Here is a 104,995-nt window from a genome sequence, read left to right on the forward strand (position 1 = left end):
GTTCCTTAATGGGAGATATTTCAGACAAGCTCCTGGAAGTCATTTTGATCAAAAACGTGGATCTCGCATGTGGAAAGGGTACAATTTTGCAACACCTACATCCATGGGAAAGCCAGTTACAGTAGGCAATGGTGTTTCACACACAAATTTTATCTTCAGATATGGATTAATTTAGCACTGTAACTAGTTGACAAAATAAGACCGATTTAATAACACACCTTCAGGCTTGTTGGCTGCTGGATATGAGAAAATTTTATTTCTTAAGCAGGAAAGCTTTCATACAAATTGATGCAAACGTGCAAATCGATAAACAGAAGGCCACACACATTGAACTGGCAAGTCTGAAAGCACCACACCCTTTTATTATTAAAAACAACCACAGATTGTCTGTTGATCAGCAGATTTGCAAAGGCTCTCCAAGTTATCAGCAAATACAGAAAATATTCAGGCTTTTACCATTCATGTGACAATAGCATAATAGGTGTTTACCAACTCAAAAACCGAACTGCCCTTATACCTCGTCATAGCTTTTACTTGTTACAACTCTTAAAAGACATGTCAAGTTCATTTTAAGTAGGAAATATGACTAATGAATGCTCCTTTAGGTTGACTTCAGAAGCTGGGAGGTCTCAATCTGCCAGTTTTAGGAATTATGTTATAATTATGAATTATTATTATGACAAAGACATATTTAATATTCTGAAGCTGGGGCACTTTCATAAGTGGTATGAAATTAAAGGAGGCCTGATAAAAAGGTAAAAGATGATTACTGCTCAGCCAACAAACTTAGTGCAGCTAGAAAGCAGTGAAAAGAGGCTGCCAAACAGAAGAAACGCAGACCGTTAAAATATCTGTATTTCTAAAACATCATTTGTCAAATTCAAATTATGTTGTACAGTATATGAAACATTTTAAAGTTTTTTTCAACAGCAAGGGAGAAATGTCTGCTTGAAAGTCACAATTTCCTGTTGAGTATGAAGAAGGCACCATGGCATGGGGACTGAGAGACATCTGTAATTTGACAACTACTTATGCTGAATAAACATCACTGGTTTCTTCAGAGCACAATTCACAGATTCTAAAACCAAAATCACCCAAATTAAACCCAAGAAGGCATGTGGCAAGAATTAAATGCAAAGTTTAAAGCACACAAACTAGGAATGACCAAAGATAAATTGACTACAGGAACAAAACTAATTACATTGTCGACTCGGCAAAAATTGTGACTGAGCACAGAAGAGGCTTTAGTGGAGTCGTGCTTTCCTTAAATATCAAATGCAACACACAAATGATTGCCAAGTCAACAATCTAAAGTAATGCACTGGTAGTTCCATTTCCAATACTGTCCTATTAATCTTTTCATACACGCAACAATTTTGGAGTCACTATGTACCAAATGATATAGACTTAACTGTTAAATAGGGCATAATGTTTTCACTCCCATACAGAGATGACAACAATAAGAAGTGGTCAAGAATACACATGAATTGGAAGACCATTAGAGGGTCAAGCTATAAACCGTAATATTTGACTGCACAGAGCCAGTGTGCCTTCCCTGCTGCAAACAACTGCAGTAAAGAAGGAAGTCTTGCATTTTGATCTGGCCAAAAAAAAAACACAAAATGAAGGGTAGGAACCTGTCAGTTCGGTATTTGTTTGGCAGAGCATGTCTATGTATGTACGCATTCCTTTTTTTATGCTAATCACTTCTTTTAATCCTGAACATCGAAGTAGTCAATCACGGGCTTCTCCTGCATGGGCTTGTGCCAACTGCTGCCGTTGCCAGTCCTGAAAAAAAATCAGAGAACATACCTCATTAAACTAGAAATGTTTCTTTTCCCAATAAAAGGAATTTAAAAAATCAAAAGCCATAATGTGCAAAGAACATTATGGAAAAAAAGAACATAGCTACTGTACAGTGGTACGAAAAAGTAAATACACCCCATGAAAAGGTTTGTCTTTTTTTACAGTTTGGGACAAAAGGATATTTGATCATCACTTCAACAATATTGATACAGTAGATAAAGGTTATTTTTTTTAAATTAGGTCACATTGAAAAATCACTCATTTGTACTATTTAAATCAACAGAAATGCAATTTCCTTGTGCGGAAAAAGTTAGTACACCCCTACCTTTATCATTGCATCAAATGTCTAAAATTAGAATCAGGTGCACCAAAACAGTTGCAAATGATTAGAACATTGTTAGAGAGTATCTTGGAGGGCGCTGTCTTAAATAAACATCAGAAATCTGTGGTCTGGTTTGGTCTTAGCATTTGAGGTGTGTGGCTACATCTTGCCAAGATCAAAAGAGCTCTCTGTGGCCCTCAGAGGAAAGATTGTTGATGCCTATGAGTCTGGGAAGTCATTTCCAAGCAATTTTTAGTCAATCCCTCCACTGTCCGAAAGATCAACTACAAATGGAGAAAATCTATCCAGGCCAGGTTGTCTTGCCAAATTCAGCCCAAGAGCTGACCAAAAGATGCTGCAGGAAGTCTAACCCTAGAATAACCCCTTTCCAAGACAGGCTCCAGCTCCCCTCGACCCTGAATTCGATGAGGCGGTTAGAAAGTGGATAAATTGATGGTAAATATTCTATATTCAGCTTAAGGTCTACATATAATAAAATAGACCAGGATTGTATTTCCAGACAATATCTTTAGCCTATGGTAGAGCACACCTTTCTTTGGCATTTAAACATTTTATTGACATGCCCCCAAAATGCAAGATTTCTCTTTAAATGTCAAATTTGATCGATTTGATGAAAAACTGGAGTTTTCAGTTCTGTCACGCTCTATACAGGCGTCCCCCAGCTTTATGCGGCTTCAGTCTATGCGAATTTCGCTTTTATGTGATTGAACCCTTTCTTCCAAGTATCCTCTTTGTGTGAAAAAAATCGTTTTTATGCGATCTGTGGCGGTAGAGCGAATTCCAGCGAAACACCCAGAAGCCCGCTAAAACGCACCGCACAAACTATATATAATAGATGCAGACCCCAGTAACGAGAGAAGCCAGTATTTTAAACGTGGTCTTGATAACATCCTGACGCCTTAAAAGGAACTGTGTGCAAAGAAACAGAGACTGGCTCGGCAGGCTAGTATTATGCAGTTCCTCAGGCCACGGACTTCATCTCCTGCTCCAGGAACTTCCTCTACTACGTAATCTTCAACCATCAGCACCCCCATCTCGTTCCCTTGAGCCTTACTGTCTGCCCATTTTGATGAGTGTTGATTTATTTTTGTTAAAATAATGTCCCAAATAATATGTCAAGTTTAGTTTTAGTTCTTAATGTATGTTAGCATGAATTTACGGGATTAGAAATGCAATTGGAACACCGTTCCACGCAACCCCTTTTTCCCGCAGGTTTAAGGGACCGCTTTAAGCGATTTCCCTTTTTGCAAGGTTTTTGCAGAACATAACCCTCGCATAAAACGAGGGATGCCTGATCTGGGATTTTGATCATGCAAAATAATCCATTCACTCATCTTCTAACCGCTTCTTCCAATTCAGGGTGGTGGGGGAGCTGGAGTCTATCCTGGCAAGCAATGGGTGCAAGGAAGAGTACTTCCTGGATGGGACGCCAGTCCATTGCAAATGCAAAATGTTAATTCTCAAAATTCACAGCAACTGCTTGCTCTTAAAAAGACACCTTTAGCCTTAAAGATGTTCCTTATCAGATTAACAGAGAGATCAAATGAGTCTTTCAGAACATATTTTACACACTTTGCTTGAAGATCAAAGGTACAGCATACTGGAATTTCAAAAAAAGACCAAAGGTGCCTGAAGACAAACTGACAGTCATAAGGATGTCTGTGCTCATGAGATTTAATGAGCTGATATCAAGGTTTATGTGCCCAAAGGGTTAACAGATCACAGCTAAATGGAAATTAAATGTTTCAGTCAAACCTCTTAGGTAGCAGACCTGAATATTACATTTAAAGGCCAAAAAGCTGTATAAAGACTAAAGGCCAACAGAGAAAAGATCAATAAAATGAAGTAGGCCAGAGTGCATTGTATATTCGTTTTCTTTTATCTTTCTATATATTTAAGAGCTGTAGGTTACCAAATGGTGTAGATAACCTTCAGAGACAAATGTTACAATTCCATGAGGAGGATTAACTCTGAAGAACTAAAAACATTACGATCTGTTAAGATGTACACTATCATTGTACATCACTATCAGAAGACATGACCAGATTATCCAAAACACTTTGTTTTAATATGATCCTATTTAAGCTTTTCCAGTATTACTAGTGATGAACAAAATAATGAAAATTGCTGTGTCTTGCAAAGGGATATAGACCCTTATACAGTTTTTACATTTTGCCTAAAAACTTGTCATGACATTTTGATGGATCACATTGGCATTTACAGATATTATTTCTACCTCAAAGAAAAATGGAAAAGTCACCGAATAGGTGCACAGAATTACCTTAACAAGCCACAGAATTATCTGAGTGTCTGTGTGCATTATTTCAGAATAACACCTATCTCGGTCAGGTTCCTTGGTCAGGTAGAGCATGTCAAGCCACAGATTCAACCATGAAGACAAAAAGGAGCTTTCAAAGCAAGTTTGGGATAATAAAGTCATTGAAAAGCAAAGATCAAGAGAAGGAAACAAAAATATCATCAGTCTCTGAGTATACCCATGAGCACAGTCTACTCAATCTTTAATAGACTGGAAAGTTTGTTAGGACTGAAGGAAAAACTGGTGAAGCAAAGTCCAGGCAAACACTCAGGGAAAAACAGTTTCAGTCTGCTACAGTTAAAAATGGAATGAAAATTCACCATTCAGCAAGACAACAACCCAAAGCACAAGGCCAAATCTAAATGAGACTTATAATAGAAAATAACAGTAATTGTCCTTGAATGGCCCAGTCAATATCTTGATTTGAATATTTCTGAGAATCTGCAGAGACTTGAAAACTTTATACTAATACAATAGACATATTTCAGTTTTAGTCTTTATAGACATTTAGTAACTGATCCTTCCCATAAAAATCCACAGCTTGAACATTCAGGTTTTTAGTAAAATATTATGTTTAAAACAATTTGAATGGACTATTTTGTAATTTCACAAAATAAAGGGATTCACAGGTATGGTCTGAAAAGCACTGCACACTTAGTGAGCACTACTCAACACAGCACTTGCCAAACTCATTTACGTCTCCAATATCAATAGTCACTATAAATTAGAACGTTAGCCATATAACTTTTGGGTGCAAATATGTTTACATTGCACGACTAAAATGAAAATGTATTTCTTCTACCAAAGATTTTGTAAAAAACAAAACCAAAATAGCAATAACTGGCCATTTTCTGTTATTTTAGATACAGACAAATACAATGACTTACTTATTACTCTGCTGTTTAATGTGAGGGATTGGGGGTGGAGGTCTCACTGCAGCTTCTCGCTCTATCAGTACCGTTAGCGTAGTGTTAGGACAGGCAGACTTTCCCCTGGAAAGACACACAATCGCATCAGATGGTTAAATGTCATGTCTAGCTTGAAGAACGACACCTTCAGATAGGAGGTTTTCCGGTACTGAAAAGGAAACGTTTGAGGAAAACTCTCCTACAACTGGCATTTTACAGCTACAAATCAAGCTGAATTATTATTTGAGAACAAAAAATCTAGATTAAATGATATCATTGCAATACAACAGAGATCAAAACGAGGAAAAGAGGGAACTCACAACAGAACTAAAATGAAGCCTACTGAAGGGGTGTATTTAAATAAAACTTGCAAATTAATAACAGTCTATACAAGATTAGTTTGTGGAGCTGAACCATGTAATTTAGCTGTAGTTCTCTGTATAAGTCCTACAAATCAATCCAACCATGCGAGGATTTCAAGGGATTTCAGTCTGTTCCTAGTCCAGATATACGTTTCGATTGTAATGAGGCACACAAGTGGAAAAACATGGTCTGTATGAGGAAACAAATGACTGTCACGAGCACCACAATGTTTCAATACCGGTATATCACTGGGAACAAGGCTGCTATGCTCTCTAATAGACAGCCAGGTGAAAGTGGACATCCCTGTTGAATGCCCAATCAGTGTTGAATACAAACTGAAAGGATATTACTGTACCTTCCTAGTCTGAACACATGCTACAGAGGTATTCTAGATTACAGACAAAATTACCAAATCAGTCACCAAACCCAAATTGTTCAAGGACAACTGAAACAGTTTCATTCTAAATGATCAAATGCCACTTCTGTATCTAAGCAACATAAAAAGCTAACTGGTGAGAGGTTTGCTCTTCAATATAGAAAAGTAGCATTATGTTATCAGAAGCCAATGCGCCCTTTCATAAATCCTGTCTAATCATAATATACTGTATTACATTAGTTCAGGTGGGTAGCTGCGTCAGCATGCGTAGGCTGCAAAGGAACAAGTATTAGGTTTATTCCACGCTGAAAAAACAACAGAGCTCGCTGTATCACCTGCAAGTACACATCCAACACCACACTCATTCAAGGCCCCTCAGGACAATTCCAGATCACCCAGATGGCATCTTGTACCTACAGCAACCTTATTTACTGTATCTCTTGCAGTAAATGCCCAGCCATCTACATTGGAGAAACAGGAAGGAGACTCGGAGACCGCTTCAGAGAACACGTCAGGGCTGTGAAGATTAAAGATCTCTCCAAACCCATTGTTTCTCATTTCACCTCTGACGGCCATGACCACTCTAATCTCTCCGTTTGTGTTCTCAAAGACGGTTTTCCCAAACTCATACTGTACATCAGAAAGACTACCAAAACCCAAATTACTCTGCAGCTAGGATCACACATTCTCCCTTCTCTTAACGACAGACTACTGTTCTTTTAAATTTTCTCCATTCATTGGAAGTTTCATTTCACACCTCTCTACACCCATTCTGACTTCACACCTCTTGATTGGCCTCTCTTTCTGTCCCCTGCTCCCGCCTCTCACTCCTCCTCCCTCCCAGCCTTTGTTCTCCCCCTACATTACTTTTGCCTACTGCCTTGTCTCTCTCACACCTGAAGAAGGCTCCACGGCCGAAACGTTGTGTTCTCTTTCTTCTTTTTTTCAGCATGGAATAAACCTAATACTGTATTAGATGACATAAGCTTTTAGTTTATTCAAATTATGATAAAAGCAAAAAAAACAGCCCCGAATGAAGCATTTATTGACCTTCCAAAAGGAATCAGTGTTTACTTTTTGCCTGTGAAATGTTTTCAAAACCACAGTGATCTATATAGAACATTTAAAAAGTCTGACTTATTGCCATGTCGTGTCATTTGCCAAACCCCTTTACCATTGGTGTTGCGGGAAGCCTACCCGGCAAGCAATGAGCGTAAGGCAGGGTACACCGTGGACGGGGTGTCAGTCCATTGCAGGGCAAGTGTAAGCCAATCATACATGGGGACAATTTGGAGGCCACGGTAAAGGCCGAGGGGGGAAATTTGGCCCGGACACCAGGATAACTCCCAACTCCTATTGAGAAATGTCCGGGGATCTTTAATGACCACTGAGAGTCAGGACATAGGTTTATTGTCTCATCAGAATGACGGCTCCCACTACAGTATAGTGTCCCCGCCACTATACAGGGGCATTAGGACCCACACAGACCGCAGGGTGGGCGCCCCCCACTGGTCCCAACTAACACCACTTCCAGCAGGAACCATAGCTTCCCAGCAGGTACTGGTATGGAGCAGGCTCAACCCTGCTTAGCTTCAGTGGGTAGCCAGTTGAGAGCTGCAGGGTGACATGGCTGCTGGCAGTCTGACTTATTATTGCAACACATTCATGTCAGAAAAATGACAATCTATTTTCTAGCAAGTTCACTACAATTCTTTTGGGATTCTGCCCTATTTCTCTCATAAGACTGGACACATATATGCCTTTTCACTGGTCTCTGAGCCCTAGAGGCTGTATATGGTCCCAACAATTCCCACAAATATTCAGTGGGACTCCTTATCTGGTGATAAGGGCATCCATGGCATAACTCTCTTCCCATTTTGCAATTAATCAACTGTTAAGCAAGCAGCATGAAGACTCAACAAGAGTATTATTGTGCTTGAAGGTTGTCATTTCAGGTAAGCCCATGGGAAGGCAGCCAAAATCTTCAATCATGAATCACTGCAGACTTCTGAATTAACTAACACCTGTATCTTCTAGTAGGGTCAGTATACAACAATCAACAATTTCTATCCTGCAATAGATATGATGGTCCAATGACTCTTGATGTTGACCGAGAAGAAAATAGTTGCAATCTTTTCCCCCAGTTTTTTGTGCAAGAAAAATAAAAAGGAAAAAGCTAATTGAATAAAAAAACAATTTTCTTTCAAACTAGTTAAGGTATTACAGTTTACAGAGTTACTGGAGGATGCCAAAAAGGATGGCTCATCCTGACAGAGCGCTGGATAAGCGATTACATCAAGGCTTTGGGACAAACTGTGCTTAACCATTTTATTCCTACATACTGTATTGTAGTTCAGATAAAGGATGATACACAGATGTTATGAAAAACACTGCTTTGCTACTATAAATTTGGGTTTCTTTTGAAGATACAGTAGGCATACTCAACAGATAAGATCATTTTATTAGGAATTTGTCTTTTTCGCATACCCCAACTTGCTCTCCATGAGACACACAGACAGAGGGTCAGAGCACAGGGTCAGCCATTGTACAGCGTCTCTGGAGCAGCTGGGACTAAGGACCTTGCTCAGGAGCCCAACGGAATAGGATTCCTCTGCCGGCCACGGGATTTGTACCGGCAACCTTACTGCCACAGGCGTCGATCCTTAATCACAGAGCCACCTCTCCGCTCAGAGAATGAGAATGGCGAAGGAATATTGGACTCCCTAGAGCAGGGAAAGATCACTATTCTCTTGAAAATGTTAAACGGATTGATGCACTGAAGTCTCACCTCACTGCTGTAATAACCACATTGCGCTTTGGTTCACTGTCATAGCTCACACTCAATCCCATAGACTTCCGCCAACTCATGGATGATCTTGCGATGCTCTCTGTTCATTGGAGGGAAGCAATGGCTCCTTTTTGTTTGCTTTCCCTAAAACATATGAATTACATTAATATTAAACATGTAACATTAATATTAAAACCTTAAAATTTTCATTTAATTATAGCCTTTGAAGTCAAGTAAAGATTGCTGAATGGTCAAGCAATGTGCAAACGTCTTAGAGATCTCAAGTACAAAAAGGAGTTATTAAAATCTGAGAGATTAAATCTTATGAGCAGACAGAAAAATTAATTTGAAAAGAGTATTACAAAACAATCAGGATGACCAGTAAGAAGTGTTAAAATGATTATTACTTGATCAGAAGCATGTCTCTAATTTAAATATCTAAAAAATGAAGATGCCTTCTGACATTTCTGGCTTTATCTGTCACCTGAAGATTTTAAGCCACAATTTAACATTGCTGGTTAAGGAACTACAATTATCCTTTGTAATGAGGAATTCCAACACTTGCATATTTTATATTTCTACTGCAAAGTGGGAGTCACATGAAAAAGTACATTTTCTTTTGACTGAGAAAAGCTAATAGAAAACTGTGACTGATTCCTACACAAGTGTATGTTACTTTTTAAACATTTACCCAGATTTAATACATTCTTGATTTTTTTACTGACAGCACATTTAAGTTGTGGATGGGAACAATAAAAATTCTACTGTAGAAAAGAAAGCTTTATAAATATATTAGACCACTTAGGCAAAGGTATCAAAAGTTTTTTTGTTACTTACTTTACTTGCCAGTTCTACTAAGTTTTTCATTTCCTCCTCCACATCACCTACAAACTTTAAGTCTTTCCTGTATTGACAAAGCCAGAAAATATCACAATATGGAGGAGAGCTCAGTGAATAAACTGTGGAAATCATAAAAAAAATGTATATTAGTCTTACGTAAGCATCTGCCAAGATTGACCGTGATTAACAGTTAAACATAATATATAAGGTCAGCAGTCCACAATAATATCATTAATTATAATTACTATATTATTTCGTATATTAATTTGTTCAGCACAAAGTTATCAAAATGAATAGATCTGTTTGTAGATTTATCACATGCTGTAGATGGTTTAGAAAAGGTCTCAAGCATTACCTTGACCATTCTCTATGATGTTAAAGAAAACTAAACTTGCTGAAGTTAGAACCATCCTACTTAAATTTTGATGCTGCTTCCAGGCCTGTTAATACATGATATTAAAAACTGCTTTATCATAGCTGCTGGTATAACAAGGAGAGCAATGAATTGAAGAACAGAAGTAAGAATATTAGGGTGTTACTGTATTGTTCAACCAAAATCTATAGTTTTGAAATGGGCATCAAGCAAGCAAGTCACACTCTATCTGTAAACTGGCAGGAGTCTGGGATTTGAAATTGGGAAATATTGGAAGGAGGAGAAGGGCAATTATGTTTGGATTGAACAGCCTGGAAATCTGAGACGGTTAGATCACGCACAATACTAGAAATCTGCAGGCCACCATTGATGCAATAATATATAGACCCAGCATACATTAGAGGACATGTTCCGTGAGACCAAAACAATCCAGCAGAACGAGAAAAACTACTACAAAATTGGAGTGCGGAAATGTTGAAATTCCTTAAAAGCAGAAGACTAGACGACGACTATTTTGAACACTTTTGCAAGTCTAAAGATTATATTAAAAAACAGTGGTTTGGTATACTGCGTACTGATCAAAGCAAATAGCAGACCAGCCAGGGATTCCAATTCTCAAAGTAAGGTGTAGGCAGAAGTCACAGATGAAAACAAGATTTGTAAAAACTCCTAACCCGTCTCTACCATCTGAAGAGCAGGATTTTTCTACAAAGCAAATATCTGGGCAGGCTAGTGCCAAATTTAAATTGGCACTAGCCTACATAAGAAACTCAACATCAGGGTTGAACTCATTTAACAGCAAAGCCTTGTGTGTTAAAGAACAGGTTAAGGGTTAAGGTTCTGTGCGCAGACAAGACGGAATAATATCAATATCTGTATTAGCATGGGGAGAGAGATAAAGAAATGGCAGGTAGTCGCAACACCAGGATCACAATTCAAAGCAGCTCTTCACCAGAACCGTTATACATTTCACTGGCGAACAATGCATTTTAACGTCATCTGCTGTCTGACGTTCTGGCTTTTCTGCACTTTTTAGACTCTTTCCTCATTGGCTTCAAGGACAAGTACGACAGCTCATAAATATGAGTAAGAAGGAAATGTTCCTAAACAAAATTACAATTTGTTAACTGGCATGAAGTGTGGATTTTTTTTCCATTAGCACTGGTATGTTAAAAAATATGGAGTTTATTTTTTATTGTTTTACAAAAATGGTACAGTATTTACAGTCACTTCTCACCTTGCATCATCCTTCAGGCTGTCACTATACTTGGTGGAAGAGTTGCGGATGTTGAAAGGATCTGCACTCTGGTCTATCTGCAGAGCCTCAGCAAAGCGCCTTGCAGGCGGAGGGAGAAAGTCAGGAAGTCACACCACAGTTGAACATAAAACTTTACATTTAAAGCACAGCTTGCCATGTGCTAGGATAGGGTCATTTCTAGCTCTGCCCCATGGTGATAGCAGGGTATTACTGTTCCTGTACTAGGAAGACTTAAAATCTAGAAATCTAGCCCAGACATGTGACCATGACAGAACTGCACAGCCAGGTATCTCCATTAACAACCTATTCAACCAGCTAGAAAGTGCGAAGATCCAGTTGGTCAAAGAGGCAATCAGAGGCTGGTAGTCAGTAATGCAGTAGGAACACAATAGAAATATGTATATAAGGCAGCACGGTCACTGATCAAAACAACAAATCAAGAAACAGACCAGTGTAGGTTGCTGCAGCACCAACACTTCTTTGCATCTGACTGGAATTGAGGGGGGTTTATTGTCTTTCACTTCATATTTGTGCCACGCATTCACGATCTATGCTGATCGCCAATGTGCAGCATTTTAGAATTCCTGCACGTCTTTCTTCCACATTCAATGGAGAATGCCATGATTCAGTTTCCAAGAAAGTGGTCCCAACCATGTTGTAAGTGTCCTTGATTATTGCAATTGTATTCAGAGACATAAAAAATGTAAAAAAAATGATACTTGTTCCAATACTCATTTGTTTCATCTTTAAAGCTGTGTAGTACAGTATATCAATGTACTGTAGCTTGTCACTTGCACAAAACACTACATCCTTTAACTTTAACCAATGCAGGAGAAATGAAAGCCAAACATACATCAAACCATTTGCTTCTTTTTGCATTGCAATCCCTAAATTCAAAAATCAGTGGTTTTGATGTCTCAAGAAGGATAGACATAGCCACTGAGATGAGATGACACACAAACACAAAGATCCTCAACAACACCAATACATGGTCAGGTATTTAACAACATCCAAATCTTGGATAATTTGCCTTGGACAGTGGTATTTCCCTTCTTCCAGTACAGCTGATGAGTAACATTATCTGGATCTGAACGAGGGACATCAATCTTTCAGGCCTCAGCCAAAACAACATGTGGTGGCTTTTGACTGCATGACCTACCTGACTCGTTCGAGAGATGCACACTCCTCATCACATTCCAACCTACAACATAGAACAGGAGACACATTTACAGGTTTCAGATGCATGTGCTCTTATGTGACCTTTAAAAAAGGTCAGTAACAAAACAAATGAAAGATGAATTACATGCAAAATTAGGAAGATGCTGTAATATTTTAATTATAATAGATTTTACATGATACCATACATATAACATATACCAAGAGGCATTAATAAAACAACACTGGATCACGCTATTCAGGACAAATGCCCAGTATTCATTTGATGCATACTTTCTATTTCTTATGCACTAAATGCCTCTCAGTAAATTGGTTGAACTTCAGGCCCACATCAAAATACATTTAATGGGCTTGGATGGAAATCTGAACCTGAAAAGCACAGAGACCCTGCCGTGAGGATATTGTTCTATTCTGTAAATGTTGATGATAACTCAGAACACATTATGGAGCAGTATGGACAATCCTAAATTCTCAGGGCCAGCAACTAGCTACTAACTTAAAGGACAGTAAGGATCAGCATCATTTTTATTTTGTGTTGGCAATTCAATTATTTCAGATTACAAGTCTCCCAAGAAACATTCACTGGCAGAAATATAATGCAATACCTGGCTTTTTTCATTTCCTTCTTTGTAACCAGCTGTCCAATTTCTACAGAGTCTCCAGGCTGCAGGTCAGAAAGGCGGCTGGCCATGGCTATAGCAGTTATTCTACAATACGAAAAAAGAAAAAAGGTAAGCAGTTCAAAGTAATAAATTGTCTTACAGTTTCTGTGCAGTTCCCATCTACAACAAGCCGGCATGCATGGAAAAGTACAGATTTCAATTGAACAGTTAGCATAAGCTACATTTAGAGAAGGTTTGGAAAGGGTAATCTGAAAACACAATAATATTCACAGTTTTTCTGTTGCGGAAACGTGTGTAATACCAGGTACTAACAATCTACAATAAGACATCAGCATGTAATTAATTCCTTCCAGGATTTTTCTGGTGTTCATGTGATGGACACAGGGTTTACAGACCATATGATATTTGCTGGTTAAAGGACAAAGCACAGTAACAGCTAACACAAACAACTTTTAACTTAAATGTAGTTTGAATGGGGTGATTTAAGCTTTCTAATGCTTACTGCAACAGCTCTTTATTGTATTTGAAGATGGGTTAAAGAGCGTGATTGTGACAATTGTAATGATTCACCACATAAAGAGCAGCTGACTGTCAGTGCACTCTGTCATATTACCTTAAACACACCATGCTGTGCCAGAGGGCTCCAGGGACAATAAAGAAAGTCTCTCCAGTGACTCTCTCTCCAGCCACATTAAATATGTCTCCTAATTATAGAGGAGGTTAATAAAATGCTCACAAAAGATGACAATCAGTGAGGAAGTCATTTTTAATCCTCACCTCTGGTATGAGCTTGAGGCCTCAGAGCAAATCATGGTCTCCTTTCTGCGCCCACAATCGCACTGAAGCGCCACCTGAGGATGATGCCAAAGAAGAATTAAGAGCAAAGGTTTGTAGTCAGGAATTTACACAAAATAGACATATACAGTATTCATGGCTTTACAGTAAGAAAACAGTAAGACTTCTTTAACTCTACTAACTGATAGTTCTGTCATCTGATTTCACGAGCCTCCAGTCTTTCCCGGTACATTAATATAGTGGCTTAGGTTACATGACATCCTCTGTCCAAATTGCTTTCTAAAAAATTGAAGAAAATCAAGCAAAGCAATACAGTACAGGAATTTGTCTAAATAGCCTAAAGGACTTAGTCTAAATTGTTAAAGAGTTTTATAACAGCACCTAATGAGAGACGAGAAATTCAGCAGAAGGAACACAAGGAAAATAGGAAACTAAAACGCACAAATGTGAGCAAAAAACTATTCCATAAAACAGCACACTCCAAAAAATGTACTACCCTCTAATAAAAAGGATGTTAAACAAAGATACTCCCTAACCCAGCAATAAGCAATGTATTTAATCTCTGCTCACTAGACCAGTGTGTTTGAAAATATTTTTCCCAAAATATACACCCCTTTCCGGGCTCCACTGCAGAAATACCTTGGCAGGGCAGGGTGTCCGTGGACAGGGAGAGTCTGGGTGGCACGGTGCAGCACATGGGTGACCACACTCCTGCCTCGTGGTAGAACAGGGCTGTTTACAGAGCTCCTCCGTCACGCACTCCCCTCTGTGGCAGATCCTTCGACACTTGTGCATCCCACATGGCAAAGCTTTGTTACAGGTCAGGCCGCAGGAAATGTCGGTTAGGTGACAGGGAATATTGCTCCTTTGCTGTAAAAATGCAGATGAAGATCCAGTCAATGATTTGCACAAGTAAGTTAACTGCAAGTGCACAACTAGGAACTTGCCCGACAAGCGAAGCAATATTTTGTAGTGTTATAGCACCACCACATGCATCTTAAAAGGAACAGTAGCAATAATAGCAGTGTGGTGGCTCTGTGGCTAAGGATCTGCGCCTGTGGCTGGAAGGTTGCCGGTTCAAATCCTGTGGGTGGCAGAGGAATCCTACTCCGTTGGGCTCCTGAGCAAAGGCCTTTAACCCCAACTGCTCCAAGGGCAGTATAAATGCCTGACCCTGTGCTCTTACCCCAAGCTTCTCTCCCTGTCTGTGCGTCTCACGGAGAGCAAGTTGGGGTATGCGAAAAGACAAATTCCTAATACAAGAAAATGTATATGGCCAATAAAGTGATCCTATCTTATCTTAACAGTGCTACTGTAGCTCTCTCAGGACACAGCACTGATATTCCTGCATCAATCATCTTTGATGGTATTGCTGCATCAAAGCACTATTCAAGGGATTATGTCTCATTTTTGGTATGTTTTAGTTTATTGTATATTAGTCTATTAATAAATCCTATTTTTAAGGATAAAGTCTATTTTATAAGGATCACTGGCTATAAATATATGCACAATTTAATAATATTCATCAGTGCATTTTTCTATAGGTGAGAGGGGGGTTATATTCATAAGAGTCTGCTAAAAGGAAGTCAGCTTTGTGTCATTACAGTTTGTGTTGTATTACCCAAGATGTTGAGATAAAACAGGTTTCTAAAAAACAAAGCACTACTGTACACTGCACTCATCTACTCACTTCATGGTTTCCCATACACCATTTCTGGGTGAGGTAGGTACAAGGAGGGCATGTCTCCTCGCTGTGACAGTTATGAAACACTAATGGAAGAACAAAAAAGAACAGTCATATCTTTTTAAAGTACATCTGAAACAATCTTAGACCCAACTGATGAAGGACAGTTACATGGACACAGTTAAGGTTCTATTATGTAGCAGCACAATACAGTTCAAATTTAAAATACCTACAGGCTCTTATACAAAGTAAGAGGTGCTGGATATTACAAGTCTTCACATAAGAAAATGAATAAACTCCAGAATCATCAACCACCAGAAATACTCATCTGGTGATCTGACTGGGCCCTGCTGGCCTGAAGTCACTCTTCTGAACATGGACTATCGCTATGCCATGAGCTGTCAAGGAACAGGATGCCTGAAGTATGGTGTTTGTTTCAATCTTCCTAATTAAGTTAAATTAACCTTTAATTCGTTTTGTTTTGTTTCAAACAGAAAGGCTAGAAATTCAACAGCATGCTCCAGCAGAACAGATTTCTATATATATATATTAATTATATGCCTAATATTTAAAAGTTAGCACCTTTCTGTTTAGGGAAATTTTAAAATCCCAACTTAAGTGTTCTAGGGAACATTGAACTGTATGGTTACCTATTTAAACAGAAACCGGAGAAGACGGCACAAGTACTTATTCACTGGTCGCATAATCACATAACTTCCTCTGGGTTGCAACAAGTCATTAGCTTAACTCCTAATATAGTACCATGATACCACCATAATACAATCTCAATAGTACAAAGCATAAAGCATGTTTTAGTTAAGTAAAAAACAATGCAAAAGCATCAGTATATCTTTGAATTTGCTAGATCTTTAAAATACCTCAGTACTCTTAATATTCTTGGTTTGCAAACATTCAATACACTCAACTCTACCTAAGGTCGGAAAAAAAAGATACGCTTAAATCAATTTTAAAATAATTACAACAATTATAACCATTAGGGAAGCTATAAAATTGGTTCAGATGGTATTGCGCTACTCAAAAGGCTAAACGGAGAGGGATGTGTTGTAAGTAAATTTCCGATAATATGCTTGTACTATAAACATTTGTAAATGTTTTCTTAATTGTATCTGCTTTGGAACAACTGTAATTCACTGGTCATGCCAATAAATCTTTTTGAATTTGAGTCTTGGAATGATAAATGTTGTTTGAGTTATTTACCTAGCTGTGTAAAAACTATGATCAAAAAGGATCTTCTAGTAATATACTCTGGTTAATTAACTTCTTGGCAAACCACCTGACCCTTCAAGAGCTATAGAATGTAGCATAAAAGACAGGGAAGAGACAGCAAGGAGGAAACAGAAAGAAGACAGGGAAACTGAGGGCACAGGGAGAAAGAGGAACACTATCACTCTCCTCTTCCTCTAAGCTTGTGGCATGCATTTTTTCTTTCTAGGTAATCTCAACCGTATTATTCAGACCTTACTGCCCCTTTTTTTTTATCGAATCTGCCATATTGTAGGATCCTCAGACAGATTCCCATTCTCTTTAAGGCATCTACTGCATGTTGTACAAAGGGTGTTTTAGGGTTATATTTTTCATTTAGGGCACAGGGTTCTTCTCTTGTTGGCCTGTTAAGGTGCCTGTTGCAGTGTTTCAGGTAACAGGGGGAGGATTCCAGGAGAATAGGACTCTGAAGCACAGTTTTGCATGTTGTATAATGTTTTCTGTTGTGTGGTTGTGTTATCTTATTGTTACTATACATTTGTTTGGCCTCAGTTTTGACTTGATTTATTACTCTTCCAGCAGAGCTATAGTAGAGAGTATAAAGACCTCACATGCCTCGAATTGTTTTCTTACCCCTCAACTTTATTTCCTTTTCCTCCGTTTCCTACATAGTAACAATAGAATATAGAAATAATGAATAAGATTGATTGGTTTACCTGGATGATCACATTCATGCTTTCTGGTGCAAAGGTTTTTGCATTCAGGTGGTTTTGTACCACAGGAGATTGGTGGGTAGATTACCGTTTCTCCACAATAGCATGTCAGTTCATCAAAGCCTGAGAGTGAAATAACATTTTTCTTAGAGATGGCATTTGTTGCAACAGAAGCAGGGGTTGATTTTGAGCACACCACAGACCCCCAACACATTAGAGACGTACTGAACTGAATGAGTAGGACAGCATGTCATTCAAGAAGCTCAAGGACTTGCCAGATCTGATGGCTTAATTTACATTCTGCACATAAAAACAAGAAGTTTTAGCAAGATCAAGTTACTTGGATTGCATCTGTCACAAGTCACTTAATTTCAAAGCATTATTTAAGCTAATAAGACTTGTCTTTTGGCTAACCTCAAAATGGTGTGCACAGAAATTGGTGCATTGAAGGTATCTTTGGGAAACAGTTTCCATATTTCAATGCAACCTAAAACTGTAATTTTCTTCATTGAAGTCATCACTTTCCTGAAATTTTACTTTGCTAAACAAAACGTGGTAACCTGTCATTATGGTTAAACATAATGCAGAGAAAACACACAATAAATCACAAAAAAACACAAGAGTAGTGCATGCATGGACTGGGATGCACTTAGCATCAAAATGCCCCCAGGATCAGTGTTGAAGGGAAAAGATATCAGAAATACTACTAGATTTTGTTAAGATATTTCAGGGATCGTCCATGTTGTAGTGAAATGTCAGTGCTTCAGGAATTTTTCAGCACATTGTTTTTATGTTTAATTCAAAACTTCGCTGGGGGAAACTGCATTGGTGGAGGAAGCTTACTGTATTCTCACTATTTACCGTTACAATTTCGAATTGTGAAAATACAGTAAGCTTCCTCCACCAATCACATCACTACACCTGTCTCTTGATTCATCTCGGGGCACAGCAGTAGAGAAATGCCGATACCTGTATCAGGAAATACGTGTCTTTGCGGGTCTTGGTTTTGCACTGTGCCACTGTTTAAGCTTGGCAACTGGTTGCTTTTAAGTGACAGCAGAGAAGAAGGCCGAGTACTTACTGGTTTGCCAGCAGGGCTGGCAGTTTCCCCGGTGGCAGGGCTCCTGGCACCGGTGCAGACCGCAGTTCAGTTTATACCCACAGATCAGAGAGCACTTGTGCTCCCTGTCCTGTCAGGGGAAAACAATGGTGTTAGAGGTGTTTAGCAAAACTTAACCACTGATCCCCCAATCTTGTCAATGTCAGGAAGAAAAAAACAACAACAACCTTAATTCCATTCCCATAAAAGACGTCATGTTTTGGTGTGTGTAGTGTAGTTTGTCTCCTCACTGTAATAAATATTTGTTTAACCAAGTGTGCCTGGATTATTACTCTTCTCGACAAAGCTGTGGCAGAGAAATAATTTACGTGCCTCCTACTATACCAACCGCTCGGGTATATTCTGGTGAAATCACTTACAAGTTGGGGTTTATGAAGAATTTTTTCACTTGTTGACTAAACCGCTCAGACAATCTCTTTTCACCATTTCAGTAACCCCCCTCCCCCATTTGTAACAATAACATATAATAAGAATAATCTTTTATAGCCAATGCACTGACATTTTACTAGACAGAGATCACATCAACATAATGCTTTTAACTTTTGTCATCAACCGTGTTCATTAACAGAGGCTCTACTGATCTACAAAGGTTAATAGTACATGTGGGCACCTTTAGAAGTAACACAAGCACTGAGGTACAGATGCTGTCTTGTGGGATTCTGTCCCATTGCGTTTGGAACCCCTAGACGACCATTTGACTTATACAAACAGGATGAGGATGCTTTCATGTTGGGAAGACTCTGGAAGTGAAACAAGCCAGGGCACAGGACTATATCAATGTACAGGAGCCCTGTGAAGTGAGGCTGCCGTCAATAATTACAAGTTGTGTTCTGTAGATATTCGACAGTCCTGTCCAGACCACCACACTTTGACCTGCCCATCAATTGGTCTGTTGTATACAACAATTTATGTATTGTTCTGCTGACGTGCATGAGCGTGGTCTACACAAAAACTTAATATAATGCTGAAGAGGACTTGGTTCCACTGCTTGTAAGCACACGTGAGATGTTGCTCCAGTATATGAATGGCATGAAAGTGCTGTTCTCTTGACAAACAAGGCACATTGCTTTGCTTTTTCTTTCACCAGATTTGACATTCAAAAAGTCCAATAACTGTCACAGTTGTCCAATCAACTCTCATTGAAGATGCAAATGAGTGCTTATATAACAGTCAAAGTCAGTCAAGTATGAAGGTTAGTCATGAATGTACAATTAATCATGACACACAAAATGAAATCAATATGTAAAACACAAATAAATTATTCTTCTAAAGGTATTCAAGCATAAACGGAGTAATAGGTTTCTTCTGATGTTCAGTGTACAAAAAAATGCTAAACTTACTATCTTTAGCCCTGAAGCTAACAGAAACTAACTTGAGAAAACTGTTTCAGATAAAGAAGATAGAAACAAATCCTAAGTTTCATAACATTTTAGTATTTTTATTCTACAATTGTTGAGGGGATTAATTTTTTTTTTTAATATGGGGCATTATTTTCAGGGAGAGCCTTGTAATTTATACTTGTCTTGGATGTGTTCACTTACTTTGGTTTTAAAGCCACATCTGCATTTGATGATGATAGTCAGAGAACAAGGACCACAGCTATCTTCATGGCAAAGTTTTTCACAGAAATGAATGGAATCTACAATCCAGATGAAGAGAAAAGGACTGTGGTTTAAAGCTGAAGCAAGGATTAAGTATTAAATAGGCCATTACTTGCATACTCAGATAAAACGTAAGGAAAATAGGTGGACTGCATTCTCCACATAAAAATGATCAGATATTTTCTTATCAAGAGAAAAACTGTATTCCAAATATTTTATTGCACGAACTACCAATTTACAGTATGCATCCGAGACAAAACTTCAGTTTGATTGTACTGCATCAGGAAGTGAAAACTTAAATTATTTAAACTGTTTCTTCAAGGTCAAACTAAAGGCAATCAAGGCTTTCGGTTTCTTTTTGCTCAGCATCATGGCCCATTCAGTTCTCTTCCACCACACGAGAGCGAATCGGGAAGACTAACCCGATATCAAGACCGGACCGGCGGGGAGAGAGCTGATCCGGACGAGCCGCGAGAGCGCTCACCTGCAGAGCCGCAGGACAGTGGCCTGCCACAGGTCTTCCCGCAAGAAGGGATTGCGTCTGTGCAGCTCCTGCGCTCGGAGTAGCCCAGCTCCATCAGCTTAGACAGCGGAGTCTGGATCTCACAGTCCAGCTTTCTAGGAGAAAAATAAAAGATCCGCTATTAAAATACAGCATATAAATGCTTTATATACAATAAAGGGAAAAATACCAATGGCTCTGTGAAATATACAAGGAAACTGTATTGTTATAGATGGTTGTTTTTATTTTCTTATAGACTCCCATAAGGTTGAATTTGTTTTCTTGTTTTTAAAGGGGGACGCGGTTAGCAATAGTCCACAGAGGCACAGATGTGCAAAGCGCAACTCCAGCTAGCAAATCCAGCAGTACGCTTACAGAAAAGAAAAAGAAAACCAAACATCCGTTCTCTTCCAGCACCTTTTTTTGATTAACATCTAATTCCGTTGAAAGGTCACATACAAACGGGCCAGAGACATAAAAGTAAAGCACTATCCTTTCTCTAGCCATGGTCTATTAACATTTTGTGTTTTTCAGGCTTCAAACACACATTTAGTGCCTTTTGAATAAAACTTTCCATCTGATTGTGCAATTCTTGCTTTCTTTCTACTTCATGCAGTATACTACAGAAGTGTTTGGCAGCCTACTGTCTTGTAAGGCAAAAGCCCAAAACAGAACAGTGAAACTTCTGTATTGTGTGATAAGCTATTGTAGCTATTGGACTGCTGGAACATTTAGGATTTCAGAGCACTATACAGCTTTGTGTAACTGGTATCTTGCTGTAAATTTACCTTTAATTTTTGTTTTCAGTAGCTGACATATACCGCAAAATGAATACACCTAAACAGCAATTTCACAGCTTATGGAAGGAAAGTGAAATGCCACAACAAAAAAAAGTCTACGTTCAAGAAGAAATGGTCAAGAAGCATGAGCTAGATACATACATACATGAGCACTTTGGAACAAGACTGTCAAAAGCAAAATGAGGTATGTTTTATTGTGATGTATCTTTTAGGGCTTCATGGACTAAAACTGTTAAAACACCAATATTACTGACTGAAATATGGAAGCTACAACACACAATAGTTTATTTCTGTCCTATTCACAGATCTGATGTTATTCTGAATTCAAGCGGCTGAAATATCCTATCCTAGTTGCATGTGTGTTGTGGAAAAAGGTGGCAGCCAAACAAAAGATAGTCACTTGTTCTCTCAATTGATTGTTTAATTCTTGATATCTGTTTTTGTATGGAAATCTGTCAGAGGCAGTATAGTAGCATTTCTTTAAAACCTGGTAGTTTGCAACTGTGCTGTTAACTTGTCTACCAGTACTAACTTTGCTGTGGAGATAATGGATACTGGAGCTAACAGTGTAAAAAAATTGCTGTCGGTTTGACAGTAATTCTATACTGAAGCAAAGGACCTGTATTTTTAAGCAGTCAATTATTCAATTTTTTAGTTCTTTCCTGAGGTCAACACCAAGAAATGGACATTTGCTGAGAAGATATCCAGCTTGAAAGAGGAAATAATCTCTCTCTCTTCTCTACAGCAGAAGCATGAGCTGTCTGCTGGGGAGAAACAGACGCTGTCTGTCTTTTCCTGCCTAGAGGAATCTAACATGCAGTTACTGTACAGGTGTCTGTTCTGTTACTCTGTGTGACATCTTTCTGTAATTCATTCTTCCATTTCTCTTGACATCACAAAATCTACTCTACTCTTTCCCAGACCCAGGATAACTCCTAGCTTATAACAAGAACAATTCAGCCTTGCTATACCAAATTAGGTCAGTTTCACATTTCACATAAAATAATTAAATGAACATTATTTAATATTTATTTAGTATTTATGTAAGTGGTTAAAATTGTGACTTAAATTTTACAGTCTACCATTGTAATTTGAGCAGATACATTTTTTTATCAGGGATATTTTCATAGATTTCAACTGCTGATTGACCAGATCAAAAACTGCACAAATAACATGGTTTCTCTGCTCAGTGAGGTCGCAGACACACAGAACCAAAATATGGGCCAGCTTCTATCCTCTCTGCCTCAGGATCAGAGCAGATCCCTGCTAGAACTCATTTCAGACATTACTTATAAGAATACAGAACTAATTCATTTACTAAGGCAACAGGGGGTAAGTAGATTTTTTTTAAACATACATATGCAGATACTCAAATTTTGAAGCGTACAGTAGATCCTGACTTGTCCAGACACCTGGGCCATATTTAAGGTTTGTACTTTAAATATTATGATTCAATTGCGTATGAACACATATTTGAAGTTTCTTCATTATTTTAAAAGCATAAGAATAAAAGTTGGTTGCAAAAGGTAGAATATTGCCATATTAGTATGAAACTAAGATAAAAAATTTGTTCCAAACACCCACAGAAATTATTTTCCCTAAATGTCTGTTTTCACACCAGAATGCACTTCATTATAATTTTCATCCATCTGTATCTTTGTTTCTTACTGAGCATGCAGTAATTCACTGGGTTCATTTTATTTCTTAAAAATCCTCATATTTCCCTCTGCTTAAGACTGTAGAAAATTACGATTTCTTTCCAGGTGTGTGTGTGAATATACAGGTTTTTTTAGTAAAGGATACTATATACTAAACTAGCTGTTTTTAAAGGAGAGCTCAACTGAAAGCTGTGCTCTAACATTTACACACATTTTGTCATTGTCAGCTTGCATACACTGGTATTGCCAAAATGCACAAAGAACACTTTGAAATAGCTCAAGAGAATGACATCATCTGTCTTGAAGAGAGGGAGCTTCATGACCTGCAAGTCCAGAGGATATTGCAAGCTTCAAGCACAGGCTTTTTAAAGACTAACCTGCAGGAGGAGAGACTGATTGAGCTGCTGAAAAAGAGGGGCATACAGCAACAGGTAGACTGTCATTGCACATCAATATTTTATGTAAAAAGCATATAAAATATGTTGGGGAATCAGTGTGCACTCTGTCCTTGCTCTGTAAATCCAACAGGCAATTTAATAATGCACTCTCTGCAGGCATTTTAATAATCACATCACACAGAGTTGAGAGTTGATAGAGCTGTTTTTGTCCTCCAAGATTCCTGACTTCAATGAACGAATTTAGCTATTTAATTCAATTAATTCACCGTCAGTCATTTTCCAGGACATATGGCAGGACACCAAAATTCCTATCGTGAGTGTATATAAAAATAAAGATCAAAATTTAAAGTAGTGGAGATCTCTTAAAATATGTGTTTTATCCTGTCCTCTTTTAGGACAGGATCTCTAAAACAATCTCCAAAATACATTACTTTTTTTTTGCACATTTCTTTAAAAATATTCTGTCTAAAGTTTTTCTCTGCGTAAATTTGACACCTCTTCATGTACTATTATTGAGCTTGGATTAGATTAAATTTGTAAGGAGCACATTAGGTCAAGTCATATTGTACATGAGGCTGGGGTGGATTCATTTTAACAACCAACAAAACCAACAGTAGAGGTATTATTGTGGAGTTTAGCATATGACGTTTATTTTGCAGTTTTGAAAGATACGTTCAATATTAGAAACCAGATGCAGAGCCAGGATGAACGTCAGCGCCTGGCTTTTAAGGTGGGCTGGGAAAAGGGGTCAGGTGCAAAGAATTAAGTCTGAAGTGAAAGGGCTGGAGCACCCTTAAGGAAGAGGGACTATACTCGTGACATTGAGGACAATAGTTTATTGGGTATATTACAGTATGTTAATCACATCTTTATAGTGGCAGTAGTGCAGAATGTTCCAAATCAAGGCAGGGGGATCCTATGTAAATATGTTCCTCATTTGAACATTACAACTTTTTTGTAAGATACTCTGCTTTCGAGTAGATGGTCACGGTGATTGTTATGTTTAGTTTGGCACTACTTACCAGTTAAGATGGAAACAGACCATTCAAATTTCAACAAAGTTTGCCAGTTACCTCATACGTTTCAGCAGCTTTTGATGTGATTTCCTTCAGATTCCAGCAGCTGAGATCAGTGCTCAAAGGAATGGATTCTACATTGTTAAACAGGGTGCTTACTGAGGAAGGATTTTTTTGGCATCTTAAGAAGTTACAGTTATTTCTCACAGGCACTTCAATCATTTCACTTACCTATCAAAAATGTAATTTGATTTAAGATTCTGTTTACCTGTGTATATTTTCACATTCCAAAGTGGTTTAGGATTATTAATGTGAAAGTCTGTGTCTCTTCTCGAGAATACCACTGTGTTCATTGATTCTGATCTCTAAGCTCCCTCCTCCTTACACGATCGATAATTTGACTTTTGAGAGGGGGATTTCTGGGACTGTTGTCCCAGAATTACAGTACATTCCATGATTCATTAAGAGAGTTGAAGAAAAGTAAAAAAAATAGTGAGCTGCACACTAAGTGTTAAATTCATATTTGGTATTACCAACTTTTCTTCTGAAAGAAATGTAATTCAAAATATTTTTTTATTTAGTACATAGATTTGTTATGTGTATTATTAAGTAATAATTTACTTAACTTAATTTACTTGTAATGCATATATTTTCACAATGCATTAGTGACAGAGAATCATTGTAACAAAGTAGCTTCAAGAACGAACTTTTCCATTTGTCAGGGGAATCCGATTTCCTGCTGTAGAGTGTAAAACACCAAAGGGAATTAACCGGACATTGAACCTTTCCTTTACTCCGCAAAATCGTCTTTTAAACATCTGGGAGCTCTGCTCTGCTCTCCCATATGCAAGATAATTACTGTACATACGGCGTTGTTACTTTGCATTGCATTTCTGTTTTATATTCAAGAGGAGCAAAGAAAGTTGATTTTTGCAACTTAAAAGTTGGTTTTTATTTTAAAGGCTTTGTTTTACGTGGACAAGAGTTGTTGCTGATTCTTCTGATCCTTCAGTGCGCGATCCGCACTGCTTTTTGAAGTGAAACTCTGAGCTGCGAACATTATCTCAGCCGTAAGTATTTTGTCGCTGTTCTGTTTATGACACGCAGTCGTTCTGAAAATTTGTGAAGGATTTTAAGATTGAAATATTAAAAACTCGTAGAAAATGCTGTACAATAAAGTCTTCGCAAAATTAGGGGTATTATAGGGGTATACAGTATATTACAGCAGGTATTCTTACTTTAGTGAAATTTATTTAGATAAAATAGTGCTGTACCCCTTTGGTTAATGTAATGGATGATGGATACGAATTATGCAATAGCTTTATTTGTGCCACAGAATTTTGTTATTTGTGAACTTGCTACATTCTGTATGTTTGTTTGAAACACATTTTCCTGAAAAGTTGCATGCTACAGAAGATAAATGCTAGAAATGTATTAGCAGTCATGCAGATTTTTGTTTTCCACCCTATAAATAACTGATTTACTAGTCTGGTTTTGCAAATCCTTGAATCATTAAAAGTTCACTTCAAGTCATGTTGCTATGTGCTTAACTAGAAACTACGCACTGCACTATATCTTCAGATTTTGAATAAAAGCTACACTGAATGCAAACCATGGAGTAAAATCAAAGGGTCACGTAAGATCTGAACAAACAGTATCTGTATCTGGTGGGTGCAACAACTACTTTGTTGCATTACATACACTTCTAAAGCAATTTGTTAACGAATAAGGAAGGAATTGACTTGGTCAGTATTTCTCCGATGAGCAAACGTTCCAGTGCAATTGACCATTATTTTTGCTGTCATTACAAGCCCGGGCTCAGAGTTTTTCCAGTGTATTGTCACATAAATACATTTTTTTTCTTTATAATTGAACAATAAAAATGGTTTCCATTTTTCCAGTGTGTCAAAAAGCGCCTGTGTATTAAAACATATTAACAATTGGAGAAACGGGTTTAATGGTTTTAGTTCGATTGGTGAGGTGGTTGGTTTGTTATTGTTAAAGAGGGCTTATTTTTCATTCAGAGTGTAGTTAAAAGTTCTTTGATTGTGTGAATCTTCGCTGTCGGTTTTATTTTTGCAGGACGCGTGGCTGGTGTGTTTCACTATGATCGCAATATTCGCTACAGCCTGACGTTCCAGCAAGCTCAACAAGCCTGCGAGAAGGACTTTGCTGCCTCACTAGCCGACAGAATGCAACTGTTTACCGCGTATCAACAGGGGCTGGAAGAGTGCAGGGCTGGGTGGATTTCATCGGCTGAGGTGGCCTACCCTCGAGTTCACAAGAACTGGAATTGTGGCCAGAATCACACAGGCATCATCACATACGGAATTAGGGAAAACCTGCTAGAGAGATGGGATGTATTTTGCTACAAAGAGGACAACAATTGCTCTGTTTACCCAACGTTTTTCCCAACAGCACAGAGCTCAGAAGCAAGCGAAAACGCTGAAATTCAAAATGTTAGCTATGGCTACGTTACAATTACAAGTCCAGTGAGGAGGAGAAAAACGGGAACCAGAACTGCAGACACTGGAAACTCCTGGACCAGAGGGGATGCAAAAGGCTTTAATAACAACAGCCCTGTTACAACAGCTTTGAATGGCATGATATCTGGTTCATGAATTATAATGGATTAACCAGAGCAAGAGATGGACCATTTAACATTCCCGATGATGGAATTCAGGAAATGGGATCAAGCATCAAGGAGAGGCAAACAATGGAACCTTTGCTTCAGGGCGCAATGATAGGGGCTGCAGAGGTAGAGCAGGCAACTGAGGGATTTGAAATCCTGAGCAGTAAAATGCCCGGGTCCCCTCTGTTTTCTGTACAGTTAAAAACCACCCCCCATAATGCAGTGCCTGAATCCAAAATAACAGATGTCAAACTGGTGGGTCCCTTCAGAAATGTGAGTGCGTCCCTTGTTTCTGATACTCTAACGGCACATGCTCTTCCACTGCCTACACAAGGACTGTACCTGCAAGATAATGCGGAACAAACACAGGATGACAATATAGATTTTATACATCCCTCATTGAGGAAAGATATCCATCAAAGCACTTACACAACAACCACGATGTTCTCAATGTCATCATATCAGCCTAATACCTCACCCGAATTGCGCGTGGTAACTGCTCCAAAAACATCTGCTGCTGTATCTAATGAAAGGCAGACAACAGAAACATACTGTATACTAACCGGCAAGAAGCATTTTCTGAAAGAAGTTTATTTGAGTTTGTGAAACCAACAAAGACTCCAGTGTTTAACTTGACTACCACTGCACGTCTCAAGGACAGAATGGCTGGTAGCCGTATCATTTCACAAAACCTGGAATCAGAGCACACACAAAAAACAGGAAATGCTCATGGAAATGAAGGTATTGTCAATGGAACAAATGTTAATAAAGAAAAGCACAAATCAAATGTCTCACACGGAGAAAAGTCAAAGTTGTTTAATTTCAACACTCTCACTAGAAAGCAATACGGGCTTCACCACAGAAAAGAACGTCAATCAGAACAAACCAATTGTAAATGGCATTCTCATAATCACTAAGGATTTAGAGAAACCAATTACTAACTTAACATCTATGGGAACTGCTGCTGAAAATACAGTGAGTTCCAGAGCCACATTAGCTCTAAGCCCAGATGAACCACAAGTAAATCTTACTTTCGGTTCCCCAGAAGAGGAGCAAAAATATCACCATGAGAATATAACTACAGTGGGTGAAGCTAATGTTCATCACAAAGAGGGAGTTAATGGAACAAGTGTAAAAGAGGGAGTTAATAAAATGACTGCTCTTGTACATCAGGAACATTCATCACATGCTGCTAGAGAGAATGACAAAGTGTGGACTGACCATGTTTGACAGACATGTTGACAGAATAACAGTTAAATCCATTCCAATTAATAAAGGAAACCCTGAGTTCAGCCAAAAGAGGTCTCATCATGTTGACAGACTATTTTTGAACAGCAGCATGCATGATGTAAGGGCTGCTACAGAACAGATTGATCGCAAAAGAGAAAATGCTTTTTCCACTGGAACTGGCCGCGACAATGGCTTAGGCTCAGCAGCTGAGCAGTCATTGCATAAATCTCTTGTTGTTGCAGACAAGGTTGGGTACATACCCTCAGTGTCCACAGCACAGACATTTAAAGAACGTGAACCTTCAGTGACCCCTGTGTATTCTTCATCTCAGCATAGTACATGGATGGCAACCACCAGTGCTACACCCTCATTTATAGGGACAACCATGTCTTTGGACACATCCACAACCATACACAAGGCTCAACAAGGTGGTGAAATTCAAACTACTTCTTTTTCCCCTGTGGCTCAGACTGAAGGATCTTACATTTCATCGCCTGCACTGATGAAGGCAACAGCAGTAAGCCTGATACTGACTGACCCCTCTAAAGCCAGTGCTAATTTAACGTCCACAGCATCCATGGAAGAACACCAGATGAAAGAGCTTCATGTCACAGCCACCTCTCCTTCTTATCCAAGAAGCCACGATCCTGTTCAAGATTTAAATTCTGCCACTGATCAACCTGACCATCCAGAGAAAACACCTGTCACAGTTCTCATTGATACTGGTAGGCAGCGTGAAGCCACCACAGTTATAGGCAGCTCTGAGGTGCCACCAGGTAGGTTTAGACCAGTTTAGAGAGTGGTCTGGAGTCCTAAAACAGCACATTCAATTGTACATAATGAGTCTAATTTTCCAATTAGAGAATTTGCTGGGCTGTATTCTATGGAGTTTACACTTTGCCCACTGGGAAAAGAATAAGGCTTGCTACAGGTTTATCGGAGTGAGAGAGTTCTCATTCAAGCATGTGTCAGATGTTTTGGCTGTGTAAAGCCCATTGTCTGAGAAAAGCAATCTTTTAATTTCACTTTATGTTATATTTGGACCTTGTCTTGGAAATCAGGAAACAACCCCATTAGCAAAGGATTTACAGCTTTTCTGATGTGCCATTATATTAATGTGTTTAAACTTCTGTTTTTTGTTCTTCTATGGATATTTTATTTGAAAGTGAGTTTTCTTTAGTGCTGAACTGATGCCGTTTTTCTCATAAAGGTGGGCACAGTTCCCATGAGGACTATGATCTAACCTGTTTGAGGAAAAAACCTCTTTTTATTGATTTTGACTTCCTGTGCAGCGGGAGTAAAGACCAAATCACATCACTGCACTGCTATGTTATTCCACAGAATTCTGAAGCACAGATTGTTCATCTTGTATTAATTTTCTGCTTTATGCATGTTAGTGTCCTGTGGAGGTGTGCTACAGGGAGATAAGGGGGAGTTCCAGAGCCCTGGTTTTCCTCAGTCATACCCGAGTAATATGGACTGCACCTGGGAGGTCACAGCTCCTCCTGGGCACCTCATTCTCTTGGCATTTCACTCAATGGTGCTGGAGGAGCACAAGGGCTGCCAGTATGACTTCGTCACCGTCTTTGATGGCAAACGAGAGGAGGGGGTGGAGCTAGGCAGGTAACAGTGATGACAACTGAGCTTCTAAAGTCAGCCAGAGCATAAAAAAATCTAATGACGAATTTTACTGACATACAGTATACTGGGATACTGGGATACTGGAATGTATACTCTTTTAATTTGTTAAATTCCATTTTCAAGTGGGCTTCAAGGACATGTTCATATACCAGTTGCTTTCCCCTGTTGTTTCCTTACTTGGGCATCAAGTTTATTCAGTGTGATTCTCTGTTTTTCTTTCCATGTATTTTTCGCTACCTCTCATTTTAACAGCCAATTCAAGGAAAAGATGTAGAAATTTTTTTTTAAAGATAACTGTCAGGATTGTGCAAAAGGCAGTTCAATCTGCAGTGCACTATGCCTGGGAACCTGTGGCTAAAGCACTGTGCAATTAGACCAGTGCAATGCTGACACACTACCCAGTATCATGTCCTCTCTTTCGCCTTTAAGTAGCACTTTCAGAAAACTGCTTTGCTGGAAAAAATAAAAGAAGACGAAAGTCAGCCATCTCAGCTAAACAACAAAAAAGAGGAGAGAAACATGGATTATACTTACAGTGGTATTAAAAATGAGTGAAAATATAATATACAGAAAAATACTCAAATTACAAAACGTGGAAATACTGACATAAAACATTATGAACCCCACAAAAAAATCATTTACTTTTGACCAATTTTTCCTTATTCTCTTCCTCCTGACTTGATTTTCTTCATAAGAGCATATACAGTTTCAACAAAAGACTTCTTAAGGCCAAGCTGTCATTTTCAGCTCTTGCAAAACTTGCAAAAGGAATGAAATGGACATTTGGGATGGTTTATGACTGTTGCTGTGAGGTGATTGATTGAGTGACATCTTTTCAGCACAGGAGTCTGTGATAAAGTTTGATCTGCTACACAGTGAAAACCCCTATAGTTCCTAATCATTGATAGGAACTTGTAAAGGGGGTCTCAGGTTTTCACTTTTACAAGAACAGGCAAAACCAATGGTAGGTAACCCCAGAACAGCATATCAGTTTCACTTTGTGGGATGAACTTCTTCCCCCATCTAAATTTTGCATTAAAATAGATTGTTTTAACAAGATGAGAAACAGTTCTCAGACCTAAATTAAAAGAAAAAATACTGGGAACCAGCCATTGCTTAATGACTGGGCTCCACCAGGCAGTGATCTGACAGTTCATTGTAATCGCTTCTGTTGATGTCATTTTTTTTTGCTGTTTTGTCTGTCAGGTTTTGTGGGTCGGAGTTGCCACCTCCACTCAGATCGTCATCCAACACCATGACGGTGCAGTTGAGATCGGACGCCTCTGTGGAGCTTGATGGGTTTTCAGTCCGCTTTCATTCAGTGAAGCCTCCATCAAGTAAATCCTCTCATTAACTTTGGGGAAAAAAAAGTTCAAATGTCGACTCAAGATGGTGAAGTGAACACTACAGTTAATGCGCTGTAACGTACTTAGAGCATATTAGTGTATTTTTACCTTTTGGTGAAAAGCTAAAAGGGTAGGAAATACTGTATATTGTGTTATAAAGGGAAGAAAATGGCCCAAAAGCTTGAGCTTATTCCAGGTGCGAAGCAATGGTGAAAAAGTGAATAATCCATCAGTTTAATAGGAAAAAGAACATTTTTTTTCTCATTTGTAACATGGGATAGGCTTTCATGACACTGTATTGAAAACACGTGTATTACTCAGGCTTTGGGTACTGCTTTGTAAATTCATATTGTTGCTTTACATCATCTTTTCTAAAATAATTTCTTCTTTAGATATTATTTAATTGCATGATGTTCTTTGCAGGATCTATAGTTATAATTATTCAAAAGATTAAAAGGGTGATGGAGTAGTCAACTTTACAAAACACAAAATAGCAATTCTATTGTAATGTCCGATTGTGTATAAAATGCTTACAATTACGCTTTGCATGAACAATTTGATATACTTATTATGTTATTAGATAAACTGAAGACTTAAATCAATGCCAGTGTTGTAAATAGATCTGTAAAAAATCTGTAAAAAGAAAATGCATGATATTCCCTTTTCTCATACTGAACCTGGTTATTATGGACTTTGGTTTAAAGTACTCACGTTTTTTGGAGCCAATTTACAAACTTGTATTCTCCTTTTTGTTACAGTGAGTTTATGTGTACCTGCCCAGTTCTTTCTTCCAATCAGTAGTTCAGTCAAAGTCTAGTAGAGTTAGAGAAGAGGCATGATTTGAATAGCGAGTTTTATTGAGGTAACTCACACTGGGAGGAGGAAAATGACAACCCATCTGCAAGAATAGGGCTACTGCTCCCCTCTCTTCCCTCCGTCCCCTGCTTTAAGGAGGGTGAGGGGGAGGCGTGCACAAGCAAGGAGGCAAGAAGAGTGCTATAGTAGATGTAGGTAGGGAGAAGTGGAGGAGGTTAGGGTTTGACCTCCTTCTGAACTTCTGTTTAAAACTCTGTTTCATGGAGTTAAAATAGGATGAACACAATCCTATTTTTTGTCTAGTTCAATATTTTGAGCACAATATTTTGTCAAGCTCTTTCTGAGGTTCTGAATGCGTGGTCTTTTTTAAATTTTGAGGTCTTACAGGCCGTGTTAGATTGCGAGGGGGCAGGAATCGGTTTGAAGGGCTCGTGGAAATGGCTTTCGGTGGAGCGCTAGGGAGGATGTGTGCCGAGCAGTGGGAAAAAAGGGAAGCGACAGTGGTGTGCCGACAGCTGGGATTCCCTGGAGCTGCCTTCGCGTACAGGTATTTGACTACAATGGTGACCGTTTGGCGGCTGTATTGTTCAGAAGAAACACATTTCAATTGCTGACTCACGATCTCCAAAGTCAGAATTGTGAAGCATCAGTGTTGTCTGTTAACACAGGAAACGACAAAAAAATGCTTTTAGTTGCAGGCAAAATTAATTACAAATCTTTTTATAGCCCTACGTTTTACAAAAACATGACAGGAACTATGTGGAAAAAAGAAGGACTTGTTCTTATTTTTAAACCAGAATTGTTCTTCTTAAAATGGACTGCTTAGCTGTAACTAAGAAAATACTCTGGGTTTTGATTCTGTTTATTTTTAAGTGCTACACTCCAGCTGAAAAGATTTGACTAAATAAAAAGTCAGTAGTGGCCAACATGATGCCCTTAAGCAAAAAAAGCAAAAAAACTATGTAGATATACCACAGGAAGCCTCACCAGCTTGCCATCTTCAATTAAATGATGTACAGGGATGTATCACTCTGTCTGTGATAACAATGAGTCTACACTACTGTAGAATACATGAAATACATTAGAATCAGCACAATAGCATATATTTGGTGTGATTTCTGAATGAAATCACAGGATACAGGTATCAAACAATTATAGATTTGGATACACACAACAGTTGCAACACTTTTATAATGTGCAGAAATACATTTATCTTGCCTCCTAATGCTGTATTTGTCCCCTGTTGTTTGTAAAGGCTTTGATTAGCAGGACCCAAACAATACCTCACTGGTTGAGCAAAGGAGTGAGATTTGGTGTGTTTTAGGCTACAAAGGGGCTCACATTCTCCTCTGTTGCAACAGAAGCTATTTTTAAAGAATCTATTATATTGCAATGTCCTCCAACAGAAGTGAGCTCATTCCAATCTGAGCCTTTGGTGGTTTTGAGCACGCATGGACAGAAAGCCTTGGTGTTTCGACATGAGATCTTTCTCCAATTTGTAGGGTCCAGTCACAAGCACGTGACCCTCCTGTGACTGTGTCCTATGTTGAATGCTCAGGGGATGAAAGCTCCCTGGATGAGTGTGAAGTTAAGTGGGGCCGGAAATGTAGTACAACAGAAAGAGCTGCCGTCCACTGTCAAGGTAGGAACTGAACAATGTGAGACTCAGGATTGTTCTGTGGAAGTTTATTCTTAGGTCATTTTGCATGGCATGGCATACTGATGTGTCCATATCCACCACTAATGTTATTATACATTTAAGTACAGAGACTCGTACGTCTATCTAACACTTGTGCAACAATGTTCAATTGTGCGAGTGCGTTGCTGAGAAATAAAGTTCATTTTCTAGACCCCTACTTTATTGCGACATATTACAAAAGGAGGTTGCTGCTCCAAAAAAGGTGGACTTACCAACCAGGTAAATCCAAGAGTTTAAAGGCATATAACTTATTACATGTGAAGGCTGAGCAAATCCATCTTTTGGCATAAAGTAGAAACAGGAAAGCTTTAATTGAATTTGACCGCAGTTTCAAATTTGTGTTGAGAATTAATATCAAGATGGTTGTGTCCGGGGTCAGCACACAGACCTGGGCCAATGAAAATAGCAGTGGATAGCCTTCAGGGTTAACGTTATAGACAATTTATAGGTAGGACAGGGTGGTTGCTTTGTTGTAGGGTTCTTGCAGAGAAATGGTGAAAAAGATAAAAAAATTGACATCAAGATGGATCAAACTCTTTTTCTTATATTTGTTTTAAATGTTTTTATGGGCCTCTGGTCTTGAGTAGTTTTACCCATAAGAAGTTGGAATTTAAAACATTATTGGATATCCCTACTAGTTATTTAAAAATATAATCCTAGAAATACTGTATTAATTGCAAAAATTGAGTCTGAAGGCATTGTTTTCAGTACAGTTTATTTTACACCAGTTTTGTCATTTACCATTTTGTCATTATGATTATATGCATTATTTTGGTTTCTATATCAGTTCTTTACAGTGGCACCTATATGTATTTGAACATTTATGACCTCAGGCTGTCCAATTAGCTTGTTTCAGAAAGAAGCTGCATCAGACTACAGGTGCTCTCCTGGACATGAGAGCTGTGAGGGCATGTTTGTTTGTTGTAGTTATGGAGACCTGCTCAATCCTGAGGAGTGCTGGTGTCCTGGAATCTGGAACCTATGTCATTGACCCAGATGGGGAGGACCAGGGAGTCGAGCCCTTCCCTGTCTTCTGTGACATGAACTCTCTGCGAGCTGATGGTGCGCTCCCCTCTTAACTCCCAGAACACTCCTGAGTTCACACCTGTGGTAGTGCAAGAATCTGTAGTGACTTAACAGGGTTAATTTTGTTTGGATAAGAGAGGATTAGCAAGTGTGTCTGTTTAGCTTCTGTAGGCTTACAGCATACATAAGAATTATTTTAGTGCTTTACACTGTCTTAATGAGAATGAACTACGAACTATGCATAAATCACGGTATAATCTGTAGTCTTACCATTTGAAATTGTGCAGTCTTACCACTTGAAATACTGCAGTTTCTCTGGAGTTGTGAAATAAATTTTGAAGACAGAGCGTCATCCCTGCTCCTCTCCTCTCCTATCACCATCCTTGTAGTAGGTCCTCGGTGGCCAGGGAGTGAAGGCCAGAACTCACCTCCAGATGTTCACCAGCCCTATTACTAAACACCAAGATGTTAGTAATTTGGTTCAGGTTCCTGAAGTGTTTCATTAATTATTGTGGCAAATACATCTAAAAGCAGGGATATTCAAATGCCAGACGGTGCTTTACATTATAACAAGGCTTGGATACAGTCCCCTGTTTATGCTGCAAATCAATATATTGTGGGTGTTATTGTGGCACAGTGGTTTGAACTGCTGCCTTGCAGCGCTGGGGCCCTGGGTTCCTGGGGTGTTACAGATGCAGCCATTCAAAGTGAGCGGTACAGACACGTACCGCAGGTAAGATGACACGGGGTACCGCGGTGCGTGATTGGTTGACCGACAGGGGCACTCGTGGTCCGTTGGTCTGTCGTAGAAAGACTTACTGTAAACGTCTTTACTGTGCCCGTTGTAGATATTGAATTTTACCACTGAAGGGAAATCTTAGTAGCTGAGCATAAAAAGAATAGGAGCATACTGTAACGCGTGTGAAGGCCATAAACGATATTAATTTTGGAACGTAAACATACAGTATATGGCTGGTCTTGGTACTTTAAAGAAAAAAATACACACCAGTATTCCATTTCTCCCTAAACATTGTAAGCTTCGAAGTCTTTAACTAACGTGATACCGGAGTCAACAAGCATACTTTTAGAATTTGATTAAAAGGGAATATAATATGGAATCGCGTATCTCAAGAAATTAATAACGATATAATTATATTCATGTTGCAAAAGAACTGCAACGGACATAAAAACTCCCTTGCTTTTAACAGAGCGTTCCATAATTTCTAACTACGAAAATGCCAGGTGAAAGGATTTGTAAACATATTTTGTTAAAGCAAGTCAGTTTTTTCTGCAACACATAAAATACATTTTTCCAAGAAAGTTTAGCCTTTGTCACTAATGAAACCACTAAATAAAGACATAAATATAGAAATCTTAAGATTTGTTTTATTTAATGTTGGTAGCAGGATGAACTGTCAGAGTGTATATTTTGTCGCAAAGTTGCTGCAAGATGTTAACAGTGAAAAAGGTATTTAGAAATGAGTTATTTCAAGATGAAAAAGAAAACAAAACATGGTTTCATTACGACCAGAATCGGTCTTGAGATATTTTTAACTTGATTTACAGTATTTGAGAGGTATGTCTTAACACCGATACTACAGTGCTTAAGTACTGCTCACGTATATGTTTCTAGGTTTATATTATGCATTTCATACAGTCAAATTACTTTTGAGCAACTAATAAGAAGCGCGAAACGGTATGCGTTTTACTTTCGTTTTGTGCTGGGACCCATGGATTGATTAGAGATATCAAGTACATACAAGTCATTTTTTAAATGTTGCAGTTCGTCTTGGAAAACATGTTACGAGTACATCATCTATCAACAATCACACAGGTTCTGTTTCCATATTGCGGATTTTGGTTAGGTATTATCAAATCCAGTGGCGCTGTTAGTTTACTGAGTCCCATGTCACACATGGTCTGTGATTGAAACCTGTAAAACCGGTTTAATTCGTCACAGCCAGCACTCTTCAGGTGTGAGGGTCTTCTGCTCAGAATGAAACGCTAAAATGTTTGTGTATATTCTAATGGTAGTGGGGGCAGGGTGTGTGGGAACAGGTTTGGTTGAAATTGCATTGGAGATCTATGTTCTTCACACCTGAAACATTTTCTCTGAAAGCATTTTCTTCGCAGTTTAACTGATCTTGTTACAGCATGTTACAGTTTACTATTATTAACCATATTAATTTTAAGTGCTTAATGTAAAATCTTGTAAAAATATATTTTCATTGTTCAAATATACATTAAGTCTGACTATCATATAATAAGTTAAATACAAAACTAAAGAAAAAATAGGGTTAAATATAATTCAAAATATTTTGCTAACAATGTTAACTGTTTATGAATAATAAAATGTATTAACTAAGGAGTAGGATGGCACAGTTGTTAGTATGTTTTTTGTTTTGTTTCTTTTTCATAAATACAACAGTAGTACCTGATGTCTCAGTGGCTTTCAAAATTAAATTATGCATGCAAACCTGTGAACTAGAAAGATAACTAAGATATCCATCCATTATATTCCATAATATCCATGAAATATATGGCGCTGAAATACAGTATGTGTGACGCAGTGGTGGCCTGACACGGTGAGGTGCCCTGGCAGCTGTGTGATGCAGTGGTGGTCGGGTATGTAGAGGTGCACTGGCAGCTGTGTGCTGTGACGCAGTGGTGGCCTGGCACGGTGAGGTGCGCTGGCAGCTGTGTGATGCAGTGGTGGTCGGGTATGTAGAGGTGCACTGGCAGCTGTGTGTTGTGACGCAGTGGTGGCCTGGCACGGTGAGGTGCGCTGGCAGCTGTGTGATGCAGTGGTGGCCTGGCACGGTGAGGTGCGCTTGCAGCTATGTGACGCAGTGGTGGCCTGGCACGGTGAGGTGCGCTGGCAGCTGTGTGATGCAGTGGTGGTCGGGTATGTAGAGGTGCACTGGCAGCTGTGTGTTGTGACGCAGTGGTGGCCTGGCATGGTGAGGTGCGCTGGCAGCTGTGTGGTGTGACGCAGTGGTGGCCTGGTACAGTGAGGTGCGCTGGCAGCTGTGTGGTGTGACGCAGTGGTGGCCTGACACGGTGAGGTGCCCTGGCAGCTGTATGATGCAGTGGTGGCCTGGCACGGTGAGGTGCGCTTGCAGCTATGTGACGCAGTGGTGGCCTGGCACGGTGAGGTGCGCTGGCAGCTGTGTGATGCAGTGGTGGTCGGGTATGTAGAGGTGCACTGGCAGCTGTGTGTTGTGACGCAGTGGTGGCCTGGCACGGTGAGATGCGCTGGCAGCTGTGTGGTGTGACGCAGTGGTGGCCTGGTACAGTGAGGTGCGCTGGCAGCTGTGTGGTGTGACGCTGTGGTGGCCTGGCACGGTTACATGCGCTGGCAGCTGTGTGGTGTGACGCAGTGATGGCCTGGCATGGTGAGGTGCGCTGGCATATAATGAATATATTCATGTGCATCCAACACACAGTTCAACGCTAGCAACTACACAAAATCTAAAATGTGAGCTCTACTTGCCACTTACAATACCAACAGTACCAGCTAAGTTTAGTAGTGACATTTTCATGGATCTTTTTAACAATAAAATTTACAACATCAGACTTCAGACACAATTAAACAGGCCTCAAAAAAGTCTGGTACAAACATTTTCAGCATGGTGAAACATGGTGAACATTTCCACCACTGCGTCACACCACACAGCTGCCAGCGCACCTCACCGTGCCAGGCCACCACTGCATCACACAGCTGCCAGCGCACCTCACCGTGCCAGGCCACCACAGCGTCACACCACACAGCTGCCAGCGCACCTCACCGTACCAGGCCACCACTGCGTCACACCACACAGCTGTCAGCGCACCTCACCATGCCAGGCCACCACTGCGTCACACCACACAGCTGCCAGCGCACCTCACCGTGCCAGGCCACCACTGCGTCACAACACACAGCTGCCAGTGCACCTCTACATACCCGACCACCACTGCATCACACAGCTGCCAGCGCACCTCACCGTGCCAGGCCACCACTGCGTCACAACACACAGCTGCCAGTGCACCTCTACATACCCGACCACCACTGCATCACACAGCTGCCAGCGCACCTCACCGTGCCAGGCCACCACTGCGTCACAACACACAGCTGCGTGCACCTCTACATACCCGACCACCACTGCATCACACAGCTGCCAGCGCACCTCACCGTGCCAGGCCACCACTGCGTCACACCACACAGCTGCCAGCGCACCTCACCGTGCCAGGCCACCACTGCGTCACAACACACAGCTGCCAGTGCACCTCTACATACCCGACCACCACTGCATCACACAGCTGCCAGCGCACCTCACCGTGCCAGGCCACCACTGCGTCACAGCACACAGCTGCCAGTGCACCTCTACATACCCGACCACCACTGCATCACACAGCTGCCAGGGCACCTCACCGTGTCAGGCCACCACTGCGTCACACATACTGTATTTCAGCGCCATATATTTCATGGATATTATGGAATATAATGGATGGATATCTTAGTTATCTTTCTAGTTCACAGGTTTGCATGCATAATTTAATTTTGAAAGCCACTGAGACATCAGGTACTACTGTTGTATTTATGAAAAAGAAACAAAACAAAAAACATACTAACAACTGTGCCATCCTACTCCTTAGTTAATACATTTTATTATTCATAAACAGTTAACATTGTTAGCAAAATATTTTGAATTATATTTAACCCTATTTTTTCTTTAGTTTTGTATTTAACTTATTATATGATAGTCAGACTTAATGTATATTTGAACAATGAAAATATATTTTTACAAGATTTTACATTAAGCACTTAAAATTAATATGGTTAATAATAGTAAACTGTAACATGCTGTAACAAGATCAGTTAAACTGCGAAGAAAATGCTTTCAGAGAAAATGTTTCAGGTGTGAAGAACATAGATCTCCAATGCAATTTCAACCAAACCTGTTCCCACACACCCTGCCCCCACTACCATTAGAATATACACAAACATTTTAGCGTTTCATTCTGAGCAGAAGACCCTCACACCTGAAGAGTGCTGGCTGTGACGAATTAAACCAGTTTTACAGGTTTCAATCACAGACCATGCGTGACATGGGACTCAGTAAACTAACAGCGCCACTGGATTTGATAATACCTAACCAAAATCCGCAATATGGAAACAGAACCTGTGTGATTGTTGATAGATGATGTACTCGTAACATTTTTTCCAAGACAAACTGCAACATTTAAAAAATGACTTGTATGTACTTGATATCTCTAATCAATCCATGGGTCCCAGCACAAAACGAAAGTAAAACGCATACCGTTTCGCGCTTCTTATTAGTTGCTCAAAAGTAATTTGACTGTATGAAATGCATAATATAAACCTAGAAACATATACGTGAGCAGTACTTAAGCACTGTAGTATCGGTGTTAAGACATACCTCTCAAATACTGTAAATCAAGTTAAAAATATCTCAAGACCGATTCTGGTCGTAATGAAACCATGTTTTGTTTTCTTTTTCATCTTGAAATAACTCATTTCTAAATACCTTTTTCACTGTTAACATCTTGCAGCAACTTTGCGACAAAATATACACTCTGACAGTTCATCCTGCTACCAACATTAAATAAAACAAATCTTAAGATTTCTATATTTATGTCTTTATTTAGTGGTTTCATTAGTGACAAAGGCTAAACTTTCTTGGAAAAATGTATTTTATGTGTTGCAGAAAAAACTGACTTGCTTTAACAAAATATGTTTACAAATCCTTTCACCTGGCATTTTCGTAGTTAGAAATTATGGAACGCTCTGTTTAAAGCAAGGGAGTTTTTATGTCCATTGCAGTTCTTTTGCAACATGAATATAATTATATCGTTATTAATTTCTTGAGATACGCGATTCCATATTATATTCCCTTTTAATCAAATTCTAAAAGTATGCTTGTTGACTCCGGTATCACGTTAGTTAAAGACTTCGAAGCTTACAATGTTTAGGGAGAAATGGAATACTGGTGTGTATTTTTTTCTTTAAAGTACCGAGACCAGCCATATACTGTATGTTTATGTTAAGATTTCCCTTCAGTGGTAAAATTAGATATGAATATTCAATACTTAAACGGGCACAGTTAAGACATTAAATATACATATACATATTGTATACAGTACAGTTTGCATACGGTAATATGTTTATGTTACGTGATTAAAAAATAAATAAATAAATAAAACTGGAAGGTCCAGCACCAGCTAGATTTGAACACACAACCTGCCAGTTGGTAGTCACGCACCTAGACCAGTAGGCTACAAGACAGCTCGCATGAACAGGCAGGCGAAACAGCCCTACACAGCCCTGCCGCAGTACACGGATATAATCATACCGTTATTAATTTCTTGAGATACGCGATTCCATATTATATTCCCTTTTAATCAAATTCTAAAAGTATGCTTGTTGACTCCGGTATCACGTTAGTTAAAGACTTCGAAGCTTACAATGTTTAGGGAGAAATGGAATACCGGTGTGTATTTTTCCTTGTGATATTTTAAGCTCTAGTTGAATGATAGGTGTCGCATTTTAAATCATTTTCGTAGTTAGAAATTATGAAACGCCCTGTTAAAAGCAAGGAAGTTTTTATGCCCGTCAAAGTAAAACAAAATGCCTGACAAAGTATGGCTTGGACAGATTCCAAGTGCTTGTACAAATGTGCTAAAGAAATTAGACTTTGAGTATACAGCTTGTCCAAAGTCATCCATTATTAATACTATTAGTAATATCTTCAGTAAAGGCTTTGATGCATAAATATTTCTGATAAAGGTAGGTTGTGTACTTTTGTCCAACTGAGCAATCTTGCTTTCATAAAATATACCAACATTTTAATGACTGATGATTAACATACTGTAATACACAGTTCAAAATTAAAGGCTCAAATGCTGTACATGAGAGGTTAAGCTCCCCCTGGCGGTTTTACAAGGCGACGCCGGATAGTTAGTCACGTGACACCACGTTAACTGCGTCATACCGCGTGATACTGCGACACGCCCACCGGGGTATGCCGCGAAATACCTCACTCATTTTGAATGGCTGCATCTGTATATGTCTGGAGTTTGTATGTTCTCCCCATGCTCACGTAGGTTTGCTCCATAGATGAATTGGCTTCTCGGAAAGATATACCCTCTTGAGTCCATTGCTTGCTGGGATAGGCTCTATCTGCTTTGCGATCCTGAATTGGAAGAAGTGGTTAGAAAAAGTGACTGAAATAAAGTTGTTGTTTTTTTGTGGGAATGTAGCGGCTGACTGGAAATCAAAGCAAGATCTCCACCCGCTTGAATTCAAAGAGAGAGATAATGTGAGGGACAAAGAAAAGACAGGAAACAAACGATCTCTTCACCAAGGCTTGCTTCTCAGGTGTGACCGTGGTGGGCCATGACTCAGAGAGCCGTACGCGAGTCTCTCCCTTCGAGGAGGCTGGCTGCTACTCCAGGCAGATAACATACAGACAGGCATCGCTGCTGCAGCTGAGGTCTCTGATTCAGGCCTCTGAATCCTGCACTCAACTCGTCAAAGTAAGTTCAGCCTTCCTCATGCTACACTGAGCGACATGTTATAACTATGCCTGTCAGTTCCCTAGATCACAACGTACAAAAGGTGCAAACTTTTCAGGAGGCGTATCTAGACATCCTTGTTGATTCTTTATAGCTTGCATGTGGACTTTGTAAGAGATTTTTGCAAACAGTGGAGTCAGCATTTTTTATTAAGAGGGCCTCACAGGAAGGCCCATACTGTATGTTTTCAGTTCTCCCCTGCTGGTATTATGATTGAGCTGTAGCAGTGAGTCAAGCTGATTGGCAGCCCAGGTGGGGATGAAAGAAAAGCCATTAGAACCCATTACCAAAAGCATATCCAGGACTGCCTCAAACCTTCCGAATGTTAGAAGTGCCTTTGCCTGTTTGGAGTTTGCACGTACTGTATTACCTGCGTTGGTGTTGGTATTCTCCTGTTACTCTGATCTCCTCCAGCCCCCCCAATACATGCTAACAGAGTGAAGGGACTACACCCCCTCCAAGCAGTTGTCCCTTCAATAGTCCAGACAATCCTTTATTGCTGAAGAATTCTCATAGACCTCCCACAATTCTCTGTGTAGCTGGAATGTCGCCACACCCGGTTTCTGGGAGAGGAGTGGGGCTGGTGGGTATCCTGGGATGGACGCAGGATGAACTCTTGGGGCAGCACATCTACGGACAGTAAGAAATGTGCCTGTGGAGAGAGAGGTAATACTGGTTATTAGGTAATTCTCTACCACTGAAATCAGGGGATTCTTAACTCTTATTGTCGTTTTACCTCTTATTTCTTTTAAGAATCCCTGAACTGTGTTCCAGGCTCATCCAAAAGGGCAGAGAAACACTATGTGTTACTTGACAAATGTGGCTGATACGATTAATAATGTGACAATAATGAAAGCATTTTTAGTGATTTCACAAGTATAAAAGAATGAATTCCATTCATTTGGTATTTTCGTAAGGATGATAAAAAGGATAAAATGATAAAAAGCTTTTCATGTTTCAGTGCAAGTACGTATAGTACATTCTAAACAGCACATAGTGTGCATGCTTAAAATGTTGATAAAATGTTGTGCGTATTTTATATATTTGAAATATACCATATAATTATATAATAGGTACTATTAAAAGCATAATGTGAAAAAAAACTGTACATAGAGTGTGTGCATACATGTGACTCATAGTTGGCTTTATACCGCATATTGTATCTGTAGGTGACTGTGATCTTGGATTGCTGACATGCAACTGCGATGCTAATGACGAAGTGTGGCGTTCAGATGAAGGCTACCTGTCTGACAAGGCCTCCCTGCCCATGAGAGATGTGAGATTAGGAGACACCCGAGACATGCCAATGGAGATGGCCTTCCACACGATTGGAAAACTACGCTGCACTGGACAAAGTAAGGTCATAAAGCAAATGTGATCTGTGAAGTTCTTAACTTCTGATATGTCTTATATTCATTTAGAACTACTAAAATTCATTTCCTTCTCTTTATACCCTAACACTATCACTAACTTTTCTGTAATTCCTACTCAGCACAGGTCACATTGACCTTAGAATACCAAAGAAACATTGTCATATCTTGCCAAAAACATACTCTCTGTCTGATTGCCTATTTTGAGACTGCAGATTTAGTATTATGAAGAGCTTAAGCCACATCTAATGCACAGCTCGGTACAGTACATCAGTCCTGAATAAATATCACAGCTCAGCACAATAGAGAGGAATCACATCATAAAACGGAGTCGTTCATACTTCTTCATTAACAAGTTTGTAACATACTGTATTTTAAGACATTCTCATGATATATGTCAGTCTTGTCAATTAATATATAGAGTAAGTACTGTACATGAAAAAGGAGAGCCCCAGTCTCAGGTAGGTGATTAGAAATTAATTAGCAGATGTATTGTTGTGCAAACCCAACCACTCTTCACAAAGCTGGAAACTGACCCAGCAAACTGCCTCACTCTTTGTTCAGGCAACATTGTTAAATTCGGCAAAGAAAACAGAAGACACATGGTTTCATTTGACTTGGTAATCAATGTCACCATTCAATGCTAAAAATTGGATTCATAATCACTCAGGCAGTTGGGCTAGTTTTTGCTGGGCAACATTTTTTATTCCTCAGTCTCTCATAGTCGTTTCATGTTCCGATTGGAATGTATCCAGGCACAATATGAATTTAAAATTTCAAGCACTCAGGAAAGAGGATTTTAAATATAAACCATTCATAATTGTGTGATTTCAAATTGACTTAAAATTAAAGGGGATCCATAATATTACATCTGATCTTACATGCACAGCTTCTTGTGGATATGCAGTCTAGGTTTCCAGCAGTTGAGGAGTTAATTGCTGAGGAATTCTCTGACTGCATTCCCACAATTAAACTGAAGCACTCCGAGATCTGATTCCCTTTTAAGAGATGTTATTTCATGTTTCCAGCTGTTGAACATTTCTTAAGTGTGAACAAAGAAAGGACTAGAAACTGAGATGTCTTGGTGTTTTCCTTTGTGATCAAACATAACATCTCCATGTGGTTCATTTCTGAAAACAATGGATTATGTCTTTCAGCAAATGTAATTAACAACCTCCATGTTAAAACATGAAATTCCATTGATTCCTTTGAATGTCTTGTTTTTTTATGAGGACAGAAATAACTAAAATAAAGACAAAAAACACTGAATTTAGCAGATTTCAGTTTCAGTTTCAGTTGAACAGTATTCTTGATTAACGACATTAAAAATAGTTTTCTGACGGTACTGTATATTTATTTCTAAATTTGTATTTTATGAGTCGTATACATTGATTGCTAACAATTTGCCATCCATGCGTGATCAGAAATCCTTGTCTGGGCTGTGGCAAGCCGGAGCCTGCCTCCATGGGACACATAACTGCTCTTCTCCTGGACAGGATGTGGCTTGCAATTTAGAGCAACCAGTCCAACCTGCCAATATTTGCTTTAGAAATTCAGCCAAAGCCAGCATCAAACCTCAAATCCTTCATTTGTGAGGCTGTCACGCCTGACATCCCTCCCTAGAGGGTGCTCCACTACTCCTGTTATTGTTATTGTTCTTGTGATTAACCTCCCCAGGTGCACCTTCTTAGGTGTATTATTTAAAGACTAGCTCCTCCAGACCTCGGGGCTCATCATTAGGGTAAGGCGAGGCCCGTCTAGCACCAGGAAACCCTACGTCCATCTCCTGAGGGCATAGGCCTCATCCCCGACACCTCCTGCTTCCTGAGCCCGGGATCTGGAGGATCTCGCCCCATCACCCTTGGACCTCCATGTTTTGTCTGTCCATGTGTTCCCCCCTTCCGGGGATTTTAACCTTGTCGCGTCCCAGGATGGATTCTCGGACTGTGCCCTGACCTGCCTTTGGACCCGTTTGGATTTGGATGCCGTTCTTTGTCTCCCCCGTTCACTGTCTCACAGACTGTCACTATTATTTTGTGCACTGTTAAACCCCTGTGTGTTTCCTTTTACCACGCCTCCTGTTTTCTCCAGCTCTTACCGCAACGCATAGGTTCTACTACAGGACCTGACACGGATCTCAGTCTGTGTTCGTGACAGAGGCATCACATCTGTCAGAGGAACAGCCCGGCTAGCTCAGTCGGTAGAGACTCTTAATCTCAGGGTCGTGGGTTCGAGCCCCACGTTGGGCGGATCATGTGGTTTTTAGCCAGCAGCCATATCACCCTGCAACTCACAACTGGCAGCCCACTGAAGCTAAGCAGGTGTGAGCCTGGTCAGTACCTGGATGGGAGACCTCCTGGGAAAAACTAAGGTTGCTGCTGGAAGAGGTGTTAGTGGGGCCAGCAGGGGGCGCTCACCCTGCGGTCCATGTGGGTTCTAATGCCCCAGTATGGTGACGGGGACACTATACCGTAAACAGGCGCCGTCCTTCGGATGAGACGTAAAACCGAGGTCCTGACTCTCTGTGGTCATTAAAAATCCCAGGGTGTTTCTCGAAAGGAGTAGGGGTGTAACCCCGGCGTCCTGGCCAAAATTCCCATTGACCCTTACCAATCATGGCCTCCTAATAATCCCCCTCTATGAATTGGCTACATTACTCTGCTCTCCTACCCACTGATAGCTGATGTGTGGTGAGCGTTCTGGCGCACTATGGCTGCCGTCGCATCATCCAGGTGGAGCTGCACATTGGTGGTGGTGGAGGGGAGTCCCCATTACCTGTAAAGCGCTTTGAGTGGAGTGTCCAGAAAAGCGCTATATAAGTGTAAGCAATTATTATTATTATTTTTATTATCTGACTTTGCCAGGATAGGTCCTTGCTCTATCTGATGCTGAATATTAATAGACGCCTTAATTTCATTGTGTCTACTGTGATGCTCAAACTACAGGGTTATCTGCAAAGATACTCAATAGTATTAATTTTTAAAACTTTCCAGTCTCTCACATGCAGGCCTCGACTCTCCTTTTACAGCACTGCCTGCCAGTGAAACTTATTTCTGCAGTGGTCAGAGCACACCTCTGTCTGATGCATTGAGAGTTATGTACTGAACATAACTGTTGTACTGTATTTGTTAGAAGGGTGATATCCTGTCTTTACAGGGTTCTAGCCCATGCTGTAAAAAAGGTTACACTGCAGTTGTTAAATATGCCATATGGATTTTACTGTAAATTGACAAGAGCTAGGGCAAAAAAGCATGCCGTTATTGCCCTGTTGTCCATCAACCATTTTCTAACTGTTTCTTCCAAATCAGAGTCACGGGGGAGCAAGAGCCTACCCCAGCAAGCAATGGGCACAAGGCAGGATACACCCTGGACAGGACACCAGTCCATTGCAGGGCACACACAGACACAGACACGCACACACTCACACCAGGGCCAGTCTTCCCAGAAACAAATTAATGTAGCAGATTTATTTAATTAAAGGCCCCAGTATTGCAAGGCAGCAATACTCACCACTGTACCGCTGTGCCACTCTTTAGCACCCAGCTGAATAAAAGATAAAAGCCTTCCTTCTGCTCTCTTAACTATCTGTGTTGACATCGTGCAGAGACCTTGGATCCAGTGCTGGAGTCTTGTGCAGCTCTGAAGGAGGCTGGCTTTGTGGAGTCAAGGCGATACATCATTGACCCAGATGGGCCAGGACAGGGGCTCTCCCAGTTCGAGGTGTACTGTGATATGGCTTCTGACCCACTGACAGGTAAACTGAAGGCTAATAGAGGCAACACATCGCACCTAGCATTCTTGGATGACTTTTCACCTGTTCTTTTCATATCTAGCTACTCCAGTCACAGGTAAGAGTTCCCAGTTTTAAACCATTCCCTGCTTAATTTCCTTAAAGGATATTTTTAATTCTAACCATTGTTCTTACATCTGCCTGCTAACCTGCTTTGTTAAAAAGCAAGTAAAGGCCAATGATAGTGAATAAAAGTGCAGGGTTATATACATACATACTGTATAAAGTATATACATTTTTTACTGTAGATATAATATTATTGCAGAATATTATTTTATTCACATAAATTGGGGGCTGATAAATATGGATGATACAACTTAAATCTGTATATTTATTTTTTAGTATGGTTCAGAAAAACAAAACTACTTTTTCAATAAATCAGCAATTGATTTATAGCTCAATATAGCCAAATTAATTAAATGAGCAATTAAATTAGATCTATAAATCTGTTTTCTGCAGTGAAATTTTAATAGTTTGGAACTTGTTTGAAGCATGTTGTGAAATTGTACTTTTTTGACACTTCGGTATGACATAAAATATGCTTCAATGCCAGAATAAATAATCATGGAACAAATGCTCACAGTGGACAAGTTGTGATTATAGGAATGTTATATATCAGTTGGGTAGCTGCGTCAGCATGCGTAGGCTACAAAGGAACAAGTAAAGGTTTATTCCATGCTTAAAGAGAGGAAAGGAAACACAACGTTTCAGCTGTGGAGCTTTCTTCAGGTGTAAGAAAGATAGGCTGATGCAGCTACCCACCTGATAAATGAAATTTCTATAATCACAACAAATCAGCAGAAGGTGCGCTATTTTGTTGACTATAAATCCTCACATGCCATGGTTAGAGGGTCATATTTTAAAAACGGTACAGTAAATTTTCTTATACTTCAGTATATTGAGAGTTGGTTATATTGTGTGTCACACCACAGTGTCAGAATTGTGAGACGTTTTTATAATCGGAGGGGAGGGCCATAGCAATACAGCAGAAAGTGCAATCACCTTTTCCCAGTGCAAGTTCGTGTTATTGTGAGTTTTTAAAATGGGTTTGCGATTTTCTGAAATATATTCCATACAAAAATACAATTTGGACAGTCGCTATTTATTTGGATATCCCCTTTCACTGAGGATGTCTACAGTATACCATCTGGATTAGTACTGACCAAAGAGAGCTATCTACAGGCGAAAGGCGGCATAACATCACTGCAGCAGCATTTAAGGTGGAACGAAAAACGCGCATAAGAAGCTGGCAACTTCAGCCTCGTAAGATATTTTGAGAGAGAGCTTTTTTAATTTGAATCAGAAGCATTTTCTTAGCAATATTAGGAACTGCACTCCATTTAGTATTGTCCGGATTCTACCTTGTGTTGGTGTTGGGAGGACCTAAACCTCCTAACCCACATTTTATTTCAATTTCTGAAGTACATTTTTGTACTTTGTGAGCACTTATCCTCTGGATCTGGATTTTACTGTGTTTAGCAAATTTTTGCTGATTCTTTGAGCACTCTTAGTGCTTAAATATAAATAAAACTGGATTTTGCCATCTCACTTTCACGATACAATTTCCTGATTCTTTATTTTGTTGATGGGTATCATAGTACTATGATTCTTTTACCATTTGTGTACATTGTCTCTACCACAATGTGACTCCTCTGAGTTTGCGCTACCTTGTGCTGTCCCTGTGCTTGCTGCTAGAACACTAATGCAGGTGTATCTGTGATCTTGCTGGGCTGTGTCCTCCTGACTCAGGTATCACAGTGGTGAGTCACAACAGTGGGCACCACATGCATGTGGCTCCTTGCGAAGAGAAAGGCTGTTACAGGAAAGAGCTCCAATACGAAGCAGATCTCTCTCAGCTCCACGCCTTAACACAAGTGTCCAGGTCCTGCCAGCAGTATGTCAAGGTGAGCTGGGAGCAGGGAGTGGGACAGAAGACTATCTGATTCTCATTGCTCCTCCATCAAATGCGTTCCACAGCTGCACAGCTGTTAAACTCCACCTTGCAAACGTCTGCTGTAGAATGTTTTCAAAATAACATTGAGAAGTCAAAATAGCTCTTTCCTGAAGTCTGCATCAGAAGTTATGATGAGGTTGGTATTTTTCTTTAATTGACAGGTTATGGAGAGTTTAGTATTTCATAGACCTCATTTGCACAAACTCTACCCAGTTACAGTAAGGCCAAGACTTATCTAGACTGAACATTAGCAAGAAACACAATTGTTAAACTTTCTTCATTTGCCTGTATAAAATATCCACAAATCTTGTCATTAGATTTCACCGGCATGTGTGATAAATATTCGTGTTCAGAATCGTTTGTGTTAGCCGTTGTACTGTGGACAGGATTAAACTGGATTAAACTGCTTTGAACTAGTGGCCCCTGGGGAAACGCAGAGCCTGAACCTTGTTCTTCATCCTGCAGCTGGACTGTCGGCACACCCGCTTCGTTCAGTCTGGCTGAGGCTGGTGGGTCTCATGGGACGGGCAGAAGATGCTGGACTGGGGAGGAGCTGAGAGGAACAGTGGGAGCTGTGCGTGTGGCATGACAGGTGACTGAGCCCGCCATCTTGTGCTTCTGTCCACAGTCAGCCTGACGGACAGCTCTCACTCATTGCAGAGTCTGCATGTTTGGTGTGGTTAATTCATATGGATTCATTTTTCCATGGATCTGTTTGTGGCAAACGGGTGTTTGCTTTAATTTATATAATGCTCATTAGAACATAAGAACATAACATAAGGCCCATCTAGCCTGTTGCTGGTGGCGAACTTATCTAAAAACCTCATCCAGCCACCATTAATAAATCAATTAATGAAAAATTATTTTTTCATTTAAGGGGGGGTAATCCAATGTGAAACAAAAATCACATTTTCTGAGAATCTGGAGTTCAGAATGTAATAGATCATTATATGATAGTTATATGATCCAAAAATGTTCATAGTTCCACACTACTAATCCCAGAATGTAGTAATAGGCGAAGTATAATAATACCCAAAGTATAGGCGGGAGCCCTGAGTCAAGAATATAATGTCTACTCCTCAAAGCTGGCCTAAATTGCAGAGTGGAAAACCCATTTAAAATCCTGCATGGAGTTTCACAAAGCATTTAAGTGATACTGCAGATGTGTCAACAGATCATGTGGTGAGGTGGAATGAAACTGAACCTTTTTGGTCTAAATGCAAAGAGTTATAACTATAAAAAACTCAGCACAGTGCATTACCTAGTCATGGGTGCCATAACAAACAAGAGCAAACAAGCTTATGTAGCCCATGTGGTAATTAGTAGTTAATTGATCCAACGATCTCATCGAGCTGTTTCTTGAAAGAGCCAGTACTTGGATGGGGAGTCAAATACAGTTTCAAAAGAAAACCTGCCTCAGTTTGCTAAAGACCATAAAAAGGGCAACACATCACTTTTCAGCAGGACATTGGCCCATATTACAAAGCCAAAGCTACACTGGAGTGACTTAAGAAGAAAAAACGCATTGTGCTTGGGTGGCCCAGTCAGAGAATCTTTGGAAGGACTTGTAAACTGCTGCCCATGAGCGATACTCAATAAAATGGGACATTGTAAGCAAATCTACAAAAAGAGTGAGTAAAAACTGCAAAAACTGGTGCGCAAACTTACCTAAGACTTGTGTAATTGCTACCAAATGTATGTACACCAAATACGGAGCTCACAGGTCTGAATGCTTCTGCAATCAACATTTTTTCAGCTCTCTGTTTTTTTCTGACATTTACTATGTTATCTTACCCTTAAAAGTTTTCCGTTTGAACTCCCAGGTTTTGAGTAACGTATTAATTTTACCATGCGTATGCACCAGGAGGGCACAGTGGTGCAGTGGTCAGCATTGCTCCCCCACGGCGCTCAGTGCAGAGTTTCAGTGTTATCTGCGTGTACGCATGGGTTTTCTCGGTGCTCCGATTCCCTCCCACATTCCAAAGACTTACTGGTAGGTTAATTGGATTCTGGGAACTTTGGCCCTGGTGTGAGCGTGTATATGTTTAAGTCTGTGTGTGCCCTGTGATGGACCGGCATCCTGTCCAGGCCTTGTATCTGTTGCATGCTGGGACTAGGCTCTGGCTCCCCTGCACCCCTGTATTAGATAAAGTGGTTAGAAAATAGCTGGATTGATGTATGCATCAGTGTTATTTCACAAAGTGATACACCATAGGAAGGGTCTGAATACTTTTGCAAAGCACATTATACCTGCATAAGGTTAAGCAGGCATTAGAGATCAGATTCTTTTAAAAGGAAATACCTTTATTCGTAATTTCAATATTCAAACGTAGCTTAACAGAAATATGGCTTCTGGGCCTCTACAAAAGTGGAGTGCCTTAGGATACCATTCTTTAAATGCTGTTGCATTTTTTTCAGGTTCAGTGTTATAATAATAATGCTTTTATTATTAGCTACTGAAAATTGTTTGACATCCAAATTTGTCTTACCGTATTTGTATTGCAGAACCTAAGAATTAGACTAATGTAAATGTGTAGATTTTGCAACAAGATAGCATACTTCAGTTTCACGTCATGGTAGATCTTTTGTTTTTCATTTTTTATAATGCCCTAATTAGAATTGCAATCTAACTGCCCTGGTATCGTCCACAGGTACATGCTTTGGAATGGGGTGCCTGTGTAATTGTGACAGCAATGATCACGTCTGGAGGATGGATGAGGGTTTTCTCAGAGACAAAAACTCGCTGCCTGTGAAGGCCATGCACTTTGGGGACACTAAGGATGCCCCTCTAGAAATGGCCTTCCACACTGTAGGAAAACTGACCTGCAAAGGGAAAAGTAAGGTTTGTTTTCCTATTTTTTCATATTTTTTCTAGTGTTTTGTTTATGTCATGCTAGTGGCATGGTGGTGCAGTGGATAGCATCGTAACTTCACAGCACTTGGGGCTTGGGTTCAATTCCTGAGGCGCTATGTGTGAGGAGCTTTTATGTTTCCATTGGTTTCCTTTGGGTCCAGTGTCCTCTCACAGTCCAAAGACATACTGATAGGTTAATTGGCTTTTGGGAAAATTGGCCCTGGTGTGAGTGTGTGCATGTCTGTGTCTGTCTGCGCTGCGATGGACTGGTATCGTGTCCAGGGTGTACCCTGTTTTGCACCTGTTGCTTGCTGGGATAGGCTGCAGCTCCCTTGTGACCCTGTATTGGATAAAGCGGTAAGAAAATGGATTGATGTTCATGTCATATTTAATATAATTTTTTGGGAACATCAGCAGCTTTAAATACTGAATTATTTCAGCAATATCCATCTCAGCGATGTCAGAGCCAGGGCATCTCTTTACTGAGTTCTGCTTTGGCATATGAACTAGAGGTGTGGATTAGTAGAATTCTACTCTCGGGCACCATCGTAGCACACTGGTCAGTACTGGGGGAGTTCCATTTTGGACCTGGGGTGCCTCTGGATGAACTGGTTTCCTCCCACAGTCCAAAGACGTACTGGTAGGTTAATTGGCTTTTGGTTAAACTAGCCCTGGTGTGAGTATGTGCGTGTCTGTGTTTGCTCTGCAGTGGACTGGCATCCCATCCAGGGTGTATTTCAGTGCTTGCTGGGATAGGCTCTGGCTTCCCCACGATCCTAAATTGGATTAAGCCATTAGAAAATGAATGGATAACACATCTCTCTACCACTTTGGGCTGGATGAGCTTGAGTTCTATACAATGTGGCATCCTTCATCATGGTGCTTAATCTCTGCTTGTATACAGTATGTGTATTAGAAACATCTGAAAAGATCTGGCAAATGTGATAATTTGCACATTTAAGGATCATGCATAACAATACATCAATATAAGGAAATGACAAGTTAATTCGTTTTAATTTACTGATGCAGGAACATCTAATATTGATAATGTGAACAAAATAAGTTGCACAGTGATCCTATTTGACCTACTGTACCTTTTTTCTACTGAGGATCAGAAAAGGCAGACACTAGCTTTCTATTAGCCAGAACCTAAGATTAAGACTGAATCATGTTGCTTTGATGACTTTCTTTTCTGATTTCATTTCAGTCTCAAGCACATCACCGAGCATCTAAACCCAGGCATAAAAGGACAACAAATACAGTTATTGGAGAGAGGGCATACCAAAGATTATTGGAAATTCTATGCCGACTTGCCTGAGAAACCAGTTGATTGTGGTTTGTTATAGAGCTTTTAGGCAAGACCTGCTGACATGCAAAGGATTACTCTTGAGACAAGAAATTCAAAGATGACCCATTTGAATTTTTAGATGAGAGGAAAGATTCACATAAGGATACTGCTGCACTGACTACAGGCATAGAAGGAGCTACTCTGGTATTTAGACCTGGCAAGCTGCATTTCTGCACCAGTTAACAGGCATCACTAAGAACTATTCAGCTTCCACCTTCAGGAGCTCTGGGTAGAAAAGACAGAAGGATTTTTAAAATGTGATGAGTCACAGACAATGATTATCAGTGAGTTGTGGATGCAAGGAATGTTTAAGAATAGCATTGGGGAACTACTGAACCAGTACTGCAGCACAATACACATTGGAGAGTATATGTGCAAAATTCCTAAAGTTTAAAAACCAATGCACTTTTGGTTTGTCGAAAGTTAGGGCACATATATAATATTTTGTGTTCTCATGCATACATTATTTTATAAAATTGTTAATCAATTTGGTTAAAAAAAAAGTATTGAAAATATTTCTGATTTTTCACTCATTTCTCTGTAAGGTGGCAAATGATATCCTCATATGAAATATCGATGCATACAGTTACCAGTATAGTAACACTGAGTTATACCAAAACAAGGTAGTTATGGTCATTTTCAACACTTGGTAGTCCTGTGACCTTTACACAATGTGAAATGTCAGATAAAAGTCACAAGTAGCTGCGGTGACATTTATACAAGCTCATTTCAGTAGTGTTTCATTCCTTCCCAGAGAAGGTACAATGCGTAATCTTATAAGAAGCTGTTACTGTAGTGCCACTAACGTGAACTTGCCACAGAAGTAAGATGGGTTAGAAGAGGTATTGTCCAGAATAAAATTATCAATGTTATGTATTTCTTAAGGACAAATTAAGAATAAAAAACTGAAGAATGCTTGTGTGTTGTTATTTCTGGCACAGTGGAAATAATATGTATGAAATAATACCCGAACAAGGATTGTACTGTTTGATGTATTTAATGCAGAGCTATTTCACCCACTTTCCTTTATATTTTTCAAACAGTTCACATCATTATAACTTTTACTCTGTTATACAATACACAAATAAACACAAGTCAGTACACATCATCTCTACATGACTTCCATCGGTTTGTAACAATCCCAACATAGTTCATTTATCTCCTAACAAAACCCAGCACCAACTACATATGTTTGACCATTAAAAAGTATATGGCCTTTCCTTTATGATCTACTTTTCATTGTAAAAAGTTTGATATTTCTGATGTTCCCAGGGTTTTCATATTTTATTAGAAATTCCCTGAAGGCTTCTTATGTGATGAGAAAGGACTTTTAGCATGTAGTAACTTTGGCATTATGGTTGTCTTCAGGTTTTTTGGTTACGCAAGTTATCATTGAGGTATATTTCTTTTTCTTTATAATGTCCAGCTATTTTTCTTCAGTTAGGAACAGCAGAATGTAAGAAATTAGACAGTGGACTCATACAGTTGCCACTGAGAGAGTTAACACTGCAGTCTTACAGGAATACAACCAAACCAAGGGTCGCTGTTACAAGACCTGATCTTTGACCCTCCCCCATCTCTACAGTACTTCACAAATCATGTTCCTTTTACAGCATTAGAGACTAACTTGAGTTATTGTGCAGCACAGAAAGCTATTAAAATACGTTTCTAAAAAGAAAACAATTTAAAAAACTAAGAACAGTTTTTTTCCATTACAACATTAGTTTATTCAGTTCAACTAGCCATTTATCAACATCACCCTATACTGTAGCAAACTACTGATTACATGACCCAAATAATTCAAATATTAGCATCACACAAAATGTAAATTTACCCAAATTCAGCTTCTAAATGTAAAACAATGACTATGATACTGTGAGGTGAAATCTGACACTTAGCAATGTTAGCAGTGTTTGCAACTCCCCTTACCTTCCTCAGAAGGTCTGGAATGATGTACAAGTATGTAGAAATGTCGGTATTTACCTAGCAGTCCTTAAACAAGGGGGAGAGTAAACATGGAGGAAGACACTGATAAACTCAGTGTGAGGAATTTACTCAGGTTAATTAACTCCACTGTATATCATTAGGACCACCATATTAAAGAATAAACATTGAACAGTGCCAGGGCCATTCCTAAGGAGGTCATTAAGACGATCTCCATTGGAATGGATCACAACATACAGTGCATACAGGAACAGAGAGGGAGTAAGAGAGAAAAGACAAAAGAAGGGAGAAAACAAGTGGCTGAATGATGGGAGAGCTCTGTTTTAACCAGACTGGGTTACCAGACAGGTCATCTGAAAGCTGAATAGTATATTGAATTATGAGCATTATTATGAAACAACTTGATGTCTTATCTATTTGAAGAAATGTTGACATCTTATATAAGATAAGATAAGATCACTTTATTGGCCGTATACAATTTCTTGCATTAGGAATTTGTCTTAAAATTGCTCTCCATGAGACACACAGGCAGGGAGAGAGAAGCTTGGGGTCAGTCATTTATATGGCACCCCTGGAGCCATTGGAGTAAGAGCCTTACTCAGGGGCCCAACAGAGTAGGATTCCTCTGCCAGCCGCAGGCTTTGAACCAGCAACCTTCCAGCCACAGGCACAGATCCTTAGCCACAGTGCCACTGCTCCACTAAATTATGGAATCCTCTGGCTAAAAATGTTCTCTCCTATTTTAATGATACATTGTTAGAAAGGGGAAATTGGTTTTGGTCTGCCATCCAATAAATGACCATGTGCTGCTAAATGTTTGCTTATTTCCTGTTTGGTATTTTGGTTATAATACACTGATTTGAATTCGTGAGTTTTTCAAGATATTTGAAAAAATGCACATATTACACCAAACATGAATATGAAATTAATATGAAATTTTAAATGTACATTTTATACAAATTTATTTTAAAAATGCTCAAATTCTAAAAATATCCCAAATATTAAAATTACCAATGACAAAAATTGTATTAGATCCAATTCTTCATTCAGTAAAATTGCTTTGTGAACCTTTTCACAAAGCAATTTACTTTATGAAGTCCAGAAAGTACTTGACGGGATGTTTTTCTGAATCCAAATCAAGAATTTTGGAAGCAGCAATGAGCCTGTGGAAGGCCTCGTCTTTGTTGGGACTGAAGCTGGTAATGTTGAAGGAGGAAAAGTCAAAGTCAATTTTATTTTTCATGTCTCCAACCTTGATAGAATTGATAATCCCATTTTCCTCCAAAGCCTTTAATATTACAGGAAAAGAAGGGTTTTCCAGGGCCTGAACATGCTGAAAAACAGGGCTAGATATACCTACAACATAGCCTCTGGGTTCAGGGGTCCAGATGTGTGGATGGACATCACAGGCTATCAGAAAGGTGCACAGAATAATGTCAGTGCCATAGACCGTCTTGATCCAGCTAGGCAGATAACTTCCACCCGGTCGTGGGTTGATCTCGATGAGCTTGGGGCCTGTTTCAGTCAATTTCATATCGAGATTGTAGACCCCATTCTTCAGGCCACAGTGGAGGCAACACTGGTATGCAGCAATGGCTAACTGGGTCTCTTTTTCAGGGCAGAGGCAGGTGGGCATGATGTGTGATGTGTTGAAAAAGTAAGAGAGTCCGGGAGGCCCACAATCAGAGACAAATGCTGCCAAGAGCTTCCCCTGAAAGATTACCAGGTCTACGACATACCTTGGGCCGCTAATGAACTCCATCAGAAATGGTTCATTTTTGAATCCCTTGTTTATCATGTGATAAGTTGTTCCTTTTAAGTCCCACTTTAGGCTCTTGAAGTGCTGCTGGCACTGCAGGGAGTTCTCCACTATTTTGACACCCATTCCACCACTGCCTTTCTCCAGCTTTACTGCTGCAGGGAAGCCCACCTGTGCCATGGCCTCTTCGAGCTCCTGTTCACTGTCCACGGGTAGGCAGGGCACTACGTAGAGTGAGGGATTGGGGAGATGCTGCAGGCCGTGGTGAATTCCCCCCAAGTGCCGATGAGAATGACTCTTCTTTTTGGCAGTAACGAGCGCTTCAAAGCCATCACTGGGAAGACCTAGTTCTTTGCACACGAGGGACGTCAGTATAACTGTATCGCAATTAAAAGTTGTGCAGCCATCGACAATCACGTTCAAATCCCGGACCATCTTGGATATGATATGGGCATGAGACTCATCTTGCGTGTGATCGCTGAAATCGTGATGAAGGGTTTTCCACGCCAGCGCAAAACCAGGATGGGATGAATTGCAATCTACCAAGATTATCTAAAAAAAACAGAAATTAACACACTGGAATCTTACCATTCTTGTTTGGCCATGGGTTTCAAACTGAGAAGAACAGCATGTGTTGATGTCTATTTACATTCAGATGCTGTAGGATATTGTTCTGTATTTGAATAATCCTGTCATACTCTGAAATCATAGTTTCGGGGTGGCAGTGGATGGATTTGGGAGCAGAAACTCGTCAACTAGGACATAACTGAAACCTTTTAAGATCCTTAAAGGGGAAAAATAATGCCAAAATGTGACAGGAGTCACTTGGGAAACTAGCTCTTGATATAAGTCACGAGACAACGGCATATACCCAAATTAAATCTAGGTCTTTATTGGCCACCGTTTCCTTTTTTTCTTTCTAGTTTCCTAGTTTTACTTACAAAAGTTCAGGATTTGATTTCTTTTAAAAAGGAGGCTTGGGAGATGAGCAATGGTTAAAATGTTTTTCCAGGCATGCTAAAGATAAAAATGCTTCGTAATGATGAAAATCCATTTCAAGATGTATATTATGCTACAGATATACAGTAAGCTTCAGATGTAAACCATTATTAAATGTTCAAATAAATACCAGCAGGGATTGACTGGTAAACGGATGAAGAAGGATACTAAACCATTTGAATTCAGTTTTGTCAATATTGATGGGGTAAAGTGAGAATGTAGAACATTTCACATATTACGAATTGTTATTTTCTATTTTTTAAAAACATGGAAGTTAACATAACTGATTTATCTCCTATTGTAGAACAGCCCAGGCTGTTCACTAGCATTTTGAAATTATGTGTTCTTCTTCAGGTAGAAAAATTAACATGCTCTGCTTATTATTTGCACCTCTGATCTCATCGAATGAAACTAGAAACTGAGACTTTTACTCAAAACAGTGCACATGTGTTTTTCTTAAAAATAGGAAACACCAGCCTAAATATCACTTATGTATGCCCTGGATACAGCAATAAGTATCTTTAATGATTTCAACTTTTTGTGCATCAGAATTTGGATTTTTTAGCTGAGGCGAGAAACCTTACCTTGATGTGATATTTCTTGGCTGACTGAAACACTATCAGCTTATTTACATTTCCTGCTCCGATGTACAGGATGGTCTTGTCAGCAATGAAAGAGCAGTGGGCTCTGTGGCACATGGCCTGTACGAGAGGCCCGACAGTGCTGCCCTGTTGGTGGGGCTGCAGGAGCTGAGTGGCAGTGCTCTGAATTCCACTGTGGTGAGAAGTCAGGCTCAGGAGGAAAGGGTGCAGTCTGTCCTTGTGCTGTGTCAGAGCAAACTCCACACCTGAAGAGAGGCATATTTACACAGAAAAGTTCAAATATCTTCACACAAAAACTTATAATGAACTATAGACCATGAAAAAGGATATGTTTTGCGATGGTCATTTTCTCATTTGCTAGTATTGATTCTAACTGAATTCTTAATGAATTTATTTAACTAATTATTTGCTTTGTTTGATTAATTTGTAATGCTTCCTAGTTCTTAAATATAATAATAATAATAATAATAATAATATTTGCTTAGACTTATATAGCGCTTTTCTGGACACTCCACTCAAAGCACTTAACAGGTAATGGGAAACTCCCCTCCACCACCACCAATGTGCAGCATCCACCTGGATGATGTGACAGCAGCCATAGTGCGCCAGAATGCTCACTACACATCACCTATCAGTGGGGAGGAAAACAGGGTGATGAAGCCAATTCATAGATGGGGATTATTAGGAGGCCATGATTGGTAAGAGCCAATGGGAAATTTGGCCAGGTCGCCGGTGTTACACTCCTAACTGTATACATATTGAATATTTATTGAATTTTTAAACCATGTTTTAAAGTTAGCTGAATGTGTATTTTCTAAATTTACTACCGGAATATTCATACAATATCTCATTTAAACTAAATAAAATATTTTCTGATATCGAGGTTTGGGTGAAATCTGTGAAAAGCAATTGCTTAATTGGCCAAAAAATACAAAAATAGATTTTTGTATTCAATATGTAATCGAGTTAATGACAGATATATTTTAGGCCTTTTAAAGTACTTAACTAAGATTTTATGACAATTAAAGAAAATAAGTGTAATCTTCCAGTACTTAACAAAAGATAGAAAAAACAAAGTTTTCAGTACTTTGCTAGACACAATAGCCTATGTTTTTATTTATTTATATGCATCATAATAAAATATTTCTTAATGTACCCAAATATTGTTGGTTCGATTTTGAACCAGTACCACTAAAGGCATTAATCTTTTAATTTGTCCAGTTGGTCAGCATGAATCTGATACTGGAAAATCATAAATGATGGTACTGGGACTACTTCAGTTAGCATGTGTTAACCACCACCAAGCTGCCCAGCTAAGAGAAGACTCCTGAGTTAAAACTGAGAATTTTTCAGAAAGATAGGTAGCTAGATAATCACAGATGAACTGGTGATTCTGGACTACAGTATATACTGTATCAATAATATCCTACAAACTACAGAACTGAAGTTAATCTACTGGACAATAAAACAATTCTAAGGTCTTAACAGTACTGTAGGTACATTGAGATGTTTTGTGAATTTTTAGGCTAAAAAATAATGTAAAACTGCTTTGCACATGTAAGGTAAAAGTTAAAAAAGAAAGAGTTGAACTGCCAAGTGGCATAAAAAAATTCACCCCATTTAATATTGTATTTGTAAAAAAGAGTAAGAAATTCAACCAACTCTAAAATACTAGAGAGGTAACAAGATACACCAGCCAAAGGTAGAAAATATTGGTAGCATACAGTGAGATGTATACCATAAATGTTAATCAGTAAAATTGAAGTATTCCACCACACATCTGGTACAAAAGGTTTCAAAGAGAGAGCAAAGAGCAGAGGACTAAGAGAGCAGTCTTGTCTGGTTCCTCAAATCAAATGAATTTGAGTAGGTATCACTGACCCCATTAACAAGCAGAAGCATTAGGCTGGATGCACTTTACAGAGTACAGATCAAATTGATAAATTATCTTTCTTTCATCAACCCTCTCTGAGGGTGAATGAAGGAGAGAATACATGCATCAAGCAAATGGACTAGATAAGTTACATACAATTTTATCTGTGTTTAGAAGAGATAACGGGCGATAGCTAGAGTATTTTATTTACTCTTTACTTTACTTTTTTTTCAGAAGGAGAGAAATCAAAGCAGATTTCTGATCTCAGTGAAAAACATGAAATAATTAGCTGGGGAAGTTATGCTTAAGATTTACAATGCGCTAGTAAGACCTCACTTAAAACTCATGTTCTGTTTTCCTCACTATATCACATTATAAAAAGTATGTTTTATATCTTTGTCTCAGGAGATTATCAGACAGTTTAGGATAAAGGGGGGTTAATGTTTCAGTTAGGGAAAGAACTAAATCAGGAGCTGAAGATATCTGCAAACCTCAGGCTTTCCAGCCAAATACTTGAGGCCCAGGATCTGAGCTCTTTTAAGAAATGGCTGGAAACGTTTTAGTCTCATTAGGTACTAAATTACTAAATCAGAAAATCTGGCATGCATCATTTCTTATGTTCCTGTGTTCTGCCTATCCCTAGCGTATAAGGTCACTAAAGAGCAGTACCTATGAAATCAATCTGAGCAGTAGCCCCTCCCCTCTCTTCACTGGAGAGCTGGGACTGGTAGTCCATGATGCCTTGCATGGCTGCCTCGGCCCACTGCTTCAGGAGCTGCTGAAGTTCTGTGAGGTAGTCCTGCTTTGTGAAGCCCCAGTCCTGAAGTGTCACTTCCAGAGACTGCAACACTGTGGGGCAGCTTCTAATCAGAGCTTCTGTCCTGTTCACCCAGCACACTACCTGAAATGCAGACAAGCAACATTAGCACTGATGTCCAGAGCAGTGGTACTTCCCCAGAGATCCTGCAGGATTTAAATTTTAAGATAAATATCTTCAAAAGATAATGGCGTGGAAACATTATTACTTCTCTTCAGATAAGGTAGGAAACTGGATGCTGGTGTTTTTTTCCAGATGTACTTTGATACAGATCATCTGAACAGTTTTTCATGGGGAGAAATTATACAGTTATCTTTACACACATATGGGGAACTTATCTGTTAAAATAACAGACCCCATAATTTGATAATTATCTAATATTATTCTACTTGGGTTCAACATCTACTGACAACCACATGACTACAATATATTTTATTTGCACTGTACCTGCATCAACTGAGGCTGATCATCAGCAGAACGGCAAACTGTGGCTCTGATGTGGAGATCAAGCTTTCTTCTTGAAACCTCTGGCTCTGAATAAATGTACAGTATACAGGCAGTTATAATAAATGTTTAAAACATATTCATTCATATCCATGTAGTTTCACTACCCTATGCTTTACTTTTCATCATAACTTAATCAGAGAATGTCTGATTTCATTATCAACACTAGAAAACCAGCCCGAGGTGTAAGAAGAATGTCAACCTTCATTTTTTAAAGTGAAAATTTTGACTGAATAGGAAATAATTATCATTATTTCCCTTAACCGTGTGACCCTTAACCATGTGGGTCATCAAACAAAATGTGAGTTTACATGTTTCAGTTCTAAATAGTGGAAACAATATCTTGATTTTCAGTGAAATTGTGTATATACCTATGTTTCATGTTAGTCCCCGTACATTAACTTTAAATAGTAGCAGGAAATGGTAAGTCTTAAATACATTCAGTCATTTATTTATTTATTGCATTATTAATGTGCTAATAGGCATTCCATTGTCTGTCCTTCCTCATTGTATCGTTTTCATACAATGGCACAAAACATTCTTGTGAACACAATACCCTGTGTCTTCCCTTATGCACTGTGGTACTAGAATTCTCTTGACGCGCATTTTATGTGTAAACTTGTGTCACTAACATTGTGCAGTAAAAGACAAAGGAATGTTTCACTAGGAATGACAATGCCCAAGATCGAAGTGTAATGAACTATTATGGAGCTGATATTTGGCTTAACCTGCTTGGCTGAGGGCTGACCTCCTGGCCATAGGACGAGGAGGCCAGAACTCCCAAAAAGAACCAAGCGGGACCCCAAGCCACCAATGCAGAATTTGGAGGTGTGGTCTGTGACGCACGGATTGTTGCAGCAGTAGGGTGGTCGGAGTGCCTGTCTGCGTTCTGTATAGGTTTACTGTCGAGAAGTCGGCTTCTGTTCGCATAGGCGAGTTGCTTATTATAGGTACGTGTTGAGGTGTTGACGGAAGGGAATTCAAATGAACACGGGGTGTAAATGATGAGAAACCATGTAGGCTCTTTGTAGACGGGAAAGGAAATTGCTGCTATTATTAGATTGGGTTAGTGGTGGTGATGTTATCTGGATGGATATGGGCCCATGTTTGCAATTGTGTCCCCCAAAAGCAGCAATGGAAATTGGAGACTCCTGCGCTTGATTCACACAGTGATCAGGAGGAGAGATGGAGGTAGACAGTAGCAGCTTGGCCTTTTATAGCTGTTATAAGTTTGATGAGGGTTTCCTAGACGGACGGAGTAGCCGGCTCGAAGGAAATGCGGAGGCTTGTAGACCTTATGGCAAGTAACACCTTTGCTATCTGACGATAAATTAAGTGTAAGGAACTAACTGCTGCAGCTCTCGTGGACTCTGGAACTGGATAGCGAGCACTGATGGCCTAATGACAGATCCATGTGGGCACTGTGGAGAGGAAAACAAAAACTCCTGTTGGGAGAAAATCAACCTCTGGGGGTCCCGGCCCAATGGATGCCCCCCTTCCGGGCAGCTAGGCATTTTTTGGATAGCTCCAGACTCCGGCTGTATATCCAGCTGTAAAATTCCACTGTAGCTCATGGAATTTACATGTGTGGATATTACGTGAAGTGAGAGCAGTATTGGATCCAAGGAGTAGCGGTGCGGAGTGGGAGAAATGATCCTGGTGCAGATTTGGATGTCGGGGATAGGGACTTGTGTCAAGGGGTGATTATTGAGTAGGCAGAGGTAGGAGGCTGGGCGGACCCAGAAACGAGAGGCAGCGACAGCAGCCGCGGAGGATGAGAGGGAGAGAAATGGGCCCGGGGCCAGATCGGATGCTGGGGATAAAAACATGCATAGGACAGGGGAATGAGGTGAGGGACTTACTGTACCTGTTCGGAAGTCGAGGGGGGTGGCTTTGGTAGCTACAGAGGACGGAAGGGATGAGACTGAGGCTGAATTGGGGAAGGGGGATAAAGAGGCGACGAGAAGGGGACGCGAAACATAGAGCGATTGGTAAGAGAAATGAACTGGATACCGGGGATGGGGAAGTGAACAAAGCAGGAGCAGAGTGGACATGGGGGAGAGATAAAGGACAGGGATGTAATGGGGACATGGGACGAAGGACACCTTAATGAGGTGGACTTAAAGGACTTACCTTAATCAGGTGGTACCAGTGGCAGAAAGGGCGAGAGAAAAAACACAAAGTCGGGACAGAGATACAAGACATGGGACTTACCTGTATGGACATTAAAGAGGTGAAGCCAATAGTAGCAGGGCTGAATAGATGAGACACGTGAGAGCTACAGACTGGGCCGGAAGTAGGACGCCGGACAGACCCGGGGCTGGGGAGATGGCCGCAGTAGCAGCAGAGACAAAACGAATAGATCCAGGGCCAAATTGAACTCCTGGGATAGGGAAAATGAGACATGAATTTTGAAAATGCACGCTTCCAAGACGAAGACCCGACTCCGTGAGCAGTGGTGTCTGAGCCTGGGAGATATGCAGTCACGCGGCAGCCTGGAATGTGTTTTTTTTTATAAAACGGAACAGCAGGGGATCAAGACCCAACGAGACAAGGACACGAGACATAAGGGCTGGGTTGGACGGAAACACGAATAAGACAGGGACACAAGACGCGAGACAACTGCTGACTGGGCCAGAAGTAGGACACTGGACAGGCCCAGTGCCAAGGGGGTGGCCCCCGTAGCACCAGAGATGGGAACCCGGGGCTAAATTGAACACTGGTCCAGGGACACGAGACGGGACAATTGCTGGCTGGGCCGGAAGTAGGACACTAGACAGACCTGGGGCCCAGGAGATGGCCGCAGTAGCAGCGGATGCAAAAGTGGCACGCGAGGGAGAGGGATATCACGTTGGTATTTATAGCGTTTTGTGGAGGAAGGATGAAGGGAGTGATTGCTGATTACTGACGGCTGGGAACAATTGAACGTGGTTGTTGTCATCCCTCCCGAACTTTTGTTATATAAACTCATATAGCAGTTTATAAAATACTGTATATAATATATAAGCTATGCAGCTGAAGGGATTTGTATTATAAAATGCTTTTGCAATGTAGTGTGGCAGGTTGCCCCTTGAAACCACAGACCTGCCACTAGAAAGGTCATCACAAAGGACCACTTGCAAGGTAGCCTCATATGAGATAAGATCACTTCATTGGTCATATACAATTTCTTGTATTAGTAATTTGTCTTTTTGCATATCCCAGCTTGCTCTCCATGAGTCACACAGACAGGGAGAGAAACTTGGAGTTAGAGAGCAGGGTCAGCCATATGGCGCCCCTGGAGCAGTTGGGGTTAAGGGCCTTACCCAGGGGCCCAATGGAGTAGGATTCCTCTGCCGGCAACCTTCCAGCCACAGGCGCAGATCCTTAGCCTCCATGGGTGTGTATTAGTCACTATTTACAGTATATTATTCAGTAATGGGTTGGAACGAACATTCTCATCTGTCTGTAATTAGGGGGTTGACTTTAGTATAGAAGGGTGTCCAACTGCAACAGCTACTGTTTGGAAGAAATCAGGGTGTGAACTAGGAAACGATGGTGGTACAGCAGATGTTTAATTTTGTGGTTAGACTGTTATTTCTGAATGACGAGTTTTTATTTCTTTTAGAGTTTTTTATTTGTGAGTTTTGTGCAAAGCCTTTAAATAGAGCCTACTGGACCTTAAACCACCTGTAACCTTGGAGTGCAGAACCCAGGACCCACACTACCAAAAGTAGTTGTTAAAATTATTTTATTGGCCATATGGTTGTACTCTTCCTTGAAATTTATGTTAACAGTTTTTCACCCGTATATTGGTCTTTCCTCTTTATGTTTGCACTGCTCCAACTAGTGTGTATCGTTCTCTTAATAAAGTTGGAGAGCCGAGCTTTTACCTTTGAAGATGACACTTTGCTGCAGCTTCCAGGGCTTCAGCGGTTGGACTGAGTCGTAAGACGCCGTGATGAGAATAGACTCTCCCTGCTGGATCCTGGGCAGGAGACCTAGTGCTGCTTGAAGGATTTCTTCTCCTGCGCTCTTTTGGTGAACTGTCACGTTGTCACGGAAACACCATTTTGCCCCAGAAGGTTGGACCATCACCTGTGGAGTCAAGAAACAGAATTGGGGTTTCTCGTAATTCTGGGCTTCCTTTACTCTTCAATCCTACAGTGTACCCCCTCTTTCCAATTTTTCAGCATCATAAAGCTCTACAGCTTATTAGAGACATTGTTTTACAGAAATAGGAATCTGAAGTGTAAAAATGCAAATCCTAAAATTAAATGTCAGATTTTTCTTTTCTGAAACAGAAGAGGAAGTGTTTGTCATGTAAAGGGTAAAACTCAGGAAAAAGTCAATCTGTTTAGAAAGAAATGCAATCACGTTGCAGTAAACTGGTCATTTTTGTAACATACATCATAAACTACCTTTTCTATATTTGTTCTTTTTTGGAAAACACATAGTTGTCTGTCAGTTTCATATTAAAAACTGATTAGAAATACAAACTTGTATTTAATCGGACTGAAGAAAATCTGCCAGTTTATCTCTGAATCTTATACCAAGACTAAGTTTTATTGCGAACCCTGTTTACTCAGAAAATACACTTGCTTTGTGGCAGCTCTCAAGGTCAGGACGGTGCAGAAACTCTTCAACAGCCCCCAGCATGGCCTTCTGCAGCTCTTCTTTCTCCTGAGCAGAAACCACGGTCACCTGGGTGTTCGGGGGCAAGGATTTAAGGTTGGGGCGAAAGGCAAAGGCCAGGGTTGGTGGTACTTTAATGCCTCTCTGAGCCACCAGCTGTCTAGTCAGAAGTACATCCTCAACCACTCTGGTGAGCTCGGGAGAACCGCAGGTTGGACAGTCCAGATCCTCTTCCGTTATGGTGCCCAGAACTTGCCCATTTTCAGCCTCGTGTGGCATGCTGTGGTCACCCAGGGAGCTCAGGAAATAGCTGGCGCGTCGGGGAGGCTGGAAGGTGTCCAGGTTAGTGCAGCCCCCTGACCCAAAGGTGACGGCTTTGTGGATGAGGAGAGAGAAAAGCCCTAGGTGCTTTTGGGAAGGAGCCTTGGAGAGCCAAGAGGAGGACAAGCAGAGCATCACATGACCTGGGGTGACAGCAGAGCAGCAACACAGAAATGATCAGCATTGATTCTTTCAGCAATATTACTCCTAGGATCAACCCGTGAAACATTAATGAGAACACTATAGGGTTTAACCAAGTCTAAGTCTAATGTTTAACATCTAAGTTTTACGAAGTCTATTTGAAATGAGGTTCGCTTTCAATCAGATAATTCCCTTAACCAAGAATTCATCCTTTCAGATGAAAAAGAGACTGATGTGAAGCATTTTTCAAACTGGCCCCAAATGTGTGACACTAATTTGTTTTTGCAGAAGGTAAAATAGTCTCTTCAATGGTCTCTTCAATAATGTCTATTAATATTACATTTGCATACACTTGGTTCTTCTCTTAACTTGACAATTTTATTAGAGCATTGGATATCCCCTGTACTGCTGCTACTCTCCACTTGTGTCCCACAAGGCTCTGTGCTACTCCCAGGACCACTCACAATTTTCATGCCACTTCTATGCAGATAACACTCAGATCGTATTCTCGTTTCCTCGTTACTCTTGTCTCCTCCCGGATTAAAAACCTGCCTCTCACCCTAAGCATTAATTTCTGTGCACTATAAATGTACAACCCAAGTTAGTAATAACTCATGCATATATTAAAATGTTACCTTTGTTAAAAAAGGTTGTGATGAAAAGCTAAATTTAGCTTTAACAGATGTCTTGGTGAAACTGATGGCTGGATTGTGGCTGAATCAGTGACAAGCTTTTTTTCTAGACACAAGAGTAAGGAATGGGCATTGATGCTGAAGGAATTCAAAGACATCAATAAAACATACCGGGACATCGCCTGCCTCCCTCCAGCAGAATAGGAAGATATTTGTCAGGTGAGGCCAGGACACAGATAGTCATGTTAGGATCAGTCAAATCTGCAGAAAGAAACAGTTCTATTAGTAATGTACCAAGCAGCATAAATGATTTAATATCCTTATTTAGAGATGAAACAGGAGTGGAAAAACATCAAATTAACTTTTGTCCCCACTGAAATGTCTTTGCTTCCATAAAGCTTAAAAAAAGGGAAATAAGTTTTTTCACTGGAGGAAAAAGTTTAAGTTTTGATACTTGTCCTGTTTCTGTGTGTTTTCCAGAGTGTGCTTCGACCCACTCTAATGGCATTGCTAATAGGTTTCCATAAATCTTATCTTTGCTGTTGTTGAGAGAGAAATAAACAAAAGGTCCACTTTTTTTAATGCTTTTTGAATGCTTCTTCTGTAACAATGCATAGCAATACCGCATTAAATTTAAGTAATAGCACTGCTTGCTCTTTGCCGTACTTCACTCAGATTGCTCCAGCAAAATAACCGGTATACAAATTAAGGTGGCTTGGATGGAAGCATCAGCCAAATAAATTATTATTAATAAATTAAAAGCAGAATCACAGGGTAGTGAGTCCCAGGATGAGCACTGATATCACAAGGAGTACCTATTAGAAAACATGCAGAGAACAGTTTGATTAATAAATTAAAAGCAGAATCACAGGGTAGTGAGTCCCAGGATTAGCACTGATATCACAAGGAGTACCTATTAGAAATAGAAAAGTTTGACTTTGCCAAGTAGTAGAGTAGTGGTTCGGACCCACCTGCTCTTGGTGTAGCTGTGCGGTCTCTGGTTTCAGGAAGCCCCAGTTCCAGTAGTATCTGCTGTAGAGAGCTGTAATACTCTGACAGCCCCTCCTCCTGTAGGGCTGGGTCACTCTCCTCCCAGTGAACATGCGGACCGTCTCCTTCATTATAGCTCTGGCAGCCCACCTCATTCTCACATACTGCTTCAGGTGCCTTCAGCGTGTCCTTATTCCTCTGCATCTCTGATGGACCTTGTCAAGTGACGCCTGCAGCACAAGTTGTACAAAACACAATTTTAGCATCACCAGTGCTGTGAGCTGCAGATTACTCACTTTATTTTTTAAGAAGCAACGCTGTTCTTAAATGGCTCAAGATGTATATATATTTAAGGCACTTAAATTCCTGCATTGCCTGATTTTCTAATGGTTTCACTATCTATTCTCTTCGATTCCCCACAGTGGGTAATGGAAGAAGTTTGATGATACATATCCAAAATTCGCCACCAGTTCACTACGTTTGGCTGTGTTTTACCAATGTACTTTTAATACAATATATCACAGGGAACATTTGTAAAGTCAGGTCTGTGCAGCGACAGAAGTCAGCATATGTACGGGCAGGACAACTAGCTCACAATTAGAGTTTAGATTTCCAAGAAGTCAGTCTTATTTCCTTGAGAAACAGCTTATTTCTGATGAGAACTACCCATTAAGTCTTAAAAGAAAGAACAAAAGAAACCATTTTCATCACAGTCTGTTTTAATCAACTTAAATGTATTTGTCTTAATTCATCCCCATATCTCTGAGTCCTTAATCTCTTACAGGAGTGTCATTCATTATCAGAAATACAAAGGTCAATTTATTTAACACTTCATGCTGAAAAGTAGAAAGAAGAAATACAATCTGACGCATCAGAAGAAAGCTCAACAGCTGAAACTTTATGGTTGTTCTTTCTACATGAATGAACCTTTAAGTGTTCCTTTGCAGTCAATGCATGCTGACACAGCTGTCCATTTATTATCAGAAATGTGCTTGTTCCTGGTAAGGGACACAGTATCATGATTGTAATCCCTCCCCCTTTAGGGCGCTCCGGCTCTTTCACATTTTAGTTGATTTTGTGCACCTGCGCTCTGTTCCAGCCCTTCCCTACAAAAGCTAGATGCTCCCACCATTTCTGGCTCTGCATTGAAAGATGGACGCCCGGAGGCCCGCCTACCACCAAGTTGCCCTATGCCTGTGTCTTGAGGGCATTGGCCTCCTATCAGCATCCTGAACCAGCCGACTCCGGGGCTTGGAGTGTCTGGCCCCGTTACCCCTTTTTTATCTCCCCGACTATACAGTAGAAACTGGCACACAACCGCTCAGGGACAATTTAGAGACACCTGTTAGACACCTGGCAACCTGTTTTTGGAAGGTGGGTAGAAAACTGAGCATTTGGTGAAAACCTGGTGATGATCTTGGAGAGAATGAGTAAACTTTACACAGAAAGCATCTGTCTGGAAGTCAGGAAATGAGCCCTGTGAAGCAGAAGTCTTAAAAAAAAAGATGTAAAAAATGTATCGTGTTACTTCTTAAGAGGTTTCTGGCTGAGCAAGTAGAAATCTGTTTCCATCACTCTCTGTACCTCATAACATAATATTCTGCCACAAAACACTGTGGGTTCAGTTCCAGGAAGCATTGGGCAGCGCAATTGATTATTTGTTGATTGAAATTGGAGGTTTGTGTTTTCACTGTTGTCTGTAAATAATGATGCATTTGTTTACAGTCATGACACTTGTTGATGAGGCAATGGTCAAGACCTGCTGAGTAAAAGCAGAGCAGAGTTGTTTTTTTATTTATTTCCTGAAGTGTTTTAACTACAAACACTGGAACCACCCTGGATTCTTAGGATTTCACCTGTGCGAGGAATGTGCAAAGGTCTCCAACTGGCCAGCGTGACCTGCAGATCTTCACACAAGGCTTAGTTCCTGACTGAGCAAATAGCAAATCGGTCACACTCCTAACATTTCTACAGGACAAACTGATTTTTTAATTTTCCGTTGGATACCAACTTTTTAAAAAGGCATTTGACACCTTTCATTCAATATCTTTATTCGTCAGCTCAATTTTTTGTTAGATTTTCCTGTAGTGTAAATGCTTTACTTTTTGTACCCTTTTTGTCAACCTCATCAACCCTTGACAGAACCCGGCTTTTTAATGACCAGCAGTTTATGGATGCTGTTTTCTATAAGACATTCATGCTATTAGTATTTTTGTTGTCGTATTACAGCTGAATTTAAAACATTAATTTAATATTATTCTAGAAGTTAAAATTCACTCTCCCACCCCAAGCACAGAGACCTTATACAGATACAGCTACCCTTCACACAATTACACATATAACTATTCCCATTTATACAGCACAGTGAGATTTGTATTAAATATAAACACTGGGCTTTCACATCGTCAGACTACTCGTTTAAGAAAGAAGTCACCAAAATTACACCAATAATACATCTGAAATGTAAGCTGTAAGTTGGGCAATGTTTTGCATGAAAAACCCCCAAACATAAATAATAAGCTCATCACAGCAATATATAACAAAATTCACAAGAATGCATAGATATCTAATGATTAAATGATCTTTCATTTAACTAATCTATTTCTTGACAACTTGATTTTTTGCATTAGCAAAATAAAAAGCTAAGGTAACTTCTCTGGTCTACTAAATAACAAAATTATATAAAAATAACATTATGCAACATTGTGCATAATGTTTTTAAGCAGTGAATAATATTTTATTGCAGGTATCATGTAAAGAATGATAATTAGGTGGTCTTCACAGTCTAGGACTATACCAGGAGTTACTGTACAAAGCATTTTGCTGTCAAGTGTCAAAATCATACTCACTGTTGAGTGTTGGTGACGTCTTGTTTTCACTACTGGGACTGCTTCCTTTATCACACGGCTTTAAATGAATCAATGAAAACACAAATTATGCATAACCAAATGAGTTAAGGAGGGCTGCGTCCAGTAGCTTCAGTTGTTTAAATTACATAGGCAAGGCATTCCAAACTTACAGTAATTCCAGCTTGTACATGAAGATTCTAACAGAGTGTTGTGGAATTTTATCAAAGAAGATCCAGGAGAGGTATTCTCATTCACTCAGTAAGGTCTTTATTCATATTGCAACATGGGAGCCCTGCTGTCACTCTGCAGAGTGCGTCAGAGACTCAATTTGTTACAAGCAGTACAGGGTTTTTATAAGATGTTGCGCTGTAAGAGAAAGCTCAGCACTTTGTCCCTTCTAACACTTCCCCTTTCCCTAAGACAAAACAGATTACATCATAAAAACGAAAGAAGAAGCACCACTAGATTTGTTTTTCAAAGCTTATCAGTTACTTTCGGCTAATCTAATGACCCAGACAGCATATATTGTTTTGGTACATTGTCTTCTAAAGTAACCTAAACAGTACGTACTTTGTTGACGTACTGTTTTCTAAAAATCTGCCCGTAGCACAGCAGTTACATATTTTCTAAAAGTACCAATATATTTTTTGCAAAGCTCTCTACATTTTAAGAATCAATTTACTTATTAGATTTCCATTTCAAGAGCTAGTGCACATAATGTATGTTTTGATAAACAGACTTTTCAATCCACTTGGACAGGTGTCCAAGACACTTTTTCCTGAAACTTAGTTGCATTTCAAGATCATGCAATCCCAGCTTTCATTTTCAGGTACTTTTTTTATTTAATGAACCTGGGCCATACATTTAAATGCACTGTAGCAACTATTAATTCACTTAGAATTAAGTGTTATTAAAGATTTCTAATAACCTTGGCATGCCTTGATCAAGCAGTCATTTGCTGTCTGTGGATGGCACAGGATTGTGGCTAAAGAGGCCCCTCTGATAAAAGACATCATAAAGCTGTATTAAACTGAACAATGTAATGACATATAGAACAGACGGACTCCAGCCAGTCTCCAGGCTGGTTTCTTTGTGAAATCACAGGTCAAAGGTTGCTATTCAACACCAAAAGGAAGATGCACCAATAAGTGATCAACAGGGCTGATATCAGAACCAAACCAGATGGCATTTCAGCCAGTCATCAACTTGTGATGTCATCCATAAACTAGACCCCATATCATTCTGGCAAGAGCTTCTTTTCAATGCTAAAACCAGTGAGGGGCAATCTTTGCAGACGATAGAACTCAATGGTCAGTCTGTAAAGGTTGTGGAGAGTTTAAAATATCTGGGAACACATATTGATCAGAGGCTGAGTTACACTGATAATACAGAAAACATTTTTAAGAAAGCAAATCGGAGGCTGTTTTTAATTCAGACTCAAGAACTTTAATGTTAGTCAAAATGTCCTATAGAAGGCATATAAAAGCCTTGCTGAGAGCATCCTGGCATTTAACATGACAGTTTGGTATGGAAACATGGGGTTGAAAAACAAAACCAAACTGTCCAGTATTGTGGCAGAAAAAATAATTGGGAAATAGCAGCCCCAACTACTCAACTACTCAACTTGATCAACTACTCAATGAATGTATGAACTATACATGTAGTCCCACCACTACCTATTTATTTATCTATTTATTTAGGTATCACATATTGTTATTGTGATTTAATGTGATTTTATGTGACACTTAACTGTTTTGCTTGTGTGTTTTGTATTTCTAAGGGAGAAGCCAAAGACAAATTTCCACAGCAGTGGACAATAATCTTTAAATCTAACTCTCAATCTAACTGGCAATCTGACTTTTCCAACTGCAAGCTGTCTGACTTAAACTTTTCTTCAAGAAGCCATGCCAGGAGGGTGAGTCAGTAAAGTGCAGAATTCTGTCCAAGATATTGTTCTTGAAACAGATGAATCTTGTGCTTATGAACCCACTGTAATTGGTGCCTGATCACCGAAATTAGACAGTTGGACTCCTTTTTGTCGACATCCAGAATATCCTAGAATATTCTGAGCAAAGCTACTGTATATCCAAGGTGAGCCGAGTTCCCATTTTGACTAACTTGTATCTCAAGAAGACAAACTGCAAGATTCTACTTTGGCAGAGGTACAGTAGCAGCCTAACCAATGCAAGCTGCTAGGCAATGCCAGGCAAAACTTTCTCTCTCTTCTCTGTCTGCATCATGACCCTCCCAGCACAGAGAACCTGATACGGAAACCCAGCCAGCTTTATTTACCAGATCAAAGTTTAAACTCATCAAGGACGTTTGGCCAACAGATTGATGAGTATTACTTCATTATTAACATCCTAATTCTCAAGATCTGAACTGTTATCCCAAACGCATTTGATGTTTAGTTCACAATAGTAAATGCATATTTACTAGTGTCTAAGAATATAAAAGTGATTTAACTATATGAGACTGATAGAACGTAGAATGTGACACAATATAGTCAAAGCGTTTTTTAACTTTTAAGCATTTGTATTCACAGCAGATCATTTCAGATATATTCTATTACATTGTTGCTGTTTATCAATGTATTGATTATATCAATAAACTACATAATGTATATTTAGAATCCATGCATGAGACTGTAAATTATGATGTTAGATTGGTTGTTAAAAGTCAAGTACTCTCACAATTTACTGAAACTATTTCTGATTGTAATTCCTGATTTATGATCTGTTACAGCAAATTAAAACCCCCAATCTCCTACAGTACTGTACATGTTTCTCTTGCCAATAATTGTGCTTTCTGTGTAAGTGCACTAGTCAAAAAACTGTACTACCCCTTGTTCATATCAATGTCTTCAGAAAAAATCTGAATCTGTTTTTTTCAGAAAGTACTTTTTGCCACAGAGTGTAGACGGTTTGACCGTGCCCCAGCATGTGAAGGTAATGTAACATATTAAGGTACCAAGAATTTGTTTCTTGCAGTAGCTCTTAAAACATGTGGTTTAATGCCTTGGCTCTTATACAGTCCACAATTTTTATCAGAAGATCGATCACCTTTTCATTTGATGCCCCGCCACCCATGTGTAAAAGGATATCCCAAACTAAATGAAACATTCACAAATTCATTGTGTACACCAGTAATTGTGGGTACTCCTTCTGTAGTGGATTTCATTATACACATCTTCATATTCTATCAAGGTATTACTGCGCATAGCTCCACCAAATAGCATGGTAAAATATTGGCATAATAACCCACTCTGATCAAGTATAGCAATCATCCTTTCACATGACCACAGTACCTTTGATTAACAATTACTCAACACTGGCACAGGTGGGAAACATTTGCCTTCCTACAAAAAGACAAAAACACCTGGGATTGTCAAAGAACCTTCAAATTAAGGCAAATTCAGTTTTAAATTTTCATGCAAAACGTTTTGAGCTAATACTGTAGGTGATGAAACATTAGCATTTGAACACCAGCTTCTTTGTCCTTTTTAACTTTTAAGTTATTAACTCTGATCTTTGTAATCCCTGAGTGAATGATCAGCATTCGTATTCACAGCAGATCATTTCAGATATATTCTATTACATTGTTGCTGTTTATCAATATATTGATTATATCAATAAACTGCATAATGTATATTTAGAATCCATGCATGAGACTGTAAATTATGATGTTAAATTGGTTGTTAAAAGTCAAGTACTCTCACAATTTACTGAAACAATTTCTGATTGTAATTCCCGATTTATGATCTGTTACAGCAAATTAAAACCCCCAATCTCCTACAGTACTGTACATGTTTCTCTTGCCAATAACTGTGCTTTCTGTGTGAGTGCACTAGTCAAAAAACTGTACTACCCCTTGTTCATATCAATGTCTTCAGAAAAAATCTGAATCTGTTTTCTTCAGAAAGTACTTTTTGCCACAGAGTGTAGACGGTTTGACCGTGCTCCAGCATGTGAAGGTAATGTAACATATTAAGGTACCAAGAATTTGTTTCTTGCAGTAGCTCTTAAAAATGTGGTTTAATGCCTTGGTTCTTATACAGTCCACAATGTTTATCACAAGATCCATCACCTTTTCATTTGATGCCCTGCCAACCACGCGTAAAAGGATATCCCAAACTAAATGAAACATTCACAAATTCATTGTGTACACCAGTAATTGTGGGTACTCCTTCTGTAGTGGATTTCATTATACACATCTTCTTATTCTATCAAGGTATAACTGTGCATAGCTCCACCAAATAGCATGGCAAAATATTGGCATGATAACCCACTCTGATCAAGTATAGCAATCATCCTTTCACATGACCACAGTACCTTTGATTAGCAATTAACCAACACTGGCACAGGTGGGAAACATTTGCCTTCCTAGAAAAAGGCAAAAACACCTGGGATTGTCAAAGAACCTTTAAATTAAGGCAAATTCAGTTTTAAATTTTCATGCAAAATGTTTTGAGCTAATACTGTATGTAATGAAACATTAGCATTTGAATACCAGCTTCTTTGTCCTTTCCAGGGTTTTACTGTATATAAGTAAGCCCCTGCTGTTAGCAGGTGTTCAGCATGCGCATGAGAACAGAACAGAACTTTAGGTTAGGTTAAGTACTCTCACCATTGCTACCTTAGAGATGTGCACCATGAATATCACTGGGTTAAGTGTACTGGAAATATTTGACAAAATAATTGGACTCACATCTAGTCACTAAGGTAACTTAAATACAGGCCCTGGTCTGTTCTAGAATGAAATATGAGCCTTAATAGGTTGCAGTGATCCTTGAACTTCTGAGTAAGATAAAAAAAAAGCATGAAGTCAGTATCCTGTCTTCTTACAAGAAATGGCTGGATGAGATCCTAAGATTAATTAGGTATTAAAATTAGCTATTAAATTAACTATTATCTACTAAACAGGCTAGATGTGCCACTTTTCATTAGTAACATTTCTTATATTCTTAATATACACACAAGCACCAATAAAGAAGTTGCAGTAACAGTTAGGATTTGTCTTAAGCGAATGAGAGAATTACTGAATGTTGACGAATGCTCATAACTGATTTATTGTAGTGGATTAAAATACGATGCCTTGCAAACTCAGATAAATTATCTTTTAAGAAGATATTTTAACATCAGTAAAATACTTGAAATGTATGTATATATTTTTCAAGAGTTGATAATCTGTAAATTTAAAACAATATTTTGGTGTAGTCATCATTCTACTTTCAAAGGCCCTGTCTTTGTTTGAATTTAATAATCTAGTTACAACCACAGCCATTAAAAACAATTCTCAGCATACTGAATCACCAGCCGTAAATATACTGTCTAGCTCTCTGGTTCAATTGATTGAAATAACAAATGATTTAGCACTCTCCTCAGTGACAGAGTTCATTACAAGACTAAAATAAAATATTAATTTTGGACAATTTTAAATTTACTGTTGGTTGCATTTCTAAAAGCAGAAATTTAAATTGAATAAAACAAATTTTACTCATACAGTATATACTGTGCTGTATACAGTATACATTCTAAATTTGCTATTATTCATGTTATTAACTTCTATTATTAATGCATTATATATTCAAAATATTTAATAAATTAAACCAATTATTTGCTTACTGCAAACCATTTTTAAAAATCCTTTTTAAGTATGGATGAAATAATTTACATACAGTATTTTACTATATGCAATATATGAAGTTATAACATTATATACTGTATAATAACATTACAAAAATAACTCTAATGCATACATTTAGTGTTCCTTAATGGGAGATATTTCAGACAAGCTCCTGGAAGTCATTTTGATCAAAAACGTGGATCTCGCATGTGGAAAGGGTACAATTTTGCAACACCTACATCCATGGGAAAGCCAGTTACAGTAGGCAATGGTGTTTCACACACAAATTTTATCTTCAGATATGGATTAATTTAGCACTGTAACTAGTCGACAAAATAAGACCGATTTAATAACACCTTCAGGCTTGTTGGCTGCTGGATATGAGAAAATTTTATTTCTTAAGCAGGAAAGCTTTCATACAAATTGATGCAAACGTGCAAATCGATAAACAGAAGGCCACACACATTGAACTGGCAAGTCTGAAAGCACCACACCCTTTTATTAAAAACAACCACAGATTGTCTGTTGATCAGCAGATTTGCAAAGGCTCTCCAAGTTATCAGCAAATACAAAAAATATTACCGAACTGCCCTTATACCTTGTCATAGCTTTTACTTGTTACAACTCTTAAAAGACATGTCAAGTTCATTTTAAGTAGGAAATATGACTAATGAATGCTCCTTTAGGTTGACTTCAGAAGCTGGGAGGTCTCAATCTGCCAGTTTTAGGAATTATGTTATAATTATGAATTATTATTATGACAAAGACATATTTAATATTCTGAAGCTGGGGCACTTTCATAAGTGGTATGAAATTAAAGGAGGCCTGATAAAAAGGTAAAAGATGATTATTGCTCAGCCAACAAACTTAGTGCAGCTAGAAAACAGTGAAAAGAGGCTGCCAAACAGAAGAAACGCAGACTGTTAAAATATCTGTATTTCTAAAACATCATTTGTCAAATTCAAATTATGTTGTACAGTATATGAAACATTTTAAAGTTTTTTTCAACAGCAAGGGAGAAATGTCTGCTTGAAAGTCACAATTTCCTGTTGAGTATGAAGAAGGCACCATGGCATGGGGACTGAGAGACATCTGTAATTTGACAACTACTTATGCTGAATAAACATCACTGGTTTCTTCAGAGCACAATTCACAGATTCTAAAACCAAAATCACCCAAATTAAACCCAAGAAGGCATGTGGCAAGAATTAAATGCAAAGTTTAAAGCACACAAACTAGGAATGACCAAAGATAAATTGACTACAGGAACAAAACTAATTACATTGTCGACTCGGCAAAAATTGTGACTGAGCACAGAAGAGGCTTTAGTGGAGTCGTGCTTTCCTTAAATATCAAATGCAACACACAAATGATTGCCAAGTCAACAATCTAAAGTAATGCACTGGTAGTTCCATTTCCAATACTGTCCTATTAATCTTTTCATACATGTAACAATTTTGGAGTCACTATGTACCAAATGATATAGACTTAACTGTTAAATAGGGCATAATGTTTTCACTCCCATACAGAGATGACAACAATAAGAAGTGGTCAAGAATACACATGAATTGGAAGACCATTAGAGGGTCAAGCTATAAACCGTAATATTTGACTGCACAGAGCCAGTGTGCCTTCCCTGCTGCAAACTGCAGTAAAGAAGGAAGTCTTGCATTTTGATCATCTGGCCAAAAAAAAAACACAAAATGAAGGGTAGGAACCTGTCAGTTCGGTATTTGTTTGGCAGAGCATGTCTATGTATGTACGCATTCCTTTTTTTATGCTAATCACTTCTTTTAATCCTGAACATCGAAGTAGTCAATCACGGGCTTCTCCTGCATGGGCTTGTGCCAACTGCTGCCGTTGCCAGTCCTGAAAAAAAATCAGAGAACATACCTCATTAAACTAGAAATGTTTCTTTTCCCAATAAAAGGAATTTAAAAAATCAAAAGCCATAATGTGCAAAGAACATTATGGAAAAAAAGAACATAGCTACTGTACAGTGGTACGAAAAAGTAAATACACCCCATGAAAAGGTTTGTCTTTTTTTACAGTTTGGGACAAAAGGATATTTGATCATCACTTCAACAATATTGATACAGTAGATAAAGGTTATTTTTTTTAAATTAGGTCACATTGAAAAATCACTCATTTGTACTATTTAAATCAACAGAAATGCAATTTCCTTGTGCGGAAAAAGTTAGTACACCCCTACCTTTATCATTGCATCAAATGTCTAAAATTAGAATCAGGTGCACCAAAACAGTTGCAAATGATTAGAACATTGTTAGAGAGTATCTTGGAGGGCGCTGTCTTAAATAAACATCAGAAATCTGTGGTCTGGTTTGGTCTTAGCATTTGAGGTGTGTGGCTACATCTTGCCAAGATCAAAAGAGCTCTCTGTGGCCCTCAGAGGAAAGATTGTTGATGCCTATGAGTCTGGGAAGTCATTTCCAAGCAATTTTTAGTCAATCCCTCCACTGTCCGAAAGATCAACTACAAATGGAGATGATCTATCCAGGCCAGGTTGTCTTGCCAAATTCAGCCCAAGAGCTGACCAAAAGATGCTGCAGGAAGTCTAACCCTAGAATAACCCCTTTCCAAGACAGGCTCCAGCTCCCCTCGACCCTGAATTCGATGAGGCGGTTAGAAAGTGGATAAATTGATGGTAAATATTCTATATTCAGCTTAAGGTCTACATATAATAAAATAGACCAGGATTGTATTTCCAGACAATATCTTTAGCCTATGGTAGAGCACACCTTTCTTTGGCATTTAAACATTTTATTGACATGCCCCCAAAATGCAAGATTTCTCTTTAAATGTCAAATTTGATCGATTTGATGAAAAACTGGAGTTTTCAGTTCTGTCACGCTCTATACAGGCGTCCCCCAGCTTTATGCGGCTTCAGTCTATGCGAATTTCGCTTTTATGTGATTGAACCCTTTCTTCCAAGTATCCTCTTTGTGTGAAAAAAATCGTTTTTATGCGATCTGTGGCGGTAGAGCGAATTCCAGCAAAACACCCAGAAGCCCGCTAAAACGCACCGCACAAACTATATATAATAGATGCAGACCCCAGTAACGAGAGAAGCCAGTATTTTAAACGTGGTCTTGATAACATCCTGACGCCTTAAAAGGAATTGTGTGCAAAGAAACAGAGACTGGCTCAGCAGGCTAGTATTATGCAGTTCCTCAGGCCACGGACTTCATCTCCTGCTCCAGGAACTTCCTCTACTACGTAATCTTCAACCATCAGCACCCCCATCTCGTTCCCTTGAGCCTTACTGTCTGCCCATTTTGATGAGTGTTGATTTATTTTTGTTAAAATAATGTCCCAAATAATATGTCAAGTTTAGTTTTAGTTCTTAATGTATGTTAGCATGAATTTACGGGATTAGAAATGCAATTGGAACACCGTTCCACGCAACCCCTTTTTCCCGCAGGTTTAAGGGACCGCTTTAAGCGATTTCCCTTTTTGCAAGGTTTTTGCAGAACATAACCCTCGCATAAAACGAGGGATGCCTGATCTGGGATTTTGATCATGCAAAATAATCCATTCACTCATCTTCTAACCGCTTCTTCCAATTCAGGGTGGTGGGGGAGCTGGAGTCTATCCTGGCAAGCAATGGGTGCAAGGAAGAGTACTTCCTGGATGGGACGCCAGTCCATTGCAAATGCAAAATGTTAATTCTCAAAATTCACAGCAACTGCTTGCTCTTAAAAAGACACCTTTAGCCTTAAAGATGTTCCTTATCAGATTAACAGAGAGATCAAATGAGTCTTTCAGAACATATTTTACACACTTTGCTTGAAGATCAAAGGTACAGCATACTGGAATTTCAAAAAAAGACCAAAGGTGCCTGAAGACAAACTGACAGTCATAAGGATGTCTGTGCTCATGAGATTTAATGAGCTGATATCAAGGTTTATGTGCCCAAAGGGTTAACAGATCACAGCTAAATGGAAATTAAATGTTTCAGTCAAACCTCTTAGGTAGCAGACCTGAATATTACATTTAAAGGCCAAAAAGCTGTATAAAGACTAAAGAATGCAGGACCTATGACATTTTTACACTGTTGTATTTACATTAAAATATATATTAGGCCAACTGAGAAAAGATCAATAAAATGAACTAGGCCAGAGTGCATTGTACATTCGTTTTCTTTTATCTTTCTATATATTTAAGAGCTGTAGGTTACCAAATGGTGTAGATAACCTTCAGAGACAAATGTTACAATTCCATGAGGAGGATTAACTCTGAAGAACTAAAAACATTACGATCTGTTAAGATGTACACTATCATTGTACATCACTATCAGAAGACATGACCAGATTATCCAAAACACTTTGTTTTAATATGATCCTATTTAAGCTTTTCCAGTATTACTAGTGATGAACAAAATAATGAAAATTGCTGTGTCTTGCAAAAGTATATAAGCCCTTATACAGTTTTTACATTTTGCCTAAAAACTTGTCATGACATTTTGATGGATCACATTGGCATTTACAGACATTATTTCTACCTCAAAGAAAAATGGAAAAGTCACCGAATAGGTGCACAGAATTACCTTAACAAGCCACAGAATTATCTGAGTGTCTGTGTGCATTATTTCAGAATAACACCTATCTCGGTCAGGTTCCTTGGTCAGGTAGAGCATGTCAAGCCACAGATTCAACCATGAAGACAAAAAGGAGCTTTCAAAGCAAGTTTGGGATAATAAAGTCATTGAAAAGCAAAGATCAAGAGAAGGAAACAAAAATATCATCAGTCTCTGAGTATACCCATGAGCACAGTCTACTCAATCTTTAATAGACTGGAAAGTTTGTTAGGACTGAAGGAAAAACTGGTGAAGCAAAGTCCAGGCAAACACTCAGGGAAAAACAGTTTCAGTCTGCTACAGTTAAAAATGGAATGAAAATTCACCATTCAGCAAGACAACAACCCAAAGCACAAGGCCAAATCTAAATGAGACTTATAATAGAAAATAACAGTAATTGTCCTTGAATGGCCCAGTCAATATCTTGATTTGAATATTTCTGAGAATCTGCAGAGACTTGAAAACTTTATACTAATACAATAGACATATTTCAGTTTTAGTCTTTATAGACATTTAGTAACTGATCCTTCCCATAAAAATCCACAGCTTGAACATTCAGGTTTTTAGTAAAATATTATGTTTAAAACAATTTGAATGGACTATTTTGTAATTTCACAAAATAAAGGGATTCACAGGTATGGTCTGAAAAGCACTGCACACTTAGTGAGCACTACTCAACACAGCACTTGCCAAACTCATTTACGTCTCCAATATCAATAGTCACTATAAATTAGAACGTTAGCCATATAACTTTTGGGTGCAAATATGTTTACATTGCACGACTAAAATGAAAATGTATTTCTTCTACCAAAGATTTTGTAAAAAACAAAACCAAAATAGCAATAACTGGCCATTTTCTGTTATTTTAGATACAGACAAATACAATGACTTACTTATTACTCTGCTGTTTAATGTGAGGGATTGGGGGGGAAGGTCTCACTGCAGCTTCTCTCTCTATCAGTACCGTTAGCGTAGTGTTAGGACAGGCAGACTTTCCCCTGGAAAGACACACAATCGCATCAGATGGTTAAATGTCATGTCTAGCTTGAAGAACGACACCTTCAGATAGGAGGTTTTCCGGTACTGAAAAGGAAACGTTTGAGGAAAACTCTCCTACAACTGGCATTTTACATCTACAAATCAAGCTGAATTATTATTTGAGAACAAAAAATCTAGATTAAATGATATCATTGCAATACAACAGAGATCAAAACGAGGAAAAGAGGGAACTCACAACAGAACTAAAATGAAGCCTACTGAAGGGGTGTATTTAAATAAAACTTGCAAATTAATAACAGTCTATACAAGATTAGTTTGTGGAGCTGAACCATGTAATTTAGCTGTAGTTCTCTGTATAAGTCCTACAAATCAATCCAACCATGCGAGGATTTCAAGGGATTTCAGTCTGTTCCTAGTCCAGATATACGTTTCGATTGTAATGAGGCACACAAGTGGAAAAACATGGTCTGTATGAGGAAACAAATGACTGTCACGAGCACCACAATGTTTCAATACCAGTATATCACTGGGAACAAGGCTGCTATGCTCTCTAATAGACAGCCAGGTGAAAGTGGACATCCCTGTTGAATGCCCAATCAGTGTTGAATACAAACTGAAAGGATATTACTGTACCTTCCTAGTCTGAACACATGCTACAGAGGTATTCTAGATTACAGACAAAATTACCAAATCAGTCACCAAACCCAAATTGTTCAAGGACAACTGAAACAGTTTCATTCTAAATGATCAAATGCCACTTCTGTATCTAAGCAACATAAAAAGCTAACTGGTGAGAGGTTTGCTCTTCAATATAGAAAAGTAGCATTATGTTATCAGAAGCCAATGCGCCCTTTCATAAATCCTGTCTAATCGTAATATACTGTATTAGATTAGTTCAGGTGGGTAGCTGCATCAGCATGCGTAGGCTGCAAAGGAACAAGTATTAGGTTAATTCCATGCTGAAAACACAACAGAGCTCGCTGTATCACCTGCAAGTACACATCCAACACCACACTCATTCAAGGCCCCTCAGGACAATTCCAGATCACCCAGATGGCATCTTGTACCTACAGCAACCTTATTTACTGTATCTCTTGCAGTAAATGCCCAGCCATCTACATTGGAGAAACAGGAAGGAGACTCGAAGACCGCTTCAGAGAACACGTCAGGGCTGTGAAGATTAAAGATCTCTCCAAGCCCATTGTTTCTCATTTCACCTCTGACGGCCATGACCACTCTAATCTCTCCGTCTGTGTTCTCAAAGACGGTTTTCCAAACTCATACTGTACATCAGAAAGACTACCAAAACCCAAATTATTCTGCAGCTAGGATCACACATTCTCCCTTCTCTTAACGACAGACTACTGTTCTTTTAAATTTTCTCCATTCATTGGAAGTTTCATTTCACACCTCTCTACACCCATTCTGACTTCACACCTCTTGATTGGCCTCTCTTTCTGTCCCCTGCTCCCGCCTCTCACTCCTCCTCCCTCCCAGCCTTTGTTCTCCCCCTACATTACTTTTGCCTACTGCCTTGTCTCTCTCACACCTGAAGAAGGCTCCACGGCCGAAATGTTGTGTTCTCTTTCTTCTTTTTTTCAGCATGGAATAAACCTAATACTGTATTAGATGACTTATATAAGCTTTTAGTTTATTCAAATTATGATAAAAGCAAAAAAAACAGCCCCAAATGAAGCATTTATTGACCTTCCAAAAGGAATCAGTGTTTACTTTTTGCCTGTGAAATGTTTTCAAAACCACAGTGATCTATATAGAACATTTAAAAAGTCTGACTTATTGCCATGTCGTGTCATTTGCCAAACCCCTTTACCATTGGTGTTGCGGGAAGCCTACCCGGCAAGCAATGAGCGTAAGGCAGGGTACACCCTGGACGGGGTGCCAGTCCATCGCAGGGCAAGTGTAAGCCAATCATACATGGGGACAATTTGGAGGCCACGGTAAAGGCCGAGTGGGGAAATTTGGCCCGGACACCAGGATAACTCCCAACTCTTATTGAGAAATGTCCGGGGATCTTTAATGACCACTGAGAGTCAGGACATAGGTTTATAGTCTCATCCGAATGACGGCTCTCACTACAGTATAGTGTCCCCGCCACTATACAGGGGCATTAGGACCCACACAGACCGCAGGGTTGGCGCCCCCCGCTGGTCCCAACTAACACCACTTCCAGCAGCAACCATAGCTTCCCAGCAGGTACTGGTATGGAGCAGGCTCAACCCTGCTTAGCTTCAGTGGCTAGCCAGTTGAGAGCTGCAGGGTGACATGGCTGCTGGCAGTCTATTTTCTAGCAGGTTCACTACAATTCTTCTGGGATTCTGCCCTATTTCTCTCATAAGACTGGACACATATATGCCTTTTCACTGGTCTCTGAGCCCTAGAGGCTGTATCTGGTCCCAACAATTCCCACAAATATTCAGTGGGACTCCTTATCTGGTGATAAGGGCATCCATGGCATAACTCTCTCTTCCCATTTTGCAATTAATCAACTGTTAAGCAAGCAGCATGAAGACTCAACAAGAGTATTATTGTGCTTGAAGGTTGTCATTTCAGGTAAGCCCATGGGAAGGCAGCCAAAATCTTCATCAATCATGAATCACTGCAGACTTCTGAATTAACTAACATCTGTATCTTCTAGTAGGGTCAGTATACAACAATCAACAATTTTATCCTGCAATAGATATGATGGTCCAATGACTCTTGATGTTGACCGAGAAGAAAATAGTTGCAATCTTTTCCCCCAGTTTTTTCTGCAAGAAAAATAAAAAGGAAAAAGCTAATTGAATAAAAAAACAATTTTCTTTCAAACTAGTTAAGGTATTACAGTTTACAGAGTTACTGGAGGATGCCAAAAAGGATGGCTCATCCTGACAGAGCGCTGGATAAGCGATTACATCAAGGCATTCTTTGGGACAAACTGTGCTTAACCATTTTATTCCTACATACTGTATTGTAGTTCAGATAAAGGATGATACACAGATGTTATGAAAAACACTGCTCTGCTACTATAAATTTGAGTTTCTTTTGAAGATACAGTAGGCATACTCAACAGATAAGATCATTTTATTGGCGATATACAATTTCTTGTATTAGGAATTTGTCTTTTTCGCATACCCCAACTTACTCTCCATGAGACACACAGACAGAGGGTCAGAGCGCAGGGTCAGCCATTGTACAGTGTCTCTGGAGCAGCTGGGACTAAGGACCTTGCTCAGGAGCCCAACGGAATAGGATTCCTCTGCCGGCCACGGGATTTGTACCGGCAACCTTACTGCCACAGGCATAGATCCTTAATCACAGAGCCACCTCTCCGCTCAGAGAATGAGAATGGCGAAGGAATATTGGACTCCCTAGAGCAGGGAGAGATCACTATTCTATTGAAAATGTTAAACGGATGGATGCACTGAAGTTTCACCTCACTGCTGTAATAACCACATTGCGCTTTGGTTCACTGTCATAGCTCACACTCTCAATCCCATAGACTTCCACCAACTCATGGATGATCTTGCGATGCTCTCTGTTCATTGGAGGGAAGCAATGGCTCCTTTTTGTTTGCTTTCCCTAAAACATATGAATTACATTAATATTAAACATATAACATTAATATTAAAACCTTACAATTTTCATTTAATTATAGCCTTTGAAGTCAAGTAAAGATTGCTGAATGGTCAAGCAATGTGCAAACGTCTTAGAGATCTCAAGTACAAAAAGAAGTTATTAAAATCTGAGAGATTAAATCTTATGAGCAGACAGAAAAATTAATTTGAAAAGAGTATTACAAAACAATCAGGATGACCAGTAAGAAGTGTTAAAATGATTATTACTTGATCAGAAGCATGTCTCTAATTTAAATATCTAAAAAATGAAGGTGCCTTCTGACATTTCTGGCTTTATCTGTCACCTGAAGAATTTAAGCCACAATTTAACATTGCTGGTTAAGGAACTACAATTATCCTTTGTAATGAGGAATTCCAACACTTGCATATTTTATATTTCTACTGCAAAGTGGGAGTCACATGAAAAAGTACGTTTTCTTTTGACTGAGAAAAGCTAATAGAAAACTGTGACTGATTCCTACACAAGTGTATGTTACTTTTTAAACATTTACCCAGATTTAATACATTCTTGATTTTTTTACTGACAGCACATTTAAGTTGTGGATGGGAACAATAAAAATTCTACTGTTGAAAAGAAAGCTTTATAAATATATTAGACCACTTAGGCAAAGGTATCAAAAGTTTTTTTGTTACTTACTTTACTTGCCAGTTCTACTAAGTTTTTCATTTCCTCCTCCACATCACCTACAAACTTTAAGTCCTTCCTGTATTGACAAAGCCAGAAAATATCACAATATGGAGGAGAGCTCAGTGAATAAACTGTGGAAATCATAAAAAAATGTATATTAGTCTTACGTAAGCATCTGCCAAGATTGACCGTGATTAACAGTTAAACATAATATATAAGGTCAGTAGTCCACAATAATATCATTAATTATAATTACTATATTATTTCGTATATTAATTTGTTCAGCACAAAGTTATCAAAATGAATAGATCTGTTTGTAGATTTATCACATGCTGTAGATGGTTTAGAAAAGGTCTCAAGCATTACCTTGACCATTCTCTATGATGTTAAAGAAAACTAAACTTGCTGAAGTTAGAACCATCCTACTTAAATTTTGATGCTGCTTCCAGGCCTGTTAATACATGATATTAAAAACTGCTTTATCATAGCTGCTGGTATAACAAGGAGAGCAATGAATTGAAGAACAGAAGTAAGAATATTAGGGTGTTACTGTATTGTTCAACCAAAATCTATAGTTTTGAAATGGGCATCAAGCAAGCAAGTCACACTCTGTATCTGTAAACTGGCAGGAGTCTGGGATTTGAAATTGGGAAATATTGGAAGGAGGAGAAGGGCAATTACGTTTGGATTGAACAGCCTGGAAATCTGAGACGGTTAGATCACGCACAATACTAGAAATTTGCAGGCCACCATTGATGCAATAATATATAGACCCAGCATACATTAGAGGACATGTTCTGTGAGACCAAAACTCAAAAACCAAAAATCCAGCAGAACGAGAAAAACTACTACAAAATTGGAGTGCGGAAAGGTTGAAATTCCTTAAAAGCAGAAGACTAGACGACGACTATTTTGAACACTTTTGCAAGTCTAAAGATTATATTAAAAAACAGTGGTTTGGTATACTGCGTACTGATCAAAGCAAAAAGCAGACCAGCCAGGGATTCCAATTCTCAAAGTAAGGTGTAGGCAGAAGTCACAGATGAAAACAGGATTTGTAAAAACTCCTAACCCGTCTCTACCATCTGAAGAGCAGGATTTTTCTACAAAGCAAATATCTGGGTATTTTTATTTATTAAAGCAATTTATATTTGGCACTAGCCTACATAAGAAACTCAACATCAGGGTTGAACTCATTTAACAGCAAAGCCTTGTGTGTTAAAGAACAGGTTAAGGGTTAAGGTTCTGTGCGCAGACAAGACGGAATAATATCAATATCTGTATTAGCATGGGGAGAGAGATAAAGAAATGGCAGGTAGTCGCAACACCAGGATCACAATTCAAAGCAGCTCTTCACCAGAACCGTTATACATTTCACTGGCGAACAATGCATTTTAACGTCATCTGCTGTCTGACGTTCTGGCTTTTCTGCACTTTTTAGACTCTTTCCTCATTGGCTTCAAGGACAAGTACGACAGCTCATAAATATGAGTAAGAAGGAAATGTTCCTAAACAAAATTACAATTTGTTAACTGGCATGAAGTGTGGATTCTTTTTCCATTAGCACTGGTATGTTAAAAAATATGGAGTTTATTTTTTATTGTTTTACAAAAATGGTACAGTATTTACAGTCACTTCTCACCTTGCATCATCCTTCAGGCTGTCACTATACTTGGTGGAAGAGTTGCGGATGTTGAAAGGATCTGCACTCTGGTCTATCTGCAGAGCCTCAGCAAAGCGCCTTGCAGGCGGAGGGAGAAAGTCAGGAAGTCACACCACAGTTGAACATAAAACTTTACATTTAAAGCACAGCTTGCCATGTGCTAGGATAGGGTCATTTCTAGCTCTGCCCCATGGTGATAGCAGGGTATTACTGTTCCTGTACTAGGAAGACTTAAAATCTAGAAATCTAGCCCAGACATGTGACCATGACAGAACTGCACAGCCAGGTATCTCCATTAACAACCTATTCAACCAGCTAGAAAGTGCGAAGATCCAGTTGGTCAAAGAGGCAATCAGAGGTTGGTAGTCAGTAATGCAGTAGGAACACAATAGAAATATGTATATAAGGCAGCACGGTCACTGATCAAAACAACAAATCAAGAAACAGACCAGTGTAGGTTGCTGCAGCACCAACACTTCTTTGCATCTGACTGGAATTGAGGGGGGTTTATTGTCTTTCACTTCATATTTGTGCCACGCATTCACGATCTATGCTGATCGCCAATGTGCAGCATTTTAGAATTCCTGTACGTCTTTCTTCCACATTCAATGGAAAATGCCATGATTCAGTTTCCAAGAAAGTGGTCCCAACCATGTTGTAAGTGTCCTTGATTATTGCAATTGTATTCAGAGACATAAAAAATGTAAAAAAAATGATACTTGTTCCAATACTCATTTGTTTCATCTTTAAAGCTGTGTAGTACAGTATATCAATGTACTGTAGCTTGTCACTTGCACAAAACACTACATCCTTTAACTTTAACCAATGCAGGAGAAATGAAAGCCAAACATACATCAAACCATTTGCTTCTTTTTCCACTGCAATCCCTAAATTCAAAAATCAGTGGTTTTGATGTCTCAAAAAGGATAGACATAGCCACTGAGATGAGATGACACACAAACACAAAGATCCTCAACAACACCAATACATGGTCAGGTATTTAACAACATCCAAATCTTGGATAATTTGCCTTGGACAGTGGTATTTCCCTTCTTCCAGTACAGCTGATGAGTAACATTATCTGGATCTGAACGGGGGACATCAATCTTTCAGGACTCAGCCAAAACAACATGTGGTGGCTTTTGACTGCATGACATACCTGACTCGTTCGAGAGATGCACACTCCTCATCACATTCCAACCTACAACATAGAACAGGAGACACATTTACAGGTTTCAGATGCATGTGCTCTTATGTGACCTTTAAAAAAGGTCAATAACAAAACAAATGAAAGATGAATTACATGCAAAATTAGGAAGATGCTGTAATATTTTAATTATAATAGATTTTGCATGATACCATACATATAACATATACCAAGAGGCATTAATAAAACAACACTGGATCACGCTATTCATGACAAATGCCCAGTATTCATTTGATGCATACTTTCTATTTCTTATGCACTAAATGCCTCTCAGTAAATTGGTTGAACTTCAGGCCCACATCAAAATACATTTAATGGGCTTGGATGGAAATCTGAACCTGAAAAGCACAGAGACCCTGCCTTGAGGATATTGTTCTATTCTGTAAATGTTGATGATAACTCAGAACACATTATGGAGCAGTATGGACAATCCTAAATTCTCAGGGCCAGCAACTAGCTACTAACTTAAAGGACAGTAAGAATCAGCATCATTTTTATTTTGTGTTCGCAATTCAATTATTTCAGATTACAAGTCTCCCAAGAAACATTCACTGGCAGAAATATAATGCAATACCTGGCTTTTTTCATTTCCTTCTTTGTAACCAGCTGTCCAATTTCTACAGAGTCTCCAGGCTGCAGGTCAGAAAGGCAGCTGGCCATGGCTATAGCAGTTATTCTACAATACGAAAAAAGAAAAAAAGTAAGCAGTTCAAAGTAATAAATTGTCTTACAGTTTCTGTGCAGTTCCCATCTACAACAAGCCGGCATGCATGGAAAAGTCCAGATTTCAATTGAACAGTTAGCATAAGCTACATTTAGAGAAGGTTTGGAAAGGGTAATCTGAAAACACATTAATAATATTCACAGTTTTTCTGTTGCGGAAACGTGTGTAATACCAAGTACTAACATAATCTACAATAAGACATCAGCATGTAATTAATTCCTTCCAGGATTTTTCTGGTGTTCATGTGATGGACACAGGGTTTACAGACCATATGATATTTGCTGGTTAAAGGACAAAGCACAGTAACAGCTAACACAAACAACTTTTAACTTAAATGTAGTTTGAATGGGGTGATTTAAGCTTTCTAATTCTTACCGCAACAGCTCTTTATTGTATTTGAAGATGGGTTAAAGAGCGTGATTGTGACAATTGTAATGATTCACCACATAAAGAGCAGCTGACTGTCAGTGCACTCTGTCATATTACCTTAAACACACCATGCTGTGCCAGAGGGCTCCAGGGACAATAAAGAAAGTCTCTCCAGTGACTCTCTCTCCAGCCACATTAAATATGTCTCCTAATTATAGAGGAGGTTAATAAAATGCTCACAAAAGATGACAATCAGCGAGGAAGTCATTTTTAATCCTCACCTCTGGTATGAGCTTGAGGCCTCAGAGCAAATCATGGTCTCCTTTCTGCGCCCACAATCGCACTGAAGCGCCACCTGAGGATGATGCCAAAGAAGAATTAAGAGCAAAGGTTTGTAGTCAGGAACTTACACAAAATAGACATATACAGTATTCATGGCTTTACAGTAAGAAAACAGTAAGACTTCTTTAACTCTACTAACTGATAGTTCTGTCATCTGATTTCACGAGCTTCCAGTCTTTCCCGGTACATTAATATAGTGGGTTAGGTTACATGACATCCTCTGTCCAAATGCTTTCTAAAAAATTGAAGAAAATCAAGCAAAGCAATACAGTACAGGAATTTGTCTAAATAGCCTAAAGGACTTAGTCTAAATTGTTAAAGAGTTTTATAACAGCACCTAATGAGACGAGAAAATCAGCAGAAGGAACACAAGGAAAATAGGAAACTAAAACTCACAAATGTGAGCAAAAAACTATTCCATAAAACAGCACACTCCAAAAAATGTACTACCCACTAATAAAAAGGATGTTAAACAAAGATACTCCCTAACCCAGCAATAAGCAATGTATTTAATCTCTGCTCACTAGACCAGTGTGTTTGAAAATATTTTTCCCCAAAATATACACCCCTTTCCAGGCTCCACTGCAGAAATACCTTGGAAGGGCAGGGTGTCCGTGGACAGGGAGAGTTTGGGTGGCACGGTGCAGCACATGGGTGACCACACTCCTGCCTCGTAGTAGAACAGGGCTGTTTACAGAGCTCCTCCGTCACGCACTCCCCTCTGTGGCAGATCCTTCGACACTTGTGCATCCCACATGGCAAAGCTTTGTTATAGGTCAGGCCGCAGGAAATGTCGGTTAGGTGACAGGGAATATTGCTCCTTTGCTGTAAAAATGCAGATGAAGATCCAGACAATGATTTGCACAAGTAAGTTAACTGCAAGTGCACAACTAGGAACTTGCCCGACAAGCGAAGCAATATTTTGTAGTGTTATAGCACCACCACATGCATCTTAAAAGGAACAGTAGCAATAATAGCAGTGTGGTGGCTCTGTGGCTAAGGATCTGCGCCTGTGGCTGGAAGGTTGCCAGTTCAAATCCTGTGGGTGGCAGAGGAATCCTACTCCGTTGGGCTTCTGAGCAAAGGCCTTTAACCCCAACTGCTCCAAGGGCAGTATAAATGCTTGACCCTGTGCTCTGACCCCAAGCTTCTCTCCCTGTCTGTGCATCTCATGGAGAGCAAGTTGGGGTATGCGAAAAGACAAATTCCTAATACAAGAAAATGTATATGGCCAATAAAGTGATCCTATCTTATCTTAACAGTGCTACTGTAGCTCTCTCAGGACACAGCACTGATATTGCTGCATCAATCATCTTTGATGGTACTGCTGCATCAAAGCACTATTCAAGGGATTATGTTTCATTTTTGGTATGTTTTAGTTTATTGTATATTAGTCTATTAATAAATCCTATTTTTAAGGATAAAGTCTATTTTATAAGGATCACTGGCTATAAATATATGCACAATTCAATAATATTCATCAGTGCATTTTTCTATAGGTGAGAGGGGGGTTATATTCATAAGAGTCTGCTAAAAGGAAGTCAGCTTTGTGTCATTACAGTTTGTGTTGTATTACCCAAGATGTGTTGAGATAAAACAGGTTTCTAAAAAACAAAGCACTACTGTACACTGCATTCATCTACTCACTTCATGGTTTCCCATACACCATTTCTGGGTGAGGTAGGTACAAGGAGGGCATGTCTCCTCGCTGTGACAGTTATGAAACACTAATGGAAGAACAAAAAAGAACAGTCATATCTTTTTAAAGTACATCTGAAACAATCTTAGACCCAACTGATGAAGGACAGTTACATGGACACAGTTAAGGTTCTATTATGTAGCAGCACAATACAGTTCAAATTTAAAATACCTACAGGCTCTTATACAAAGTAAGAGGTGCTGGATATTACAAGTCTTCACATAAGAAAATGAATAAACTCCAGAATCATCAACCACCAGAAATACTCATCTGGTGATCTGACTGGGCCCTGCTGGCCTGAAGTCACTCTTCTGAACATGGACTATCGCTATGCCATGAGCTATCAAGGAACAGGATGCCTGAAGTATGGTGTTTGTTTCAATCTTCCTAATTAAGTTAAATTAACCTTTAATTCGTTTTGTTTTGTTTCAAACAGAAAGGCTAGAAATTCAACAGCATGCTCCAGCAGAACAGATTTCTATATATATATATTAATTATATGCCTAATATTTAAAAGTTGGCACCTTTCTGTTAAGGGAAATTTTAAAATCCCAACTTAAGTGTTCTAGGGAACATTGAACTGTATGGTTACCTATTTAAACATAAACCGGTGAAGACGGCACAAGTACTTATTCACTGGTCGCATAATCACATAACTTCCTCTGGGTTGCAACAAGTCATTAGCTTAACTCCTAATATAGTGCCATGATACCACCATAATACAATCTCAATAGTACAAAGCATAAAGCATGTTTTAGTTAAGTAAAAAACAATGCAAAAGCATCAGTATATCTTTGAATTTGCTAGATCATTAAAATACCTCAGTACTCTTAATATTCTTGCTTTGCAAATATTCAATACACTCAACTCCACCTAAGGTCGGAAAAAAAGATACGCTTAAATCAATATTAAAATAATTACAACAATTATAACCATTAGGGAAGCTATAAAATTGGTTCAGATGGTATTGCGCTACTCAAAAGGCTAAACGGAGAGGGATGTGTTGTAAGTAAATTTCCGATAATATGCTTGTACTATAAACATTTGTAAATGTTTTCTTAATTGTATCTGCTTTGGAACAACTGTAATTCACTGGTCATGCCAATAAATCTTTTTGAATTTGAGTCTTGGAATGATAAATGTTGTTTGAGTTATTTACCTAGCTGTGTAAAAACTATGATCAAAAAGGATCTTCTAGTAATATACTCTGGTTAATTAACTTCTTGGCAAACCACCTGACCCTTCAAGAGCTATAGAATGTAGCATAAAAGACAGGGAAGAGACAGCAAGGAGTAAACAGAAAGAAGACAGGGAAACTGAGGGCACAGGGAGAAAGAGGAACACTATCACTCTCCTCTTCCTCTAAGCTTGTGGCATGCATTCTTTCTTTCTAGGTAATCTCAACCGTATTATTCAGACCTTACTGCCCCCCTTTTTTTTTTTAATCGAATCTGCCATATTGTAGGATCCTCAGACAGATTCCCATTCACTTTAAGGCATCTACTGCATGTTGTAGAAAGGGTGTTTTAGGGTTATATTTTTCATTTAGGGCACAGGGTTCTTCTCTTGTTGGCCTGTTAAGGTGCCTGTTGCAGTGTTTCAGGTAACAGGGGTAGGATTCCAGGAGAATAGGCCTCTGAAGCACAGTTTTGCATGTTGTATAATGTTTTCTGTTGTCTGGTTGTGTTATCTTATTGTTACTATACATTTGTTTGGCCTCAGTTTTGACTTGATTTATTACTCTTCCAGCAGAGCTATAGTAGAGAGTATAAAGACCTCACATGCCTCGAATTGTTTTCTTACCCCTCAACTTTATTTCCTTTTCCTCCGTTTCCTACATAGTAACAATAGAATATAGAAATAATGAATAAGATTGATTGGTTTTACCTGGATGATCACATTCATGCTTTCTGGTGCAAAGGTTTTTGCATTCAGGTGGTTTTGTACCACAGGAGATTGGTGGGTAGATTACCGTTTCTCCACAATAGCATGTCAGTTCATCAAAGCCTGAGAGTGAAATAACATTTTTCTTAGAGATGGCATTTGTTGCAACAGAAGCAGGGGTTGATATTGAGCACACCACAGACCCCCAACAGATTTGAGAGGCACTGAACTGAATGAGTAGGATAGCATGTCATTCAAGAAGCTCAAGGACTTGCCAGATCTGATGGCTTAATTTACATTCTGCACATAAAAACAAGAAGTTTTAGCAAGATCAAGTTCCTTGGATTGCATCTGTCACAAGTCACTTAATTTCAAAGCATTATTTAAGCTAATAAGAGTTGTCTTTTGGCTAACCTCAATATGGTGTGCACAGAAATTGGTGCATTGAAGGCATCTTTGGGAAACAGTTGCCATATTTCAATGCAACCTAAAACTGTAATTTTCTTCATTGAAGTCATCATTTTCCTGAAATTTTACTTTGCTAAACAAAACGTGGTAACCTGTCATTATGGTTAAACATAATGCAGAGAAAACACACAATAAATCACAAAAAAAAACTTGTGAGCACAACACAAGAGTAGTGCAGGGAAAACAGATATCAGAAATACTACTAGATTTTGTTAAGATATTTCAGGGATCGTCCATGTTGTAGTGAAATGTCAGTGCTTCAGGAATTTTTCAGCACATTGTTTTTATGTTTTCTTCAAAACTTCGCTGGGGGAAACTGCATTGCTGGAGGAAGCTTACTGTATTCTCACTATTTACCGTTACAATTTCGAATTGTGAAAATACAGTAAGCTTCCTCCACCAATCACATCACTACACCTGTCTCTTGATTCATCTCGGGGCACAGCAGCAGAGAATACCTGCCGATACCTGTATCAGGAAATACGTGTCTTTGCGGGTCCTGGTTTTGCACTGTGCCACTGTTTAAGCTTGGCAACTGGTTGCTTTTAAGTGACGGCAGAGAAGAGGGCCGAGTACTTACTGGTTTGCCAGCAGGGCTGGCAGTTTCCCCGGTGGCAGGGCTCCTGGCACCGGTGCAGACCGCAGTTCAGTTTATACCCACAAATCAGAGAGCACTTGTGCTCCCTGTCCTGTCAGGTGAAAACAATGGTGTTAGAGGTGTTTAGGAAAACTTAACCACTGATCCCCCAATCTTGTCAATGTCAGGAAGAAAAAAAAAACAACAACCTTAATTCCATTCCCATAAAAGACGTCACAGAAAAAATGGTCTCTTAATTATTCCAATTGTATTTTCAAGTGCTAATATCAAATAATGAAGCTACAGTAAATGTAAACACAATGTAGTTTATGTCATCACAGCTTCACAAGCTTCATAGGGTAAGAAGTAGAGGAGATCTGTCTCAACAAAACCAAAAAGCTTATTACCACTATGACCTTATGTCTATGTCTTTTATGACTAAAAAGGAACTATTACTGTCTAGAAAACCGAAGATGTACAGATGGACAATGAGCAGTGATAGTTGGCTGCATTGTTCAGAGTTTGGCTATACAAGATTTTCCATGAAAGGCAGATGTGACGATGGTGTCTTAGATGGTGATGATTAAGTATCTTTGAAAAGAAGAGGGGGAAGCCTGCGGATTTTAGCACTCCCTTTTCCCAGTGCTTCCAAGTTTCTACAACACAACCATTTTAATCAAACACTGGCAATAACAGGTTTCTCATTTATCACAAACTCTCAGATCTCTATCTGAGCTAAAAACAGAAGAGGTTACACATTGTACCTTGGCACACAATGTAATCAGTAAATCTGCAGGGCAGTTAATTGAAAGCATTCCTATAAGAGTACAGCGAGTACATTGAGGAGATTATCTCTGTGTTTTATGTTCATTGCAGTTCAAGATCTGGAATTTAAAACATGACATCGCAATGATACAATCATGCTTTCACACTCACCACACAGCAAAGTTCATTACACTTGTCGGCCACAAGAACGCTTTTTGTTGCACCGCTTCTCACAAGTAAACACAAGCTCACCTGCAATGAGAGATGAGGGGTGTCTGGGTAATCACTTACAGTAATGTAAAGCAATCAGAAGACCTTCAAAATACACAAAAACGATTCATCCACCTTCCTATTCTAATAAAGCTGCTTATTTCTAAGGGTTGCAGCAATACAAATACACTCTTATAAGCACAAGGCACACTTAGATAGGAAGCCAGCCCATCACAAGACACATACACAGAGGTACAATCTATAGGCACCAGTTAAAGGGGACTGTGATCCCACTTTCTGAGACTGGTTATTAAATCTCCTTAAAAACAATACATTTATTGCTGTTATAGAACAATTTAACAAAATTCAAATTAAGTACAAAAGTGTGAGCTTTGTGAAAGTCACGAACACACATAGGAGTTCCTACAAATTGCGATGTGATGCAACCCTTCCTGCTCACTAGTCACCGAAATGACTAATGTGATGTATGAGCAAATAAGTACAGTAGCAGATATTTCACTGCAGTAATCTTCCAACATGATCCACATGCAGAGTTAACAAGAAAGTAGTATTTGTTCACAAAACCATCACAAAGTTGAGATCAATATTTCTATTGGATTAAAAGATTTACTCACAAGACTGCTTCTTTACAATGTAAGAAGGCCACATCATGTCACCGGACTTTTGTTGCCTTGTTCTGAATCACAGAACATGGTGCTGTAAATATCTGGAAAGTTAGTCTATTTTGCGATGTAATTTGTAGGTTTTATAAGTTACTGTGTACATCTTACTTTTAATGTGGTTTGAAATGCGCTCATCAATGCTCTTTCCAACCCCAAAAGATAAAAAAAAATAGCATTGCAGTTCCCCTTTAATCTAGTCTATGCCTTTGGAAGGTGGGAAACTGAAGAAGCAAGTGAGGACTTATACAAACACATGGAGACGTCCAGGCTCCACACACAGAGACCCAGGCTAGAATCAAATCCAGTTACCAAGAACTGAGAAGCAGCGGAGATAAATACCACACCACTGTGTCACTTAGAAAACATGATATCTATATTATAGTATTTAATAGTTACACACGTTAAAGGCTCCACAGAGTGAAGAGATAAAGCACCTCTTTTGTGTTTGATTTCATTATAACCAAAGTTCTCATCCTGCTCGTATGAGAAACGGATACTAATTTTGACAAAAAAATCTAATGGATGATTAAGTCTACTCTATGATAGTTGCAGAAGACAGAGCTAAGCAACATGACTAAGAGAGAGATGCAGGTACTACTGTGACTGCACAGGCCAGTCGATAAGTGATGTTCATTTAAGAATGACTCAGAGGTATCACTGACTGGTAAGGATTTAAGTTAAAACAGATAATATATTAGGTGATTAGTTTTCTTCTTCAATTCTTCATTTCTTAAATTTTTAAAGTGTCATTATACTTAAATACATCTTATACTTATGCTGCTTGTTTTGAGGGTGATAGTTAATTTTAATGGATGAATATCTGCTTATTTTATGCTCCGAAATAAATTAGATATATAAAGTAACAATCAATGCAAGAGCCCTAGCTTACTAAATATTTTACAAAGCAGTGAATTATCATTTCATAATCATTCATTTCATAACATGCAAAGAACTACCATGTTGAAAAATTTATCGCATGGCTCATTATTTGAACACAAAAGCTGCCAACCTAATTAAATAGACCTCCAGGGCTAAAAAAAATTAGCAGAGAGAATTGCTGAGATCTAAGCCAGAATTCTATGTACAGTATGTTTCCAAGGCTGTCATAAGGTCGTTCACATTTTCAGGTGAAACGAGTTTCCATCTTTTAGTGCGTAAATGAGATTGACACCACCTCCACTTTGAGCATTTCTTCAGCCACAACCTGAAGAAATGATTCTCACAAACGTGTACACATTGACACATGTATTTAATAATATTAAAACTGCCCCTTTGTCCCCCATACTCAAAAAAGCAGAAAAAATACATCAATTGTCAGTTATACATCATAAAGACTTGTAAATCAAAACACCTATTATTGTCTTTATCCACTGGACAAAAGCTTACCTTCACTTTGGATGGTGGAGCACGGAACTTCCTGGAGATTAAAGGAAACCATGTTACTGAATATCTGTACTTTACAGCTGGTGAAGCAAGCTCCGAGTTCTTCATGGACATACATCCTAGTAACATTCTTCAGCCATTTAATCCCACATAATTACACATAAAAACTATTTTTACTTTTTGGAGCTTCCAAAATATATTAAAAGAAACTTACCACTTATAACTACAATAGGTTCTGTCACGTAGCAGTTCCTTCCGGGCCCTATGCGGACGACGCAATCCAGAATAGTGAAGATACACGAGGGAGAAAGTCATGCAGGAAAGGTTCAGGATACAGGGGGGCGTGTCCAAGGTGAGCTGGTGTCCTGGGAAAGTGAGTCCGGGCGAACAAACAAAGCCAAAGTCCAAACGGGGAATCCAAACAGGAGAGAAGAGTCCAAAGCCAGGAGATCCATCCAGGGGTTACAACCATGAGCCGGGTCGGGACCGGCGGGGCAGGGGATCAGGAACAGAAGGTTAAAACCATAACGGAGCCATACGCAGCAGGACCCCGGGCTCTCACGATGCGGAAATCAATGAGGAAGCAAGAGTGAGGTCCGCGTTTGGCTTTTAAGTGGGAGCGGGAATAGGGAACAGGTGCAGACAATGGGAGGGAATGAGGAAGGGCTGGAGCGCCCTTAAGAGGAGGGGTTAGCGATCGTGACAGGTTCATTACGTTATTATCAGCAAAAATAATGTTACAGCTTTAGGTGACTGAGAAGTGTCTCTCAGATTTCAGATAAAGTTTGTGACACTTAAAGATAAAGTTTTTCAACACTTCAAACTTCAAAGCAGAAAGGATGTTTGCTGAGGTCTAGGGGGTCCCTTGAGCAGAAACAATTTTAAAGTGTACCTTAGTATACCTAAGTAAGTTGTGGTGTAATGACTGTCAATGAGGAGTACAGAAACACAATATAAGATCATATTAAGGAACAAGAAGAGGAGGGAAGGACAGAAAGCAGGGAAGAAGGAGAGGACAGACAAGAGTTCAGAGTTGTTGGCACCAGGCGAGAGCCCCCACTTCATGATCATCCAAACAAAACCTGACTAGAACTACAGTAAGTATTTGAACCTTGTTAGAGAAAGCTTGCTATTCTGTGTTTTTAGAGAACTTGGGCTTCCTGGGTAAAAGGTACCGGAGTTAGAAATGTCTTTGCTGCGTAGGGTACATTTTTATGGATAGGGATATAGGCTCCCATTTATTTTGTGGCAATCTGGGGTGGAGAGACATTTAACTGCAGGTTGCTTTGTATTTAGTTAGAAGGCAGCTTATTTCTTATTATTTCATGTGTAGGCATTAAGGGTTTCATGCTTAGTACTAGTAGCAGTCTGGGGTTTTCTGGATGACCAGAATGTTAGGCCTCTGAAATGCCTGGTTTGTAAATATTGTACATAGAGTAACTTGTGTGTTGTATGTTTTGGTGTGTGTAGTGTAGTTTGTCTCCTCACTGTAATAAATATTTGTTTAACCAAGTGTGCCTGGATTATTACTCTTCTCGACAAAGCTGTGGCGGAGAAATAATTTACGTGCCTCCTACTATACCAACCGCTCGGGTATATTCTGGTGAAATCACTTACAAGTTGGGGTTTATGAAGAATTTTTTCACTTATTGACTAAACCGCTCAGACAATCTCTTTTCACCATTTCAGTAACCCCCCTCCCCCATTTGTAACAATAACATATAATAAGAATAATCTTTTATAGCCAATGCACTGACATTTTACTAGACAGAGATCACATCAACATAATGCTTTTAACTTTTGTCATCAACAGTGTTCATTAACAGAGGCTCTACTGATCTACAAAGGTTAATAATACATGTGGGCACCTTTAGAAGTAACACAAGCACTGTGGTGCAGATGCTGTCTTGTGGGATTCTGTCCCATTGCGTTTGGAACCCCTAGACGACCATGTGACTTATACAAACAGGATGAGGACGCTGTCATGTTGGGAAGACTCTGGAAGTGAAACAAGCCAGGGCACAGGACTATATCAATGTACAGGAGCCCTGTGAAGTGAGGCTGCCGTCAATAATTACAAGTTGTGTTCTGTAGATATTCGACAGTCCTGTCCAGACCACCACACTTTGACCTGCCCATCAATTGGTCTGTTGTATACAACAATTTATGTATTGTTCTGCTGACGTGCATGAGCGTTGTCTACACAAAAACTTAATATAATGCTGAAGAGGACTTGGTTCCACTGCTTGTAAGCACACGTGAGATGTTGCTCCAGTATATGAATGGCATAAAGGTGCTGTTCTCTTGACAAACAAGGCACATTGCTTTCACCAGATTTGACATTCAAAACGTCCAATAACTGTCACAGTTGTCCAATCAACTCTCATTGAAGATGCAAATGAGTGCTTATATAACAGTCAAAGTCACTCAAGTATGAAGGTTAGTCATGAATGTACAATTAATCATGACACACAAAATGAAATCAATATGTAAAACACAAATAAATTATTCTTCTAAAGGTATTCAAGCATAAACGGAGTAATAGGTTTCTTCTGATGTTCAGTGTACAAAAAAATGCTAAACTTACTATCTTTAGCCCTGAAGCTAACAGAAACTAACTTGAGGAAACTGTTTCAGATAAAGAAGATAGAAACAAATCCTAAGTTTCATAACATTTTAGTATTTTTATTCTACAATTGTTGAGGGGATTAATTTTTTTTTTTAATATGGGGCATTATTTTCAGGGAGATCATTGTAGTTTATACTTGTCTTGGATGTGTTCACTTTGGTTTTAAAGCCACATCTGCATTTGATGATGGAAGTCAGAGAACAAGGACCACAGCTATCTTCATGGCAAAGTTTTTCACAGAAATGAATGGAATCTACAATCCAGATGAAGAGAAAAGGACTGTGGTTTAAAGCTGAAGCAAGGATTAAGTATTAAATAGGCCATTACTTGCATACTCAGATAAAACGTAAGGAAAATAGGTGGACTGCATTCTCCACATAAAAATGATCAGATATTTTCTTATCAAGAGAAATACTGTATTCCAAATATTTTATTGCACGAACTACCAATTTATGCATCCGAGACAAAACTTCAGTTTGATTGTACAGCATCAGGAAGTGAAAACTTAAATTATTTAAAATGTTTCTTCAAAGTCAAACTAAAGGCAATCAAGGCTTTCGGTTTCTTTTTGCTCAGCATCATGGCCCATTCAGTTCTCTTCCACCACACGAGAGCGAATCGGGAAGACTAACCCGATATCAAGACCGGACCGGCGGGGAGAGAGCTGATCCGGACGAGCCGCGAGAGCGCTCACCTGCAGAGCCGCAGGGCAGTGGCCTGCCACAGGTCTTCCCGCAAGAAGGGATTGCGTCTGTGCAGCTCCTGCGCTCGGAGTAGCCCAGCTCCATCAACTTAGACAGCGGAGTCTGCCCGCAAGGACAGGTCCGTACAGCCTGGGGTAGACGGGGGCAGGACTCGCAGGGCTGCGGGTGGCAGAGCTGGCTGCACCAGTGGATCTCACAGTCCAGCTTTCTAGGAGAAAAATAAAAGATCCGCTATTAAAATACAGCATATAAATGCTTTATATACAATAAAGGGAAAAATACCAATGGCTCTGTGAAATAGTCAATATACAAGGAAACTGTATTGTTATAGATGGTTGTTTTTATTTTCTTATAGACTCCCATAAGGTTGAATTTGTTTTCTTGTTTTTAAAGGGGGACGGGGTTAGCAATAGTCCACAGAGGCACAGATGTGCAAAGCGCAACTCCAGCTAGCAAATCCAGCAGTACGCTTACAGAAAAGAAAAAGAAAACCAAACATCCGTTCTCTTCCAGCACCTTTTTTTGATTAACATCTAATTCCATTGAAAGGTCACATACAAACGGGCCAGAGACATAAAAGTAAAGCACTATCCTTTCTCTAGCCATGGTCTATTAACATTTTGTGTTTTTCAGGCTTCAAACACACACTTCGTGCCTTTTGAATAAAACTTTCCATCTGATTGTGCAATTCTTGCTTTCTTTCTACTTCATGCAGTATACTACAGAAGTGTTTGGCAGCCTACTGTCTTGTAAGGCAAAAGCCCAAAACAGAACAGTGAAACTTCTGTATTGTGTGATAACTATTGTAGCTATTGGACTGCTGGAACATTTAGGATTTCAGAGGACTATACAGCTTTGTGTAACAGGTATCTTGCTGTAAATTTACCTTTTATTTTTGTTTTCAGTAGCTGACATATACCGCAAAATGAATACACCTAAACAGCAATTTCACAGCTTATGGAAGGAAAGTGAAATGTCACAACAAAAAAAAGTCTACGTTCAAGAAGAAATGGTCAAGAAGCATGAGCTAGATACATTGAGCACTTTGGAACAAGACTGTCAAAAGCAAAATGAGGTATGTTTTATTGTGATGTATCTTTTAGGGCTTCATGGACTAAAACTGTTAAAACACCAATATTACTGACTGAAACATGGAAGCTACAACACACAATAGTTTATTTCTGTCCTATTCACAGATCTGATGTTATTCTGAATTCAAGCGGCTGAAATATCCTATCCTAGTTGCATGTGTGTTGTGGAAAAAGGTGGCAGCCAAACAAAAGATAGTCACTTGTTCTCTCAATTGATTGTTTAATTCTTGATATCTGTTTTTGTATGGAAATCTGTCAGAGGCAGTATAGTAGCATTTCTTTAAAACCTGGTAGTTTGCAACTGTGCTGTTAACTTGTCTACCAGTACAAACTTGCAGTGGAGATAATGGATACTGGAGCTAACAGTGTAAAAAAATTGCTGTCGGTTTGACAGTAATTCTATACTGAAGCAAAGGACCTGTATTTTTAAGCAGTCAATTATTCAATTTTTTAGTTCTTTCCTGAGGTCAACACCAAGAAATGGACATTTGCTGAGAAGATATCCAGCTTGAAAGAGGAAATAATCTCTCTCTCTTCTCTACAGCAGAAGCATGAGCTGTCTGCTGGAGAGAAACAGACGCTGTCTGTCTTTTCCTGCCTAGAGGAATCTAACATGCAGTTACAGGTGTCTGTTCTGTTACTCTGTGTGACATATTTCTGTAATTCATTCTTCCATTTCTCTTGACATCACAAAATCTACTCTACTCTTTCCCAGACCCAGGATAACTCCTAGCTTATAACAAGAACAATTCAGCCTTGCTATACCAAATTAGGTCACAAATTTATTTTTTTTTTCACATAAAATAATTAAATGAACATTATTTAATATTTATTTAGTATTTATGTAAGTGGTTAAAATTGTGACTTAAATTTTACAGTCTACCATTGTAATTTGAGCAGATGCATTTTTTTATCAGGGATATTTTCATAGATTTCAACTGCTGATTGACCAGATCAAAAACTGCACAGATAACATGGTTTCTCTGCTCAGTGAGGTCGCAGACTCACAGAACCAAAATATGGGCCAGCTTCTATCCTCTCTGCCTCAGGATCAGAGCAGATCCCTGCTAGAACTCATTTCAGACATTACTTATAAGAATACAGA

At 39.2% G+C, this 104,995-nt stretch overlaps 3 protein-coding genes and 1 pseudogene across 7 annotated transcripts; 1 reads left to right on the forward strand and 3 right to left on the reverse strand.

Annotated features, from left to right (window-relative positions):
• Positions 1-232: 232 nt before the first annotated feature.
• Positions 233-24,744, reverse strand: LOC148832910 (transcriptional repressor NF-X1-like; annotated as a pseudogene). The gene is made up of 14 exons (XR_016091236.1): positions 24,740-24,744; positions 20,749-20,926; positions 18,669-18,777; positions 17,591-17,710; positions 15,657-15,736; positions 14,606-14,836; positions 13,949-14,022; positions 13,154-13,255; positions 12,532-12,573; positions 11,352-11,450; positions 9,739-9,805; positions 8,902-9,045; positions 5,354-5,458; positions 233-1,788 (listed from the first exon to the last, which is right to left on the reverse strand). The product of XR_016091236.1 is annotated as a transcriptional repressor NF-X1-like (transcript).
• LOC148832911 (neurexin-4-like) lies at positions 23,284-54,876 on the forward strand. 4 transcript variants are annotated; one of them, XM_088919746.1, is made up of 16 exons: positions 23,284-23,699; positions 25,645-25,752; positions 26,765-29,320; positions 29,942-30,167; positions 31,392-31,522; positions 32,726-32,894; positions 33,850-33,989; positions 34,974-35,108; positions 42,451-42,608; positions 43,187-43,313; positions 43,817-44,002; positions 47,622-47,771; positions 49,557-49,711; positions 50,227-50,353; positions 52,413-52,598; positions 53,823-54,876. In XM_088919746.1, exons 3-14 carry the CDS (start codon positions 28,501-28,503, stop codon positions 50,263-50,265), a joined length of 2,436 nt encoding a protein of 811 aa, XP_088775872.1. In that variant the 5' UTR covers positions 23,284-23,699; positions 25,645-25,752; positions 26,765-28,500; the 3' UTR covers positions 50,266-50,353; positions 52,413-52,598; positions 53,823-54,876. The 4 variants fall into 4 exon arrangements, with proteins under 4 accessions (XP_088775872.1, XP_088775873.1, XP_088775871.1 ...); XM_088919745.1 differs by lacking the exon at positions 23,284-23,699 and having other exon boundaries at positions 25,282-25,752; positions 52,413-52,603; XM_088919744.1 differs by lacking the exon at positions 23,284-23,699 and having other exon boundaries at positions 25,282-25,752.
• Positions 54,877-56,991: 2,115 nt separating this feature from the next.
• Positions 56,992-72,077, reverse strand: LOC148832912 (carnosine synthase 1-like). Its single transcript, XM_088919181.1, has 9 exons — positions 72,009-72,077; positions 69,141-69,389; positions 68,341-68,430; positions 67,043-67,539; positions 66,334-66,538; positions 62,405-62,490; positions 61,810-62,041; positions 59,250-59,512; positions 56,992-58,218 (listed from the first exon to the last, which is right to left on the reverse strand). The coding sequence occupies exons 2-9, from the start codon at positions 69,361-69,363 to the stop codon at positions 56,992-56,994; spliced, it is 2,823 nt and encodes a 940-aa protein (XP_088775307.1). The 5' UTR covers positions 69,364-69,389; positions 72,009-72,077.
• Positions 72,078-78,248: 6,171 nt separating this feature from the next.
• On the reverse strand, positions 78,249-103,714 carry LOC148832913 (transcriptional repressor NF-X1-like). The gene is given in 18 exon segments (XM_088918160.1): positions 78,249-79,502; positions 83,124-83,228; positions 86,663-86,808; positions 87,502-87,568; positions 89,135-89,233; positions 90,315-90,356; positions 90,937-91,038; positions 91,737-91,810; positions 92,392-92,622; positions 93,445-93,524; positions 95,384-95,503; positions 96,429-96,537; positions 97,362-97,386; positions 97,388-97,442; positions 99,470-99,500; positions 102,251-102,348; positions 102,790-103,007; positions 103,686-103,714. Coding segments are annotated over 18 exon segments (1,707 nt in total). The 3' UTR covers positions 78,249-79,426.
• Between the last annotated feature and the right edge of the window lie 1,281 nt (positions 103,715-104,995).

The sequence above is a fragment of the Atractosteus spatula genome, chromosome 6, assembly GCF_055471065.1.
Source record: "Atractosteus spatula isolate fAtrSpa1 chromosome 6, fAtrSpa1.hap1, whole genome shotgun sequence".
NCBI lineage: Eukaryota > Metazoa > Chordata > Actinopteri > Semionotiformes > Lepisosteidae > Atractosteus > Atractosteus spatula.

What these genes read in the sequence shown, in the direction of transcription:
- LOC148832911 (XM_088919746.1), top strand. Translation starts at nt 28,501, where the DNA reads ATGCTGCTAGAGAGAATGACAAAGTGTGGACTGACCATGTTTGACAGA. An exon ending in CAGCTCTGAGGTGCCACCAG is followed by an intron (nt 29,321 to 29,941) that starts GTAGGTTTAGAC and finishes TATGCATGTTAG; the next exon opens with TGTCCTGTGGAGGTGTGCTA. An exon ending in GAACTCTCTGCGAGCTGATG is followed by an intron (nt 35,109 to 42,450) that starts GTGCGCTCCCCT and finishes CTTGCTTCTCAG; the next exon opens with GTGTGACCGTGGTGGGCCAT.
- LOC148832912 (XM_088919181.1), bottom strand. Translation starts at nt 69,363, where the DNA reads ATGCAGAGGAATAAGGACACGCTGAAGGCACCTGAAGCAGTATGTGAG. An exon ending in CACAGCTACACCAAGAGCAG is followed by an intron (nt 68,431 to 69,140) that starts GTGGGTCCGAAC and finishes TTCTTTCTGCAG; the next exon opens with ATTTGACTGATCCTAACATG. An exon ending in GCAAAGTGTCATCTTCAAAG is followed by an intron (nt 62,491 to 66,333) that starts GTAAAAGCTCGG and finishes ACATTTATTCAG; the next exon opens with AGCCAGAGGTTTCAAGAAGA.